The 144,179-nt window shown below is 37.2% G+C and overlaps 2 protein-coding genes across 3 annotated transcripts; one reads left to right on the top strand and one right to left on the bottom strand.

The window, feature by feature from the left end:
• The first annotated feature begins 18,927 nt into the window (after positions 1 to 18,927).
• Positions 18,928 to 19,707, top strand: LOC149180891 (uncharacterized). The gene has a single exon (XM_089414024.1). The coding sequence runs from the start codon at positions 18,928 to 18,930 to the stop codon at positions 19,705 to 19,707; it is 780 nt and encodes a 259-aa protein (XP_089270150.1).
• A 6,224-nt stretch (positions 19,708 to 25,931) lies between these two features.
• On the bottom strand, positions 25,932 to 121,255 carry LOC149180890 (very-long-chain aldehyde decarbonylase GL1-1-like). Of its 2 annotated transcripts, none has more exons than XM_089416354.1 (11): positions 121,028 to 121,255; positions 92,732 to 92,952; positions 92,387 to 92,619; positions 90,849 to 91,068; positions 90,620 to 90,741; positions 90,155 to 90,411; positions 89,482 to 89,589; positions 89,097 to 89,303; positions 88,885 to 88,995; positions 26,437 to 26,610; positions 25,932 to 26,314 (listed from the first exon to the last, which is right to left on the bottom strand). In XM_089416354.1, the coding sequence occupies exons 1-11, from the start codon at positions 121,073 to 121,075 to the stop codon at positions 26,156 to 26,158; spliced, it is 1,860 nt and encodes a 619-aa protein (XP_089272480.1). In that variant the 5' UTR covers positions 121,076 to 121,255; the 3' UTR covers positions 25,932 to 26,155. The 2 variants fall into 2 exon arrangements, with proteins under 2 accessions (XP_089272480.1, XP_089272481.1); XM_089416355.1 differs by lacking the exon at positions 121,028 to 121,255 and adding an exon at positions 93,225 to 93,436.
• Positions 121,256 to 144,179: the final 22,924 nt, after the last annotated feature.

Below are 144,179 nucleotides of genomic sequence, written 5' to 3'. Positions count from 1 at the left end.
TCGTGGAAATAATATAACACAACCCAACATTCTCCCACTTGTTGTTTTCTTTCCACAAGGGGCCACAAGAGAGCTTAGTCATTTTTCCAGCCCTGAAATTCCCATTGTCTCTCTACACCAAGAGAACTTCTTAGAGCTCATAGATTTTGTCAATGCATCTGTAGTATTCTTCAAAGTGTCCACCTTTACCAACAACACCTTTTTGTCTTCTATCATATCCCTCACAGAGTGATATTGAACATCAATGTGCTTTGTCTTTGAATGATATGTGGGGTTCTTTGCCAAGAAAATTGCACTTTGGCTGTCACAGTCTATCCTTATAGCTCCCTGTACAAACCTCATACTTGAACACAATCTCTGCAACCAAACTGCTTCCTTGCTTGCATGAGTGGCTTCCATGTATTCTGCCTCTGTAGTTGATAGTGCCACTACGGATTGTTTCTTACTCATCCAACTGACTGCACCTCCAAATAGGTTAAACACATACCCACTTGTAGATCTTCTCTGATCCAGATCTCCAGCCCAGTCTGCATCAACAAAGCCATGAATATCCAACATTCTGTCCAATCTTGATCTTCCTTGGTAGCACAAACCATAATCACTAGTGCCACGTAAATACCTAAAAACCTGCTTCACAGCTGTCCAGAGCTCCTTCCTTGGTTTTGATATAAACCTGCTCAATACTCCCACTGCAAGTGCAATGTCTGGTCTAATACAAACCATTGCATACATCAGGCTACCGACTACACTTGCATATGGAACACGGGACATGTCCTCTTCCTTTTCTTGTGTCTTGGTACATTGTTCAGTAGATAACCTCACACCTACAGGAATAGGAACCTTCACCGGTTTACTATCCTGCATATTAAACCTCTGCAGTATTGTCTCAACATGCTTCCTCTGGTTTAACCAGAGCTTCCTCTTTGCCCGATCTCTTTTAATTTCCATGCCCAAAATATAGTTTGCAGCACCGAGATCTTTCATGTCGAATTTGGAGGACAATTGGGTCTTCAAATCCTGGATAATTTCTTTGTCATTTCCAACCAGCAACATATCATCCACATAAAAGACCAGATAAATAACATGGTCACCAATTAATTTAAAATACACACTTTGCCTCTGGTGAAGGCAAGTCCCCATATAAATGTATAAAATTTCTGATACCACATCCTTGGTGACTGTTTTAACCCATACAGAGACTTCTTTAACTTGCATACCAATTCTTTCTTACCCTTCACCACAAAGCCTTCAGGTTGCTTCATGTAGATTTCCTCTCCCAGATCCCCATGAAGAAATGTTGTCTTCACATCCATCTGTTCTACCTCAAAATCAAAAGCAGCAGCAACAGATAACAGTAATATGATAGAAGTTACCTTGGCAGCAGGAGAAAAAAAAAATATCACCAAAATCGATTCCCGACACCTGGGAATAACCTTTTTCTACCAATCGAGCTTTGTATTTCTCCACCTTTCCTTCTGCATTTGTCTTCTTCTTGAACACCCATTTGTTGCCAATGGGTTTCCTTCCAGCCGGCAACTCCACCAGATCCCAAGCCTCATTTTTGTGCAAATATGCCATTTCATCAACCATGGCCTCTTTCCAGAGTTTTCCATCCTCTGAATCTACTGCTTCTTTCACAGTTCTAGGATCATCATTAGTAATAGATAAAGCAAAATTTGAACAGAAAGCAGATGGACTATACCTTTCTGGCTGCCTTCTTTCTTGAACTGATCTTCTCACACCCGGAGTTTGTGGCTCTTCATCTTCTGATTCCTCCTCTGCTGTAGAGTCTTATTCTTCCTCCTTTAGCTCAAACTCTATCTTTTCAGGTTCCTTTGGTTGGGCTTCATGTTTAATAACATCTTTTACCTCTCTGAACACCACATCTCGGTTGTACACAACCTTCCATGTGACTGGGTTCCAAAGCTTATAACCCTTTAAACCATCCTTATACCCAATAAAGATGCACTTTTCAGATTTACTATCCAACTTGGTTCGTTTCTCCTTTGGAACATGTACATATGCATCACATCCAAATGCCCTCAAATGTGAAAGAGAGGGTTTCTTACCAGTCCATGCCTCTTGTGGAGTCTTATCCTCCAACGCTGATGAAGGTGACCTGTTGACTAGGTAACATGGGGTATCCACCACCTCTGCCAAGAATTCTTGTCCTAACTTGACACCACTAAACATGCTTCTTGCCCTTTCCATCAACGTCTTATTCATTATTTCTGCAACTCCATTTTGCTGAGGTGTATATGGAGTAGTCTTTTGTCGTGCTATACCACACTTCTTACAAAATTCTTCAAATTCCTTGCTGCAAAACTCTCCACCATTATCTATCCTCAACACCTTTATCTTCTTCTCTGTCTGATTTTCCACGAGAGCCTTAAATTCTTTAAACCTGTCAAAGGCTTCAGATTTCTTCTTAAGGAAATATATCCATGTATTCCTTAAGAAGTCATCTATAAATGATACATAGTACACAGACTTACCCAGTTATGGAACCTTCACAGGTCCAAACACATCGTTGTGCACAAGTTCTAATATTTGTTTCACCCTCTTACTACCAGAGGGGAAACTCACCCGATTCTGCTTCCCATATACACAATTTTCACAGAATTCAAAATCCAGAGAACTATTACTCATACCTTCTACCATACCTTTGCCATGAAGTATTCGAAAGCCCTTCTCTCCAATATGTCCAAGCCTTTGATGCCACAACATGGTCTTTTCTCCAGAGACCACTAGATTTTCTGCTCCACTTTCAAGAACTATAGAACTGTTGCACCCATTAATAACAGTGCTACCTTGCAACTTGTACAGAGTTCCAATTCGAACTCCCCGCATCAATATCAATGCTCCCTGAACCATCTTGCAGGTATACTTCTCGAACATTGTTTTACACCTGCATCATCCAAGTTGCTCATAGAAATCAGATTTATGGCTAATGCAAGAATATGTAGAACATCCGGAAGTGTTCTAACCCTTCAACCTTGCAACTTTAACTTTACTTTTCCGCGACCAATGATTCTAGCATTCCTATCATCCCTTAAGAAGACATCACCACCATCATATTTCTCATACTCGGAGAACCACTCTCTATGGGGAGTGAAGTGAAAGGATGCACCTGAGTCAATCAACCATGCCTCATGATCTACATGTGTACTTGAAGAAGCCAAGTACACATCCCCACCTTCATTTGAGGTGGTTTTCGCCTCTACAGAAGGAGCATCATTAGATCCCTTTCCTTTATCAGAAGCTTTATATTTACAGTCCCTTTTGTAGTGCCCTTCCTTTCCGCATTTCCAGCACACCACCTTTACAAGTTTTCCTGGATATTTAGATCTCCTTCTAGATTTAGATCTCCCACTCGATGACTTATTTTTGTTTCTGTTCTAGGACCGTCCTTGTACAGATAAGGCATCACCATTCTGGCTCTCCATATTTTTCCGTCTCATCTCCTCCATCAGCAAGGATGAGACTATTTCATCAAACTGCAAGGCAGTTGCATTGCTACCTATTGCAATAACCAGACTATCCCACGAATCTGGTAGAGAACACAACAAACTGATGCACTTATCTTCATTTGAAATTTTAATATCAACATATGCTAATTGACTTACCACAGTATTAAATGCGTTCAGATGCTCTGTCACCGAGTCTCCATCTTTCATCCTCAGGTTATGCAACTTTTTCCCCAGGAACAGTTTATTCACCAGAGACTTAGATTGGTACAAAGTCCCTAACTTATCCCACAAAGCCTTTGCCGTAGCTTCCCCTGATACATTCAGCAATACTGAATCTGAGACACACAATCATATTGTTCTCTTTGCCTTCTGATCCAACTTCTTCCTTTCTTCATCGGACACTCCCATTGGTTTAGTACTTGGATCTACCACGATCCGTTGATCTTTATCCACCAATAGATCCTCCATCTTTAGTTTCCACAGCTAAAAACTCTAACCATTAAATTTCTCAATCTCTATCTTTCCACTGCTTGCCATCTTCTTTCACCAACAGAATCGATCTCACATATTTGCCACTAAACAAGGTCTAGCACAGGCCCAATCGAAACCCCTCAGCGACAAAGGCGTCCCCTTGAAGCCAAATCTACTCTGATACCAAGTGTAGGTTTTAACCCCGTACAAAAATTACCTGCATACGAATTCTAAAACACAGAAAATAAACAATGCGAGAGCATAACACATAAAACACATATACACAAAGATTTTCCCCTAGATCCCAAAACCGGGACTACCATCTTGATTTTTCATTATGTTCCTTTCAATGTTATAATACATATTTATACATGTCGAAGCATCCAATACCATGGACCGAAAACCATCGCGTCCAAAAAAACATGTGCGAAAATCATGCACAAAATCATAGGTGGGTCCGCCCAACCTAACATAGGGTCTAAAACCAAAATTTTCCGGGGCGCTGCCCTGGACCCCATAAATTGGGGTTATGGGTACACCTCAAACCCCCTGTGACCCCTCCCCCCCTCTACACAATCGGCGCAACAAAAGGGGCCTCAGGCCCCCCCCCCCGTTAACTATGTGGGCTAGTCATGGAAAGAATATAACGCAACCCAACAGGCCACCACATGCTTCCGATGTGCCACTTTGATAATCTTATTTGCTTCAACTTCACCCTTGGTGAATTTGAAGAGAGATGAGGAACCCATTGAGCCTTTTCGTCCTTTCCAATTGTCTTCAGTGATTGCTCTTTCACTCTTTCTTGGGCTTTGTCTTCGCCTCAGCTCTGATACCATGTTAATTTTTGGTATGTCCTATGCTTAGAGAAATTTATTTCAATTTTTCCATTTAGCTCAACATCAATTCCAAATTAGCAATCACATCAACATGATAGTAAATTGCAGATAGAACATAAACATAAACATCAGAAAACAAGCCAAGACAAGAGGACACAAGATGTGGCACCAGCGAGGGACAAACCCCAATGTGGGGAAACCCTTGATCAATTCTTCTTATATATTCTTCAATAGTTCAACAGAGAGAGAGAGATAGTACATATACATCAGAAGTCAACATTTTGACTTATCAAAATAAGAGCAAAGATTTTCTCTATGAAGATAGCACATGAGGTAGCTGATCCAAACTCAGGTGAAGGCGTATTGCTTCAAATGATCCTTCAAAGTGACTTCATCACCATGTTGCATCTAACACTGTGTTGCACCTCATTGTCACGCTGCACCCGACACTGTGATGCACCCAATCACTATGTTTCAACCTTCATGCTGCACTGTTGTACCCTTCATTGCATTATGCACACTACAATACATCATCAGCATGTTGTTGCAATACATTCTTGCTGCTACACTACTCAAATCATGTTGTTGCACCCATCATCATCAAGTTGTTGCAATGCATCATGTTGCTACTATACATCCATGCCCATCATCACCAGGTTGTACCATTTTGTTGAACCATACTGCACCATTGTGTTGCACCATACTACACCATGCTGCCCCCATCATTCTATCACCTATCACACCATGTTGTATCCAACTATGCTGCAACTTTTCATCACTGTCATGGAACATCCTGTTAGGAAACCAGCTCACAAAAAGATAAAAAGATAGATCAACGCCTTATAATTCAACCTCTTCAAGGGGGCAACCTCCTTTACATTACACAAATGAACAATTCTTGGATGATTCAAATGACAAAACCTCCTTTCTATATATAGGAGTCTAAGGGAACACAATATAACCAAGCCGACCTTACAATAATAATATAAAGGCACAAAAATAACAATAGTGGGATTCTATGGGGCACAATAGTAACAATATGGGGACAATAGGGGCACAACAATAACAATAAGGATACAATGACAATAGTAATGGGGGAATCACCAGTAATATAGGGACCTAACATGCCCATGTCCTTAAAAAAAGTGTTGTCCTCAACACTTGAGTAGTTCTGGGTGATTCTATATAAAATTCTCATCCTCCCATGTGGAATCTTCAACGGGGAAGTTCTTCCACTTGATGAGATACTATGAAATTGATCGATTTCGTAGCTGTCAAGATCTTGTTTCTTTGACTGCTTCAGGTTCCAATATGATTTTTCCTTCCTCATAAAGTTCTGGCAATATTTTTTGAATCTTGTACCTATAACCTTCTTTAAGCCTAAAACATGAAAAACTGGGTGCACTCAGAATGCTGCAAGAAGTTCCAATTTGTATGCCATAGTACCTAGGTATCTTTTGCAACACCTTGTATGGACCATAATACTTTGGTGATAATTTATTATCCTTCTTAGCTTGCTTGAAGGACATTTGTTTATATGGTTTTAGCTGTAGGAATACCCAATCACCTACATCAAAACTTCTTTTGCTACGATCTTGATCTGCCTATTGTTTCATTCTATTCTGCGCCAAGGTAAGGTTATCCTCTAAGAGTTGGAGAACTTGTTGCTGATGCTCGATGTGATCTTCCACTGCTTGAACCTTAGAATTTTCTCTTAAATATGATGTAATGGATGGTGGATGATATCCATAAAGTGCCACAAATGGGGTCATTTTTTTTGCAGTATGGAATGAAGTGTTATACCACCATTCAGCCAAAGGCAACCATTTGACCCATTGTGTATGTTTATCAGATACAAAGCAACGAAGATATCCTTCCAAACATTTGTTTACTATCTCAATTTACCCATCAGATTGAGGATGATAAGATGAGCTATGAGCTAACTAAGTCCCAAGGCAAGAAAATAATTATGTCCAAAAATTTCCAGTGAAAATGGGATCTCTATTGCTTACAATAATCTTTGGGTTTCCATGTAGCTTTTGAATTGTTTCCATAAATGCAATAGAAACTATACTTGCTTTAAATGGATGAGATAATGCACAAAAGTGTGCATACTTGGTAATTTTGTCACCTACCACCATGATAAAACTCTTTCCTTCATACTTGGGTAAACTTATGATAAAATCCATTGAAACCTCCTCCCAACATTGGCTTGGAATGGATAAGGGTTGTAATAGTTCTGGGGTCTTAATTGTTTCAACTTTATTTTGTTGGCAAACGAAACATTCTGCTACAAACTTTTGAATATCCTATTTAAGGCCATCTCAAAAAAAATCCTTCTTAACCCTGTGGTAGGTTTTTAGAAATCCTAAGTGCCCTCCTAAGGGAGAGGTGTGCCATTTCCTAAGAATCTTTTGTTTGAGTTGGGAATTCTTACATAGGTATAACCACTCCTTGTACCATAACGAATCATTTTCCAGCTAATGTATCAGATGTATTGGGATATTCTTGTATCTTTTGAATAAGTGCCCACACTTCCTCGTCATTCTTCCATTCATCCCTTGCTTCGTTTATCTAATCTGGTTGGATAATAGAAATGGCGCAAATAAATGCTTCCACATCCTCATCCTTTCTTGAGAGTGCTTCTACCACAACATTTGCTTCCCTTTTTTCTAGATGATTTCAAAGTCATAGCCCAACATCTTTGTGACCCATTTTTGCTGCTCTTCTGAACATAATCTTTGTTCCAAAAAGTATTTAAGACTATCATGATCTGTTTTTACCTTGAAGTGTCTTCCCATTAGGTAGGGTCGCCATTTCTTAAGTGCATGTAGTATTGCCAGCATTTCCTTCTCATAAATAGCTTCGTGTAAATACTTTCCTTTGATTGGACGACTTTAGAAAGCAATGGCTCTTTGTTCTTGCATTAAAACAGCACCAATTCCATTTCTTGAGGCATCACATTCCACAATAAAGGTTTTTGTGAAGTCCAGTGTAGCTAAGACTGCTGCTTGGCACATTGCCTCTTTAAGATGTTCAAAGGCATTTGTTGCTTCTGGAGTCCATGAGAATGCATCTTTCTTCAATAATGTTGTTAGAGGTGTTTCTATTCTCCCATAATTCTTAACAAACTTGTGATAATACCTTTTCAACCCGAGAAATCCTTGTAGATGTTTTATGGATGTGGGGATTTTCCATTCCTTAATGGTTTTAATTTTGCTAGGGTCTACCTTAACACCTTCATGAGATACAACATGACCCAGATGTTCCACCTCTTGTACTCCAAAGAAACATTTGGACATTTTTGCATATAATTGTTTCTCCTCCAATAGTTTGAGCACCATGTCAACATGTTGGACATGATCCTTCCAAGACTTGTTGTAGATTAGTATATCATCAAAAAATACTAACACAAAATTTCTAAGGAAGGGTGTGAAAATGGAATTCATCAAGCCTTGAAATGTAGAAGGTGCATTAGTAAGGCCAAAATTCATGACCAAAAATTCATAATGACCCTCATGAGTTCTAAATGTTGTTTTTGGAATGTCTTCCGTCTTCATTTTGATTGATGATATCCTGAACAAAGATCCAACTTGGTGAAGTAAATTAATCCATGCAATTCATCCAATAATTCATCAATGACAAGAATGGGAAATTGATCTTTAATAGTGAGCTTGTTGAGCTCCCTATAATCTGGACACATGTGTCATGATCCATCCTTCTTATGAACCAATACTACTGGAGCAGAGAAAAAACTTTGACTAGGTTGAATTATACCAGCCTCTAGCATTTCTGCAACCATACGTTCAATTTCACTCTTTTGGACATAGGGATATCTGTAAGGCCTGATGTTTGGAGGAACACTTCCTAGAATCAAATTGATAGCATGATCATGATCACGAATAGGTGGGAGGCCTTTGGGAGTCTCAAATGCCTTGGAATGATTGTCCAAGACTTTTTGGAGATCTGGAGAAATGGATGATTTCGATGTGGGAACCTCTAATGAACATAATTTTGCAATTATGCCTCGTTGTTCTTTCTTTAGAAGCTTTTTCATTCCATTAGAGTTGATTATCTTTCTCAGTTTCCCTATGATACCCCTTAATTCAACTTCCTTTCCTTCTGAAGAGAATTTCATGAAAAGTTCTTAAAAATCAAAAGCTATTGTACCCAAGGATTGTAGCCATTGGACTCCTAGTACAACAATAGCACCACCCATTGGAATGGAAAGCATTGGGCTATTCAATACATATTCTCCCATGGATAGTTTGATATTATGGCACTTTCCTGAGCAATTTATGGTTTCTCCACTTGCAACCATCACTTGACACTCTGGTGCTAGATATAGGAAGCAATTCAATTCTTTGGCTATCTTATAATGAATAAAATTATGGGTACTTCCTGAATCAATCAACACTATTACCTTTTTATTCTTGATATGCCCTTCTATCTTGATAGTTTGAGGAGTGGTAATTCTAGCCAATGCATTACAAGATATGGTCAGATTCATTTCTTCTTTTTCTAGGGTTTGTTCCTGGTGTATATCCTCTTCTTTTGACGTTTCTTGTTCCTTTTCTTCCTCCTCTTCACAATCTATGTAAAATAATTTCTTCTCAGCACACTTATGACCTTTAGTGTATTTGCTATCACAACTGTAACAAAGCCCTTTTGCTCTTTTTTCTTCCAATTGTTGTGGTTTCAACCTTGTAGGTTGTGGATGGCTAGGGGAAGCAACACTTCCATCTTTATGATTGTGAGTGGTAGGCTTCCTTGTTGCCATAATTTTGCTTTCCACTTTCCTTTCCAACTTGAACGCCTTCTCCAATGAATCTGGTTCCCAAAGGCGAACTTCATGTTGGATGTTATCTTTTAAAGTCCCTATGAACATATCAATCATATGCTCCTCTGGAATATCTTTTACCCTTATATTCAATTTTTGAAAGTCCTCAATGTGCTCCATCATTGAACCCTTTTGTTTGAGATTTATCAATTGGCTAAAAAAAGTGTTGCTTTGTGTATCCTCATAATGTGCTATCATTTCATCTGTAAAAATAGCCCAAGTGACAATTTTTTTACGAGAGCAAAGCCATCGATACCATACAAACTGATTTGGTTCCAAATATAAAGTTGCAATGCGTACCTTTTGTGTGTTTTGCACATTATTGAGATCGAAAATTGCTCTATCTGTAGTATCCATGTTCAGGGACCCTTGTCGTCAAACTTCCTCATATTGATCTTTGGAACATGGTGGTTCTTCGATCCAACGTTAGAGTCTATGAAATCATGATTAACATTTATTTTGTTCTCATCATGAGTTTCCTTTACTACCCTTTCGCCATTAGTAAGAATTTCTTGTAGAAACTTTGTCAAATCTATCTTCAAATCTTCCATGCCTGTGTTCAAATCTGTCTTCAAATCGACCATCTTAGTTTCCACGCCATCCATCTTAACTTCCACGCTGTCCATCTTAGCTTCTACGTCTTTCTTTAAACCATCCATCTTAGCTTCCACGACATTCATCTTAGCTTCTACACCTTTCTTTAAACCATCCATCTTAGCTTCCACGCCTTTCTTTAAACCATCCATCTTAGCTTCTACGTCTTTCTTTAAATCATCCATCTTAGCTTCTGTTACTTTTTGTGCGAGTGACATTTGTTGTACTTGGTCTTGTAATTTTAGTATATCATGTTGCATTTCTTCCTCTTTTTCATGAGTCATGCTAGAGCTTTCAGGTTGCTTACTATGTGTTTCCATTTTCTTTCTTCGGGGCATCAATTACCGATAATAATTCTTCACTATGCCCTTTGAATTCCTTCAAACTAATTTTTCAAACCAAGCTTATGCAAAAATTGAAAAAAAAAAGTACACACCCTTTTTTTCACTTTGTAGGAACCTGATATTTAATCTGATGTGTTTCTGTAATTCCAGCTCTTCTAGTTCTGAAATCGCGACCTGTCGTAGCCCATTGTGTCCTCTTTCCAATACCACCAGTTTGATCGAAATTGGATTCTCTAAGAAATATTTATGCACAATCTCCCAAGATGACCTGATTATATACCTTTTCAGAAGATCGAACTTGTATGAAATTCCACGTGTCACTGTTTTGACCTCTGAATCTGAAAATATATATATACAAGAAACTATAGTGCGTCCTCTTTCTGTAACTTCTTACAAAATTTCAATCTGATGCTCAGAGAGACAGTTATGGCGATTTTCCCACGGTGACCTGTTTGGAATGTAATTCAGGGGTTTGTAAAAACCCTAACTTCCTCATACTATATCTCCAAAAATATAGCGAGACAGGGTCTGAAATTTGACGCTGAGGTTCAGACCACTTTTTTCTCAAATGGGTTTTTGTTTTAGCTTTTGAAACTTCGTAGAGAAATATTTATAGCGAAAATCCCACGATGACCTGTTTTATCTTAAATTCTGGAGCCTGCAAAAACCCTAACTTCCTCAGATCATATATCTGAAAATGTAGCGAGACAAGCTCTGAAATTCTGAACCGAGGTTCAACGTGATTTTGTCTCAAATGGGTTTTTTTTCGCTTCTGAAACATCGCAGAAAAAAATTATAACGAAAATGTCACGATGACCTATTTGGAGTAGCGAAACCCTAGAATCCAAAGCTCTGATACCAAATGTTAGGAAACCAGCTCATAAAAAGATAAAAAGATAGATCAACGCCTTATAATTCAACGTCTTCAAGGGGTATTTTAATTAATGGAAAAACCTGTGAGCAAATTATGAAACCGACGTTTCGGACTAGCTAGGTGAGTCCATCATCAGGGTAATGAGATCTGAATTTTGAGAAGAGAGAGTCGAGAAAATTAAGAAGTTATTAATAGAAGAATAGAAAGATATCTTTTTTAGCTTATGATGTCGGCTTGATTGATTTACATTTAATAATTAATTAATTAAATAATTCTTAATCTATTTAAATAAATTTTTATTTTTATTTTTATTTATTTATTTATTATTATTATTTTTTTTTTAATTAATTAATTTGTATTATTAATTTTTAACTAATTATTTTATTGTTCTTTATTAAATTAAATTAAAGAATTTTATTTAAAAGAGAAATGTATAAATATTTTATTATGTTATCTAAAATTGAGAGATATGTTATATATTAATTAATTTTTAATTTTAATTAAATTATTTTTATTTTTTTAATTTCAAAATTAAATTGAATTAAAAATAAATTTCATTTAAAAAACTTATATATAAATATTTTTATGTTATTAAAATTATGTGATATGTTATATATTAATTAATTAATTAATTTTAATTAATATGATTTAATTAATTAAATAATTAATTAATTAATTATTATTATTATTATTATTATTATTATTATTTTTAGATTTCACAATTAAATTAAGTTAATAAATAAATTTTTTGAAAGACTTATATATGACTATTTTTTTATTTAAGATTATGTGATATGCTATATATTAATTAACTAATTTAAATATTTTAATTTTAATATTCTTTTGAATTGAATTAAATTAATAAATAATTTTATTTAAAAAACTTATATATAAATATTTTTTGTTGAATAACAATCATGTGATATGTTATGTATTAATTAATTAATTAATTTTATTTTTTATTATTATTATACTTTATATATTCTTTATTTATTATATTTAAATTTTTTTTAATTTCAAAATTAAATTAAATTAATTTATTTATTTAATTAATGAAATAAATTATGAATTGATAAATACTGTCATAAGGGCGAATTAGATTAGTTTAACCTTTTTTCATTTTGTTTATTAAGGGTTTCCAGGTACTACTTAGCTTAAGACCATCATCCCTATTCATATTGTTGGAGGATTTCTCAATTTCTATTGCCTCTTTAATTCTTCTTTTTAAATAATGGTCTTCTTTATGGATTAATTGAGATTGTTCCATACATATATAGTGAGAAGAGGAACATGCGTGCTCTGCAAGACCTGATTTATCTGACCTATTTCTGGTGATATCATTAATGTGTTCTTTTAATCTTACTCCAAAGAATCTCCCTGTTTCCCCTATATAAACTTTACCGCAAGAACGGGGAATCGAATAAACACCTTTTTGATTTTTTGGGTCTATTGTGTCTTTAGCAGACTCAAGCATGTTTTTTATGGTGTTAGGGGGCGTGAAAGCAACCATAATATTATGCTTAGCGAGAACTCTGGCAATTTTATCAGTGATTCCTTTAATATAGGGTAAGGAGATTCTAGGGTTTTCAAGAGATTTTCTTTTTTGTTTGTTGGTTATGGACTCTTTAATTATTTTATGGATAGTGTGATTTTGATAGCCATTATTTAAAAAGACTTCATGGAGATGGACAAGTTCTGCTTCTAAATGTTCCGGGTCAGACCTCCTTTACATTTCACAAATGAACAATTCTTAGATGATTCAAATGATAAAACCTCCTTTCTATATATAAGAGTCTAAGGGAACACAATATAACCAAGCTGACCTAACAATAATAATATAAAGGCACAAAAATAACAATAGTGGGATTCTATGGGGCACAATAATAACAATATGGGGACAATAGGGGCACAACAATAACAATAAGGGATACAATGACAATAGTAATGGGGGAATCACTAGTATTATAGGGACCTAACACAGCCTTCGTTGCTTGTTATGGCTTGCAGCCTAGCAATGCATCCAAATGTAACTTATAGAATCTCTGCACCATCCATGACTACATTAGTCACCTAGATCTTATACCCGAGACTGTAGCTTGACTTCACTTGCTCCCTCGGGCTGCATAAAATTATGTCAACCTTCCACCTAACACTGCAATTTAAGGTCTGGTTAGGGCAAGATGACAGCCATCTTCAACGCACTCAAATATGCACACACTGTCCTTAATTAGGCCACGCTGTCATCTACAGAAATGTGGCATCATGACAGCAATTAAGGATATTGCAACGAGGTTTTTATGAGCTGCTAATAAACAACGGTTAAGGTCATCTTAGGATAGCATGTAGGGATCTCTTAGCATATTAAGGAAACGTAAGAAGGACCATGAGACAGTGGATGAGATCCCTCCATGGACTGCGGTTAGGGCTTGTCAAGGCCCCCTCTTTACAGCGAATACAAGCCTTCTTTTCCTACCTATGAAACCTTCATTGATTATGTTCTAGGTCACAAGAACAACATCATTAGACCTACCTTTAGGCCACTCCCTTGCTACGTTATGAAACCTTCTTCCCTCACTGTGTTAGCCCTCATGACTGCATATTAGTTAGGGCATCCTTTAGGCTAGTGGTTAGGGCTTCTCCATACCAGCGTTAAGGCTTCTCCTTGCACTGCATAGGAGGGATTCCTTTAGGGCAGCGTAGGTGCCTCTATCTTCAATGTGATATGCAACTCTATCATTGTGATTTAGGGAAGCATATGGATCTCTTCAAACAACGTCTAGGGCTAGGGAAAACCCTTCAGGGAAGCGTATCCCCTTTAGATTTCTCCTACCACCAAAACCCAAAGACAAGTGCAGAGAGATCACAAGAGATGATTATTCAAATGACTTGAAGGCCACCTCTATTTATACTAAAACATTGAGGATAAGTGGAGGCAATTTGGTTGCTGACGAATTGTCCCATAACACAAATAAATTCATATCTCCATGAATACATGTCAGAATCAGATGATCGTTAAATCAATCCTACACCTCTCGACGAGAGGAATCCAAGAAAAATATCAGCGACTATGAACAAGTAGACCGACATGGATTTTGGCCCTAGTTGCCAATTTTAGCAGATTCCCATTGCTATGCTTTTATTAACATCTTTATGATTTGTTGCCTCACCCATGCTACAAGGTCATCATTTAAGGGAATTTAATTTCTAACTTACCAGATCCATGGCACTGGTGATATAGTTCACCATTGTTAATTCCATTGACAAGTGGTTGATACAAAGATTTTGCATGTTTAACTCAAATATAAAATAGCGTGCCTGCCTCTTTAAGGCTATAGGCATCTTTCCTTAACCCTCCATGTTGCACCTCATAAATATTCAACATATCGCCAAGTGTCCTTTCATGCTCTGTGGTGTGTTAAGCATAGGTGATTGCCATCAAGTTGAAGGTCCTCCACCATTTGGCCCCATCTATGAGTGTGTTACCAATCCGCTCTCCCTTTGAACAGGCGATTAAATGACACAAAGGAACTTAAATGTTGATTTAGATCGTTGATGCGATCAATTATCTGGCAATTTGATCCACGACCATTAACACCATTTTCCTCATATTTATTAACAGAAACATTGATTTCACAAATCATGGCAAAGGTATATAGGATATTTGACTTTGATCCTGCTCCAACTTACCTTCATCCAAGGTTGCTTCCTTGTTCACAAGTGCATCAACCACTATGTTCAAGTGTTGATATGCATGGTCAAATTCTATTTCCTCAAAATGCCTTATTTGCAATGTTATCCTTTGCAGAATGGGAGAGTTGGGAGTGCTAATATTTTCCTTGACTTCCCTTACATGTCTCATTATTATTATTGAGAATCAAAGGCTATTAACGAGTGAATTCCTTTTGCTATAGCTATTTCTAGCCCTTTCCATAAAGCCAAGTATTTTTCTTGGTTATTGGTTAAGATAACCAATCCTCATGCAAACTATAACTCTTTTTATTGTCAAGGCGCAAGATAACCCCCCTTGCTTGTGCCAACCTGGAATAAATTGACTTTTATTGTAGAAAATAAACATTACTTATTCTGCTCATGCTCAAAAGATGTAAGGTTTTCATTTAAATTTTAATTATCAAAATCACTCTTAAAAAATTTCAAATTTTTCTAAATCTTCCTTTTTCCTTTTAATATGGAGTAGATTCTCGAACACCTTTAGCCTATTATACAAATTATAAATGTAACTCTCTCTCTCAGAGTAACTAAGCAAAGCCTAACCTACCAATCATAAATGTAACTCTCTCTCAAAGTAACTAATCCAAGTGCAGTGCATTTATAAATAATTTAAATTTATAAATATATAATAACATTAATATTGAAAAAAATGGAAAAAATGGCTTTGTTTTATTATAGGGTATTAAATAATTTAAATTTATAAATATATAATAACATTAACATTGAAAAAAATGGATTTGTTTTATTATAGGGTATTATTTTATATATGCGCAGCTTGTAGATGTTGGACCTCTCAATCACATCTATATGCAACACTTTTTTAGGGCTATAAAACCTGGAGAAATCTTTAAATTGTATCATATATATTTAATTTTTGAATATAAAAAAAAAAAAAAAAAACAAAAACAAAACGATTTAAATTGAAAACATAATTATGCAAATTTACAAATTCTTTAAATTCATGAATTAAAGAGATTCTCAAATTAGTCCATGAATTAAAGAAAATTCTTAAATTTGGATTATTATATGGATCATATTGATATAATTATACAAATTTACATATTCAAGTTTATAAATTAAAGAAATTTTCAATTCATGAATTAAAGAAGATTCTTAAATTTAGATTATTATATGGATCTTGTTAATATAACTATGGAAATTTACATATTTTTCAAGTTCATGAATTAAAGAAGATTCTAAAATTTAGATTATTATATAGATCATGATGAGACGATTAAAAATAAATATAATTTTTGGAGAGTCATTGTAATAATGACCTATGTGGAGGCTCTGATGGGGAGGAAGACCGCAGGCCTTAGCGAACGGTTGCGGGAGCGAACCCTGCGGCCGGAAGGGCCAAAGGCCTACAGCAAATCGGGAAGGCGTGGAGTGCGAGGAAGTAGTGGTCGACAGCGGGCAGATCGGAAAGCGACCCTGGGCTCCAAGCGAAGACACCTGTCCAGAACGAAAGGGTTGGAACGGCGCGAGGACGGTCAAGGAAGCTTGACCGGAACAGCTGAGGTAACCGAGACCTAGGCTACAGGAAACATTCTGGCTTGTTCCCAGACGGCTAAACTATCGAAATCTCCGCCTAATCCAAGGTATCTCCCCGCAGCTAAACAAACTTTGACTGCGCTGGTAAGATTAAGAGGGTAATCAGGCAGTTTAATCATGGTAATCCCTGGCGTAGCGGTTGATTTGGACCCTGAACCGGAAGACATTTTGTCCATTTGGGGAAAGGAACTATCGGCACAAAACTTGGAACTTTTCTTCGGAGCAAGCAGTTTGCACAGGTCTGTAAAGGAGAATTCAGATCTCAATGTTTCGTGGTACAATGTCTCGGCACCTGACGGTTCGAAGGAAAGCCTGAGGTTGGAATCGCGAAGGATCCAGGAGGACCAGGCATACCTGAATCCCCATGAACAAAATCTACTGAAGGAGGAAAACCCACAATCCTAAGATCTCTTAGCATCTCAAGTAAGTAATTCAAACGCCCTAACTCTTGCCCAATTTCGTTCTGGAGGCCTGGAAGATGTTGTCTATGGACAGAGCTCCAAAAACTGGCCATGGCAAAGCCCAAGCGACGGGCTAAAAGCGGATTTAGGGCCGAATAAGCAAGGTAGTATTCAGGCCTTAACAAGAACCTCATTAGCAAGGGCCGGGGCAAACCCTCGTGCATCTCTGGGAGTAGAGGGATGTAAGGCGAAAGAGGGTGGTAGGAAGGAAGATTCAAAAGGAATTGCAGTTTGGCAGTTGGAGGAGGAAGGGTTTAAGGAAGAGGCAGGCGAAAGTGTAGGACCCAGGAAGACAGGGGGAGCCAGTGAGGTTGTGATAAACATAGAGTCGGAGTTAGCAGGAAAGAAGGCTCTGACGCAGCCAATAGAAGACTCTGGGGGGGTGGATGTTGCGAAAGATAGAGATGAGACCCTAGGCGACAAGCAAACTGGGAGAAGAGAAAAAAACAAAAAGTAATTAAGCAAAATTCAGAAGCAAGTCCGGTCTTGGGGGTGGACGTTCAGATTGAGGAAGCAATGGAGGTGGCGGAACACACAGTGGTTGGACAAGCAAGAAGGAAGAACTTTTCGGCGCAATTTATTCAGAACTGGGTTGAACAGCAATGGCAAAAGGACTTGGGGATTTCCTTTAAAGCATTGGTGCTGGCGAAAGGATGGTTCATGATCCAATTTGCTAAGAAGGATATGGTGGATTGGGTACTGGCGTGAAATTGGGCTTTTGGAAAGCGGCCTGTGCTGTTCAGACGTTGGACCCCCCTGTTCGACGCTCAGCGAGAGAAGGTAGACTCATTTCCAGTTTGGGTGCGAGCTCCAGGGCTGCCACCCTTTCTATGGGTGGAATGAGTTTTCAGATCTATAGGCAACACGCTGGGCACTTTCCTGGAGGCGAACATGTTGTTTGTAGAACCCAGAAACAAAGCCATGGCCCGGATTCTGGTAAATCTCAATCCAGGGGAAGGCCTCCCGGGGAACATGAAAATCCATTATAAAGATCTTGTCTTTGATCAGCTTCTGGATTAGGAGCACCTGCCTTTCAGGGGCCATAGCTATCACGAGCATGGCCATTTGGCAAGACACTGCCCCATGGGTTATGGGCGCAGAAGGCATCAAAGGAAAATTGATAAACCAAAGCGCACAAAAGGCGACGAAATTACTCCCAGGACAGAAGCGAATCAAGTGGAGAATGGTATAGAGCTGGAAAGGATAGAGGATCAGAGGGATACGGAGCAGATACTGATTATCAGCCAAGAAGCCGAAGAAGATCCCCTAGATCTGAGTAAGGCAGACCGGGTAGCAACATCAGAAACTCAGGAAGGTTCAAAGGGTACGCATCTGGTTTTTAACCCTCCTTTGCTTTCTCCAATCAAAGAAAATGAGACGTGCATTAGATCAAATCCGCATAATCATACTCTTATAGACCAGGAAGGGATTGAAACCATTACTGCATCTATACCCAAAATTGATCTGAACTGTGAAGGGTCCTCATTATCTTCCAGCAAAACTGAATCCAAAATCCCTGTTCCAAAATCTGAGTGTCACTACAATCTTCGCTCCCTTGATAAAAGACCAGCGGCCGAAGGACCTATCGGAGGCATAGGTATGGAGATCCCCTAGACCTCTAGAAAGAAGTCAAGGGGGCGGAAGTCTTTTTTATCAAAAGCTCAAGTAAAAGCAAAATATGATATGGAGGATGGGAAACAGATGTCAATTACCGGGGTGCTTAGAGCGGCGAAACCCTGTGAGGGGGGTTCAAAATGATCTGTCTCTCATGGAACTGTAGGGGTTTAGCCAGTAAACCCAAAAAACTGGCTGTGAAGGAGTTGATGCAGCGATACAACCCCGATTTTCTCATGCTGCAGGAAACTCTTGGACCGAGTTCAGAAGTAGTGACATCCTTATGTTCCTTGTTCTCGGGATGGCAGTTTCAAGTTTTGGATTCCCATGGTCATTCAGGAGGAGTGGCTGTAGGATTCAGAGAAGGAAAAGTGAAGCTGTTAAACTCGTGGGGTTTTCCACATGGCCTGGGGATGGAGGTATTAACCCCTGATTTCGATGGTCCTCTGTCCATCTTAAACATATATGGGCCCTGCCAGGAGAGGGTTTCGTTCTGGAATCGCCTCCTAGCAAAAGCCATGTTGAAGAACCAAAACCTGGTGGTAGGAGGAGATTTGAATTTCTCCATTGGGAGGGCGGAAGCCTGGGGTCCCTCAGCTAGAGAAGATCCCTTATCGGATTTCATTCAAAAATCCCTCTCCTCGCATACGTTGATTGATGCAAATCTGCTAAAACTAAAGCCTACATGGAGGAACCGGAGAACTGGTGAAGCCCGGGTTGCCAAAAGACTTGATAGATTTCTTTTAAGTGAGGATCTTGCTTCCAGAATCCCGATGTTCAGACAGTGGATAGGAGAGGGAGGGAACTCGGATCACTTCCCTATTCTGCTAGAATTATCCAAACCCCCATTAGCCTGCAACTCCTTTGAAATTCAAAGTCGCTTGGTTGCAGGAGGAATCCTTCAAGAAGCTCTTCAATGAAACTTGGCAACATCCAATCAGGGAAGCAATGGAAGATAAGAGCTTTCTGTTCATGGAAAACCTGAAAAGGATGAAAAAGGCCACAATAGAATGGGCTAAAAAAAGGAAGCAGGAGAAAAACGAAGCTTTAATCAGTATCGATAGGGAGCTTGGGGTTCTAGAAAATCCTGACTCAAACGGATATGAATCTCAGGAAGCGAAGGACAAGATCCTGTTGTTAGAAAAGCAGAGAAGCAAAATCCTTTTAGATAGAGAAGAAGAATGGAGGCAGAAAAGCAGGGCGGCATCGTTGTTGGCTGGAGATGAAAATACAAAATTCTTTCACAACTTTGCAAAAGGTAGAAGGACGATGAATACTATCTGGAAATTAAAAGACGAAGAAGGAAGAGAGGCAAACACTTTTGAATCGCTCTCAATCATGGGGAGGAACCACTTTCAAAGCCTCTTTTCAGAACAGAGAGAGCCTACACTAGCGGAGGTTATCAGAACAGCCCAAAGTTTCCCCCGATATGTGGAGGAGGAAGAAGCGGAAGGCTTACAAGGGGAAGTCTCTGCTGAGGAAGTGGAGAATGTAATAAAATCCATGGCAAAAGATAAAAGCCCTGGGCCTGACGGGTGGCCAATAGAATTTTTTCAACACTTTTTTGAGCAGATTGGACCTGAACTTACGGATGTGGTCGAGGAACCCAAAAGGAAAGGTCAGTTATATGCGCCATTCAACACTACTTTTATTGCTCTTATCCCCAAAAAAGATGACCCTGAGTCCTTTGAAGATTTCAGACCCATTTCATTATGCAACAGTGTGTATAAGATCATAGCAAAAACAATTGCATCTCGGTTAAAACCAATCTTGTCCAGATGTATCTCAAGCGAACAGTTTGGGTTTCTGGACGGTCGCCAAATTCACGAAGCTATTGGAGTGGCCCAGGAGACAATCCATAGTGTGAAGATGATGAAAAAGAAAGGAGCAGTGGTGAAAATTGATCTGTCAAAAGCATATGACAGAGTCAGTGGGACCTACATCCGGACACTGTTAACCCACCTGGGATTTAAAATTGATTTTATCAATTGGGTTATGGGATGTATCACCAGTGTCAGCTTCGCGGTGCTCATCAACGGGGCAGCCTCTCCATTCTTCAAAGGGCAAAGGGGCCTAAGGCAAGGATGCCCATTGTCCCCTCTGTTGTTTTTACTAGTGGCAGAAGGACTGAGTCAGTTATTGTTAAAAGCCAAGAGAGAAGGAACAATAAAAGGGCTGGAGGTGGCGGCCAACCTCTTTATCACTCATCTCCTGTTTGTAGACGATATTCTCCTCTTTAGTAATGGAAGTTGTAATGAGTTCAAAAAGATAAAGGAGATCCTTGAGCTGTTTATGAAAGCAACAGGGATGCAAGTCAACTACAGGAAATCTCAGCTCATAATTGAAGGCCTAAATAGGCAGAAAATAAGCCAGCTAACCGCTGTTCTTCCTTTAGAGACATCAAAGCTTGGGGACCCTTTCAAATACCTGGGGTTTTGGTTGAAGCCAGACAATTATAGAAAGCAGGACTCGTCCTGGTTAGTAGCAAAAATCGAAGCCAGGATCTCACATTGGAGTTTTAGATGGCTCTCTAGAGCAAGAAGACTAACTTTAATAAAATCAGTCCTTCTGGCAATACCTGTATATTGCGCCGCGCTGACATGGGTACCTAAAGGAGTCCTGGAAAAAATAAGAAGAATTTGCAGCAGATTCTTATGGGCAGGATCAAAGGAGGAATCTGTGTTACCTTGGATTGCATGGGATAAGGTGGCAAGACCCAAAGAATGGGGAGGATGGGGAATTAAAGATATTAACGCTTTTACAGCCTCCTTGGCAGCAAAATCAGGGTGGAGAATTATTAAGCTAGAAAATCTTTGGATAAAAATAGTAAAGCGAAAATATATTGATCCCTCCCCCCTTGAAGACTAGATTAGAAACCTTGAAAAGAAAGGTGGGAATGTGTCAATTATATGGAAAGCGACCATTGATGCGTTTAAAATTATTGAATAAGGCCCGTCCTGGCAAATTGGAAACGGTGAAAATATTCGAATTGGAAGGGACCCTTGGGTGGGCTACAACGAGAATTATGCTCCATCTCCTGGTCTGATAAGACACCTTGTCTCCAAAGGTTTCTTGTTCTTAAACCAGGTGGAGAAAGTAGGATACTCATCCATATGGGGTCAAGCATGGAAGACAGGAGAAGAATTCGATATTCACCCCCACTGGTGGAATGCGTGGGAGATTTTCAAGCAAGAACTCTCCAGATCAAATGTAAGACTCAAAGATAGACCCGATCAGCTGATATGGGCTCATGTTGACTCTGGAAGTTATTCGCCAAAATTTGGATATAAGTTTCTCATGTCCAAAAAAGGATGGGAAGACCCGGATTGGTGGGCGAAATCGATATGGAAGCTTAAGTGTCCAGCGAAAGCAAAATTGTTTTTCTAGTGTATTCTAAAAAGGAAAGTCCCAACATGGGACACTCTCCAAGCCAGATTCAAACAAGGGTCGGGAAGGTGTACATTATGCAAAAATGATTCAGAAACTATGGATCATCTATTCATTGGCTGTCCCATAGCCAAAAAAGTTTGGTCGGAGGTGGCCAAGCATATTCAATTCTCTATTTCCTGGGATGGGACTCTCTTTGCTGAAGTTTGGCACAAATGGTGGAACCAAATATCAGTAAGGAAATTAAGAAATTTGCCTCCTATCATCTGTTGGGGCATTTGGATTGCCAGGAATAGAAATATCTTTCAGGGGCAACAATCAGAGGCAGAATTAATTGTTGTACATTGCTTATCTATATATTCAAATATTCCAAATTTAGAGGAAGAGAAGGAACCCCGGAAGGTGGAAGAGGAACAAATTAAGGAGGGAGTGCCTTGGGCTTATTTTGACGGAGCCTCCCAGAATAATAAAGCTGGAGCAGGGATTGTTATCCACTTAAACAACAGTCACTCTCTAAAAGCTTCCATAGGTTTGGGAAATGGATCGAACAACTATGCAGAACTATCCGCCCTCAAGTTTCTTTTATGCTGGCTGATACACAGAAATACCCTCACAGTTCAGATCTTTGGGGACTCTTTAAATGTTATCAAATGGATAAATGGTCATAGCAGATGTCATAATTATGTTTTGCAGCCTTTCTTAGAAGAAATTCAGCATCTGAAATCATCTTTTAATTCTTTTTCCATTCAACATATATACAGGGAACGAAATGATATGGCAGACAAACTTTCTAAAGACGGTATTCAACAAGTTCTGGGCAGCTGGAGAATAGTGGAAGAAATCAACGGGCAGGGCCAGGTTTCGGACCAGCCTCCATATGCTCAAAACACATAACATGGCACACGGCTGATCTGCAAAATCTATTTTTGTTTTATGGTTTTGTTTAATACAGCGGAAATAGGAATATGGTGTCATGCTTTTCGTTTATGATATATATGAATCTTTTTTGTCTAAGGACGTTTTTCCATGACAAAGGAAGCCCGAGAAAAGAAAAATGAGGATAGACTGCAGATATCAGAAAGAATAATGGCAGTGATTTTTGGGCGCTGTTATTTCTTCCCACGAAAAGGAAAGCTCAGTTTTTGAACTATATTATGCAGGCTCTCACAGTTATAACAGCGATGGAAGCTGTAGAATGTATATGTAACTTTTTATAGTAATAAAAAGTTCGTTAAAAAAAATATATATATATATATATAATAAAAAAAATTTCTCCAAAATTTAAGATAATACACATACATGTGTATAAACACAAAATTAATGAATTATATATTAATTTTTATAATAAAAATATAATTATACAAAATTATAAATAATCATTAAAAAAATACAATTTCCTTAATTAAAAAATTAAATAATATATATATATATTTTTTTTTCAGAGGGAAAATCAACATATGGCCGAAGCCAGCAAATTTTTACAACATATGGCCGAAGCCAACAGATTTTTACAACATATGACCGAAGCCAGCAGAATTTCAGAATTTTTACGGCAGAGCCGATACAAATCGTTCATAAGGCAAGCCAGCACCAAAGCGCGGGGTCCAAACATTGCCGTAAAATTCGATCCCGGCTGGGGGGTGCGAAAGCCAACCGCCCCAGCCGTCAAGTCATGCACGTCATGCATGTAAATTTAAAAATAATTTAAGTTTATAAATCCTAAAAATGATTAAAAATATATCATACAAATTTACAAAAATTCAGAACTCAAACATTGAGAAGTATATAATTACCAAAAGTTACAAATATTCCAAGAATCCAAATTCATGAATTATAATCATACAAATTTACAAAAAAAATCCAAGTTCAAAAATTGAAAATTATATAACTATCGAAATTTACAAATACTTGAATGCTCCAAATTCATGAAGATTCGTAAATTGAAGAAAGTAGATTCTCACCTAAGCGAGTAGATTCTCAACCATCTCTATCCTACTATATGTATTGTGAAAATACAAAATTTAAAATAAGTAACCTTATTACAGTGTATAATCTAAGTTCATAAATTATAAATGAATCATAATCATACAAATTTACAAAAAAAATCCAAGTTCAAATTTACAAAAAAATCCAGGTTCAAAAACTGAAAATTATATAACTATCCAAATTTACAAATACTCAAATGCTCCAAATTCATGAAGATTCATAAATTACAAAAAAATCCAGGTTCAAAAACTGAAAATTATATAACTATCCAAATTTACAAATACTCAAATGCTCCAAATTCATGAAGATTCATAAATTGAAGAGAGTAGATTCTCAATACAGAGAGTAGATTCTCAACCATCTCTATCTACTATATGTATTGTGATAATACGAAATTAAAAATAAGTAACCTTCTATCTACCACATATATTGTGATTATACAAAATTAAAAATAAGCAACCTTCTATCTACTATATGTATTGTGATAATACAAAATTAAAAATGAGTATAACCTTATTCTAACATGTATAATCTAAGTTCATAAATTATAAAAATAAATAACCTTATTGATTATGTATAGTCTAAGTTCATAAATTATATAATATTTATATAATTATATAAATTTACAAATGATCATAAAATTGTAACTTTCTTCTCCACAATAATATTAATACATATAATCTAAATTTATAAATTAAAATATCAATATATAATGTTTATATAATTATATAAATTTACAAATGATGATATAATTGTAACTTTCTTCTCCACAATAATATTAATACATATAATCTAAGTTTATAAATTAAAATATCAATATATCTCCGCAATAATATTAATACGTATAATCTAAATTTATAAATTAAAATATCAATATAACTCCAGAATAATATTAATACGTATAATCTAAATTTATAAATTAAAATATCAATATAACTCCAGAATAATATTAATGCATATCATCTAAATTTATAAATTGAAGTATCAATATATATATATAATATATAAATTTATAAATTATAATATTAATATATATAATATAAGTTTAGAAATTATACATATAATCTTAAAATATCAATATATATAGTATAAGATTGTAAATTATAATCTACGTGAGTGCACGATGTGGTGGTTGGGGCGGTTGGCTTTCGCACCCAGCCACGATGTGGTGGTTGGGGCGGTTGGCTTTCGCACCCCAGCCACGTTCGATTCCTGCGGGAGGCCATATCTGCTGGCTTCGGCCACATATGTTGTATGTTGATGATGCTCTTCACGCTTCGGCGATATGTATATCTGCTGGCTTCGGCCTCATATGTTGTATGTTGATTCTTCAGCGAGGATCTCTCCCCCACTGAAAAAAAATTGTAAATTATAATATTAATATATATAATATAAGTTTATAAATTATATGATAATGTTCATCTAAGTTTATAAATTAAAATATCAATACATATAATCTAAGTTTATAAATTAAAATATCAATATATATAACATAAGATTATAAATTATAATATTAATATATATAATATAAATTTATAAATAATCATAAAACATATATATATATATAAACGTAAAATCTATAACCTTATTACTGGAAATTGTAAATAATATAAATGCATACCAATTTAGAGATAATCTAAGTTCATGAATTATATAATAATGTTTTATCATGAAAATATAAGTATAGAAATTTATAAATAATCGTACGTAGGTCATAAATTAGATAAAATAATAGTTACATGGAAAATATAATTGTAACAATTCCAAAACGTAAAGACAATTTTACACTATATAATTGATTCGAAAAACAATTGTGCACGACAAAACTTCATTCCCTGAGCCAAAAACATTTGGAATAGCGAAGCCAGGAGTCTGAATCCCTCATTAAAATTTAGCACATAGTAGTATAGCCATTCCTTCATTATTTACGGAATAGAAATAAAGCATAATACGACACAACAAATTTTATATATTTGATCACATATTTCTGATAATTTACTTCATGGGCTTGAATCCGTGCTTAAGAGCTGCCTCCCACACCATATCAATTTTGTTGACATCGATAGCCCCAACTTCATGATGCTCCCATCCCTCCAATGAATGTAGAATTCCTCCAGCGTGACAAGCATGGACGCATCTTCGTGGCATTGTGTACTGATTTTAGACCAACAATCCAAATTGTGAGCAGACTGTAGACTGTATTTTATAAAACCATTATTGAAATTAAACATAATACGTACTGTATTTAAATTTTAAACATTTATATCATCACTTACTTCACAAGTTGATAAACCATCGACAGCATCAGGCAATTGCATGCCTGCCAATTTTCCATAGGTACAATCCTTCCTCAACTCAAAGATGGGTGGAACCACAAATTGATGCAAGTGGCATCCGACTGGTGCCCACTTTTGTTCTTTGTAGGCAATCCATTTCCCCACTATCCATGTCTATAGTAACACACAAAACTGTTTCAAATTTTTTTTGCAAAAAATGCCAAACCAATACTATTAATTCTTCAAGTTTATTTACAAATAACTAAACGCAGATTTACTCCTAGAGAGCCAAGGATAAAACATTATTTCAGGACGTTCAATCGGTTTTATTTCAATAATAATATTACAAATTAAAGAACTTCATAAAAAATGCTGACATATTAGTATAGGCTCTCTCTCTCTGCTGTCCTTTAAAAAGAACATACTGGTCCATCCTTTTGGCATTTTGTTTAGTTTCCAACCAGGCCTTGTTAATGCTTCCAAAGAGATGAATCCAGATTATGAAAATAATTGAATAACAGAACTACTTTCCATAGCTCATATATATTAAATTCAAAAGAACCCAGGCTATCTACCCCTCTTAAAGCCCAAACCAACATTAGGTAACCCTCCTTGATCCTCCAAGAAACATATCATAGTCCATGTCATTGGCTTGTAACTTCTTCCATGTGTCTTCTTTGAGGAACATGTAATCAAAGGAAATTCCAACCATGTATTTTAATGGGGTCTTGAGATGTAACTGGAATTAAAAAGCATAGATTAGGGAATCGAAGAAGACTTGAGTTAACCTATCTTTAAGAGATGTATTAACCAAGTTCGCAACTTACTATGGACCTTTAATGAAGAGATTCCAACTCTAAACTTTTGTGGTAATCAAGGCCTAAATTCTTTGATTTTCTACTTTAATTCATGTTAATGTCGATTAAATAGCAAAAGATATGATTCAAGCGAATCCTTTCAGGAACAACATAAAACAACAAGAAAACAAATAGTCTTCGACCAGCAAAGAGAAATCTGCCAAGGAAATTCTTCAACAATCAAGGAACATGCAACTGAAGTGATCAAAAGGGAAAGATGACAAATGTGGAAGATATATTAACGTATCAAGTATAAGAAATGAGTGGAATGTTACACAATACCATTTGGTGAATCCCCAAGTATCCTTCATTTCAGCTATGTTGCACTTAGTGTGATAAGATTACCAAGGAAGAAAGCCTTCAAAAATGGAATGGATAGCAGTATGATTGTAATATAGGCTCAACAGCTTCTTCACGATGAATGAAGAAACGCATTCAAGTAGTAACTTGAAGAGTAACCTGGGCTACGAGATCACATAAGTATGAATCTAAAGATAAAATAACAGAATCTCAATCTCTCACTCACACAGCCCCTCAAATTTTAAGAGCATTTCATAACAACAAAGTTCAAAAACGTTAAGTGTCAAATGATGTTCACATAATCTGAAAAAATCATCCCCGAAGTAAATGAAGGCCTCTTATTTTTCAGAAATAATGAGTGCCACATGATACCATGCAAACTATGCAGAATGAAGGTAACTACCCTTTGTGGCATGTATGACAATTAAAGTGCAACGACCATATGGAAGTCTGTAGTTGTGTTGTAGTTGTACAGACAATACCATACGGATCTGTACAGTCATATGAATAGACCATGCAAGTATATGAACATCCTGTGCAGCGCGTACAGCAGGGCATACTCTCTCAGCACATTGTTCTGCTCAGTTTGAGGTGATTTTGATAATCGTACACTGTTTGTTTGTCTGTGGGAAGCATGTGCAGTAAGTTTTTCAAAGGAATCAAAAGACAATTTGAAGGAGTAATTACCTGCATATGTGTGAAATTGTTTTTATGCTTCCGTTATTTAATATCATTATTTAATTTCTAGATATTGTATAATTCATGCTATGGTTTGAAATTTAATTTCAGCATTAATTAAATACAGCAATCTATTTGTTTGATTGAGATCCTAAGGACATTAGTCACCTAGGGCTTGGAGATTTTTCACATGGTATCAGACCTAACTTCTCTGATTATTCTCAAGGATTTGCAACAGTAAATACATTACCAGAAACTAGCAATACTTCTTTGGAGGTAGAATTCAGTGTCTAAGTGCGTAAGGGGGTCATACCATGAAATTGTCCCTAACCTCCAAGAAGTGTTTTGCATAAAAAAGACCATCTTGGATCTCAACTTGCCTAAGGGCAGCAAACAAAGTAACCTCATATATTGCTTGTAAAATATCCTCTCTAACAATCCCATACATATTGGAGATTTTTCACATGGTATCAGACCTAACTTCTCTGATTATTCTCAAGGATTTGCAACAGTAAATACATTACCAGAAACTAGAAATACTTCTTTGGAGGTAGAATTCAGTGTCTAAGTGTGTAAGGGGGTCACACCATGAAATTGTCCCTAACCTCCAAGAAGTGCTTTGCATAAAAGACCATCTTAGATCTCAACTCACCTAAGGGCAGCAAACAAAGTAACCTTAATATATTGCTTGTAAAATATCCTCTCTAACAATCCCTTACATCTAATTATTATTAGGAAAAAGGTGGTTGTTATGACCCAAAGGGGGCATATGTGGGGTTAAATATATATGATATGACCCCAAAGGGGGCAACACAGGGCTAAATATATATGATACGACTGGGGGCATACATGGGGCTAAATATAAATGATATGACCCTAACAGGGGGCATATCTGAGTTGAAAGTATATATAATAACGGTTGGTCTAATAAATGGGCCACATGTGCAATGGGTGAGAATATATATATATATATAGATAGATAGATAGGATAATATTCATTATGATAGACGAACACGTGATTTGGATGTGCGATGTGCGAATGTATTGGATGTGCGTGGGAAAGATGAATATATTGGATGTGCGTGGGAAAGATGAATATATTATCCTTTATATATATATAAAGGATAATATATTCATCTTTCCCACGCACATCCAATACGTTCGCACATCCAAATCACATGTTCGTCTATCATACTGAATATTATCCTATATATATATATATATATATATATATATATATTCTCACCCATTGCACATGTGGCCCATTTATTAGACCAACCATTATTATATATACTTTCAACTCAGACATGCCCCCTGTTAGGGTCATATCATTTACCGAAGGATGAATATAGTATCATATATATATATATATATATAAGGATAATATATTCATTATGATAGACGAACATGTGATTTGGATGTGCTAATGTATTGGGGCATTTGGAGGAGGCTCTCCTATTCTTTCAGGAGTTACTGTGTAACTCATCTCTTTTATCTATTTTGGAGCAGCTCTCCATGCCTATGTTTGGTGTACATAGTATGTAATGTGGTGTATTATACTATTTTAAGTATTTCATACACAACATTCGCGCTTGGATATGATCCTTATGTTTGGCTCCTTATATTGGAATTTTCTCTATAACCTTTCTTAAGTTTCAGACAACAATTTTTGGGGACTTTGAAAAAACATAGTAAAAAACCTATAGTAAAAATTTCAGATTAGCATTCACTGAATCACTACCCATTTACAATTACAAGCTGTGGAAGTTACAAGGTTAACGGACATGCAACATGATGATTGCGTGAGATGTTGCCAAATCTCGAAATTCTTTGGCTTGATATTATTATTGGTCAACAAGAATTGGTAAAGAAGCGGAAGACATTAAAAGGAATTTATATGTTGACTTATTGTGATATGGAGACTCAAAAGTGATTAGATCACGTGGTAACTCAAATTGAATTCAGGGGGCCAAGGATGGTCCCACCCAGGTGATTAGATCACTTGGTAACTCAAACTGAATTCAGGGGGCCAAGGATGGTCCCACCCAGCTTTGATTACATCATTTGGTAGCTCAAATTGAATTGAAAGAGAAGTATTTTAGTATTAAACTCTACTTATGATAAGAGTTCATTACGTAAATATTGGAAAGAGAGTGTTAGAGATCAGTGACCTCAAAATTTACATGACGATTCCTGTGTATGTCATTGTTGCTGAACGGTTAAAGATTTGCCAAGTTTTTGATATTGTAGTTGCAAGAGGCAGATTTGCAATATTGTGAATAGTGGGTAATAACTGCTATGACAAACAAGGGTGTCTTGTAGAAGAACTTTTAGTGGCACAAACAGGCAGGTTTTGCAAGCAGGTTGAATATTGCAAGGGTACTTTACAAACCAACAGAGGAATCTTACAAATAAGTATAGACCCTAAAGGACATCCACAGGTACCTGCAATATTATGGCATTAATAGGGATATCTCGTGTAAGAGGATTGGAACTCATATCATAGCGACTTACTGTTAGTATATTGCCAGTGATGTCAACTGTGTAACTAGCAGTTTCCATTGTATCTGGAATGTGAAAAAATGTCTGGATTGCACTCTTGTTTTTCAGATGCAAAGCTGTTTCCCAGTTGTATTCCTGATTATAGGGGCATCACTGTGTCTATGTTTGTACATGCTTTATAAAACAAAAGAAAACATGTAGGACAATGACTTGTCCCCAGAGAGAAACTTCTTTCTTGCTGTCGGTACTATTTTCCATAGCAGTTCTATTATTTTGAATTTCATTTTTCTACTGAATATTTTTGCACTTTATACTCTCTTCTCATTGTTCTACTGAATATACCATGATCCTTACGACAATGGGGACAGCCACAAGGGAGTAATATCGCCTACTAACATAATGGACATAATGGTTAATTTGTTGCCGTGTGAGTATGCATGTTATTCGACCTCCCACCCCCACCCCCACCCCCACGTTCTGTGTTGAGACAAAAGAAAAGTCTCTCACTGGCAGTACTCAGTTTCTTTATCACATCCCTCCCCCCCCCCCCCCAAAAAAAAAAAACCCTTACTAAGTCCTATATGCCTGACATTTATGTGCCTTGGAATTGTTTTTACAAAATAAATACCTCTCTCTTCTCCATATACTACATTGGAATTGTTTTTAACTTTTTACAAAATAAATACCTCTCCCTTCTCCATATACTGCAGGTTGCTCTCAAGGTTTAACAATTGGTATCAGAGTGCTTTTTGGCTTCAGAGAGTACACCTCTATCACCAAGCTGAGGAAACTCAACTCATGGAATCTTGGGTCGCTGAGAGGCTCAAACCAGAAAGTATTGTCTCACTACAGCAGTTATTTTGAGGTAGCTAGTTGCAGTGAGGCTGGGAAGATATATGTGGTAGAAGAAATGGTGTGTAGATATTTGGAGATTGAGAAATTCAATGGCCACAACTTCAACTTGTGAAAGTTGAAGATGGAATATTTGCTTATTAAAGGAAAGCTAAATGAAGTGATCATGAAGAACAAGAAACTCAACATCATGAATTAAAGGGGTTGGACCAAGATGAATGATAAGGTCATTGCCTTGATTGGTCTTCATTTATCCAATTCTGTGTTGATTAATGTGTTAGGGGAAACCAAAACAAAAAAGCTTTGCGATAAGCTCGCCTCGTTGTGCAAGGCTAAAATCCTCATGAATTTGATACTCTTGCAAAACAAGTTGTGTACTTTAAAGATGAACGATGGTGATCAGATCACAGATCACCTCAATACCAATGCCTTTCTTTATCAGCTCAAGGCCATAGGTGATGTACTACGAAAAAGACATTGAGTGATGCATAGCCTTGCTTTGTGGTCTTCAAGGTTCTTCAGAGAATCTGACAATTTCCATCAGCAGAGCTACAAAGGTAGAGAAGCTCAAATTGGATGAGAAAATGAGTCAATTGCTGCAAGAGGAGATAAAGAGAATTACCTAAAAAATAAACATTTATTTAAAAACTTTGGTGAATAGGGGCCACTCTAAGGAGAAAAATGATGAGATCTATTGGGATAAAAATGTTGAAATTGCAGCAAGAAAAAATAGTTTTGACTTTGCCTTGGTCAAATTAGAGTAAAATTCGAAATTCAATTTCCGCAGAATACTTGGAGGTAGTTAACTGAGGTTACATGGCTTTTATCACTCAGTCAACTCATTAAATTCGAGTTGGAGACACTTGAGTTCAGTTCTACATGATTGATTGCTAATTTGTAGCAATCTATTTCAGTGAATTTGAGTTATTGGCATTTTAACTCTGTCTAACTGTCAGTAAAACTAGTGGAGGCCAAGTTGTGGGTGTGGAACTTTTTCCACACTGAGTGATCACCCAATTAACTGATCAATCAGCCCAAAATAACTGTTGCATGCAGAGATTTCGAGTTACCCAGCTGAGATTGGAGTTCAAGGGAAGTGTACTATCAGTTGTAAACTAAACCAAGTTATACAAGTGGTGCATGCAGTCAAAGGATTGGCCTATGGTAATTGTGCAATTCCTTGGTGTGAAATTCCTAAATAATAGGGGCAATTTCCCAAGGGAACAACGCAAAGAAATAAGAGCTTGGGAAGGGTTGAAATTGGCTGTGTCAGGTCAGGTTCAGTCAAGCAGGCAGAGAGATAGTCTATACAGTTGCAGGGTGTGCTCCGGCTTGAGCAAGCATTGTATTTCTTCTCTATTCTCTGATTAATGCAATATAGATAGTGAGGGGTTTTGAGCGGTTGCTTTCCCCTAGATAAATCTTTGTGTATGTGTGATGTTTCCGTTTGCATGTCAATGATTCTTGTTTTCGATGGTGAATTAACTTCCGCAGATCAGTGGAATAGCTTCAAGTCTTGTAATTTAGTAAATTTCATGAGCAGTTTTGAATCTACACATTAATTTCTACATGGTATCAGAGCTGGAATCACTGTAGAGCAGAGATTTTGAAGTTGTCATTGCAAGAGTTTCAAGGTTGCAGATTAGGTTGCAAGTTTTCTTCAGGACTGAGAAGATGGATTTCAATGGACTAAGGCTCGAGTATGCCCTTGAGGGAAGCTCGAATTATGTTGCATGGAAGGACCAGATGGAGGCAGTACTGGAGGATAATGGGTTGAAGGAATTCATTGATAATGATATTCTGAAACCAGCAATAGTTGATGCTCAAAATCTAGCAGATTGGAAGAAGTGTGTTGCCAAGGCAAGGAGGATCATATTGGAGGGAGTACGAGACCATATTGTCTCTAATCTCCACGGGAAAGAGACTTTGTATGCAATGTGGCAAGTGTTGACAGATTTGTTCCAGAATAGTAGTGACCACAGGAAATTGGCACTCAAGGACAAGCTTCGAAATATCAAGATGCAGAGGAACGAGACCATTCCATAGTACCTGAGCAGGTTCACACAGTGTCGTGATGAACTTGGTCAAGTTGGTGTTACTGTAGCAGAGGATGATTTGGTGAGCCTATCCCTTCTAGGCCTTCCCAAGAGATGGCACAGACCAAGATTCGGTGAACAGGAGGGAAAACCTACCAAATTTGGATCGCCTTTGGTCTGATTTGGTACAGGATGAGATAGGGCGGAGCACCAGAGACAGGACCGCATCCAAGGGTGAGGATGAGGAGAATTTTGCCTTAACTAGAAAGGCAAAGAAAGGGAAAGGGAAGAAATCCCAATCCAAAGCAAATTTGAGTCAAGGGGGCAAGAAGAAAGACTTGTCCAAAATCAAGTGCTTTCACTGTCATGAATTCGGGCACTATACAACAGTGTCCACGCAAGAAGGCAAGCAAGAAGACCGCAAGAGGAGCAATGGGTGAAGCCTTGGCTTCACAGTTCAAACTTGATTTTACCCTCATTGCATACATGGCAAACACAGTGATGGGTAATTTGTGATATCTCGACAGCGGTGCGTCATTCCACATGACGGGCAACAAAGAATTTTTCAGTGACTTGGAGGATAAGAATCTCCAAATGCACATCGAGATGGGAGATGATGGGACCGGTATTGGTACAATTACTTTTCTGAGGGAGTTGGGCTCCCCTCTCAGGCTCAAGGATGTGATGTTTGTACCGGGTTTGAAGAAGAATCTAATTTTCATAGCTATGTTGGAGGACGATGACTATGATGTGGTATTCAGCGAAGGGAAGGCTTTCTTGAGACATATTGCCACAAGACAAGTGAAGTAGATCGGGGTTCGAGTGAATAACCTCTACAAATTAGATGTGGAAGACTGTGCAGCATTGAGCACAAAAGCAGAGAAGGTGCAGAGCCGAGATGTCGGTGAATTATGGCATAGAAGACTTGGCCATTTGCATCATGGTGCTTTGAAGATCATGCAACAGATTTCTATAGGCCTCCCCAAAGGAGCACTAGAGCAGCAAGATACATGCAAAGGGTACACGTTGGAAAAGTACACAAAATCCACCTTCAATGATCGGGACAGCAGGGCGCATGTAATCCTTGAAAGGATCCACTCTAATGTTTGTGGACCTTTCTCGACAACTTCCACTCCCAAGAACAGTTATTGTGTTATATTTGTAGGATGATTTCTCACGGAAGTGTTGGATCTACTTCATGCAAAAGAAAGACTAGACATTCTCTAAATTTGTTGAATTTAAAGCACTTGTTGAGAAAGAGACTGGCAGGAAAGTGAAGGCTCTCAGGAGCGATAATAGTAGTGAGTGAGTGTCGAATGAGTTTAAATTTTTTGTGCAAAGGAAGGCATTCGACGAGAGTTGACAGCACCTCATAACCCACAATAGAATGTGATCGCTGAGAGGAAGAATAGAAGTATTGTGGGAGCAGGTCAGGCGATGTTGCCTGACCAAATCCTACCTCTACACTTGTGGGTTGAAGCATGCAACAAAGCGGTCTATTTGCAGAACAGGATTCCTCACAAGATTCTTGGCATGAGTACTCCAGAGGAATCTTTTTCAAGAAAGAAACCAGATGTGTCACACTTCAGGATCTTTGGATTATCAGTTTACTGTTATGTTTCCAAGGAAGCAAGAAAAAAGCTAGAGCCAACAACAGAGTTGGGCATATTTGTGGGGTACATTGATACACCTCACAACTATCTTGAGTACTTTCCATCCCTTAGGATCACAGTGGTCAGACAGGATGTAAAGTTTGATGAGGAGAAGGTAATGAGGAGTTCTCTTGAGAGGGAGCTTCAATTGCAGCCTAATCAGGAGCTTTTGGCTCCAAAGGAAGAACCTCAGGAATTTGTGGAGCAGCCACAAGCAGAGGAGCAGAGAGTGGAGACATCCACTCAAGCAAAGACATCCAAAGAAGGAAGGAAGCGAACCAAGGAGGCTAACAGATTATTGCAAGATGCTAGAGAGAATGTTAGAGCACCCACATCACAGCGCAGACAGAGGAGGTCACCGAATCGGTACACTGGCTACATGGCTCTGATGAGCGAGCTTGTAGAGACAGAGCCATCCTCATTCGAGGAAGTTGTAGAGCAACTAGTATGGGTTGATGCTATGGTAGAGGAATATGATTCCATTGTCAAAAACAGTGTTTGGGAAGTGGTCCCAAAACTAACAGACAAATCAGTGGTTGGTTCGAGATGGCTTTACAAGGTAAAGCATGCAACATATGGGAGCATAGAGAAACACAAGGCCAGATTTGTGGCCAAGGGGTTCTCTCAGGTGGAGGGAATTGACTATGAGGAGACCTTTTCTCCAATAGCAAGGTACTCATCCATCAGGTCAATTCTAGCACTGTCAGCGCAGATGGGGTGGAAGATCCACCAGATGGATGTGAAGACAGCATTCCTCAATGGAGTTATTGAGGAGGAGGTGTATATTGAGCAGCCAGAGGGGTTTGAGACCTTTGATAGAGAGTCGCATGTGTGCAGACTCAAGCGAGTGTTGTATGGACTCAAGCAAGCACCCCGTGCTTGGTATACCAGGATCAATAGTTATCTCACTGGTTTGGGCTTCACCAAAAGTGAAGCAGATGCAAACCTTTATCACATTGTGGTAGAAGGTAAATTATTGATTATTATTTTATATGTCGATGACTTGATCCTTATTAGTGATGAGAAGTTGATCAAATCTTGCAAGGAGGACCTTTCAAGAGAGTTTGAGATGAAGGACATGGGCCTCATGCACTACTTCCTTGGTTTGGAAGTATGGCAAGAAGATGGTGAACTGTTTGTTTCTCAGGGCAAGTATGCCAACGAGATACTTCAGAGGTTCCGCATGGACAGGTGCAAACCCATGTAGACTCATCTAGGAGGAAACTGGAGGAAGGAGGATGCTACTTCAGGTGAAGTAGTGGAGGCTACCATTTACATACATCTTGTGGGTTCACTTATGTATTTGGTGAACACATGACTGGACATGTGTTATGTAGTTAACCACATTAGTCAAGTAATGGTTAAGCCAACCAATTTGTAATGGAAGGCAACAAAGCATGTGTTGATATACCTCAAAGGCACTACTCAGTTTGGTCTTTGGTATAGACAGACAAAGGGAGTGAAGCTGCAAGGCTTCACAAATGCAGAGTGGGCGGGGAGTCCATCAGACAAGAAGAGCACTTCAGGAGGAATTTTCAATGTAGAATCAGCAGCAGTTTCTTGTTACAACAGGAAGCAGAGATCTATGGCACTTAGCTCAGCAAAAGCAGAGTACATGGATGCAAGTCAAGCAGCATGTGAGGCTATCTGGATGAGAAAGATTCTTGTTGGGTTATTTGGTCAGAAGATGGATCCTACAGTGATTTACTGTGACAATCAGAGTTGTATCAAACTCTCTAAGAATCCAGTATTTCATGATCGATCCAAGCATATCGACATCCAGTATTGCAATCTACGAGATTGTGTGCAGAGGCGGATTATGTTGTTGCAATACATTTCGACAAAGGAACAAGATGCAGATATTTTGACAAAGGCCTTGTCAAGAGGAAAATTCGAGTTCCATAGAAGCAGGATTGGGGTATCTAATAATCCCTTTCTTGCTAAGAGGGAGTGTTGAAAATGCAGCAAGAAAATCTAGTTTTGACTTTTCCTTGGTCAAACTAGATTAAAATTCGAATTTCAATTTCAGCAAAATACTTGGAGGTAGTTAACTAAGGTGACATGGCTCTTGTCACTCAGTTAACTCAGTAAATTCGAGTTGGAGACACTTGAGTTCAATTCTACATGATTGATTGCTAATTTGTAGCAATCTATTTCAGTTAATTTGAGTTATTGTCAGTTTAACTAGTTCTAACTATCAGAAGAACTAGTGGAGGTCAAGTTGTGGGTGTGGAACTTTTTCCACACTGAGTGATCAATCAGCCCAAAATAATTGTTGCATGCAGAGAATTCGAGTTACCCAGTTGAGATTGGAGTTCAAGGGCAGTGTACTATCAGTTGTAAACTAATCCAAGTTGTACAGGTGGTGCATGCAGTCAAAGGATTGGCCTATGGTAATTGCGCAATTCCTTGGTGTGAAATTCCTAAATAATACAAGGGCAATTTCCCAAGGGAACAGTGCAAGGAAATAGGAGCTTGGGAAGGCTTCAAATTGGCTAAGTGTTGGGCTAGGTTCAGTGAGTCAAACAAAAATATAGTCTATACAGTTGCAAGATGTGCTCAGGCTTGAGCAAACATTGTATTTCTTCTCTATTATCTGATTAATGCAATACAGATAGTAAGGGGTTTTGAGCAGTTGCTTTCCCTTAGATAAATCTTTGTGTATGTGTGATGTTTCTTTTTGCATGTCAATGACTATTGTTTTAGATGGTGAATTAACTTTTGCAGATTAGTAGAGTAGCTTCAAGTCTTGTGATTTATTAAATTTCATGAGCAGTTTTGAATCTACGCATTAATTTCTATAAAAAAATAGGTCTAGATGGAGATATGCCAGTAGATGTGGGAAGCCACAAAAATTGATTTGTTGGAGGTTACATCTAGTGTCTAATTGTGTAAGGGGGGAATACCATGAGGTTGTTTGTAAGCTCCAAGAAGTTCTTTAAATAAAAGACCATCTTGGATCTTACCCCCCTAGAGGTGGGTGAACAAAGTAACCTTCATATGTTGCCTATAAAATATCCTTCTCGACAGCCTATAAAATATCCTTCTCGACAACCCCATTCATGTCATGCTTATTAAGTAGAAGGTGGTTGTCATGATTCCATGACCAATGTTGCAAAATTCGAACTCGGGAATAAATCAACAAGGGTCCAAAAACTGAAAATGTCACAAAAGTCTGGAGAAACCCAAAAAAACTGCGAAAACTCAGCAATATTACAACAGTCTAGTTGAAAAGCTTGTCTAGTTGAAAAACTCAGCGAGTTGAAAAAAACTTCATTTGGGTATTTTATCGAGATTCACTCTAGATTATGGTAACACTGCTCATGACCCAAGGGAGCATATATGGAGCTAAATGTACATGATATGACCCAACAGGGACATATATGGATTAAAATAATATGTAATAGTGGATGGCCTAATAAAAGGCCCACATGTGCAACGGGTGAGAATAGATCTATATAAAGAATATAGTATAGTCATTACGATAAATGAACATGTAATTTAGATGTGTGAATGTATTGGGGTCTTTGGAGGCTCTCCTATTCTGTAAGTTGTTATTGTATAACTCATTGCTCTTATCTATTATGGAGATGCTCTCTATGCTCATGTTTGGTGTACATTGTGTGTAATTAGGTATATTATACTATCTTAAACATTTGGTACATAACATTTTGTCTAGGGACCTTATGATCCTCGGGTTTGGCTCCTTCAAATAAGTCATCTTGGCATTTTCACTATAAATATTTTCTAGGATGTTTCATATAGAGAAAAATTTGGGAACCTCAAAAGAAGATGTCGTTAAGTGCCTATGGTAAAATTTCAAATTATGGTTCACTATACATTATAAGTTACATGTTGTGGAAGTTAGGGTTTTTGACTAGTAATAAAATTAGTCTCAAACAAGTATTCTAAGTAAAATAGTCATATTTATTTCTATAAATATCCAAATTGAATTTCACCATTTGTATTGAATGGAATACAAACCATAATATTTCAAGTGAAAATTTCAAAAATAGATCTAAAAAATTGGACATGTAACAATCCATACAATTTCACTCTTTTGAAACAGTCGAAATCAACAACTTTTCGTAAAGTTACTCTTTTTCTTGGCACATTAGAGTCTGGTCAAATCTATGGCAGTGTATAGATATATTGAGATACTATAACTGAAATTTCAAACACAAAACTGCCAAAATCTCATAGATACATCAAGAGAAATGTCGGCTAACTAGATAAACACACATTCTAGGTAAAATAGTCATATTTGATTATATAAAGATTCAAATTGACCCCCACCATTCATATTGACTAGAGTACGAACCATAATATTTGAAGTCAAAATTTCAAAATTAGATCTAAAAATTGGATATGTGGTAATTTGTATAATTTTTCTCCCTTGAAGAGCCAAAATCAAGAAGTTTTTGGAAAGATTCCATAACTTTTTCTTGCCACGTCAGAATTTGGCCAAATTTATGAAAGTGCAGAGAAGATATTGGGATACTACAACCTAAAATTCAAAACCAAAAGTGCCAAACTTTCATAGGAGAAAAGTCAGCCAACTAAACAAATTCCAAATTAGGTTTTTAAAAGGGTATGTTAACTAAGTAACTGAGGAAATAAAGGTCACAACCACATCCACAACATAATGTTTGATACTCCCCTTCTAATTCAAAGATGGGGCATGTTACACACCAAAAGTGGGAAATCCCTAGAAGAATTTTTTTCTCCTCATTGGTCAGCCAACCAACCAGTAGCCTTACGATGATCCACAGATAAATTTACTTCAAATATCTCCACCTATGCTCTTGTCAATGTTCTCTCCCATTTTGTCATCTATAAAAAGTTACATTACTCATTTTTGCAATCATATTCTTTCATTTAATGTTTGGGGCATACTAATATGGGATCACAAGCCAGGTTGGATGACTGACCACTCTTGATTGTACCCTAGTTCTCATGCTTCACCTAGGATATTATCCTTTGCCCCTAGAGCAGACTGCAGTGTGACATACCTTGAGGCCCTTTCTTCCATTGTTAGGAGGGGCACTAATAGAAGGAAATGATTGATAATGTGCCCAACGTAATCCATACATGCCACCTTCCATGTTTCCCTTATATCCACTTCCATTATTTGGGTTAATTATCATTGGTCATTAGGACTAGCACCTTATATCCTCGTCTTTGCGTTAAGGACCAAAAATTTGCCCTAAGATATTGATGCAGTTGAAATAAAGATAAAATCATATGAGCCACAAATGAAAGAAAATGAATAATGCAAAAGATGGTCAAGACACTAAATAACTGCATTGGCAAAATCCTAGCATCAGCTCTCCCTACTCATTAGCCATCGCCCAATTCTTAAGCATTTCAAGCAATTTGGGTCACCTACACTATGAGCGATAAACTACTACATCTTCAAGGGTTATTGGAAAAGCATAAAGCAAATTAGGTCACCCACCCTATGCAAGAAAGAAATACCAATCGTTAAAGTAAAAAGTGCACCAACGGGGTGGAAAAAGCAAGCTAAGCACAGGGGTAACTCATGCTTCCATGAGTTCTCCCTCTACTCATCATTATACTCGAGATGTTGCACCTCCTTTTGTCCCAACCCTGATGAGTGGTAAACTCCTACATCTTTCAGTGATATTATAAAAGCATCAAGCAAGTTGGGTCACCTACACTATGCAAGAAAAAAAGACCAATCAACTATGATACCTCATTGGTTTTTGTCCCTAATGATGTTGACATCACTTGACCTTGAGAGTATGTTTCATGTGGTTCATCACACACGTAGCAAAGATCCCTTGAGGGATAGCTTAACACCTCTCCAACACAATAAAGAGGGTGTCTAACCTATATTTGAGAGCACATGTGACACTGCAGTGCCAACATTGCCCTCCTTTCAAGAGCCTCCACATCGTCATATGACCCCTTCTACACCCCAGGTGCTGAGACGTTGATGATGTGCCCAGAGGAACCCAAAATGCTCCCAGGCTAGCCTTGTACTTGATTGATGGATGTTGCCCTGTTCCAAAAAGCCCAAATGATGATGGAGACCACTTGAGATGGTTTGAGAGGGATATTTAACCCTCTTTTGATGTCAATGCTTGATCCTAGGGTTGTTATGTCACCGATGCATGCCATAGGAGAGTGACATGAGCCTTCTTGATGATGAAATCATGGTAGAGGAGATGTTACTTGAAGATGTACCTGTGCACTTTGGTGATGTCCCTTGAAGTGACGAGTATTCTTGGACCACTTTGCCACGTGCTTGATGGAGATGCCCAATTTTGGACGATGATGTACTGCTGGAGAGTCTCTCCTACCACACGTGTGGAGGATTTATGACATATTATGATATTTCTTATGTTTCATCATTTTGTAAAGCTATCTTGAGGTTGGCTTCTGACCCTTGTAGCCTAGTTGGATGCTTCATCATCACACACTCATCTCTTCTCTCTTGAGTGAGTGCGCACTAGCCTTCTTGTCTTTTCTCTTGGTCAATATGGACAAATGATGGAACGAATTGTCTTGAGGAATATTTTTGCATGGAGAGACTATCTTTGGCTTGATGATGTGATTCTTGATTGAATAGCATAAGTTTATTGGCAATTTTTTTCCATTTTGCATGCTATTTTCTTAAATTAAGGTTTCTCTTGTGCCATATTAAAAGTTGCAAAATCTTTCATGAAATCTTGTTTCTACATGTTATGCAAAATTTGTCATTCAAGAATAATCCATCAAAGAAACTTGTTGCTTGAATCCTTTGACCTTAAATCTCCTACTATAACAAGTTGCTAGGGTTTCTAAGAGAAGCTATTTAGTCTTCCACCCTCTTCATCCAAGCCCTATATCATTGACCTCAACCTCATTGACTACATAACCTAATTGAATAGAGGCACTAATTTGGTTGTGAGATCACTTTTCAAATTTCTCTCTATTCCTTATTTCTTGGTAACTAGGGTTAGGGTTTGGTGTAAATTTCGATTAAATAGCAATTTTGTTTCTATATGTTATTGTCCCTTCACTGTAAAGTGCATTTATTAATATATGAAAAGAAAAATCTAGCATTTATTTTCACCCCAAAATTAGGATTGATGTCTAGGGTTTATGATGTTGTTCTATGTATTTTTAACCATTAAAAACCTAAAGTTGACCTATCCCTTGCTTACATCTTTAATAGCTTTCAATCCTTTGTCAATCTCATAATTTATAGGCTATTTCTTTGTTGTTATACGCTTTTGCATACTATAAATCTACATACCACAAAATCCCTAGCTTATAACAGCTTTCCTTCAATTTATTAGGGTTGGTGGAAACTGTAATTAAACATTTGCAACTCTTATCTTGGCCTTCATGGATTTTATGGTACTTTCTCCCATAACAATTAGACTCTTATCACCCTTGAACCCTCCTTTATTGAAGACCTTTGCAAGTGATTTATTTGCAAGCTCCTTAGAGAGCCATTTGGCTTACAACCCTAGTCATCTAACCTCTAAATCTTGCCATGGAAGCCTCCCTTGTGGGGATAACATTCAACCACTAAACAACAAGAGAAAGGCCATTGAGGTGACAATGGTAGTTCATCTATTTGTTTCCATAAGACTTGTTTCCCACCAAAAGTGGGTACCCCTAGGAGAACCTTTCTCCTATTCATCTTCTCCTAGCTGGCAGCTAGCAGCCCTTGAGAGCCACCTTGTAGCCGATGTGATATGCCACTTTATCTTCGCTCCCTTCATCAATTTTATGTTTCCTCGCCCATTTGTCAAGAGCATACGTTAGAATGTGGGCAACCTAACCCAAAAGGTATGTTTTTCATTGTGCAATCGGGTGCTCATGCTTGTTTTTCATTTGGTCATGTTAGGCATGGATTATTGGGTGACTTGGAAGAAGGAAGGGCTTTGACCATGGTTTTGTTCCCTCACCTTAAATGGGGGGTTTAATCTTCAATCCTAGTTCAATGGGATCTCCCCTAGTGGCCTATGACTTTAGGAAGGGCACTACTTGGGAAACCCCGATTTTGGTAGGCATGGTCTCATTTTCCCATTCCACATTTTTCACTCCCCTCCGCATATTAGAATCCCTATTCCACCATTTTCCTTCTCTGGGTCCACAAGGCACTGCCACACTCCCACCCCTTATCCACATATCTAGGTCGGTTTTGGCATGTTGCCCTGGAGGTTTATGCAGCAAAAAGAAAGTTAAAATCATATCATGGCCACAAGCAAGAAACAAAAGAAAAGAAAAATTATAAAATGCAAAAGATGGTCAGGACATTCACTATAGCACGTGGGCAAAAGCCAAACATGATCTCTACCCCTTATCATTATGGCCATCACTTTGGTTCCTAGGGCCTAGAGTGCTCCTCACATCATTAAAGGAACCCATGCACATTCCAACCCCTGAAGGACGATGAATTACCCCACCTTTAAGGTAATAACAACTTTACATCATTCATAACATGCTCGCATTTCCTTGAGCTTTGAGCAATAATACAAAGAAAAATCAATAAAAAGCAAAAGGAAAATAAAGGGGGGTGGAAAAACGATTGTTGTGGTAACACATGTATCCACGATTGGTCCCTCCTCATATCTATACACCCAATATGTGGACTTCCTCATTATTGTTATCCTTGTACCCATGGCATTTGGCCTTGAGACCTCTTTATTCCCCATCCATCTCATCATCATTCACATGCCACCTATTAATTAAAGGATGTACCAAAGACATGTCTTCCCCCTTAGGGGATGGGAACAACTAGTAGAATCGTTTATAAGCCACTCCTACCTAGGTAGGTAACACAATTACGAGATCAAAACCCCAAATTTGGAAGAGAAGCCCCATATGAAGTCCCAATTTGCCCTTTATTGACAAGCTTGGTTCATTTAGATGCATTAATGATCAATTGTGCCTAATGGTGAAGATGTAGCACTGGACATTATATGTGATTGGCAAGTTCTTTTCATCATGGACTGGGTAACTTAACTAGGGCCTAATTCGACTAGAGGAGCATATGACACCCTACGGGTAAACGTTGAAAGCCATGGGACTCTTATCACTTGCAGAGCATCATCCCATTCCATGGGCACCTACAGCACCACAGCAGTTTGTACTTTGCCACACAATATTCACGAGATGATGCACTTGGACTAGCATGCCCCAACCGGCTTAAGCAGTGTACACATGGTTTGGCAGTTGACTCGAGGCTCAAATGAGGTTTGTCTCACCCTTTGGGACATGGGAGGGCTAGCCCCATTCTCTAAGCCCTCAAATTTAGAGTGGAACCATCTTATTCTATCACCAAGAAACCCACGAGACCCATTATGTGCCCCAAACACAAAATTGGGGTCCACACGATGATTTGCATGAAGATCTAGGGGCCAACCCCTAAGAGGATGAATTTTGGAACCCTCTTCATTCAACTTGGCGCCAAGAGATCTCAACGCCTGCCTCCAAGAGGCTAATGCATGAATGACATCATCATTTTCGCCCTCTTGTGGGTGTTTTCTTATGTTTTAACGATGGTTATGAGGTGGCTTGTAGCCTCAATTAGTTTTTTCCCATCATTTCACGACTAAGAGGTGATTTAGGCTTGAATTAGACTTGATTGGACATGTATAAACATGAGAGACCTCATTTAGTCTCCCATCATCATCACACTTGGAATTCGACCTCTTTAGAGATTTTCTCTCTTGTTCCATATTGGCTATTGGAGATCTTGGATGCATTTCGAAGTTTGGAAGCTAATTCAATCTTGTCTTTGGAGCTACTTCTTGGATTATGGATGGAAATATTACATGTTGTCTTGGAATGCTTTATGTTGATGAAATTTTTCTCTTGAAATTGTTTAATGTATGGAATTGGTGCTTCTAGAATCTGTTAATTGTGCCCTAATTGTTTAAAATTAATTTTTGAAAGGCTTTCTAGTTGAGTATTCCATATATTATTCATTGTATGACATGTAATGAATGTTCCTAGTAGAAGAATCCTTTAACTCTCCATCAAACTCCAGTATCTCTTGAAGTGGGTAAATGTTGGGAATTATGGCATCAATTTTAAGCCTCCTAAGACCCCATATGCCCAAAGGACAAGGCACTAATCCAAGTCCTCAGAGGTCAAACTCATTTTTCTTCCATAAAATTTCCTCCTGAAAATTTTGGTCCTCTTAAGGTAGGATGGCTAACTAGGTCTTAGAGCGAATTGCTTAGGGAGAGGTTTTACAAGAATTTGAGAGCCTAAACATCAAGCTTAGGATCTAGGCTACCTATTCTCCAAGTTTGGTGGGCATCCACTTGAGTTTTCTCCATAAAATTATGTGCCCTAGGTGTTGCCCTAAGAGGGAAACCCTAGCTAGTTTTCCTCAACTTGGGGACTTCTTTTAAGGTTGTATGAGCTTTGCACTTGGTGAAGTATATCATAAGAAGCCCTTTCTCCTATTTTCCTTGATCTTGGGAGCATCCTTATCCACGCAAAATCATGAAACCCTAGATCGCATGCCTCCTTTTCCTAGGTCTCTTATAGGAAGCGAAGTTCCTTTTCAAGACTTATATCACAACTTTGAGCATTCCTTAAGAGGTTTTAGTCCATCACCTTGCACCTTAAACCCTAGAATACCTATCATAGGTTATCATAAATCTTACTAGGACTCCTCCCATCGGTGAAAATCCGTAAAGAGCAGGGGACCCTAGTTGTGGTGGCAGTGGGCCATTGTCCCGTTGCTAACACTTAGTCTAGCTCTTTGTCTTGTATGGTTTCCCTCCCCAAGGCTTACTAGATTTTGTGGTTGTTGAGAAATCTACAAGGCAATGATTTTAGGGATTTCTCTTTACTTGATAACTGCTTGTGTTGTCTTTTTACTTATTAGCTTTGTTACTTATTATTATATGTGTGTATCATCAAACAGCTACCAAAACAAGAAGAACAAGAACACAAAATATACGCTGCAAGCCAAGGCCAAAACCTCTCCACTTGAGAGGAAAACCCGCAAATCTATTCTCTTCCTTATAGATTCTTCAATTGACGAATTCCAAGACCTTAACACTGACTTCAGAACCCTCCAAGACCAAGACCAACCTCTTCGGATGATGTGCTAACCTTGATCCAGTCAAACCCAATCAAATCTCTTCCAGTAGCACATCTTCGACTTCAGTTGCAGAATTTTGGCCTCCACTGCAAATCTGAAATTTCATCCCCCCCAGCAGTTGTTGTTGCCACATGTGTGAGCTTTGATCTTCTTTCTAAGCCTTTGCTTGCCTTTCCCTCACTTCTGGAGCTTGAGGATGACCCTTGGTGACCTTCGCTTGACCTACTTGTCTTCTTTTCTGATGCAGGAGCATCCGGCTCAGAAATTTCATTGTATTTTAGTAGACATGGGGGTCTTGTGTTTTCAAGGGAGTTGGATTCCTATGTATCAAATTAATGTAATTATTAAGGTTTTTGAGTGATTTTAATAAGAGATATTTAGAATAGGAATTAATTAGATATTATGAGGTATATTGTAAATGTTCTCGAATGTTGGAGAACATGAGAGAATTAGGACAGTTGAGAGCTCATAGGGATTGATAGATTTGGAAATTAATTGTAAATATTGAATTAGGAATTAATTGATGGAGTTGAGAGACTTTAGGATTTTGTTGAGCAGATGGAGGATCTAAAACGAGAATTGGTTTGAGAACCTTTGATATAAAATGTAAAGCCTCAAAGGCATGAAAAGAAGGGGAATAAGATGATAGAAAAAAATGATCCTTAGATAGGAATAGAAAGGATGGGATTGTAGCCTACGGGGAGTAAGAAGAGAGAGGCCACTGATTAGAAAATCAGGCCAAAGAAAGAAACCCCCTTATAAATATTCGTTTATAAATATATAGAGATTTGATTTCTGAGTACATAGACATGTACAGAATTTGTATAGATGAAATGGATGTTCGAGATTTATTGTTGATTGAAATTGGAGTTGTGCATAAATTCCAACACTATTGTAAACCACAATTCCATTTCCTGTTTGTCGAGGAACAGAGTTAAGCCACTGTTCGTTGGGTGTAGAATGCAGATCGAATTAGATGTGGACCGAAGTCCTATTCGAGGTCTAATTAAGAGATGGATCGAAGTCCTGTTCAAGGTTGTGGTTTAAAGCTACCTGAAGAGAAATCGTGGAATCAGATCAGTCTCAGAGAATGCGTGGAAGAGAGGCTGGCTATTTCAAGTCAAAGTTCCGAACCATTAATGCAGAGCGTGAACTAAGTTTTGAATAGACATTCCTGGTAGAATCGTTGTTTGGAAGTTTTCTCTGAAGGCAAACGAAATTTCTGTGTAGAAATTGGTGATGCTCTGCGTGAGTAACTGATGGTCACCAGAAATAGGGAGAAGAAGAACCAATCTTGCATGGATCGACATAACTGATCCAAGTTTCGAATCAAACCTGAATGCTGACTTTGTGTAGAGGGAGAGTCACCATAAGGCGGTGTACGCAACTTCAAAGTTCTGTGAGGAACTGTGGGCAGTTTTCCAAAGATGGTAAGTGGTATATCATGTGGAAATAAAATGGTAAGTGGAATTTCTTGAGAACGTGCGATAAAACGTGGAGGCGCCATGTAGCACACCCAAAACAACTTTTCTCGCATGCTTTCGGAGTATTATCTATCGTGCTAGTTATCACGCGATATGGCGTGATCACCGTTGGATTGAGACAACAAAATCGATGGTGGAGATTTGAGCGTTAAAGTGAGCCTCGATTAATGTGCAAAGTCATGGAGAAAGGCAGAAAGGTAAGTTAATGAAGGTTTAAGTGTGGTTTATGAACAATTTCTATTATATAAGAATTATAATAGAAATAAAGCGAAATAGAAAGGCTTAAATGTATTATGGATAATGGTTGGAGTTTTAACCAAAGTCCAAAATCTATGGTATGGTTGATAAGCCGCGGGTGAATAAAAATAAACCAAAGTTGAAGCTTGTGTGATATTAACGCCACGATAATAAATTAAACCAAAGTTTTATGGAAAATTTTGATAGCTTCTTCTTAGATATTCAATTAAAAGAATTAAACTTTGGTTTAAGAAGGTTTCACTAAGCAGGAATTTTAAAATTCCTAGGACATGTAGCATGAATTTTAAAATTCCTAGGACATGTATATGACATGCATTTTATATGCATACTGTGGGTATGTGCGGCTTAGGCTACATCATTTTCTCCAAGATCGAACTTGTAGATATAAACCCTAGGTCTACTGCAGAAACCCTAGTTCTCCTTAGCACGTGTGAGAGAGAAATAGCCCAAACAAACATCTTCTTCGTCTTCTTCCTTCTTCGCTGCCTTCTTCTTCCTTCTTCTTTGCTAGAATGAGAGAGGAGTGAATATATCTCAAGGAGGACGAGTTCCCTCTTATATATAGGCTCTTTCTTTCAAGATGGACGTGTCTCTTCCTTTTAGGCCGACTTGCCAGCTGCTAGGCCGACTTGGTCTTGGAGGGTATCTGGACACTTTTTAAGACAAAAATAACTTTCTTTACAAGTTAAAATGTGCCCGATGGGGTCTTCAACTTATGACAATGACTCTTTTGACTTCTTAACCTAGGAAAAACCCTAGAAGCACTCAATGGGTGCTTAACCTATAAAATAAAAGACTTTGAGCATGAAACCCACGCTCCAAAAATAATAATAATAATTTTCTTTCATTTTACACTTTACAATAATCAAAAGTATATTTCATCTTTATGAAGGCCAAACCTAGTTGCACATTTTTCAACACTCCCTCTTAACTAAGGAAGTATTCATTATGGTACATGGACATTCTTAATCTAAAGAGATCTCATGAGAAGAGTCGGATTGGTAACCCATCTATTTAGCATCATACCAACCAACACTGTCACATCGCAAGGCCTTGACTAACACCTCTATCTCTTCACGGGATCAGAGCACAATGCTAGCAAGACTAACGATTTATAAACACCATCATCATTGTCTCTCAAGGTACATACTCCACCCGAGTGTTCATAGAGTATGACCTTCTTTGGACTATTCTTATCTTGGATAGCCAGTCCTCAAAGAATATCGGTCCACGACTACTCTCATCTTGGATGCCCTACCACATCCTCAAATTGTATCAGATGTCAAATGCATACCCAATCCTCCATTTTGTCTTCCCAAGTGAAGACAAGAATGTTGTGCCTATCTCTCCCTCTCAACTAGGGAGGATCAACCAAACCAAGCTTGTCTCTCAAATACACAAGCTTCTTATTAGGAAGAGATTTTGTTAATATGTCAGCTACCTGCTAATCAGTGGAGATATATTGTAGCTACAATACACCATCTTGTACTAGCTTCTGAATATAGTGATACTTGTTGTTGATATGCTTTGTCTTTCCATGAAATATTGGGTCTTCATACAATCGTATACATCTGGCGTATCACAATGTATCACTATAGGGTCCATACATCTTGCAAATAGGTCGGATAGCAGCTTCCTTAACCAGACCACTTCTCTGCTCACTTCACACGCCGCAATATACTTTGCCTCAGCACTACTCAAAGCAATTGTATCTTGTTTTTTTCTCATCCATGAGACCATGGAGAATCCCAAACTGAAACATCCTCCTGTAGTGCTCCTTCCATCTTGCTCACTGCCTCCCCAGTCGGAATCTGTATATCCAATCAGGTGGACATCATTACTTCTATCATACTTTACGCAATAGTGGATGGTTCCTCGCAGATATCTCAAAATATGTTTTGCCGCTATTCAATGATCATGTTTCGGCTCCACTTGGAATTGACTGAGAACATTTACTGAAAATCATGTCTGGTCCAATGTTCACCAAGTACGTTAGTGAGCCAATCAGTTGTCTATACTTGGAAGGATCCACTAGGCTCGATTCGAAACTCCTTAGCCTTTTCAAGTTTGTGATCATTGGAGTTGTCATTGGTTTGCAATCCATCATGTCAAACCTCTTCAACATCTTGATCACATAATTTCCTTGAACCACATAAATCTCATTAGGTCCTTACTAGACTTCTAGCCCCAAATAGTAATGCATCAACCCTAGATCCTTCATGTCAAATTCTGCTTCTAATTGCTTCTTACATTCTTCAATTCGACCTTCTACACCTGTCAAGAGAAGATCATCTACATATAGAAGAATGATTACCGGTTCACCCTTCACAACCTTAATATAAAGGTTCAGATCAACAGAACTCTTTGTGAAGCCTAATCTCTGAAGGTATGCATCCATCCTATCATACCCTTGGTGCTTGTTTGAGGCCATATAATGCCTTCTTCAATCTGCAAACATATGCCTTTCTGCCTTTAACTTCAAATCCCAAGGGTTGTTCTATATAGACTTCCTCATCAATTGTGTCATTCAGAAATGCAGTCTTGACATACATTCGGTGGATGTTCCATCCCATCGATGTTGCCAAAGAGACCAACGAACGTATAGTTATATAACTTGCTATCGGAGCAAATGTCTCTCCATAGTCAATGCCTTCAAATTGAGAGAAACCCCTAGCCATAAATCTTGCGATATATGTATCAATACTTCCATCTGCTGCATGTTTGATCTTAAAGATCCATCTGGTAGTTACACAGATTTGTCATCAGGACTAGGCACGATCCCCAAACTCCATTCTTCATTATAGATTGATATTCTTCATTCATGGCATCTTTCAATTCTTGATGATTGACAACTTCTTCAAAAGTGGATGGCTCTTCTTCTATTAATTTTTTCATGTAGGTTGCATACCCAAAATATTGTTTGGGCTTCTTGCTTTCCCTAAATGTTCCTTGAGTTGCTCCATGACCTTCTACATCAAGTAGTGTTGACTTCAACCAATTAGGTCTCTTTCTTGATTCAGGGATGACCACAGGTTGAATAGGTTCACTGGGACCTTCATCTTCATGGTGAGATTCTTCTTCTTCCCTGTCAACTTCTTCAAATACTGGAAGTTCTTCATCATCAGAGTCCATGGGAAGTTCCTTTGATTTCTTGAATGCAATACTTTCATCAAATATGACATCTCAACTGACTTCTATACGGTGTCCTCCTTTTATGTAGATTCTATAGGCCTTAGAGGAGTTGTTGTAGCCAACAAATGTTCCTCTCATGCCTGATGGATCCAGCTTCTTTCTTTTGTCCTTCAGTATATGAATATATACAAGAAAACCAAAGATTCAAAGATGATCTACAGTTGGTTTCTTCCCAATGAATACGATTTCAAGAGTTATGTTATCAAGTGACCTGTGGGGACTTCGATATTGAATACATACAATTGTCTTCATGGCTTCTCCCCACAAAAATTTCGGTAGATCTTGATCATACAACATTGCTTTTACACTTCCATCAATGGATCGGTTCTTTTGCTCTGCAACTCCATTTTGTTCCAAATTATATGGGACTATCAGTGCCCTCTTAATTCGAGACTCCTCACAAAAAGCTATAATTTCCTTGGATGTATACTCTCCTCCATTATCGGATATTAGTATCTTGATTTTCCTTTCTATAAAGTTCTTAGCCTCAACTTTGAATTCTTGAAATTTTGTAAATACTTGATGCAAAAGGTCCCTTCGATCTGCCTTTTGGGCCTTCCTTTGACCTTCGTTTGCCTTTCCCTCACTTCTGGAACTTGAGGATGACCCTTGGTGACCTTCGCTTGACCTACTTGTCTTCTTTTCTCCAAGATCGAACTTGTAGATAGAAACCCTAGGTCTGCTGCAGAAACCCTAGTTCTCCTTATAGCACACGTGAGAGAGAAATAGCCCAAACAAAGATCTTCTTCGTCTTCTTCCTTCTTCGTTGCCTTCCTCTTCCTTCTTTGCTAGAATGAGAGATGAGTGAATATATCTCAAGGAGGACGAGTTCCCTCCTATATATAGGCTCTTCAAGGTGGACGTGCCTCTTCCTTTTAGGCCGACTTGGTCTTGGAGGGTATCTGGACACCTTTTAAGACAAAAATAATTTTTTTTACAAGTTACAATGTGCCCAATGGGGTCTTCAACTTATGTCAATGACTCTTGACTTCTTGACCTAGGACAAACCCTGGAAGCACCCAATGGGTGCTTGACCTATAAAATAAAAGACCTTGAGCATGAAACACATGCTCCAAAAATAATAAAATAATTTTCTTACATTTTACACTTTACAAGAATCAAAATTATGAAGACCGAACCTATGAAGACTGAACCTAGTTACACATTTTTCAACAGTGGTAACGAGACCTAAAATGATAGTGAGGCTTTATGTAACAGCCCTGGTGAAAATTCCATGCAATAAAAGTTAATAAAGGAAACAGAATAACCACGGTTATGGGACACTTATTCCAAGCTGAATGGTGGGAAAATCATCCTAGTGGGTGTTCATTTCAGTTACTATGGATAAAAGAAATTGGCAAAGGCAAAGAGGCATTAATTGGCATTTTATTTATGAAAATAATGGAAATTAGGAGAAAAGGAAGGTGAAAGGTCACAGGTCACATGTGAGGAGGAAAATGAAGGAAAATAAAGGCCTCGTTGATAAAAAGGCTTCTAAGGATCAGTTCATAGACTTTTGTCAATTCAGTTTTGGAGCTCTCTCTCTATTCTCTCCATCTCACACTCTTGGACACTTATAGTTTCTTGGAGCACTTCAGCATTGAATCAACAAAGGCAAAGAGGAAGCAAAAGATCAAGCAAGACAGAGCGGGATCAAGCAGCTACAGCGGGTTTACTTGCAAGTATCAATTTGCATATGTGATTTCCTTACTAGTTTTGGCATGCATGGTTATGCACGTGTGTTCTTGGTTCTCTTGTTGTCATGGGCATGGGTTTTCCCAGGTGTGACAGTGTTCTCCAGCCTTGCCTTTCCATTTCCGGATAGCCATGGTGTGATGGAGTTCTCATGTTTTGGTTGAGTTGGATTGTCGGATGGATTCGAAGCTGAGTGAAGTGGATCTCTGAATGAAAGAACACATGGCTTAGTGATCCTTGAACCTGATTATGGATTGCGGTAAAGCCATTGGCCTAGTGACCCCTGAATTGCATTGTGGTTTGCGGTAAAGTCAAGTATTGTGTGCCTCGATGAGCCTAGGAATCCTCGACCAATGAATGGAGGGATATACGATAAAGCCTGGAGGTTGTTGCCCTTGTTCAGGCCTAGGAATCCTTACCAGTGAATGGCGGGATATACGGTAAAGCCTAGAGGGTGGTGTCTTGATTATGGCCTAGTGATCCCTGGATCAGACTATGGATTGCGGTAAAGCCTAGAGACTAGGAGACAGGAAAATTTCTCACGGTGTAGGTGGAGAAATCCGGTGGCATCCATGCTTGTTTATGGCCTAGTGATCCAGTGAGGATTGTGGTAAAGCCTGATTCTATTGATGAGGGTGAGGTGGTTTAGCCTCAGGAAGCCCTGGTTGGTTCTTTTGGTTTGAGTCCCACATTCATGCTTGGAATATGGCATGGGGGTGATTGGATGAAGAGAGATTTGGCTCAACCAATCTATGGTTGGGTGGAACGTGGTAGTCCCATACCGGGTTGGCTTTTGCATTCATTAATAAGAGTTCTTTCCTTGGTATTTTCTGTGTAAAAGTATTGGATTATATGTGGCATTTATGGTTGTTGTATCCTCATTATTTCTATTGTTTATATGTTGGTTATGAATATGTTTTATGACAGTGAAAATGTATGGTTCTCATCATGTTTTGATTTGTAAATAGTTGAGCAATGAATCTATGACCTAATAGATGATAATGCAGTCAATGTGATAAGGCATCAATGCTTCTTAGCGATTCTCAGATAAGTATAAGACCCCTATGCTCATATCTGTTATTATGACCTATAGAATGTATATTTGTGACATGTTTGACGAAATGTCTGTCATGGCTAGTAGGGGTCCAGTCAAGTCTTTGTTCAAGAATTTTCATTGGCATCATTGTCTCTATGTTTCTTTTCATTTCAGTAAATTACATGAATTTCTAGGCAGTGACTCAGTCCCCTTAAATCTCGCAATCACTGGCATAGCACTAGCAGAAAAAGGCTACAGTCGCACTCAGGAAAGCTCATGGGAGCAACTAGGACCCACAGTTGCTTGGAGGGCTTGACAAGGAAGCGACTGGGGCTCTAGGTCCTTGAACTATTGAGTTGCCTCAAGGGTTGGTCACGTGGAAAGGTGGAGTAGCTCCTGAAGGTTCTATAGGATGTGTGTATGGTCAGTTTGGTTGTGTTTTGTTGGTTCCACTTCCTTAACGTGACCTAAGAGGTTGAATCAGATCATAGTAGCCTCTCATCAAATGTTTATCCCGATTGGCCGATTACTTGGGTAAGATGTGGTAGGAGGGTGTTACAAAGTGGTATCAAAGCGGGTTTCGTTCTCTTTGAGCAAATGTTTGGTTTATGTTCTCTTTGGGTGTTATTTGATACTACAGAGTGGTATCAAAGCATGGTTCAATAGTTGGATTAGATGGGCGGAATGTGTTTATCATGCATACATGTCGGTTACATATGTGTTCTTTATGTTTGTGGACTATGTGCATGTTGTGTATGCATGGTGGTAGTCATTGTCACAGTTGTGTCGCCATGTGGAAATTGATGATGTTATTGTTGGGATGTTTTATTCATGAATGCATATCAGTTGTATATGCATTTGTTATGCATGCAATGTCTATATTTTGTTATGCATGCATTGTCATGGTTATGGTTATGCATGTATAGTAGGTCAAACATGCATCGTGAGGTCACTGTGTGCAATTAGGTCATCATGATGCTATTGGTATGTTATGATGTTAATATGTCGGCTGGGATAGAGCAAGGGATGCAGATCATCAAAGCGAAGTTGCAGCATTAGACTTCAAGGTAAGAGCAGATCGTCATATAGATTTGTATGTTTGGCATGCAGGTATGTAGTTAATGATTGTTATAAGCATTAGGGTTACTTATATGTTTGTCATTCTATTATTATTGTGGTTATATGTATGGTAAATGCTAATTGATCAATGTAGTCATATGTACATGCGTTGGTTAGTCATGCATGGTATTAACTTGATGACTATGTTATATGTTGTTAATGATTATGTTACATGATCAACTTGTTGTTATTTGTTAGTTAACTTAATGATTATGGTTATTGCCTTTAAGATCTTGATGTTATATGTATCATATTAATTTGGATTGGCCTATGCAAATGGTTAGGGTTATGACATTCAGATATGAGTTAATATGTTGTGATATTATGTCATACTAATTTAGATTAACTGTGCATATGTGATCGTTATGCAAGAATGACAATTATTTATGAGTTTATGATGTGAGCATGTTAGCTAGTTATTGTTATGGATATCATGACCACCTTTATTTTGAGTTGATATGTTGTGAAGTTACATCATGCTAATCTAGATTGATTGTGCAAACAAGATATCCTCCCCTAAGATACATTAAGGTATGAGTTTTTCTTATGTCATCTACTTGGTGCTCCACCGTTTGATTGTGTCATCTATATGATGTTTGAGTGTTTGATGTTTATTATGTTGTCTACTTCTTGTTTGAATGTTTGATTAATTGCATGATATGAGTATAAGGTTGCATGAAGAAATAATCGTGTTTTAAGATGATCGTACTAACAGAATATGTGTTGAGACAACAGATATGTACTTGAGTGTAAGTAGGCGATAGTTGTAGCATTATGTCTAATGACTATGACTTGATTATGACATGGTTGTTAGTCTTGGTAAAGGTCAGTTTCAAATTGATGGACATGATGTAACAGGTCACTGACATGTGTGAACAGTGGCAGGGAAACATGCTTGGCATTAGCTTGACAAGGTAATAGCTGATTTGTTATATAGCTAACAGTTGGGTGATGTGACAGTAAGTAGTAAGACTTGATTGCAACAAGGTAAAAAGGTAAAAGAAAGGAATTGGGTGAGAATTCCTTTGGCTATGTTTGGAAACCGAAATTCCAAACAAATGAATGCTTTGAATATAGGAAATCTTCTCAACCTAGATTTTGTCCGACATTATGTGGATATGTTATATTCCTAAATATGTATTTGACAGATATATTAGCTAGTTTCTAGTTATAGTTGGGTTCGTCAAGAGAATTGGAATCCCTTGAGGAATGATATCTACAGGTGTCCAATGTGGCAACGTGCTTGGCACATCAAGGTAAGGTAACCTGTATATTGTTATATTTATCTATACACTGATAGTTATGTGTTTACGACAATACGATGCAGGGAATTGCATGGCAAAAGAGACTTTTATAAAATCTTGAAGAAGGCTTGGTTTGAGCTTTCCCTTGGAAGCACTAGGAACCATGGGGATTGAGTCATGGTGTTTGTTGTTAGTCTTGTGTTTTTTGTCTCTTGTGATTTGTTGCGCTCGATTGCAGCTTTGTTTATGTCTAGTGCATAATCATGCCACTTTGTTTGTGATGTCGTATTGCTATCAGTTTTTCATGGTTTTCTTCCTATTTGTTCTTGGTCTTGTCTTTTATGTTTTGAGGGTCTTGGGGATTGGTTGGAAAAGATAAAGTAATGGAACTTGGGGAGAGTTGAATGAAACCTAGCAAGTAATGTAAGACCCAAATGAAACTTGGTGCATGAGTAATGGAAGCTAAAGGTAAGAGTATGACAGTCGGTTGGTGTTATGGTATGTTCTATGCTTATAACAGTTTACTTCTTTTCTTGTTATTTCATATTAGCAATCACATGTACATAAAGTAAAGTGCATATAGAACATTAAACGATTGACAAAAAACAAGCCAAGACAAGAGACACAAGATGTGGCGGCTAGCCGAGGGCAAACCCCACAATGTGTGGGGAAACCCTTTGATCAAATCTTCTTTTATCTTCAATAATTCAGCAGAGAGAAATAGTACAATAAATCTGATTTATATCAGCAGTAGCAAACCCTAGATCAGCAGCATCAGCATCAGCGGCTTCATCATCAAACTAGGGCAGACGATATCTCACAAACCGACCGTCGGATTGGCTTGATTCCACCACCAAAAGTTGTGGCTTCCAGAGGAGGTTCAGATGAACCTACAGCGCAGTTCAGATGAGGAGATCTTCTAATCCACGCAGGTCAAACTTTACTTTTGCAGTTGCAGCTTCAGTTTCGGCAGCTTCTGGCTTCAAACTAGGGCAGTGGATATCTTGCAAACCATCCGTCGGATTGACTTGATTTCACCACCAACAGTTGCGACTTTCAGAGGAGGTTCAGATGAACCTACAACGCAATTCAGATAAGGAGATATTCTAGCCCATGCAGGTCAAACTTTATTTCTGCAATTGCAGCTTCAGTTTCGGCAGCATCCGGCTTCAAACTAGGGCAGTTGATATCTTGCAAACCGTTCGTCAGATTGACTTGATTCCACCACCAAAAGTTGCGACTTTCAGAGGAGGTTCAGATGAACCTACAGTGTAGTTCAGATAAGGAGATCTTCTAGTCCACATAAGTCAAACTTTACTTCTGCAGTTGCAGCTTCAGTTTCGGCAGCTTCTGGCTTCACATGTGTGAGGGAGAGACCCTTTTTTGCGCAGTAGAGAGAGAGAGAGAGATGTGATGAGATAAGTGAGTCCAAATGAGGAAAATTCCTCCTATATTTATACACAACGTTGGTGTTTGAATAGATGCGACTGTTGGGCTTCTGAGCCTACATGAGTTGTAGGTCGGCTTGATAATAATTCCATAATCAAAATAAATTCATATCTCCATGAATACTTATCGGAATCAGATGATCTTTATATCAATCGTACACCTCTCGACGAGAGGAATCTAATAAAAATATTATCAACCATGAATAAGATGACCCACATGAAGTTTTTCCCTAGTTTCCAATTTTAACAGTTGGACTGGTTGGGTCCATTGTGATAAATGGACGGTGGCAGTACAGACATGAGAAAGGTAATCGGAAAGGTAAAGTAAATGGATTTGAGGCGCCAGATGCCTTGGTTATGTTGGAAACTGTTGTTCTCAATGTTGTGCATGGATAAAGGGCATTCTCTTAACCTTGACCTTATGCTATTTGGTAATTATGTTGTGATCATGATTATGTTGATGTCTATATATGTATGCATGTATGTATGTATGTCATGTTTGACAAGGTTGTCATGTATCATGATTGTTTAATGCTAATGATTATATATATATATATATATAGTTGTGTGTGTGTGTGTATGTATCTATGTATCTATGTCACTGTCTGACAGAGTTGTCAAGGATCATTCTTGTGAAGCAGTGATTGCTTATTCAAGTGAATGGCATGAAAGAGGTTCCTAGTCTTATGGGGAATCAAGTGGAAAGAGTAGCCTCGACAAATTTATGAGGTTAGTATCATGTGAATATGAGTCTATATTATGTGTTTATACTATGCCTATGTTTACGTTATGGACAGGTAATGTTGAGAGATACATCAGAGGAATGAAAACAGTGTGATACGTGGCATGCTAGGATAAGCATGGATGGCAGAGAGACACTGGAAGCAAGGTTGTTTGGTAGAGTTAGTGTATGGTATATGGATGTGCAATACTACTATTGTGTATATGTTGTACATGTTGTACTTGTGATGTTGTGTACATGCGGTTTTGTGTATATAAGATATTGTGTATATGTTGTTTATGCAGTGCTATGTACAGATGGTGTTGCATACATGCAATGCTATGTACAGATGGTATTGTGCACATGTTGTTTACGCAGTGTTGGGTAGAGATGGTGCAATGTACATGTTGGATATGCGGTGTTATGTACATATTGTACTAAGTGCATGTTGGATATGCGGTGTTGTGTACATATGGTGCTATGTACATGTTAGATATGTGGTGTTATGTACATATGGTGTTGTGTGCATGTTGTACATGTGGTGCTATGTACATATGGTGTTGTGTGCATGATTGTACGTGTGGTGTTGTGTACATGTTGTACATGTGGTGTTGTGTACATGTCATGCATGTGGCTCTGTGTACATGTGGTGTCGTGTACATGTCATGCATGTGGTGTTGTGTACCTGTGGTATTGTGTACACATTGTACAAGCGACGCAGTGTACATGTGATGTGTACACGTTGTGTAGGTGGTGTCGTGTACATGTGATGTTGTGCACACGTTGTGCAGGTGGTGCTATGTACAGGCGATACTGTGTACATGTTCTACATATGGTACTAGTGTATATGTGGTATTGTGTGCATGTCGTACATGTTGTGTTGCAGGCATGCGGTACTATGTATGTGCATTGTGTAGTCGTAGTATCGTGACACATGTATTTGTTGTGTCGTACTATTTGTACGTATATGTATTGTGTTGTACACCGGATGTAGGTTTATGTGTTGTGTTGTACACCGAGTCAATGTTGCACGAAGCGGGAGCGAGCGAAGCGGAAGCGTTTTTTGGAAGCGGGGACGCCGAAGCGTCATTTTCCAAAAATCTAGGAAGCGAAGCGTCCGCGGAAGCGTCTGCTATATATATATATATATATATATATATATTTTTTTTGCATTTATACTCAAAACAAACATCCCAAATACCAAATTAATTGTAGAGGACATGAAAACATGCATATTTTTGCATAAATCAAGATAGATATAACATCCATTGTACATTAATGATCTAGAATCTAGATTCTTCTCCTCTTGTCTAGCCTTTGCCTCTACCTCGATTGTCTAGGGATATTAGTCAACATTGCCCAATTTTGATCAAACTACCTAATTCAAGACTTAAAATATGGTAGAAAAAGCTTAACATGTTTGATCGATGATTTTGACTTGATTGAAAGGTAATTTTTTGCTAAGGGCGTGCCGTGTGACAAAGGAGTTCAACAATTAACACCACCAACACCAGGGTACATATAGGGCTTGGTGCTCTTGATTAAATGCTAATCGCATACCTTCATACTTGATATAATCTAATGAAATGCCACAATCCCATTGATCCTGAATACCTGAAAACTGTTAAGTCTGCTGAATTTTGAATAGGATATGAAATTCTATTTTCTCCATATGAAGTCCAATGAGGCTGGAACCACTCTCAAACATTCTAAGTCATTTCACGGTAATGGTAAAAAATTTAAGTAAAAGGATGAAAATGAAAAATAAAGGAGAATGTCACTTTTACTTTAAGAATTTAACATTACCATGAGGGAGCATCTGCTATATTTATATTTTTTTTTGCTTTCATTTGTCACCCTAACCCAAGGTGGACCCACCCCCAACAAGCAAACTCACCTAAAATTTAAAAAAAAATTGAAAAAAAAAACGATTTTCTAAATGCTTTTCCGGAAGCTTTTCTGGAAGCTTACGAAAGCGTCTGGGAAGCGTCTGGGAAGCGCCTGGGAAGCGTCTGGGAAGCGCCGTACGAAGCGCCAGCGCTTCCAAATTTCCAGGAAGCGTCTAAAAATTTCGGAAGCGCGCTTCCGGCCAAGCTTCCTAGGCGCTTCCGTACGGGACGTGCTTCGGGGCTTGGAACCGGGGGGGGGGGCGCTTCGTGCAACACTGCACCGGGTGTAGGTTTATGTGTTGTGTTGTGTGTCAAATGTGGGTATATGTACTGTATGGTGTTGTATGTGTGTGATGCACGCTATGTGTATGTGTATGTGTATGTTCGAGAGAAGAGAAGGCATTGGGCGTTTGTTGGGTGTGGCAATCAATTTGGTGTGTGTACGGAAAGGACAAAGGCAAAAGAAAATGACCAAATGAAGGATAAGTATTACTATTTTATTTCAGATTTAATTATGCATATGATTTATGATTCTGATTTATGATGGTTACATGTGATATATGATTTTGATTATGATAGTTGTGTTTTGAGCTAACCGAATGTGATATGCTTATTCATGATGATTTGATCAAACAACTAGTTTGACTTATTGTGAGAGCAAGTAAACAACATTGCAAGTGTATCTTATTAACGAGCTACCAATGAGGTATGATGTAAATTTATTTCAATTTATTTTAAATCTAATGAAAGTTATGTGGGTTGGGTGGTTGAAACTGACTGCAAGGATTAGCAACATTGGCAAAAGGAATTGGGACGAACAACAGTATGCTTGTAAAGCATTTCAAGAGCAAGGCCATTGTCGAACACTAGTACCCAATAGTGTCCATTGATTTCCATTAACATGCTATGACCAGTACGATGGTTGAGGCAAGTATATGCCGTGGTTTTTTAATCTTCTAATGCGAGGAAGCCTTGCTAAGGGATGCCATGCTTAAAAAATAATAATTCTTTTTCTTCTTTTGCATTTTACATAAAATATATAATGACATAAGTACAATGACAATTATGAAGACTAGACCTAGTTACATTTTCCAACACTCCCTCTTAACTAGGGAGGGATATTCATAATTCCATAACCGGTACAAGGATGCTTCTCAAATTGAAATATTCTCATAAGAAGAGTCAGATCAACATTATAATCAACATATACTATACTAGGGATGTAGATACCATCTAAGTTACTACCAAGGTATCAACCCAAAATCTTTCAGGGATCTAGGTACTATCGAGGCTTCTGCCAAGGCAACAACCCAAGATCTCATAGGGATCTAGGTACCATCTAGGCTAGTGCCAAGGCAACAACCCAACATCTCACAGGGATCTAGGTACCATCTAGGCTAGTGCCAAATCACCAACCCAACATCTCACAGGGATTTAGGTACCATCTAGGCTATTGTCAAGGTACTAATCCTAACAGGGATCTAGGTATCATCTAGGCTACCTGCCAAGAAACCAACCCTAACAGGGATCTAGGTATCATCTAGGTTACCTAACAAGATACCAATCCTAACAGGGATCTAGGTATCATCTAGGGTACCTACCAAGATACCAACCCTAGAGATCTCAGTACCATCTAAGCTATTTTCCAAGGGACCAACTCAACATAGATCTAAGTACCATCTTGGCTATCTACCAAGGTACCAACTCAACAACTTGTGTGACATCATATGGGCTAGCCTAAGGCACAATAACTAGTCACCATGCTTTGGTTGGCATCTTAACCTCATGGTATATAGACTAATACAAGTTTGCTACTACCAAGGTCAAACCTCTAGGAACATTCATGTTCCAGCTACACAAGGTTGGCCAACCCCTAGAGTACATTCAACTCCTCATGCCACAGGGTAAAAACCCTAAAGGATCCTTACATTACAGGGTTGTCATTGTCTTGGTCAAACCTTAACATCATAGGCCTCACTCTAGGCCAAAAAGCTCACTTAACAAGTAATCGAGCCTAGCTAAAGGCACCCAGTCTTATAGAGTGACTAGGCCAACACAGAAAGGCACCTACTCTTCTGAGTAATTGGGCCTTAAGGACCATTCTTCCTAAACTAGGAGAATGCCTACCCTCAATAATAGTCTAGACCATTCTTCCTAAATCTGGAGAATGTTTGCCCCTATTGTTATCTTATTAATGCTCCCTCTTACTAAGAGAATCTATCTTTAACAAATCCAAGCATGTCCCTGAAGTACGTGTACTTCATCTAGGACAGAGGCTTGTCAATAGGTTTAGCTTTTAAATAAAACTTAAAGACATACCTTAAAACTTGAGAGTTAAACTGCTTTCTCAAAATCAACAACGCTTACATGATTGAAAGCTCCCTCTGAAGTCATCATTCCTTTGCACATTCTGTCTTCATATTGCAACAAATTTCAGCTTTAGCTTTTAATCATCAAAGTGTTCTCTGGAATATGGAAATTTCAATATCATTAGGGTTCCTGCACCTCCGTCTTTCCATCATACTCATCACAAAGTCATCATCAAGCATGGGTTTTGCTTTCTTTTTTCTTTTCCATCTTTATTATCTTGCTTCCACAATTTTGAAAGCCTTCATTATGTACCTGCATTTTTCATCAACAAGTACAACCAAGTAAAACATGCAAGTACAAGAGCATGATGTCAATTATGTCAATTTAGGGTTACTATGATTATTCAAAAGAGTAATTCTAGGGTTTTAGCTACAAACCCTAGAAATTCCTTGACAACTCTAAATAGGGTTTTTACTTTTAGTGGAAACATCAACCCTAGGTTTTCTATTTTCTAGGGTTTATTCAATTCAACCCTTGTTAGGGTTTTAGCACATACCCTAGATTTTATCTGCAAACCCTAGAAACCAAGAGCTAGGGCTTCTTTAGAGGAAACAATCATTTAGGGTTTTTGCTCCTAGGGTTAGATCAATCTATGGATCAGAAACTCTAAACATCAAGAGTCCTCAAGATCAATTTTTGCAAGTCCCACAAACCCTAGATATTCAAGATCAAATGATTAACCACAAAACCCTATAGACCCTTTCCAATGCTCATAACCATAGTTTAGATATATAACATGAAATGCACATAAAACATTGTAAACACATCTACTATACCTTTTTCTTTGCAAGGATTCGATCCTTCTTCACGTGTCAGCACTTTTTCAACAGGTGTTTAACTTCAACACAGGTGCCTTGATTTCTTTTACGTTGAGATCCTTTTGATTCAATAGCAGAGACCATGGGTTGTCAGCGTTCTTGCCTTAGACATCATATCAAGATTAATGCACAAGCATTATTGTTATGGTCATAATGCTTACATATATACCATATATATCTCCTTTCAAGGCTCCAAGTTGGCTTTTATATCAATGCTTATACATATCACTTGTATGTATATTATTGCCAAAACAATGTTGTTGTTGTTGTTGTTAACGCAGTCTCACGGTAAATCATTTTCTTATTGTTGTATAGTCGATGCCAAAACAAGTTAACCAGATCCTGTATAGAACCATCATAATGAGCTTCATAGTTATTGCATATTTGTCAATTGAATATCATGAGCCACCATTGTAATGGAGAAGCGAGTGATTGATGTGATGCCAAATCACGTAATGTGATCCACGAACTATCGTAAATATAACGCACCATAACACATTCATTGTATATCCAAACCATAGTGATTCGAGCACGAGCCATAGTTGTAACAAAAAACATGCGAGCCACAGTGATGAGTGTTGCTTTTGTGTGATATTGCGAACCTAGGGAGGTCATCAAGATCGTTGCCATAGATGTGAAATAGAGATGCCTTTCCAATGCGAGATTATAAGAGCGAGACTACTCAGTGCGAGATTATAATTTTTCTAAAGCGAGATCAGATATTGTTAAAATTGGCAACTAGGGCCAAACTCCATGTAGGTCATCTTATTTATGGTCGCTGATATTTTTCTTGGATCCCTCTCATCAAGAGGTGTAGGACTAATCTAAAGATCATCCGATTCCGATAAGTATTCATGGGGTTATGAATTTATATGTGTTACAAGACAATTCGTCAAGGTCGGCCAACAACCAAATAAACCCCACACGTGCTCAACGTTTTAGTATAAAAGGAGATGACTTGAGAGTCATTTCACACACACTTCTATCTTGATTTCTCTCCAATTGTCTTGGGTTTTAGTGGAAGAGAAATCTAGGAGTGGAAGCCCTAGACGTTGGAGGAAAAGAGGTTTCCCTAGCCATTGTCAAGAAGAAGAAATACGTTGCCCTAATCTAAAGGACGTAGTCATGAGAAGGAGCCCTAAACCTATACATTGGTCCCTACTAAAATGCAGACTTAAAGGCTGCCCTAACGCAGACCTAAAGTTTGCCCTAAAGCAGACCTAAAGGCAACCCTAATGAAGACCTAAGGTAGCCCTAACGCAGATCTAAAGGCAGCCCTAACACTATCAAAGAACTTAAGAAGGAGCCCTAACCTAACCTAGAGGACGCAGTCATACCCCAATCCTCCACGATGTCTCAAGGGTAATCAAGAGGAGGATATATGCTGCCCTAATAGGTCCTAGCCGCAGCAAAAGCCATGGGTCTTTTGGAGGACCGAGGTGCTGTTAGGAGGGTCGGTATGCTAGGCTAGAAGGCCGCAATACAAGGTCTACTTCAGCAAAAGAAGAGGGGGCGTTAAGGTCACCCTTCAGACTGTTGGAGAGCAAAGGAAAGGAGCTCGAATTTGCTCCTTGAGGACTGTGTGAAGAGGCAACAAGGTCTGTGTGAAGGTTGCCGTCATAGAAGGTTGTTCTTGATGATGGGACAGCAATGGACAGCAGCAACACAATTATGGGACAGCGATGACACAAGGGACAGCACAATGATGGGACAACAATGTCATTATGGACAGCAGCATGTTGGGACAGCACAATTGGGATAGCATGACTGTTAGGGACAGCAGCTACAACAATATAACTAGGCAGCAGTGGCAAGCATGAAGCTGCAAGGGACAGTTGCATGATAAATAGGATAGCAATGACATTGTGCAACAATGACACAATGGGATAGCAACAACAACAAGATACAGCAAGCAAATGGGACAGCTAAGCATGGTGCTTAGTACAGTATGGCACATGGGACAACTGTTGCAACATGGTGCAACAATGGCACATGGGACAGCTGTGGCAGCATAGTGCAACAATGCATGGGATAGCAGTGCAGCATAAGGTGCAGCAGTATGATGTGTACAACATGGTCATGAGGTCCAGCATTGTGATGATGGGTGCAGCATGGTGCAGCACAGTGAGGTGCAGCATGGTGTAGCATAGTGAGGTGCAGCATGATGACGAGATGCAACACAATGATAGGTGAAGGAGTCACATTGGAGAATCAGTTGAAGCAACATGTCTTCAACTGATCTCATGTATCATCTTCTTAGAGATGATCTATGCTCTTATCTAGATAAGTCAAAGTGTTGAATTCTGTTGTAAATGTACTCTCTCTCTCTCCCTCTCCCTCTCTCTGTTGAACTATTGAAGAACATATAAGAAGAATTAATCAAGGGTTTCCCCACATTGAGGTTTGTCCCTAGCTAGCGCCACATCTTGTGTCCTCGTCTTGGCTTGTCTTCTGCGATTTATGTTTATGTTCTATCTGCAGTGTACTTTAATGTTGATGTGATTGCTAATCTGGAAAAGATATTGAGCGAACTGTGAAAATTGAAATAAATTGCTCTAAGCATAGAACATACCTAAAATTAACATGGTATCAGAGCTGAGGTGAAAACAAAGCCCAAGCAAGAGTGAAAGAGCAATCACCGAAGACAATTGGGAAAGGACAAAAGGATTAGTGGATTCCTCGTCCCTCTTCAAATTCACCAAGGGTGAAATCGAAGCAGAGAATATTATCAGAATGGCGCAGCGGAAGCTTCTGATGGCCTATCTAAATACCACTTCAATGGGAAGTCTAGATCTAAGGGTGGAAAGAAAGACAAATGCCTTGTTTATAATAAGTTCGGCCATTATGCGAAGGAGTGTCCGAATGGCAGGGACACATCTCTTGATGAAGATAACAATCATTCCAGGGACATCTTCAAATGATCGAAGGAATGGCAGGTAATGCAAGTCATCAAGGAAACGACCGACTCTTCAAGAAAGCAAGGAACCCCAGGTATGAAGAATCAAATGTTGTCTCTGATAAGATAAAGAAGCGTTATCTTTTATTGGCCCTCTCCTTCAGATTTTGTGGTAATCTGGCTTATTGATTATAGTGCTTCAAGGCACTTCCATCAGATAGAAAGGTGATCTCTCTAATTTAGTAGAGATGGAAACGATCGTGGGATTATACTTGGAGTTGATGCCACCTATCCCAAAAAGGGTGTAGGGAATGTTACCCCTCAATTGAATGACGGTAACTCGATTCATTTACAAGAATCTCTTTATGTAGCCAATCGCAAGAAGAACTTGGTGTCCATTCCGACAGTGGAAGTCAAAGGTTTCAGGGTGGCATTCATCGATGGAAAGGAAGTCCATTTGGGACCATGCCAGTTGACAAATCTCGTCTACTTTATAGGGCCCTACCCGATATGAGTCAGATGGTGATAAGGATGCCTGAATTCAAAAAGGGCATGAAGGTACATGTCTGAGATGCACCGAAAGAAAATCTTACAAGGGGACCATTCCCCTCATGTAGCAAGTCCATAGATTTGGAACAACCCGAGGGGTTTGAGATTCATGATTGGGAATCTCACGTATGCGGGTGGAAAAAAACACTCTATGGCTTGAAGAAAAACACCCTAAGCGTAGTATGAGAGGATTGATAGTTATCTGATGAAGCTGAGATTCACAAGGAGTGAAGCCGATCCAAACCATTGCTTGAAGGTTGTGGATGATAGACCTCTCATACTGGCACCTTCGAGGACGACCTATTTCTGACAGGTGCAGACCCTCTCATTTGCATAAGTAAGAGGGAGTTAGATTCCGGATGTGGAACGGTAAACTGCAAGCCCGTGACTACCTCGAGGATCTTAACTTTCAGAAGTTATATGGTAGTGATGTCGGACCAGATTTGGGAAATGCCTCTGAATTTCATAAACTCATTCGCGTTGATGTTCTTGGTGAACTTCTGTCCGGACATATGATTTGCAGTTAGTATGATGAGCTCATATATGGTTGAGCCACACTGGATTGGTGCCAAGAATCTTCTGAGATATCTTCGAGGCACAATCTCTCATGGGTTGAGAATCGAGATACACTGCGGGAAATATGATGCTGCATGATTATTCGAATGCTGACTGGGCAGGTAGTGTGGAGGATCGCAAGAGCACTTCCGAGTGTTGATTCTCTTTGGATTCTGCTTCGATATCCTGGATGAGCAAGAAGCAGAAGTCGATTACTATAAGCACCGCTGAGACCGGTTACATAAGAGTATGATCTCATGTGAAGCTGCATGGTTGTGGAAGCTCTTCAACGAGCTGTTTGTACACATGATGGATACCACCGTAATCCTCTGTGTCAACTGGGGGGGATTCGATTGTTGAGGAATCCCATATTCTATAATTGCTCCAGCATATAGACACCAAATACTACCTTATCTAAGATAATGGTACGTAGATGAGCGAGGAGGCTCCATCGCATTTAGACTGATGTACAGGTCGCAGACATTTTGTCTAAGCCCCGGGGAAAGGTCAAATCTGTGACTTTCCCGAACGACTTGGAGTCGTTGAGAGACCTTCTTATGAAGGTCCTGCATGATGCATGCATTGAGCTCTAGGAGCTCTGGGGTACTTGGGGCACTGCTTGGAGCAACAAGCAACCATAGGGCGACTCACCCTCCCCTAATGGTGCGTTGTGTACAGGGTGAATGGTTCAACCTTCCCCTGTGATAGCCCGTGGCGACTTAGGGACAGGATGTGTGGTTCTCTTGTCGAGGCATCCTACCCATGCAGTCTAGGACTCATGGGAAGTACCTCTCATCTGGCCAATTAGCAGGGAAATGGGGTTAGGGACCATATTAGTACTATCGATGGACGCATCATTGTATCTACCGTACTCCCTATGCTAAGATGACCTCCATTGATCTGGGATCAATGAAACTGATCTAGGATCAGTATGAGTGGTTTGAGACACTCTCTTGTGATATTGATCTGGGATCAATAAAACTGACTTCGGGTCAGTAAGAGTGATATGACACACTCTCTTCATATGGAACTGACTTTGAGTCAATAGAGAATGGTATGAGACATTCTCGATCAATTCTTCTTCTTCATGGTTCAGCAGAGCTCAACAGAGTAGAGCAAAACTCAGCAGTGCAGGGCACTGATGACAGAGATAGTACAGTCGACCAGTTGGATCAGCAGATGGAGTTCTCCATAGTTGAGAGGGAGTGTTAAAATTGGCAACTAGAACCAAACTCCATGTGGGTCATCTTATTTATGGCAGCTGATATTTTTCTTGTATCCCTCTCATCGAGAGGTGTAGGATTGATCTAAAGATCATCTGATTCCAATAAGTATTCATGGAGTTATGAATTTATTTGTGTTATAAGACAATTCGTCAAGTTCGGCCAACAACCAAATAAACCCCACATGTGCTCAACGTTTTAGTATAAAAGGAGATGACTTGAGAGTCATTTCACACACACTTCTATCTTGATTTCTCTCCACTTGTCTTGGGTTTTAGTGGAAGAAAAATCTAGGAGTGGAAGCCCTCGACGTTAGAGGAAAAGAGGCTGCCCTAGCCGCTGTCAAGAAGAAGAAATGCGTTGCCCTAATCTAAAGGACGCAGTCATGAGAAGGAGCCCTAAAACTATACATTGGTCCCTCTACTAAAACGCAAACCTAAAGGCTACCCTAACACAGACCTAAAGGCTGCCCTAACACAAACCTAAAGGCAGCCCTAATGAAGACCTAAAGGCAGCCCTAACGCAGATCTAAAGGCAGCCCTAACGCAGATCTAAAGGCAGCCCTAACCGAACCTAGATGACGCAGTCATACCCCAATCCTCCACGATGTCTCAAGGGTAATCAAGAGGAGGATATACGCTGCCTAATAGGTCCTAGCCGTAGCAAAAGCCATGGGTCTTTTGGAGGACCGAGTTGCTGTTAGGACGGCCAATATGCTAGTCTAGAAGGCCGCAATACAAGGTCTACTTCAGCAAAAGAAGAGGGGACGTTAAGGTCACCCTCGTGACTGTTGGAGAGCAAAGGAAAGGAGCTCGGATTTGCTCGTTGAGGATTGTGTGAAGAGGCATCAAGGTCTGTGTGAAGGTTGCCCTCATAGAAAGTTGTTCTGGATGATGGGACAACAATGACACAAGGGACAGCATAATCATGGGACAGCAATGTCATTATGGACAACAACATGTTGGGACAGCACAATTGGGAGAGCATGATTGTTAGGGACAGCAGCTACAACAATATAACTAGGCAGCAGTGGCAAGCATGAAGTTGCAAGGGACAGCTACATGATAAATAGGACAGCAATGACACAATGGGATAGCAGCAACAACAAGATGCAGCAAGCAAATGGGACAGCTAGGCATGGTGCTTAGTACAATATGGCACATGGGACAACTGTGGCAGCATGGTGCAACAATGGCACATGGGACAACAGTGCAGCATAAGGTGCAACAGTATGATGTGTACAACATGGTCATAAGGTCCAGCATTGTGATGATGGGTGCAGCACGGTGAGGTGCAGCATGATGACGAGATGCAACACAATGATAGGTGAAGGAGTCACCTTGGAGAATCAGTTGAAGCAGCATGTCTTCAACTGATCTCATGTATCATCTTCCTAGAGATGATCTATGCTCTTATCTAGATAAGTCAAAGTGTTGAATTCTGTTGTAAATGTACTCTCTCTCTCTCTCTCTCTCTCTCTCTGTTGAACTATTGAAGAACATATAAGAAGAATTGATCAAGGGTTTCCCCACATTGAGGTTTGTCCCTGGCTAGCGCCACATCTTGTGTCCTCTTGTCTTGGCTTGTCTTCTGCGATTTATGTTTATGTTCTATTTGCAGTTTACTTTAATGTTGATGTGATTGCTAATCTAGAAAAGATATTGAGCTAACTGCGAAAATTGAAATAAATTGCTCTAAGCATAGAACATACCTAAAATTAACAGATATATTCTAAGACCATACTTTACACAATTGTGTTGAGAACACTGTGCGAGGACCACTGTACCTAGGAACTATGCCAAGACTACCAAACTCGTTTATTAGACATACATTATACAGTGATTTAAAATTTTTGTAGTTCAAGAGATGTGACAAGAGTCCATGGGATTATGTTGGCGAGAGTCTTGTAACTACGAAAGTCCTGAGATCATTGTGTCATAACAAAGCCATAAAAACGGTGAGATGTCACTCAGAGTTGACATTTTAAAATACGAACTAGAACAATCCACAGTGATTTGAGCCATATATATTGTAATGTGAGCCATATATATCGTAATGCGAGCCTCAGACATTTATTCAAGCCTGCTGCGAGGGCCTTTTTGTCATGCGAAGTGTTACACTATCTGAATTATTCACAGTTTTACACTATCTGAATTATTCACGCAAGCTTTTGTATTATATATATCATAGTGTCACGTGAACTGCCACAAAGACTGGTGATGCGAGTCTAGTCATGCCACAAGAGCGAGAGTGAGACTATGATATATATAGTTACATCATGCGAAATCCACTGTAGATAGTGTCCCATTGTATTACATCCATTGTTAGCGAGGGTCACAAAGTCATTTACCATTGAACAAATTCAAAAAAGTAGAATGTCAGACCTTCAACCTTCAAAATTCATCTAACTCCATATGATTGCACCAAATCTTTAACCCAAGAGCTAATATAGCGATCTTCAGGCCTCCAACTTCAAATGTCATCTCTAATATCATGTTGGAAAATCGAGAGGCTTTATAACTAGATCAGATTTTCCTTTCATTTGATAACTGCTTGTGAAATTTTTGGCTTCTTAATTATTTAATTGTGTTCTTCTTCATCAAACAATTACGAAAACTTAAACATGAAGATCACAAGGAAACAGAGAACGCAAGATATAGGCTCCAAGCCAGGGCAAAACCCCTCCAAGGGGAAAACCCCTCCAAGGGGAAAACCCAGAAAATTCTCTTCTTACAGAATCAAATCAAATGAGACATCCAAGACCCTTCCACCTTTTAGAAGCCAAGTCAAACCCTCCTTCTACCCAGATTTCGGCCTTCCTCTCTTTCTGTGAAATTTTAGATCATATGCTCCAAATTGTGTATTCAAAATGAGCTCCAACTTTCTTCTATTTATACTTGTCCAGAGGTGTGTGAACAGTCATGTCTTTTGGGCAGAGCCTACATGACAAATAGGGCCGACTTGACTTCTTGAAAGAATTTTAACCAAAATACAATTTAAAAAATTATTTTTCCTTTTTCTTTTCGAAGTCCAAATGGGACTTGACTCTTTGACTCATGAAAAATATTCTTTTGACTTTGACAAATGCTAGAAGCATGAAGAACATGCTTGACCAAATGACCAATTGACTTGAGCATGAAACCCGTGCTTAAAAAGTAATATTTCCTTTTCTTCTTTTGCATTTTACATAATATATAATGCCATAAGTACAATGACAATTATGAAGATCGCACCTAGTTACATTTCCAACAATTTCACCTATGCCTTAAAGGACAAGGAACCCACAAACATTCAGCAAGGCAAATATTATGCTATTAGTATTGAACACAACCTAACCACGTCAAATATTGACTTGCTATGTTATCCTAAAACCAAGTTTGAGGTGAAACCTAAACCTTCCATACAAGTTGACCCATCCTTGAAAGCATTTGAACAAGAATCTGATGTCACTAATAAGCTCATTCAAGGACAACTTACCATGATGAATAGGTTGACCATCTTAGATAAGGAAAGAAGTTCCCATCCAAATTCCCTCCCAACCCTCAAAATAACAATGATAAAGCCCCAAGAAGGAATCAAAACCCCAGGTAGCGACAAAATATTTCCTAAACAATGTGTACCTAATACTCTTGCCTCTACCAATATGATAAATCAAGAGGGTCTTTCTTGGTGCCAACTTTGCAATGATTTCCATATTGAAGAAGAATGCCCTCATTACCACGCTAACGAGGAGGATAGACTGAAGCATTTAAACTTAATAAAAGACTCCTCCCTTTACTATCTTGCTAAATAAAACTCTCTCTCAATCAACAACAACATAAAGAAATGACCAAATGATATATGAGGAATGTTGATGAGCACATTAATATTATTGAAGCTAGGTATAGATTCAAAGGGTTGCATTATGCTAGGAAAAGTAATGAGCCAAGAAACCCTAAAGCAAGTAGTAGTGATGCCTCGCCAAGGAGTTGGACCAAGTAAGAACAATCCCAAACCTACACCTCCCCACAAGAGAAATGAATTATCAATAGATGTAGATCTAGTGTGTTTACTAATGTAAATGTGGTTTTTCCTATCCTAGAGCTAGTCAAACTGGAAACCCAAAGGGGTCAAGTAAGGACGGTTCTCAACCTTGATAGGGATCCTGAAGATCCTCCTGTGATATCGCAAAATATATATTGTGGTCAAAAGAATGGAGGGCATGCACCTTTTCAATTGTCATTAGTAGTGAATAATTTGATATTACATTATCGTAAGCTTGAATCTGAAGCTTTTGCAAATGTGATTCCTTTAAGAGTCATGAATCAATTGGAGTTACAAATTACCAGACCATATAAGAATGAGTGAGGAATGACCCAAAGTTTATTCTTGTCCATGGTTTGATAAAAGATATCAAAGTAGCCTTAGTTTCTAACCCTAATATAGTTGTACTTATGCACACAGTTGTTATTGATGTTTTGGATGCCTAGTGTATGCCCTTATCAAGAAAATGGTCGACCATTCTTGGTAGGCATCTGCAGCATAGTTTTAAAAACCGGCCTAGCTAACCGGTTACCGGTCTAACCGGCCGGTTAGCAGGCCCACCGGTTGGAACCGGTGAAAAAACCGGGTTTAATAGGCTGTGTGGCAAAAAATTTGACCTAGCTGGTCCTAAACCAACCGGTTACCTGCCATGCCCACCAAGGACCCACAGTGCGGCTTTTCCAAGGTAGTTTAGGGGTTTTAGAGGGAAATTAAGGGTGCTTTCCCTCCAAAAACACCCTCTCCAAGCCTTTAAGGAACAAAAACAGTTAAATGATCTTGTTTTCGTGCAATACAACCTTCAACTGAGGAGGAACCAAATGATGAACAAAGCACCTGATCTAGATCTCGTTATGTTGGACGATATTCATCCAACATCAGAATGGGTGGAGGACACTGAAGATCCTGTGTTTGAGGCTGATTTTGATATCGACATGGCTTTACCGGGTGATGAAGCAGATTTTGTGGCGCCATCAGAACCAGGATCAGTAGCAGCATCAAGGAAAGGCAACGAACCAATGGAAGGCACTAGTCGTGCAGGTCGACAAACTCGTGCTTCCATTAGGTCCACTTCTATTGTTATTGGTGGCATTGCCACTGAGGTTGCAGATCAGGCTGAGGCATCCTCAGACTCGGAACCAGATGATGTCTATGTAGCTCTTGATGATGATCCTGTGGCTAGTAGTGGTGATGAACTTGATGATTGATAATGTGTACACTGTAGACTTGTAGTAGGCCAATGGCCTCATAGCTTGCAACATTGTTTTTGGACTTTATAGGCCATTTAGAGCCTCATTGCTTATGTATTTTGCTATTTTGTCGATGATATGTATTGCACTCGGTGCCATTTCAATATATTCACCTTTACATGGTATATAAATGAGCAAACTATGCATATTTTGTCTCTACTGGCTTGGAATCATGGTTTTAAATCTTAAAAATAGTTTTATTTCATTAAAAATTAATTATTTAATGTATTTTTCTAAAACCAGTTCGTTTAGACCAAACCAGTCCCGGTTAGACCGGTTCCGGTCGGTAAACCGGTTCATTAGGTGGACCGGTCCGGTCACCGGTTCCGGTTTTAAAAACATTGATCTACAGATGGACTTGTCTCATGCTATCATACCTACCTCAAATGGAAAATCATTTATCCCTTATAGAGAACCACATGGTGCAAAGCATGCTAAAGACATCAACAAAGCAACTTTGGATTTAGTGTTGAAAGAGGATTGAAGGATGAAAATCCTACTAGTTCTAGGATATCAACAACAGGTAATCCATTTCCCTTCCCTCTTACGCCTAGAGGTTGCATAGAGGAGGAAGAGGGCTTTGAGCCTTTGAACCTACAAGTGGCATGTAAACACTTTGAGCTTAGTATCCTTGGGAGACCAAAGGTTGATGAAGGAATAGGAGGAAATGTATGTCAAGTGAATCATTTACCTACCTCCAAGACCAACAAGAAAAGAAACAAAAACAAGAAGAAACAGTGGGTCAAGAGGTAAGGTGAAGATTTCCAAGTTGATGATCTTGTCCTTGTTGATGAGGACCCTTATCCTTATAAGGTCCATGGAAAGGTAGGGGTTGATTACTTTTATATATCCAACCTCGATGGACTGCCTTTACCATCACCATTGGATGGAAAGCACATCACCCTTTAAAATAGAAATTGATGCACTTAGTAGTAGGAGTTGCTACAAAATCTAGAAGAGTTGGTGCAAAGCCTCATTGGGCAAGGGGCCAAACCTTATGACAAAACAATGAGCAAGGGTTGCCATTGTCACCTTAGAAACCTTCCTCCTGCTCTTTAGTGGGATTTAAACCATAAGGGAGGCTTTGCTACATCACCTATAGGATATTCTAATACTAGAGCTCAAAGTGATAATTTTTTGAAAGTCTAAAAATGAATAGAGAGCTTGGCAAGGCCAAAAAGATGACCTAGGTTTTCAATGCTAAGGTTCAAACACTCTAAAATTACACCACTAGATGGGCTACTATAAGTTAGGAATTGGATGATCTTCAATAATATGGCATTCAATTTCATATAGAAGCCTTAGAAAAGGACTTAAAATGATCTTCAACAAGAATGGGACAAGGCCTTCGAATAGAGGTTAGGGCTTGACTAGGGTAAATTGTGTTATGGTTCTTAAGCATGCATAAACAACAAGATAAAAGCATGATGTCAACCCTTCTAAGGTATGTTAGGCTATCCACAATGTTAGATTTTGCTTATAGAAAAGTTATAGAGGCTAATTCTAAATTATGAACCATTCGCATGCAATAAAACAACACTTTCTATACATAAAGCATATCTAAATCCCTAGCGACTACCCTAGTTGTCTAAGACAGAGAAAGGGAAAATGATTTTTATGGAATTCAATGGTGATCAACACAATCCTAGATCAATGCCTTACCTTACTAAGGTTCAATGGAGTCTTAATGGAACAAATTCAAAGAAGGATATTGATGGATTAAGGAAGATGCCTTAGGTCATCCACTTCTAAAACCCTAGCTATTGCTCTTGTGAGGGGAGAAATTAAATATATGGTCAACACATAAAGAGTTTCCCTATAGGCCTTAGAGGGGACAATGTTACATGCAACATTGAACCAAAATTTTAGCAGCGATAAAGCATTTAGTCATGGAACAATTAAAATCCTACTTTAAACATTAAAGAATGCAAAATATCAATGATAAACAATAAACTTACAACAACCCTCCACAATGGTACTTCTTTCAATTCCAAAACAACATCTCCATGCAAAAATAACATCCATGAGAAACTTGCACCATAAAAGACAATATCTTGCCCATTATAGCGAAAAAGGATAGCTTGCACTCTTTAAAAGAGGAGAAGAATACAATATGTGATGATGAAAAGAATGAGTGAAGTCTATACTTATATGAGACTTAACTCCCTCATTATTACAATAATACAACTAAAGAAGCCCCACTGACATGTTTACTTTAAGTGTTCCACAAGAAAGAGGTTACAAGCCAACCTCATAGCTCAAAAACATAACAAAAGTGCCATAAAATCCCACACGTGTGGGAGAAAATGCTCCTAAAGCATGACATCATCCTCCAAATGAGCTCAATAAGCCACCAAAAATTGTGATAAGGGCTAATGAGTGCTCCATACTCCAAGATGCATCTCAAGGATCAGTGCAAGCCTCCTAAGTCACTCCATTCCAACATGTCATGTCCATCATGCCCTAAGTCACCCTCAAAGGAACAAGAGGGTTAATGTAGCACTCTATAACTCAAGAGTTGGGACTTCAAGGTGATGTACAAGCCCGCCCTTGTCATCTCAAGGATGACCATCATAATCTAGGCTTTGGAACAAGTGATGCTCATCAAACAATGTTAAGGCCAGCTTCGGGGCTTCCTGGGTCCACTAGGCACATCATCAATATCTCCAGCACCAAGCTTCATGGGCTCAACATTTCACATCTAGGGGTCCCTCAAGGTGTCAAGCATCATGTGGAGTCATCAAATAGCCTAATGCTCTACTCTAGATAGGCAATGTTATATCATCAAGGTCAATCTCTCTCTCTCTCTGCAATGGATGGTACATCATTTGTTGCTCTGTTGAGAAGGTGGGGCAATCACCTCAAGAAGCCATTTCTTGTTGTGATGAGAACCACTTGACAAAACCCTCTCAAGGTCAAGTGCAAATCAACAATCATTAGGTAACAAAAACCATGGATGCATCATAGTGGACCATACTTAATGTTAGGGGCACAATTAATACTTTATGCAAAGATCACCTTCAAATATCTAACTAGATCAACTCCTTTATAAGTGTTCCCTCCTTGTGCTAGGGATGGCTAGATGGATAACCTTATTAAGTGTTTCTAGCCCCCAAGGGGAAGTGACAGGTCCCAAGTTAGCCCATCAATCCATAGGTGCATGTGAAGATGGTGTCAGTGGATTGGGAATGACTTCAAGGCAAGGTGCCATACCCAAGAGACCAGCAATTGGTGGTCCAACATTCTAAGTGTATAGACGTAAGGTGGGAGAAATCGTGGAGGCATGAGTTGCCCCTTTTTCTCGGCCTGCTTTTTCCACACCCTAATGCGCCTTTTACTTTTTTATGATAATGCTTTGATTTGGATCCATTGCTCGAGAGCACAAGCTTGCTTTTAGAGATTTAGCATTTATTCCCCCTTGATGATGAGGTAGTTTATCGCTCATTAGGTTTGGGGCAATACAAGGGTTCCTTTTTATGGTTGGATCATCCTGTGCTCCAGGAACTGAGTGATGGGTAATGAAGGGGCTAGAGCTCATGGTAGGCTTTTGCCCACGCGCTAATTTTTTTTCTAAGCCATCTTTTGCATTTTATACTTTTCTTTTATTGTGGCTTTCTTTTGTTTTTACCTTTCTTTTAGCTGCATCAACCTCCAGAGCAAAGTTTTCTGACTCAACTCTAGGATGCGGATGAGAAGGTGCCAATCCCATGATCAATGACCACTAGCCTGAAGAATGGAGATGGAATAATGGGAATAATGGAAAGTGGTAAGTATGGAATATCATGGACATGTTACTTCAACCAAAGCCTCCCTAGTAGTGTTTGTTTTATAAGCCTAAGGCCTGAAAGGAGGTCCCACTGAACTAGAGTCAAAGACTAACCTCCTAAGTTAAGTGAGGGAACAAGAATACAATCAAGATCAGTCAATCATCCAAATCACCCCTTGATTCATATTAGTATGCCCAAAAATATTAATTGAAAGCACATGATTAAAAAATGATTGAAGAACCTATTGATGGATGACCCACCTTCCTTCAAGAAGGAATTTCGGATGGGAGAAAGAAACCTAACCAGAGCAATATGTGAAGGATCTATGGCATCATGTCATGTGCTTATCAATAAAGTTATTGGCAAGCTGGTTAGTTGTCCAATAAGCAAAAAAATTTCTCCTATGGGTTACCGACCTTTTGGTGGATAATAGTAGGCTGTTAGAGTAAGTTGTGTGCCTTGCAGTATTGTTTTTGCATTCTTATTTGATTGTATACATGTTGATTTTCCTTGCATACTAGATAGATTTTATACTTTGTTTTAGCTAACATTTTAACATTTTATTATTCTCCTATATTGCAAGGGTGCCTATTACTACCCTACTCTGTTGCTATCAACAAGTTGTTGTGAGTGTACACGTAACAGGTCAACAAAAACCAAGGCTTGTTGGTATTCTCATGCACTCTTCATTCAAGCACATGGATCATACACTCTATAGTGAGCACGTGTCCCTGACTTGGAGCTAGATGTTACTCACCAAATGTGGGTAACCCCTAGGAGAAAAAACTTCTCCTCATTGTTCAGCCAACTAACGAGCAGCCCTATGATGATCCATAGATAGCTTTACTTCACATCTCTCCACCTATGCTCTAGTCCAGTGTTGCGGGGGAGCGCCCCCCCCCCCTCGCTCCCGCCGATCCGCGCTCCAGGCGGGAGCGACTCGGGAGCGGGTCGGGAGCGCGCTCGGGAGCGATTTCGGGAGCGCGCTCCCTAAAAAAAATTTCGCTCCCTGCCTTTTCGTTTTCGGGAGCGTTTTGCCTTTTTTGCATTTTTTTTTTTTGTAGTAATGTTCGAAATGCAATTTTTTTTTAAAGAAACAAATAGTTTTTGAGTGGGGCAACTTAATGATCAAGTCTAGGCCTTAGTATTGATATGCTATTCATGGTAATGTTAAATTCTTAAAGTAAAAGTGACATTTTCTTTAATTTTCATTTTCATCCTTTTACTTAAATTTTTAACATTACCATGAAATGACTCAGGATGTTTGAGAGTGGTTTCGTCCTCATTGGATTTCATATGGAGAAAGTAGAATTTTAGATTTCATTCAAAATCCAGCAGACTTATCAGTTTTTCAGGATTTCAGGATTGGGGGATTGCAATGTTTCCATTGAATTTTGTCATGTATTAGGGTATGGAACTCATATTTAATCAAGAGTACCAATCCCTCTATGTACCTTGATGTTAGTGACATTGGTTGTCGAACTCCTCTATCATGACCCTTCTAAAAATGTACGCATCACTCAAACAAAATATTGACTTGACATGCTATGCTTTTTCTATCTTATGTTAATGCTTAGAGGGTGATATTAATGACAAAGATCCCTATACAGATACAAAGGTAATGACAAAGATACCTCTGGATATTAATGCTTGGAGGGTGATATTAATGACAAAGATCCTGATTTTGCAACAAGACTAAAAAATTAGACATTTCTCGTGGTGGCAAGAGGCCCAAGCATAAGAAATAGATAATAGATTTACTTCTCTTTTTTAGTTTCTAGTAGCTTTTATAACTATTGACTCTTTCATATTTATTATGATATTTTTTTAAACAATATATGACAATTTAAGTTTGAAGTTGGCAATTATAACTCATTAGTAATGAATTATGAATATGATGCTTCATGAAAGTTGAAAGTTGTTTCATTTCATTTCATTTTATAACATTTCATTTCATGTTAGATATTATTTGTTGTAATGGTTACACTTAGCTTACAAGTACAACTTTGGTGATCAATGATGATAAATGTTATATATTGAATTTTGAAAGCTTGAAACTTTAAGATTGATGAATCATGAGACTCAATATGTTGTATGTTACTATGTTACTAACTTGCGGACGTGGTTGATGAAGATTATAACTTCTAGATGATTGTTGTTATATGGTTCAATCTATGCTTTTTTATGTTTTTTATATCTAATTCATCATTCTACATGTTTTTGTTGACATATATGTATCAAAAATTAAAAAATATAAAAAATATATATATTTTTAAAAAATCGCTCCGGGATTCGCTCCCAAACCGGGAGCTTCTGAAAATGGTCGCTCCCGCTCCCGCTTCCGCTCCCGCTCCCAAGTAACATTGCTCTAGTCATTGTTCTCTCACATTTGACATACTTCTTGAAGGAAGGTCATTTATCAGAAGGTATGCTAACCATTTCTATAATCATGTGATTTCACTTAATGTTTGGGGCATACTAATATGGATCACAAGTCAAGATGTATGATTGGCCAGTCTTAATTGTACCCTTGTTCCCATGCTTCACCTAGGACATTATCCTTTGCCCTTAGTCCAATGTGACCTCCCCTGAGGCCCTTTCTTCCACTGTTAGGAGGGGCACTAATAGGAAGCATTGATTGATATAATGTGCCCAAGGTAATCCATACTTGACACCTTCCATGTTTCCCTTATATCCACCTCCATTCTTTGTGTTGATTTTCATTGGTCACTGGGACTAGCACCTTATATCCTCATTTCTAAATCAGGGACTAGAAATTTGCCATAAGAGGTTGATGCAGTGGAAAAGATATAAAAAAAAGTATATGAAGCCACAAATGAAAGAAAATAAAAGATGCAAAAGATGGATGGGACATTGAATAAGTGCGTGCAGAAAATCCTAGCATGACCAAGGTTGACCAATGAGGACTTCATCATTGTTGTATTATTTATTCATGTCATTAACTTGAAAATCAAATCTCATCTTGAATATACTAACTTAGATAATAACATCTTTGAGTACATATGTCAATTGGGTCTAACTCGAGTGACAGAGAGGAGAAGTTATTATCCTCCCAACCCAGGTTCAAATCCCACTTGTGACATATTTGCTCTTCATAAATTGTTTGTTGTTTGAGGCTCTTCGTGAGATAATTGTTGATTGGTGACATTACTTCTATCATGAATAATCAACCAAAAATTCCACGTATGATATGAGTTCCTTCATGATCCAAGTCCCATGCATAGTGAAACAATGCCATTACGATTTAGCACAATTTTGGGACAACCCACATCCTCATTTGATCAACGTTTTAAATAAAGAGGGTTAAAAAAACACTCTTTTTGTCACCAAATTCTAACAATTGGAGGGAGTTTGTTACACGATTAAAGAGTAATGAGCACAACAGAGAAAAAAAAATTACACAAAAAAAAAAAAATATATATATATATATATATATATCAACCATCACATCATTTTTAGCCATGCTAGCCATTAATTGTGACAGAGGTATTTCCACTAATTCATGGAGAGAAATTATGACAAAAGTCATTTTGTATAAGCACCTCATCATAATTGTCAAAAAAAATAATGCTCTTCAATTTTGACACAATCATCTTTAGTCAACAACATTCAATCTTCTATCCAATACATGATCACCACAACCATAGATCTCAGAAGGCCTTAGATCACAAAAGATGCCATATTGTTACCCCAACGGTAACAACTGTTATACTTAACCATTTTCTAGTTAACATATCATTATTGTATTAAAAACAATAGTTCCTAAGATGCTTAGCTCTCTCAAAGTGATTTTAATGAGAGGTATCAATACCTGACTTGACTATGGTAGAAGAGTTCAATAGAGATTTGTTCTCTAGGTGGTTTTCCTTGCATTTGGAGAAAAAAGTGTCAATATTTCTTCCTTTTAAATACTTGACTTTCCTTCATCAATTCCTCTATGTGGGAATAATTGCTACTACTAGTACTTGAATAACTCTTGATGTCCACATTCAAAAATTGGATCATATGTACTCCCTTAACAAAGTAGCTTTGTAGATAGGGAAATTCATTTACAGTAATTGCATAGCAACTATTATAGTGACTTCAAGAAAAAAGGAAATTGACTATAGGAATTGTATAAGAAACATTGCTCACATCATCCTTAAATTTGTTATCAAAAAACTAGATAGTCTCACCCCAATCCTATTAGTGACTAATATATCATTATTGTATCAAAAACAATAGTTCCTAAGCTTCTTGCCTCTCTTAGAATGATTCTAATGAGATGTATCAATACCTAAAGTGAATATGATATAAGAGTTCAATAGAGATTTATTTTCTTGATGGTTTTCCATGCATTTACAGAAAAAGCTATCAAGATTTCTTCCTTCTCAATACTTGAATTTCCTTCATCAATTCCTCAACGTGGGAATCATTGCAATTACTTGTGCTTGAACAACTCATGACGTCCATATTCAAAAACTATATCAACTTTACTCTTTGCACAAAGAATCTTTGTAGATAGGGAAATACTAGATAGTCTCACCACAATCCTATTAGTGACTAATATATCATCGTTGTATCAAAAATAATAGTTCCTAAGATGCTTGGCTCTCTTAAAGTGATTCTGATGAGATGTATCAATACCTAAAGTGACTATAGTATAAGAGTTCAATAGAGATTTATTTTCTTGGTGGCTTCCCATGCATTTAAAGAAAAAACTATCAAGATTTCTTTCTTTTCAATACTTGAATTTCCTTCATCAAATAGTCAACATGGGAGTCATGGCTACTACTAGTGATTGAACAACCCCTGATGTCCATATTCAAAAACTAGATCAACTTTACTCTTTGAACAAAGCATCTTTGTAGATAGGGAAATTCATCTATAATAATTGCATAACAACTATTGCCATGACTTCAAGAAAAAGGTCAAGTGTATGTAAGAATTGTATAAGAAACATTGCTTGCATTATCCTTAAATTTGTGATCAAAATCCTAGATAGCCTCACCATAATCCCATTTCAAAGTCTAAAACAATGACTAAATGTTTGATCAAGCAAAACTCGTCCAAAGTTTTTTTTTAATTAAGGTCATATAACAATCTTTGGATTAAACACTTCCACTACTTTCCCCTATAAGATAGTACCTAAAATAGTAGTATTATGCACATCCTAATGTCCTTGTAGCCCTTGCAAAATATATTTTACCATGCCCATGTGTTGATCCCCACCACCAATGGTTTAATCTAAATTCATCATTTTCAAAGTCTTACGAGCATTCTACATCATACTAGAGTTACCAAGAGTGTTTTACTAAGTGTTCTCTCCATCCATGGAAATATGGTCAAAAAGAGTTTTCATACTTGGAGGTAAGGTTCTCCTAATTTTGTGTTGCGTTTCTCCCAACCCTCCAAATTCTAACTAGTTGGATTAGAAACCTACCATCAAAGCAAGGATGTACCCAAAAAGGTGTACAACAAAAGCCCCACGGAAAAAAGAACGATGTCTATCTCAACAACGGAAGTGCAATAGATTGAGAGAAATGCATTGGCTAGTTTCATGCTAACATGTGCCCAATTTGAATCCTACCAGTGTTGCGGGGGAGCGCCCCCCCCCCCCCTTCGAACTCGCTCCCGAAGCGCGCTCCCAAAATCGCTCCCGGACGGGAGCGATTTTCGGGAGCGCGCTCCCGTAAAAAAATTTACGCTCCCTGGTCTGTTAGGGAGCGACTCAGGGAGAGATCACTCCCGCGCTCCCGGAGCGATTTTTAATGCCCGGGAGCGATCGGGGAGCGATTGCTCCCTGATCGCTCCCAGGCATTAAAAATCGCTCCGGGAGCGAATCGAGCCGGGCCGGGAGCGGTTCGGCGGAAAGAAAAAAAAAATAAAATAAAAATAAAAAAAATAAAATTCGCCGGACCCGAAAAAATTAAAAAATTTAGAAAAAAAAAATTGTTTTATAAGGCCAATGGGCCAAAAAAACATTCATTATTACTTCATTGAGCAAGTTTGGAGCTAGAGCAAGAGCATTGGAGCGAAGAGCAAGTGCTGAGGAGCGAGGAGCGACTGCCAAGGAGCGAGGAGCAAGCCTGCAGAGGTAAGTAACTTAGTAATCTAGTTAGTTTAGTTGGTTAGGTAGTTAATTTAGTTGTTTGAGTTTAACTGTTTAAAAATCATGTATTTAAATTAAATTAATAAATTAAATTAATTAATCCCAATAAATTAAATTAATTTGCAGATTCAAGACTCAAAACCCTACAAACATCAAACACCATGGACCTGGCGATATTTATTGGCATTTTCCTCTTCCTGGTCCCTTTTATGGTTATTGTGGTGCTGGAGAGTAGGAAACAGAGGGGGCCCCAAACTGAAGAGGGGGATGAAGAAGCCGGAGAAAGTCAAATGGGTGAAAACCCCAGTGAGGAGGAGGTGGAGGAGGGTGAACATGACCCTCAAAAAACTAAACAAGACCAAACTCCATTGTGGAAATATGTTCACAGGGCTGAAACAGGGAGAGGGGGTGGAACCACTAAATTTCATTGCCCCCATTGCAACACTGATTACACAGGTTCATACACCCATGCTAGAAGACACCTCTGCGGGAAAAGGCCATGGGATGGAGAGAAACAAATAGGAATCAAAACTTGTGCAGCGGTGTCAACAGAAGATAGAGCCAAATACATAAAGGAAGAGGAGGACACCCAATACAGAACCAAAAGATCAAGGGGTTTCTTTGAACCAAGCTCACAATCACAAAGAACTCCTTCAGCATCCTCCCAAGGCAGTGGATATGGACATGGAGGCACAGGGTCATCATCTTTAAGGCGTAGAACCATATCAGATTTCCTTGATGAGGGGTGTAGGAATGATGTGGATTCAAAAGTTTACAGGTTCCTCTATGCATGTGGGATACCATTCAATGTTCTACGCTCACCTTATTGGCACGAAATGGTTTCTGCCATAAATGATGCCCCTAAAGGATACAAGAGCCCTGGGTATGACAAGGCAAGAACTGTTGGCCTTGATCATGAAAAAGCAAAAATATCACATTCTTTGAATAAAATGACAAGTTCTTGGACTGACAATGGGGTGTCCATTGTATCTGATGGATGGACAAATGTAAAAGGCAAGCCATTGATAAGTGTTCTTGCTATGTCTGTTAGTGGTCCCATCTTTCTAGCTGCACATGATTACTCAGACAAGTTCAAGACCGCTATCAACATTGCAGAAGCATTACTTGAAACAATTGAGCGTATTGGCCCATACAATGTCATCCAAGTCATCACTGATAATGCTCCTAATTGTAAGGCAGCGGGAGCAATTATTGAGGATAAATACCCGAACATATTTTGGTCTGGATGTTTGGTTCACACATTGAACCTTCTGTTGCATGATATTGTCAAAAACAAAAATGAACAATACCAATGGATTGGTGATTTGTACAAGAAAGGAAAATAAATGATAAAATTTATTACAAATCATAGCAATACCCATGGCCTTTTCCGCAGTCACTCGAGATTGGAGTTGCTGAAGATTGCGAGGACTAGATTTGGTAGCTATTACCTCACCTTCAGGCGCCTTTTGAAGGTAAGAGAGGCATTAGCTAGCATGGTATCAAGTCCACATTGGCAGGTGTTAAAGGAAAGGGCTACAAATGTAGCTGACATGGCAGGTTTTGAAACGGTGGAGGAGGCCGCTCTTGATGGGCAGTTTTGGACAACTGTGAGGCAGGTATTGGATTTCACCAAGCCAATTTATCACATGATTCGGTTTGCAGATACAGACAAACCAGTGATTGGCGAGGTGTATGAGCAAATGGATACCATGTTGGGGGAAATAAAAGACATTGTTCATAATAGAGATCCCAACTTGTACAAACTGATTCATGATTGTGTGTGTGAACGGTGGAATAGGCTTAACCTTCCACTACATTGCTTGGCATATATCCTTACGCCAAAATACTACTCTACATCTTGGTTGGGCCAACCTGCAGCAAGGGGTGGGGTTAGGACCAAACCCCATTTAGATCAAGAGGTAACTAAAGGATATCTGGAAGCATTAGAAAAGTTGGTGCCTGACAGGGAGGAATGTGCAGCTGTGCGCCTTGAAATAGGCAGATACTTCAGTGGCACTGGTTTGTATGGTAACTTCCATGCAATGGACGACAAAGATAAATTTGATTCTCTCACATGGTGGGAAACATATGGCGGCCACAGACTTTTGCCAAAATTGGCAAAAAAAGTTCTTTCACAGGTTGTAAATTCTTCTTCTGCAGAGAGGTGTTGGAGCACCTACAGTTATATACATAATGTGAAAAGAAACAGACTCAACGAAAACCGATCAGAAAGCTTGGTTTATGTGCACTACAACTTGAGGTTGTTGAGTCATTACTGTGATCGGGCTAATGAGGATCCCACATATAAAATTTGGGACAATCACCCAGAGGACGACAATTTGGAGGATGGCATTGTACATATTGAAGAACTAGAAGAGGAACTTGTAAGGGATGAAAATGAAGCAGCTGCAGCAGCCATGCCACCTCCACCTCCACCATCCAGTAGCAGTGCTCGAGGTCCGAGTCTTGTTCCTCTGATGTCGCCACCTCCATCTACACCCTCGCGTGGAGGTTCTAGTTCTGGTCGTCGATCTGTGCGGGAGACTCCTAGAAGACCACCACGACCTGCTTATACTCCTGGAGACTCTCGTGGCAAGGGCCACATGTAGATTTACAGTTTACTTGTCTTTTTTAGTTTCTATTAGACTTTAGTTTTCATAATTGTTGAGTTTTGAGTCCTTGACTCTTGACTCTTGACTCTTTCATATCATTATGATATTTTTTGTAAACATTACATCACTGTGACAATGAAAATTTGAAGTTTGAAGTTGGGCCTTGGCAATTATAACTCATTGGTAATGATTGTGAATTATGAATATGATGCTTTGTGAAAGACTAAAGTTGTTTCATTTCATCTCATTATTCATGTTTCATTTTATAAATTTTTAACATTTCATATCATGTTAACAGTTAGAAGTTAGGACTTAGAAATATCTTCGATATTACTTCTTGTAATGGTTAAACTTAGCTTACAAGTACAACTTTGCTGATCAATGATGATAAATGTTATTGAATTTTCAATTCTGAAAGCTTGAAGTTGAAACTTTAATATTGAATTTGATGAATCATGATTTATAAGACTCAATATGTTGCAGTTGTAATATGTATTTTACTAACTTGTGGACATGGTTGATGACGATTATAATTTCTAGATGATTGATGTGATATGGTTCAATGATCAATTTATGTTTTTTTATGTTTTTTATGTCTATTTCATCATTCTACATGTTTTTGTTGACATATATGTATCAAAAATTAAAAAATATATATATTTTTAAAAAATCGCTCCCAGATTCGCTCCCAAACCGGGAGCTTCTGAAAATGGTCGCTCCCGCTCCCGCTCCCAAGTAACATTGAATCCTACTAAATGAGGCACACTAGTCTATGTTGACAAGTTTTCTAGGGATACCATCCTTAAATGTGGGGAAGCATCCTTAGAAAGTAAACCCTTCACAAGTCTCTGCTAAAAAATGACAACTTCAAGCTTGGAAGCAAAAATACCTCTATTAAAAGAAGAAAGAACAATTAAACCAAATGTTGTATGTCTAATGGATTCTCAAGTTAAGAAGGAATGTGTTCATTCTTATATATCTTTTACTCTCCATTGTATTTGACAGGGATTATCAAACTAGGATAACATATTAAGTTATCTATTGGTATGCTCATAATTTATCTTCAAAAGGGATGATATTCTAACTCTAAGTAAAGCTACCGCTACAAGGAACACCCTTCAAAACAAAAGGGTCAAGGCCCTACATAAATGTCTTAAGAAGTTTGTGCTAAATAATATTGGCAACCTTGTAGACCACTTTCTCCTAAGCATTGTGCAAAATTTGGAAAATTTAATTATTAAAACTTTAGTTTTATCATGCCACACTCTATAACTTATTATTTTGGCGACCTGTGGAATTAGTCTCATAGATTACTTGGGATCCTTCTCAAAATGTCTTTTAAGTTCGCACTAATTTGAATGCATGAGAGATTCACAAACGGTACATTTTTTTGGAAAATTTTCAGTTACCCTCTGTTCTAAATCAAGAGAACCTAGCCACTTGTCTTATAGCATTCAAATTTCAGACTCAACAACGACCTCTAAAGAATATGCTACGGAATCACCATAAGGTATATTTCTTTTTTTGAAAGCTTCGAGTTAAGGGCCATTCCCATAGCATTAAGGCTCAACTACAGAGTCCAAAGAATATGCTAACATTATTTCTATACTCCCCTTAACTAAGGTTAACTAGTTGTTGGATCATCTTTAGATCATAAATAGATGAAAGCTTTGTGAACCAATCTCCAACAATCATTTTAACAAGGCATAGCGAATTAAAACCATGCTTTATGTGAGAATGAGAAGGATCATGTATCAAGGACAAGGACTATGATGAGAGTTGTCCAAACGAACTTAATCTGGGAATGTTACAAATCAAGCTTGATTTTCATGACATGAGTATAACATCAATGCTAGGATTGAAGCTAAAACCTTTAAAGTTAAGTTAGTTAAAAACACGCTTCTAAAATATATTCCATAATTACACATTTGCATATTTCATTTAGACTTGAACTTCTAAACTTAGACGAAGAATGTAAAAGATATACCCACTTTTCCACCACATGATGGAAGAGATTTCACTAGGGTATGGGAGAAGTCAAGCTCTAAACTAAACTAAATGCTAAATTGCAAAATAAAAGCTTTTAAGAATTACGTTAGACCATGGGGCACAGATTGTTTGTTAACCAAAACTGAAGATAAAAACTAGCCAAAGACAGGCAAATAAAATTGAGCATATCAGCGTCATCTTAATTTACATAAAGCCCTACTATGAAATGGATCAATACCTTGCAATTTTGAGCTACTTGGTACTTGGTCACTTGAACAAGAAAGTTTTGAAACTCAGGAGGAGCTTCCCTTTGAATTGATTTGAAACGCTCTTCGGAATATGTGAGCATCTGGAGGTTGAAAACAAAAATATTAAGTATTAAAACCCAGAAGAGGTATACCCATTACATGGCATACAAGATTCTCTACATCAACTATTCATTATGCATACCATTACACGGATTCTCTTTTTACAGAGATACAGAGCAATGGCCCTCCCAAGTTTAGAGGTTGCTCCAGTCAAGAAAACCTCTTTAACATCCGGATTTAACTCGTTGAGAATGACTGCAGCCGTCAATGTATTACCATGAACAACTCTCACTCTCAAATTTGGAAGCCTTTTAACAAATAAAGTTCCTCCACCATTCAAAGCCTCATTCTGCCCAATTTATAAGTCAGTGATGTCACATACCAAAGAAAAAATATAACCTCTAGAAGACCAAACCGTGCTAAAACTCAACAATTGAAGTGCAGCACATGATCCCTTTATTAGGAACCTACAATAATGTATGTTGATTTGCATTATCTCCATTAGATGATAAAAATGAGCAGCTAACCTTGTTCAAAGCTGCAAGACTAATAACCTTGACGCCCATCTTATCTGCACTCAGTATTGCATCCTGTATGAGATTGTTTATGCCTTCTTGAGCAAATGGTATGAAATACTGCATTATGGAAAAATCACAAATGAAATCAGTATAGACAAAGCAAAGTTACTGTATCCACCGAGAAAAATAGTTACATGTCAGGATGCCTATTAGTTCTGATCACATAGCACCATTCCCTGTGTTTTAAGAAATGAGAGAATAATATACTCTATTCAGGTAAAATCAAATTTAGATTATTATAGTATTCACTTGGTAATATTTTTCTTTCACAAGTTCAATAAAAATAGCATATATCCTTCTTAAATACTGGTCCATTAAGTAGGGAGAGGGGTCAAAAAAACATAAGGGTAAACAGGATACTGGGACATTACCCCTTCCAGGGAAGTCAAGTGAACTCCACTTATCAGAAACAACAGTACTATGTGCATATACTGTGGCAGCCTGGAATTGCTTTTATGACTTTAAAATACCCTCTCCTCTCCATCTCTCTCAGTGCAAATATGATTTATTATCATCGTTGTCAACTCTAAACTTTTTGTTAAAATTTGCAGTTGTTTTCTGGATAAATAAACAAGACTTGGGATCATGAACAAGTAAGCGGACAACTGAGACAGAAATACACCTGGAATCCAAATCTTGGAACGATCCAAGTCTGATGGAGTCGGCCTTTCAATCTGTGACCTGTGTTGACGAATGGTTTAGCCCATACCCACATTGCCAAAGCAAAAGGTATGACCACGGGCCACAGAGGGAGGAGAAACCACCATGTTGCGAAAGGTGTCGAGCAGAATCCCCGAAGCAAAAAACGTACATGAAGTGATGAAAGCACGTCTACAATATGAGCTAGGAAAACGTAGTCTGGCACTTCCTCCACTTGTCCTGTACAATAAAAATCCACTGAACTACTAAATTTTGATTTTTATTTCCAAATTTGATAATTTATTATCAGATAAACTAAATGTATTCTACAGAGATTTGTAATATCCATGCAGAGAAATAAAAAATTGAAAAAGAAAATATATATTTAAATCCAATGTATGTTGAAGTACTAGCTGATGTATATATTCTATAACTGGTACTACAAGACCTGCACTCATAGAGCGATGTACATCCCATGATTTTGAGTTGAGTGTATGCCCTAGATAATCGTAAAGGGGCATAAAAAGGCAAAAATTGGTGTCCATTTCAGTGTGATGCAGAGTATGATACCTGCAAATTATAACATATAGTATCAGAAACAACAATTTGGAAAGGACATGAAGTCATTGACGTTATTGACTGCATTAAGACCAAGTAAAGATAACGAAAAAACTCACGAAGGAGTATATATAAGATATTTGAGTGGGGGTAGCCAACGGAAGATCGTATCTGGCACGATTTCCACATTGCTGTGGCCCATATATCTGAGAAAATCAAATAACAAACAGTAAAGGTAGATCATGCCCATTGATGCACCTCCCATCCATGAGGCTCCCACCATGGGAACTGCCATGATGATCGTCAGCCCAAAATGCTCTAGAAAGGTAGCCGTCCCAGCTGCAACAGTAGACAGAAGTATAAATTTTGGATAAACACGAAACCCGAAGAGCCTACATCATCAAGAACAGATAAAATCAGTAATCAATTGCCCCCATGGGCTTTACATCCCCAGTGGGGAGCCAGGAGAATATTCAGTTCCCTCTCCCTAAATTTTATCGTTTGGTTTATTTTTCGTTTTTTTTCCTTAAAAAACTATTGGCCTGGGCCTATGCTTTGATCGAATCATGTTCTTCCAGGTGTTTGAGAATTATAAATGAACTGTCCGCTGGCAAAGCTAATTTGGGAAACCAAGAATGAGTGGTAGTAATTAAGGTGATCGGGGTGCTGAAATTTGCACCCCTCCAATGATTCACTTAGTATTTCGCCAATTTAGGAAACCAAGAATGAGTGGCAGTAATTAAGGTAATTGGGGGGCCGAAATTTGCACCGCTCCCATGATTCACCTCGCATTTATGAAGACAGCTCCAATCCGATACAAGTGTCACACCATGATCCTTGAGATTACAGGAGTTAAAGCTACAGCCACTACCACCTTCACGCCCAGTGGCGTGCGACTTACTGAGCAGGAATATCGGGGCGCAAATGTGGCATTTATATGCCCAGGGTTTGTGGTGTATATTTAACCCGAGCTCTGTTCCTAGCCTCCTTTCAGGCTCGAGGGGTTCAGATAGAAGGGCGCCTGGTCAGTATAATCTAGGTTGGTGTAGGTGTTTCTTCGTGGGAAATTTTATGGTGCTTTCATTCTACTACATAGTGGACAACGGTGTTGTGTTCTGTGCGACTTACAGGTGGGCTCCGAATGGACAGAAATTTTAGCTTTTTGTCTTCTAAATCGTAGCAATGTTTTGCGAAGTAACATTTTTTTTTCAGTTTCGTAAGGCAATATAGCTGGGTCCAGGTAGACTATGGTAGAAAAAATTTAAATGAAAAGCAATGCTATTTTGATAATATTGCCACCACTCTTCCTCATTTCAAATCTCAGGTTGCACTGTTAGGCCAGAACTTTTCAAGTCTTGATACTAACATCAATAAATTTGCACATAATATTTTCTTTTAGTCCACCTCTGATTGATAGATTAGATACCATTTAAAATGAATGTAACTTCAAAAAATTCGTGTGGATCCCAAAATGAAGCTGAAATGGATCCCTAGAACAAAGCGAAATAAAATGGGTTTAAGCCAGATCTGGTGTTTAAATTTTCGTGTTATTGTGTATTAGGGCATGATGCTTCCTTAAATTTATCCACAGATAGGATGGAAATGACAGCTATAACTCTGAAGAAAGACTAGATTTGATCAAGAAATGTAGCCTTACCTGTTTGAGGCTGCAAAACCACCGCAGCGTGATGTAGGGAATGATACCGCTGGAAGAGGATATCCTTGTGAAACGCACGATGTACCCAATAATACAAGGCCTCGGCTGGCCCCATGTGCAAAATCGCAAGGAAAATCAGCCCTCCTGCGTTCCACGCAGGCATGTCACGGAGAAATGGTAAGAAATGATGCGCCGCAGTAGCCATGAACGCCTGCAACAAGAGAAAATTGTCCCTGCAAACATATAATCCAGTTAACATCTCCGAAGGCCATATTTGCATGACTTGAATGCAGAAAGGAGTCCAATTCTAATAACGTATGGGAGATGCTTAAAAACAAAATGTACCAGTCCCATTCTCGGTCCATTTGATCGAACTCGGCATCTTTTTTGCAAATTTTGTATTTTGCAGAGAGGCAGTACATGTTGGAGTAAGTGGCCCAGAGTTGGTAGGTAACATATCTGAGAAACGTAAGCAACAGGATGTGCAAGCACCAATTATCAGCCTCATTGCCCCCATACACGTTGGTGTGCACAGCTTTGGCAATCAGGGGACCATACAGGACGTACTGCATTAAAAAAATACAACACAAAAAGGGCATTAAATCTTGAAAATATGGCGGCGATTTGGTACAAAATAGTAAATATATTAGCAACTCCAACTCGATTCAGGAAATTTTAGGTTGATTCCGGAAAAACCTAAAACCTAGCCAAGAAAAAAAACATGAGTTCAAATGTAACCTTCACATCAAAAATAAAAGCATCACAGTTCCCGTATCTGCAGAATAGAGATGAATTTTTATATAGAGAAAATATGAAACTGGTAATGTATTTTACATGCCTTAAGGCTCCCCAAGTATGCCCATGGCCAATCTGATACAAAACACGACATCATGAGCACAAACAGACGTCGCAGGAAAACCCAAAAGGGGGTCGAGCCTGCGATCCCGAGAGGCTCTAATTTCCAGGGGAGCAATCTTGAAATCTTGGCAGATGCAAGATCATGACGACGTAAGTCTTTGGATAACTCTGGACATTGATGTACTGGAATTAATTCTTCGGATAACTCTACATATTGATGACTGGAATTAATTCTTGAAAATTAGGTAGCCGCTAATAAATTTCTTGAAAGTTATGGGTGGTCGTCCAGAGCTCTGTGATTATTATGTCAGTCGACGTTATGCTTTACGTGTAATGTGTTCCGAGCTCCAATATCCCACCAGTGAGGTGTGGAACGAAACCAAATTTGTTCGCAAAGTTGATATTATAATCTTTTAAATCGGAAAACAATCTAAATTTATATTTATATTTTAATGATCGGAAAACAATTTATATTTATATTTGATATGATGATGATGATGATGATGTGGTTATGATTTGATGATGATGATGATGGTTGGTGGTGGTGGTGGTGGTGGTGGTGGTGGTGGTGGTGGTGGATTTTTAATATACCAAATTTTGGGGGAAGCATATTATTTAGTTTGATTTTACAATTTATTCTTATGTTCAAAAAATTTGGAGAGAAACCTTACGAGTTCATTATAATTTTGACATCGTAAAAGGCTAGGAAGGTCATTATTGCAACAAAGATTATGAAACTGAGATCTAATGTGGTTGTAGGCTTTAAGAGGAAGTGATTTTCATCCTAGATGTTCATATTCTCAGAGAGATGGCAGATCCTTTCCATCCATGGTGTTTTAGGAACTACCCAACAACCTGTTTCACTATGGAGCTCAATAGAGCTTGGCTATATTAATTTTCTTATTTGAACTGTTAAAACAGAGAGATAATTTTGATCTTCTATAGTGGGGTTGATGAACTCCTTATAATATCTTCTTTTAGCTGCTAAATCTTTCTCACACCACATTTTTTCTTTGAACTTAAAAGTATATTTATTTATTAATTAAAATAAAAAATAAACAAGATATAAGATTGTATATTTCCACACTTATTTATATTAGGCAAAAAATTTCCGCCGTGAAGAATCTTTTTATAAAGATGTGAAAATTGAATAATCAACTCCAAAAATAAGTCCCTAAAATGAAGTTTTAAATTAATTAATAATAAAATAATAAATTAGTGTTAGAGAATAATATTAAAATAGTCATTAAAGAATAAAATAAATTAATAAGAAAAAATAATTGAATTTAGTTTTTTTGTGATTTACATATAGTTTCTAAAAAAAAAAAACTTAGGAGAAAATCACGTAATTTATTTGTCAACGAGTTTCGAAGTAGCCAGTGTGATTTATAGTCAAGACAAGATGAAGAGAAAGACTCGTCTTAATGTAATATGGATCACAGAAGTTTGAATTCAAAATCAGATCATAGCAACAAGTTAAATAGATATGCAAATTATTCCAACTGCTAAATTGAAACAGCTACATTTCACTAGGTCAGAAATTGGGTAAAGAATTTTTATATAGTAATACAATTAATCAAATAAAATATATTTAAAATATTATTTTAATATATAAATTATGTTTGACTTACACTAAGGGATAGGAAAAAACTAATAACCAAATAAATAAAATATATAAGATTAAGAAATAATGATGGGATATAGTAAAAAGAAATATATTATTTTAACATACAAATTTTGACATGGATTGAGGGATAGGAAAAAACTAAAAACCAAATAAATAAAATATAAAAAAGATTAAGGACTAAAGATGAGATTTTACTCAATCTTCAAAATGAGGCATGGGATAACTTACAAAAAGATAAATTATCAATAGTTAAAAAAATAAAAATAAAAACTAAAGACAATGAGACATAAATAATTTAATTGAAAAGATTAATAAAAGAAAATTTATTTGAAAACTCAAAAAAAATAAAAATAAAAAATAAAACATATATATACATATATAAAATCAAAATTCGATCACAGGCAAAAGGTTGAAAATAAAAATAAATAAAATTAAAGGAAAAACAACTACAGGATAAAAACTATAACGAAAGAAAATGACCAAAGATGAGACACTGAATCCTCGGGGTAGAAATCTAAAAATAATATTAAAACTATTATTATTATTAAAATAATTAGTGTGAGAGAATAATATTAAAATTGTTATTAGAGAATAAAATAAATCAAGAAATCAAATAAGAAAGAAATAATTGAATTTAGGTTTTTGTGATTTATATTTAGTTTTTAGAAAAATAATTTATGAGAAAATCACATAATTCATTTGTCTAGGGATTTTGAAGTAGCCAGTATGGTTCATAATCAAGACAAGGTGTGGTTCATAGTCAAGACAAGGTGAAGAATCCGATCATCTCGTTCTAAAAGCATCGGCAAAACTTTCTCCTAGGTGATTTCTAGGGCTACTCTTCTACCTAATTCACCTTGAATTAGTCAACCCTAACTAATAATATTATATAAATTAGTTATTCTTAGATTATATAATAATTTAAATTGATAAATAATTTACAAATTCGATATTAAATAATTAATTCATCACATATTCCTAAATAATTTTATTTTACCAACGGCTAAACAATGATGCATACCTATTATTTATTCTCTCAAATCAATGATGCATCTCTGTTATTTATTCTCTCATATAGTTTGGTTTCTCACCTTGTCCTGAGGATGAACTACATTAATTGGTTTGAAAGGTCGACCCAATCCGAAAGGTTGTTCTCTACATTATGGATCACAAAAATCTTAGATCTAACAAAAGAAAATTTGATTGAAAACTCAAAAAAAATAAAAAATAAAAAATAAAATATATATAAAATCAAAATTTGATCAAAGGCAAAAGGTTGAAAATAAAAATAAATAAAAGAAAAAGAAAAACAACTAAAGGGATAAAAACTATAACAAAGGAAAAGGACCAAAACTATTCAATGAAAAATCAAAAATAAAAATAGAATATAAAGGGAAAACAAAGAGATCAAAAATAACCACAAGGATAAAGAAAGGCTAAGAGTAAATGACACCCATTCAACAATTGTTGATTGTCATCATCTTATTAAGATTGCTAGGCCTCCTTTCAATTTCAATGGCCTCCACAATTAAGTAGGCCTGCTCTCGTCATCTTATTAAGATTGCTAGGCCTCCTTTCAATTTCAATGGCCTCCCTAAATTTCTGATGATGAAAGTTAGCAATTTTCACAATTACATAGGCCTCCTCATTGCATATGTGATGCTTCGTCTTATCCTTTAAGAAACTACAGATGGTGATAAGAGCCTAAAGAATGGGGGAACATTAATTAACTATTAAATGAAAGAATCAATTCAACAAATTAAATAAATAAATAAATAACTAATTAAAGAAAAAATAAAAAGTAGATAATTAACAGGGAGAGAACAGCACTGAGACAAAATAATTAGGACTAAGAACAAGGGTCAATCTTACATATTTAAAAAGAGATTAGTTAATTAAAAGGGGGAATTGAGAATAAAAAATTAGAATAATAATAAGAGGATGATCAACTATGCTCGAAAGGAGAAAGCTCTAAGAAAGGTGAAAGTTGTTGGAAGTTGATGGGTTGAAGTTGTTGGATTGAAATTGTTCGAAGTTTCTACGTCAAAGTAGCTGGAAAAGTTTATCAAGAAGGAGAAGTTTGTCTTAGTCATGGATGGGTCTTTGACAAAGGTCTTAGGTCTTGGAATTCTAAGAGAAGAATTCTTGTGGGTTGTGAGAAGACAGCCTACATTTTGTCTCCTCTTGTCTCATTAATCTTTATTGTTTGGTAATTGTTTGATGATAGAAAACACAATAATAGTTGAAAAAAAAGTTAATCAAGTTATGTAAAAAGACATCACCAGCAGTTTGCTCCTAGATTTCTCAACATTCCTTTTTAAGCATCGTTGATTTGAATCTCTCATCCTCTTATTATTATCCTAAATTATTATTCTCAATTTCTCCCCTTTAATTAAGTACTTTTTTTAAATATGTAAGATTGAACCTTGTTCTTACTTTCAATTTGTTATTGTCCTCTTTCCTTTTAATTATATATATTTTTAATTAATTAATCAATTAATTAATTAATTATATGATGATGATGATGATGATGATGATGATGATGATGATGATGGTGGTGGTGGTGGTGGTGGTGGTGGTTAACGTCTGCTGAGACCAAACATTGGTCTATCGGACCTAAAGAAACAAATTATTTATTTTGATTTAAGATTTTATTCATATGCTCAAAAAGCTTGGAGAGAAGCCTCCCGAGCTCACTATAATTTTGACATTGTAAAAGGTTAGGAAGGTCAGTATTGTAACAAAGATTGTGAAACTGAGATCTAATGTGGTTGTACGCGGGGCACTCTAAGAGGAAGTGGTTTTCATCCTCGATGTTCCTATTCTCACATATATGGCAGATCCTTTCCATCCATGGCGTTTTAGGAACTGCCCAACGACCTGTTTCACTATGGAGCTCATGAGAATTCGTTCTAATCTTTGCTATATTAATTTTCTTCTTTGAGCTAGTTAAAATAGAGAGATACTTTTGATCTTCTAGGGCGGGGTTGATGACCTTCTTATAATAACTTAATTTTCTTTTAGCCGCTAAATCTTTCTCACACCACATTTTTTCTTTGAACTTAGAAGTAACAATATCTTTAATGTTATTTATGTTTTGCAATGCATCATTCTCGTTGATCTCCCAATAGTTTAACCAGGCCCTTGTGTCTTTATGCCACCCCCGATTGAGCCTTAGGTGGTTTTGGCTGGAATTTAAAGCTAGCTTAGGAAGTCTATGATCGTCTATGTTATTGAGTTTGTGCTTGTACAACATAAACCTAATCATAGCTAGGCTCTCAATAGGGGAAAGACCTGCTTCTATAAGGAGAATAGGATAGGGTGTATTACTTTTAATTTTCAGGTTATAAGTTATAAAACGCTTCTGGATTTGCTCAATCTTTCTCCATGATTCTCTGGAGATGCTGCAACCCCAAACCTCACAGCCATATAAGATAACAGGAGTGACTAAAGTTTCAAAGAGGAACTTATTTTTATCCCACATTACAAGGTTTGTTATTTTACAATTATTTTCAAGACCAAAATAAGCTTTCCACCCCCCATTAATCCTTTTCTCAATGCTATGGTTCCAGTTGAGCTTGTGATGAATATCAATTCCTAGGTACTTGTAAGAATACACTTCCTCCAAGTTATTATTGTCATACATAAAATTAGCGTAAGTGTCCTTCTTGGATTTGATAATCATAACTTTTGTTTTGTCAATGTTAACAATCATACCCATGGTAGAGCAGAAATCCTTAAGAAGCCTGAGTTGCTTATCAAGATCAGATGGGCACCTTGCGAAAAGAACAATATCGTCAGCACAGAGAAGAAGGATGACGACTATCCCAGCTAAGATCATGCCATCACATCATGCTTCCTCTAAATAGCCTTCGAGCTTATCGATGTAGATGCCAAATAGGGTAGGGGAGAGGGGGCAACCTTGTTTAGCTCTGATGTTACACTTAATATATTTCGACCACCCCTCATTGCTCTTTAGCTTGGCAATTACATTCTCGTATAACCTTATAGCAGCAGCTCTCAACTCGAGAGGAACCTTTAGCTCTTCTAATCTATTCCAAAGGTTGTATCTAGGAACTGTATCGAAAGCCTTTCTAAAGTCCACAAAGCAACAAAATAAATTGGATTTATCATTACGACATTCCTCCGCAATGATCCTAAGCGTAACGAGGTGATCTGTTGTTGAGTGATGCCTTCTGAAACCTGCTTGGCCTTTAGCTCGCTTACCTTCACTTTCAAGCCATATGCTTAACTTCTTTTGCAAAATACTACCATATAACTTGGCTAAGAGAGGGCTGATCATAATTGTCCGATAATTAGAGGGGTTATTTATATCCCCACTTTTAAAAATAGGGATAATGAGGCTCTCAGTCCAAGGTTTAGGGAACCTTTGCTTGACTGCTTAATTGAAAAGCTTGTGGATGTGGGGGATGAGGACAGGACCTCCAATTTTTAAGATTTCCGCCTGGTAACCTTCAATGTCCTTAGCTTTCCCATTAGCGAGGTGATTAACCCCAAACTTAATGTCTTCTAAAGAGAAAACTTCTTTCGTTGTGAGCAGGGTTTCCAAATTATCCATGACATTTGGAGATTCATAAAGCTTTTTAAGATAGGAATTCCAATCATGAAGACCAATTTTATTATTATCTTTAGTCTTCCTAGTCAGAATCTGCCTCCAAAATTTCTAAGGAGCTACCTTAGAGAGGTGTAAGAGATTCTCCTGTCTTTGGCGAATGTACTGCCTCTTTTTCCTTTTAGTTAGAGCTTTGTATATTTTTATCTTGTCCATTTTAAGAGGTTCATCAACAGCTTCCTTAATTGCTCTCCTCGCACTTTTACAATCTTTGTCATACCATGGATTGGTTTTGCTATTTCTTTTATTATTTGAAACTTCAACTGAGAACTTGTTAATAGAATATAATTGGGTTGTTGTAAAATTATGATGGAGGTCTTCTATGTTGTCTATACTAGATAAAGGAAGCAAATTAGTTTTTAATTCATTTAGAAAGAGATCATTTTTATTTCTATCAAATACTAAGTTCTTTTGGCTGTAAGTATTATTTTCTGTGGGAACTCTATGCATGACAAAATTGAGAGTTATAAGTAAAGGCCTATGATTAGAGTTAGTTTCGTGGTCGTTTAAGATGTCAAAATTTATTATTTCGTTGTATAATGGGAGATAGGAAATAACGTAGTCTACCACGTTGCTACCAAGTCCATGGATGCAGGTCATCTTGCTGGAATTGGGCCACTTCTTTAGACCGTTGCAAATTATGAGACCCTGAGCACTACAGAGCTTGACTAGCTCCGACCCAAACAAATTTTCCCTGAGGTCTTCAGAGCTCCTTTTGTACCTACTAGCCAGAGTAGGGTCTTTGTCTAACCAAAGAGGATTAGAGTTGGAATGATTGCTTAAAATAATAGCTTGGTTGTTTGAAGTTCAAGCATTAAAGTCACCTATTAAAAGGATATTACCGTCATTCCTTAAGCTAGAAATATCATTCACTAAACCATTGTAAAGGTTAGTTTTATCTAGATTCTTCTTCTTATAGAAGTTAGAATTGATGGGGGAAAATAACATATTGCTATGTAGGACTTTTTATTATTAATGTCACTGATCTCTATCCAACAATATTGGTTGTGAGGGTCGTTTTTATAATTAATTATTAATTTTTCATTTATCAACTAATTATTTCCTTCTTATTTAATTTCCTAATTTATTTTATTTTTTAATTGCTATTTTAATATTTTAATATTATTCTCTAACAATTAATTTATTATTATTTGTTAAGGGCTAATTCTGAACTTCCTTCTATAAAAGTATCTGCCTTTGTAATTATTCAATTCTTCCTTCACACAAATGAGGGTCAGACTTATTATTATTATTATTGATTAATTAATTATAACCCGCATAGATCCATCTTAAATACGAATCTAACATGAGCCAAGAGGGATCCAATTTCTTTGCCTGCAATTTTTTTTATGAGTCGAAATTATTAAATAGGCTATAGAATGAGCCTCTCAGCTCAATCAAATTAAAATTATATTGATTTTATTTTATTTTAAAAGATAAATATTAATATTAAATTGAAAAAATGGATGTTATTTGAAAAAAGTTACTATTATGAATGATAAATGTGTTTTTCCCCAGATGCGGGTGACACAAACGAATTAAATGTTATTCATGACAGATCGTAAGACCAGGTACTGCCAGCTGCAGGGCAGCGTGGCTTCCCAGGATCTCACTTCGCGCAAGAGGGATAGTCTTAATAAGGATGGATATGGTAGGATTTCAGCATTAATGGTGTGCACTGTTCGAAGCAAAACTGTGGTAGTTATAATCATGGTGATCCTGTTTATTCCCTTCACACTTCGCGTTCAGTCTTCTTGCTCCGGGCCTTGGTTTGATGCGGTTTTTGGTGGCAAGCAGGACTCTGCTAACAGAGGCAAGCTCCAGGCCAGTTCTCTGTTATTCTGGAGGTGGTATTACTATGCTAAGGGTCCCCACGGCAGGATTAGTGCTGCATTAAGGGGTAAGCTTTCTAAAGCTCTAGAATTTAGAATTGGGCGATTCTCTTCTCCTTCTCAGGCATACTTTGTGTGCTTGTATCGGTCTCTGTTTCAGTCCTTTTATCCTCTTGTCGTTGTTTCTGGTTACTCTGTGCCTTCACTCCTCATTATGGTTCGCCAGAGTGGGAGGAATCGTTCCGGGGGGCGACGTGGTAGCGGCAAACATTCGATGGCTAGTCATTCTGTGGACCCTGAACAGTCTCCTATCAATCTTCCCTCCTCTCAAGTGAATGTGCCTCCTCCGAGCCCTGTTCGCAAGCCAACTCCAAATAGTGCTTTCCAAACCACTCATTTCAAATTCCAAAGCAATCTTAATAGGCCTCTGATCACTGCTCATATCACTATAATCCTCTCGGAAGAAGAAAATCAGCTCTATCCTCTGTCATGCATGGCTCCTGAACCTTCTCAAAGCAGTGAGCAATTAATGGATGGGGGAAGCGAGGAGAAACGTATGAGTGATAAGCTTGGCCAGGATGAAGTTCCCAGAGTCATTCCGCCTCTTGAAGACAATATCCCAGTGGCCGGGGAAGGGATTTTTGGAGCCACTAATCATCCCTTGGTGAACCCAGCGGGCGAGAAGGATGGCAGTGAAGATTTGTGGATTGGCAGCGCGTGTCCGGTAGCGGAGAAGACTCCTGGTGAGGATGTGGAAGTTTAAGGCCACCTGGGTCTGTTTTTTCTCTCTTTTTGGTTTTGCTATCGCTCAGATGACTACTTCCAGGCCACTCTGTTTACAGTCATGGTTCAGCATCTTCAACCTGATGATTTTGTTTCCCTCCAGGGCAGTGGCAGTTTAATTACCGTCTGGTTTGCCAAGTACATTGGCTTTCTTGCTTTCATGTTTCTTCCTATGTTCTACTGGTCTATCTCTGGGTTCTATATCTGTCTTCTAGCTCTTTGTAACTGGTCTCCCCAGGTTCCTTCTATACTGGGGCAGTTTTGCTGTGTTGAGTGCTCTCGGGTACTGTTATCTGAGGCCTCAACTCCTTGTAAAATTATTCTACTTTTCAGTTAATAGATTTTAGTCTTTGCAAAGAAAAAAAAATGATAAATGTGTTTTTAATAGTTTATTATGAATTTGAAAAAAAGTTAATATTTTGAATGATAATGTTTTTGTAATAGTTTATTATGAAACAGATGTGTAATTTGTTCCATACTTATGAAGAGTTAATATATAAAAAAATTTAAAGTAATAATAATAAAAGATATTTCAATGGTACTCATAAATAGAATATTCAACATCTATCTTAAATAACTTGTTTTTTATATCCATTTTATATATTTATTAAAAGTGAAAAAATAAAAATAATTAATATATATATATATATATAAAGAGTGTTTTGACATTTCAATGCAATTATGTTAAAATAAAATTTACACATTTAAAAAATATTAATAACAAAAAGAAATCTCCCTATCACTCATAAATAAAATAATTCAATGTCCATTTGAAGCAAAATATTTAAGATAGATTTTATATAGAATGAAGAAAGATTCCTTATGATAGGGATTTAATTATTAAAGTCTACATAGGTATATATTGAATGTGCAATTTTCTTATTTTATGAATAATTTTTTTTTGCATTTTAATATGGAGGTATATAATTCTTTTAGATGAAGTTTACATGTGATATTTAAAAAATATTTCAATATCACTCAAAAATAAAAATAATTTAATGTCCAATTTAATAAAATATTTTAATATTATTTTATTTTATTTTAAAGAAAATTATAAAAAAATGTAAAGAAGTGACCTTAAAATTGGATACTAATAATAATATAGATTTAGATTTTTTTATAATTGAAGCATTCTTATGATATCAATGTGTAATTTTTTTGTTGGTGTTGACAAATGGTTAAAATTATTATAAAGAAGAAAAAAGTTTTGTTTTGTTTTTTTTAATAATAATGTAAAGTTTAACAATTTGACTAAGGCAAATTACATAATTATAAAAATTAAATCAAAAGATTAATGTAATGTAATGTAAACAATTTAACTAAGTCGAAATAAAATAAAAGAATAAAAATAAAAATAATCCTATAGAAATTAAATAATAATAAAAATAGAAATGACCCATGGTATTAGCCTATGGTATTAAGAACCCATGGTATTCATGTGGAATGTAGTCTATTTAAAGGGGGAAATTAAACCAGCCTTGATCCATCTATATATATATATATATTTCTTACACAAATTCATGACAAATTCACACATAGGTCTAGATTCTACATTGTAAATTAAAAAGTTTTACAAAGTAACATTATGCATAAAAATACATTTGTGACACATTCATCAATGATCCAATAGGAGAAAGACAAGAAACTTCAAAGTGCATTTTTCTCATTAAGTCATCAAAATCAAAATGTGTTACATAGGTAGTAGCAATGCCAATGGAAAATAGAAATAGCAAATACAAAACAACTTCAAGGTAGTAGGTAGCTCATCAGTCATCAATCATCATCATCATCAAAATATGTCATGGTCACCACTACTCTCCTTTGTTGCATCCTACTCCTTTGCATCCAATGTAATCTTTGCATTTGTTGGTGTGGAGGGTGACCCCTCAAGAGTATCACCATCATCAAAAGTGACAAGCTCTAGCATATGTTATTAAGATCCAAGTTGGCCAATGCCAACTCAACACTATTGTCCAAACCCATATCATCAGGAAAGACATCCCACATCTTTGTCTTTCCCTTTAGCCACTCATCCCTCTACTTGTAAATAAGATGAAGGTTGTTGTGCACATACACCATTGCCTCTGCCCTTGAATGCTCAAGCATGCTCTTCTTGACATTATACAAATTCCCATATGTGCTCCAATTCCTCTCACAACAAGAGGATGAAGTCACCTAAGAGAGGAGCCTCATGGATAACTGTTGTAGAGTAGGGCTTGTTGCCTCATGAGTTGCCCACCAAGAATAGCGCTTCTTAGCCCCCCTATCTCTAATAACATCATAGCTGCAAACCGCCTAGTTCCAATGGAAAACTCTGCAAAGGAATCATCCACCTCATCAAGGGATGCTCTATCCTGAAATATTTGCCTCAATGCATCCTTCCTCCCCTGTGATATTTCACCATCCATGTGAGGAGCTAATCTGCAGGAAGGTCCACCATTCAACAATTCATGGCTCTTGTATTTTGGGTTCAATAAGTAAGCCAAACAATGCAAATGTGTGCAATTCTTGTCCCATCTACTAACAAGAATATCTTGTATGGTGGTGAAGAAGGCCTCTGATGATGTCTCATACTCATAGAACTCACTCTATAAAATAATGGTCCTCATGGACTCAATCATGGAATACCACCCCTCATAAACCTCTCCTAGGATGGGTTGGTCTGTATCTACAAATCATAGAAAAGAAATGACACGATCCATGATCTTAATAGTGAGATCGACCCTCTCCCACCAAGCATCATTTAACATTATGTCCTTGACTCTTTTTGAGGTTGCTTGATTTGTCTTTCTCCAAAAAGACCAAAACTCTAAAATAACCATGGCCCCAAGAACAGTGTTGACCTCCCTCAACCTCTTCAACATGATGAATGAAGAGGCAAGTTGTGTATCTGCAATCTTCAACAATGATAGATGGGTGTACTCCAGGACACACTGGGACACGCTCCAGGACACGTTGGGACACGCTAGACATGAGAATCACACGTTCTAGGACACACTGGACACAAAAATTGGACACGTGTCCTAGATAATCGTGTCTTATTCGTGAGATTCAGACATAAGGGGGGGAGGAGGACGAATCTGGTTCCTTAGTCTTTCTATATGGAAACCTCTTTTAGAGTGAAGAGATTTGATCCCTCTCGAGGTTTGGTAGATCCCGAGTTAAGATGGATCTAAGCTAGTATATAGATATAATCCATATCAATAATAAATTTAAAAATTAAAATATATTTGTATTAATGAAATAAATAATTGCAATAATTATTTATAAAGTTATATTTTCAAAAAAAAAGGTAAAATGCACCCCCTTCTCACAAGAAAATGACTTTTTAGCTAAATGCATTTAATATTAGATAAATAAATCTTTTTTATAATTATTTATTAAAATTTCAAAGAATAACCCTAGAACCGGGTGCACACATGCACTATAAGGATCGTTAGAGTCCTCATGCCAGATATGTATAAAGCATTAAAATATGCGATCGAGTGGCGACCATTCACAATTGGTCTCATTCACTACTGCTAAGAGAAGGCCGCATGATGATGTACTGAGCCATTAATCCAAATTTGGAACAAGATCTCCCTCTTCGCTTCAACTTTGCAGTAGATCACACATTCCCTCAATCATTTCGCACTGCAAGTCTCCGCTCCAACGAGGGTCGTAAGGTTGAGGGACATAGAGTGAAGAAGCTTCGACGCAGAGAGTTTAGAATGGAACACCTCTGCAAGCAAGGAACTATGGTCTGAGAACGAGGTAGAGCCAAGAGAGGTGGTAGAGGGCCTGGGCATCCACCTCTTCCTCCCTGGCATGGCCAAGGGGAAGAACAATTTGACAAGGATATACCACTACACATTCGTCGCTTAGTAGCTTCCATGGAGATGCAAGAGCGTAAGCACATTGGCAATGACCACTACACAGTTAGAAACTTGTTGGATTGCCAACACTAGAATCAGGAAGAGGCTCGACAAAAGGAATAACTTTGAATTGAAACTTAGGCCAATTCCAATTTGATCCACACTGGCATTGCCTTGAGGAAATTATCTAGGATGATGGGGATAACTTTTCTCGACACTCCCCCTCCCCTCCCCCCGCCCCTCCGACTCCAACATCCACCAACTCATCAGAAAGCTCTAAAGTTGAAGATTCTTCTCTACATGCAGCCACTCTATCCAACCCTGATCCTCCAGAAACTCAGTAAACGCAACAAGGGGTTGTTGGCAATGGTGGCTCCCCAAATCGCAAGAGGTCAGAGCTCGAGGAGGGCAATCATATTTGCTCTACATAGGCTATCAAAGGAGAAACCTCTCAGCAGGGGCTAGACTTCTATACTAGCATAATGATGGTTAAATGGGAGTGCCGTCCATGGCTACCTTAAGGATACGTCAGCCCCTTCCAATACATTCACCAGCAGAACCAAACAAGCAAGGACAAGGACAAGCATGATCAAGCTTAAAAGGATCAAGCTCAAAGCAACCAACCCTAGCATTATCAAGCCAAAGCTCAGATTCACTAGGCTTCTTCACTACTTCTAGGAAAGGCTCAGTCAGCCTTTGCCTTCTCTTAGTTTTCATAGTTATTTTTGTCATCCCAGTTATCTTGTTATCTACAATTTCTATTTTGTCACAGTCTTGTATTGTTTTAAATTGATCTCAAAACTCTCTGAGGTACCATTTGGTTTCCCTCTGCTGGGCAGATGGTCTCTCCCAAGACCACTTCAGGATAGGATAGCTATTTTGAAGACAGTTCTTCATCGTGAACATAAGCTTCTCAAGTTCATCCCTGCTTGTATTTATGTAAATTTTTAGTGCTATAAAGATAGTATCTTGCCTAAAATAAACATTTTAAAGAATAAGGTTAAAGAATAATAGCTTGAATTGTAATTAATGGTTTAATTCCCTCTCCACTTAGGTTTCTATTTTCCACATACATGTTGTGTAGCAAAAATTTGAACATATTGAAAATGGTGACCAGTAATTCCTATAAGTCAAAAGAGTCACAAAAAATTGAATATATTAATATTGAGACAAATAGTAGAATAGTTGTAATTCAATCCAAATCTTATCCATAATAATCTTCTGAAATACAAATTCAATAATTACCATTAAAAAAATACATTCCAAAATATAAAATATAAAAGTTATAATTTAAAAATATATATATTATTATTTATAAATATTAACTTTAAAAATAAAAATATTCTAATATATATAAAATTTATATAATATTTAAAAACATCAAACAATTAAATAAAAATAAATATATATACTTTCTTTGCATACTTTCATAAATAAATATGTATACTTTCTTTGCATACTTTCATATGACTCAAGCGTATACGTGAATTAACATTGCAAAATATATGCATATCACCAAAATTGGATATTTAGACAATGTTATCTAAAAGATGTAAATCAATTATCACAAATATATATATACAATTAAACATATTATATTTAAAATACTTTTGCCTATTCATTTTTTTTCTTTCTTTTACAGGTCTATATGACTTAATATGGCTGAATATACTATATTTTAAAAGTTAAGATAATTAATATGGCTAAATATACTATATTTTAAAAATTAGATATTTTAACAGTTTTATAGAACGAAACCTATTATATCTAAAAATATTTTTTTCCTTTTACTCTCATATGTATATATGAATTAAAATAACTAAATATATCTATATTATAAATATTAAGTATCTTATAATGATATTAATTAATTGCTATAAGAAATTAAAGGATGTTAATTAATTGCTGTAAGAGATTCATAGATAAGAAAACATATTATATTTAAAATAATTTATAATTTTTACAATCATGTATTTTTATATTAAAAATGATAATAATAAAAAATTATTTAAATTTTTATTTATTTATTATTAGTGGTTTTGGAATTTCATGGTGTAAAATAGTTTATTTGTTTAATGTTTTAAATAATGATTTTATCAAATATTAAAGACCATTTAGACGATAAAATTTCAAAAACAACTAACAATACAATTTAAGTTTCCAATCACTTAAATATTTATTTAATAAAATTAAAATTAAAAAATTAAAATATACCAATTCCAATGGATTATAATACTAAGATTAAAAACTCAAATGAATATACTGGCAGTTTTATAATGCAAGGCTCAAAGCCAAATGAAAATGTGTGGCAGGTTGCGTTGCCCTCATCAAATGAAAAGCCTGAGATCTGGCACATTATTCTTAGGATTGGAGTGGTTTTGTTCTTGATTTGATTGATTTTGAACCTTAATACACTATTGCCAATTACAGAAGCTAGGATCTCTATGAGATGCTTATGTTACAAAATTAATAATGTAGAAGTTTAAAAAGTGGAAGCAGATGAATGAATGTATTTCATGTTCTGTCTAAAGCCAAAGGAGGTTAACTTTCTAATAAATAGGGTGGTTTTGTATTAAAGTTCTAAATGAGTACCAAATGTCATAACCTGGTTCAGCATTATGAAAATGCTTTATTAAACAAAATTTAACACTTCTTCTAAGTAATTTTATTTATGAATTAATAACACAGTGATATTTGAAATAATTAAAATAACTAAATAGCGTGTGTATAGTATTAATCTCTATTAAGAAAATGTCAATGATCAAAGGTGTGAGGTAATGTTAGTGAGTAGCTCACTTTTTCGTCCTTGCATGTCTAGCTTGATGTTGAACGAAAGTTCAATAGTTACACTTTTTACCACTGTAGAGTTAAAAGTATTAATTTTGTTATGGATAATTTTGAAAAATCCCCCAAGATAATATTTTGTGTTATTTTAAATGTAACTACTTCATCTATTCTTATTATTGATGTAAGTTTAATCTATGTTATTTTAAATGTAACCATAATTTTTACTCTACTTATAAATAACATGGAATATAAAAGTTAGCCATAATTTTTACTCTACTCATAAATAATAACATGGAATATAGAAGTAAGTCTTTCTTGATATATGAGGTTTATTTTTGGAAATAGAAGAAGTCTTTATTGATATATGATGTTTATTTTTGGAAGTACATAATATTTTATAGGTAAAAAAATTGGTCAAAATTGATCTATAAATATAAAAGTAAGTTTTTATTGATATATGATATTTATTTTTGTTTTAATATGATATCTATTTTTGAAAGTGCACAATATTTTATTGGTGAAAAAATTGGCCAAAATTGATGTACAAATTTCTAAGAAAAAAATGAGGTAGTTGTTTCTCTCGAAAAAAGTAAGGTATTTCACAATGTGGCTCTCTATGAATAAATGTTTTTAAAAAACCATAAACACTAACTAGTAAAATGAAAGAGAAAATATCAGTACATGTAAAATGAAAGAGGAAATATCAGTACATGTAAACTATGTGGCTCACACATTGAAATGAAAGAGAAAATATCATTGAATGCAAGGTATCTAGCTCACACACTGAGGGAGCCTCGAGTTATAAGTTAACTTTTCTTATTATTAATTAAATTATCCTAACTAAGTTACAAGTTAACTTTTCTTATTATTAGTTAAATTACCCTAATTAAGTGATAAGTATTTATGCGGCATCTTTAATGTGTAGATGATTTTATCTTTATTGTTAAATATGTTTTTGGTTTGCAAGAGTATTTATTTTTGTAAAAGGGTGGGGATGCGAGTCAATATTAGCAAAACGAAAGTAGTGGTTTCCTCTAACAAAAGAAAACATAACCAACATAACTTCTACTTTGAAGGCAACACTCTGGAAGAAGTTGCGGATTACAAATACCTCGAAATTGACTTCAATTGAAATCTAAGTTGGGACGGTTGTAGAAAGAAAAGAACTTTGGAGTGTTGGAAAGCATTTTATACTTTTCAAGATAGGTGTAGAGAGATAGAGTTATGGGATTGGAAAACCACTCAAACTCTTTTTGGGCTTATAGTGATTATGATGATTCTCTACGATTGTGAACTAGAAAACCACTCAAACTCTTTTTGGGCTTTTAGTGATTTTGATGATTTTGTACAGTTGTGAACTGTGACCCACAGTCTCTACGGTTGTGAACTAGAAAACCACTCAAACTCTTTTTGGGCTTTTAGTGATTTTGATGATTTTGTATAGTTGTGAACTGTGAGCCACAGTACATCTGGCATAGTGGAAACAAATTGAGAAAATTCACAAACACTTGATTACAAACAAATTCAAAATTAAGTGTAGTCCTTATGCTATCTTGTTAAGTGAAATGGGGGTGGCTCCTATCTGAAGCAATTGCTATGCTCCGAGTCATAAGGTATTTAAAAAAAAATGGGCAAATGGAAGAGGGCAGATGGCCTAAGGTTGTCTTTAATGACATATTGCTCAAAATAAAGAAGACTTGGATGCTGCAAAATAACAAATGGTTTAGTATATGGGATATTTTCTTGAACATGTGTCCCACAAAGAGTAAAGAGATAAAAGCTTTTGTTGTGGATAAGTTCTGAAAGCGTATTTGGGATAAAGATTTAGGGAGAAAGAAAAAGTATTATATTGAAGAGTTTAATCATGCCCATAATCATCAACAAAAAGCATACATAGGGGCCAATATTTCTTGGAGAGCCAAAAATTTTATTGCTTGGTTAAGGACTAATTCTCATCAACTTCGTTATGAAACAGGGTGCTGGAAAAGGCCAAAAGAAGTGTGGGAAGGAAAAGTATGTATTTTTTGTTCTTCCGAAAAAGTGGAAACAAAAAAGAATTCCATTTTAGAATGTGAGGTCTTCAAAGACAGAAGAGAAACTTATGCAGATATTCTAGCAGCTAGCTCTTAGGATAATTTATTCAGCGAGGGGTTTGTCAAGAAGCTAGGAGCGTTTATTGTGAGGCTTCACAAGAAAAGGGTTGAATACAAGAATCAAACAGCGAAGCAATCGGTCTCATAGACTATATTTAGCCTCATGGACGTTAAAATAATTTCTTTCTTTCTTATTAATTAAATTATCATTACTAAATGATAAGAATGTATAGTGCACCCGGATGTGGGTGTATCCCAAGAACATTAATGGTCACCATTAGGATTGCTGGTGCAAGGACTTGCCAGGCGGTGAAATGCGCTCTAATCGAGGCCCATCTCAGACGAAACCTGGCCAGCGTGCATGTTGCAATAAATGGTCCCTCATGTTGAGAGTTGGAAACATCTGAAATTTGAATGGCGCCTCCTGAACCTTCAGTTCATCCCCTGTTCCTTAGCTATTGTCCGCCGCAGGCTGAATTTTCTTGTAGCAGAACAACTACAGGGAGACGATACTGGCACCTCTGTTGCATTGATCTCAGAAATGGGCACCATTTCTCCCACTCCAAGCACTTCCCTGTAAATCCTGCTCAGGAGCCCTGTCTTCACAACCAGTCATCCCTCCCGACCGCTTATCCAGCTGATTTGCTCTCCAACCTCACTGGTATGGTCCGTCACCGCATGAGGAGTCGCCGAGGAGGAACTCGAGGTGGCAGCGCTCGCCCTCAGGCAGCGCAGAGCTCAACTCCCCCCTCTCCCCCTCAGCACCAGGAAAACTCGCCTCCCCCCAGGTCACCGCATAGACATTATCCCCATACGCACAGCGGACGGGGGGCAAGGGTCAGCCTCAATGGCTTTGCATAGCGATTTTAGGCTCCATTCTGCAATTTCTCAGCTGCGTCCTGGCCCTGTCCCTCATGCTACCCAATTCAGGTTCCAAAGCCGTCTGAATAGACCCATTATAACTGCCAATGTGACTATCATCTTCACTGAAGAAGATGAGCTGAACAGTGAACAAGCGAGAAATTCTGAAGAGCACTCACAGGAGGTGAGAATTCCGGAAATGGGAAGGGGTTCTGAGAAAAATTCGAAGGATGATGGCGAGGGCGCAAGTCATAGCAGAATGCATGGAGGAGAAGCTCACGCAGGTGACATTCAGCGGGCTGGTGGCAGCTCTGCAGGAGTTGCTTTGACGGTGGGGTTCGCTGGCAGTTCAAGCGGCACCCAACATGCAGGGGGGCCTCCAGGTGGTGCTGAGAAGGGCGATGTGGCGGAGAAAGATGAAGAATGGGACCAGTATGCCTGCCTTATGGTCGAGGAGACACCTGACGAGGATGACAACAAATGACGCCATGTGGCATCCGTCGCCACCCACGAGCCAGCTCTGCCTTCCGCTGATGACGGGTTGGTCCAGTCATTTGATGTTTTTGCTGTTTGTTTGTCTGATCAATGGTTTTGTTGTTCTGTTGTCGAGTCCAGTGGTGCTGAGTTGTATCTTTTTCTGGGATCCAAGTCCGAAGTATGGGTGTCCGTTGATGACAGTTCAGGGTTATATGTTTGCTATTTTTGCAATGTCAAACTGGTTTCCCCAATCTGGGGCAGTTTCGACTGTTTTGATGAACTCTAGCAACAAAGGTTGAGGCGGGGCCTCAGTGTAATTATATTTTTTGTTTTTATTAATAGAATTAGTCTTACCCAAAAAAAAAAAAGAAGAAGATAAGAATGTATAGTGCATCCTTACCACCATGTATTTTTCTAAGGCAAGTTAGTGATCATCCCAATGTCAAAATTCAAGAGAGAGCTTTAGCAAATCTCTATCATTTTCAAAGCTTGTGAACTTTCCAATGTCAAAATTAAAAAGATAATGTTAACAAATCTCCATCATTGCAAGAAAATCATTTCCATGTTCTTAGAAGGGAAGGTAGAGCGTATTAATCTTTCACCTACCTATAAGTCTCCCATAATGTCTATAATGTCTATATGTCTATGTAGATCAGCTGAGGCAAACATGTTGTTCTACAAGTAGTTAAAAAACCAATGGAAGGATACTTTAATACAATTCTCTTAAAGAAAGGTTCAACAAGTTTAAGATGACCAGTAGATTCATTACATATCCTCATGGTGGGAGATCTTGGTGTGTGCATTACACAACTTGATGGAAGATAATCTCCTTAATATATTGAAGAGGTTGGTGGATCGAATCATTTATGGAATATATAAAGATTGTTATATTGTAAATTATTGATTTTTATGACTATTTTATGCTGGTTTTTTTAATGCAATAACTATGCACTCTTATTTAAAAAAAAGAAGAAGGAGATTGATTGTATATTTATAGCAATGATTTAATTGGATTTCGCTGTTAATTAATAAATTGGTAGCCATTATTATGATTAAGTTGACTTTTTTATAAATACAACAACTAATGCATGTCTACCATTAATTTATAAAATTAGTTACCATTTTCTATCACTTACTTATGGAAATTTGTGGATTTTCTTATTTATATTTTTGAAAGTTATAATAAATTGTCCATAAAATGTTGATTAAAAAAATGTTAATTTTAAGATGATAAAGATTTATTTTTATTTTTCTTGAAGTAACAACAACTATCATAATTTAGTTGTTATGCTCAAATATAAATTTACTCATTATCATTATTTAAAGAAAATCATAGCCAATAAAATCATTTGTTAATAGTTCATAATGAAGTAGTCTCTTACTATTCTAAATATTTCTACTAAATCACTTATACACCACTCTAAGGGGAAAACTTCAACTCATGTCACATCCCTATGAGTCCTCAATGCCAAACGTCTTAACCATAAATATGTTGTCTTACATTTTAGAAAAATGAGCTCTTAACACTCATCTATGATAATCATTAAAATCCTCTCTAATATAATCATGTACTTTTAATATTATATAAAATTAACTTTATACTTAAAATTATATCAAAGTTTTCTAATATAATCATGTACTTTTAATAATATATAAATTTAACTTTATACTTAAAATTATACCAAAGTACGACTAAATCAATCAGATTTAAAAAATGTAAAATTATTCTAACCTTAAAAATATTTAGATAAACAAATATAATATTATAAAATTAAAAAAAAAATCTAAATCCATTTATAAATAAAAATATAAAAATAATGTATATTGATATTTATAATATATAATTAAAAAATAATATATATATTGATATTTATAATATAATCATATATATATAATTAAAAAAATGATAATTTTGAGAAAAGTTATAAATTTTAAATTTTAAAAATTTAAAATAAAAATTATTTAAGTAAAATTTGCTTTAAATAATTAAAAAAATTCCATTTAAAAAATTTAAGATCTGTCATCACTGCTATAATAGATATATTTAGATATTTGGCGCTTAATTATTCAAGTAAAATTTGCTTTAAATAATTAAAAATTTTCCATTTAAAAAATTTAAGATCCGTCGCCACTGTTATAATAGATATATTTAGATATACGGCGCTTTAATAGGAGTCTTAAAAGCTTTACATACTTGATAGGGTATTCAACAATATATATATATATATATATATATAGATGTTCAGCAGTTTAAAAAACTGTTCATGACATCTGCAAAGTAAATTTTTTTATTTTTTATAAAAATGTATCTTTAGTTTCATAAATGTATAAATTATCACTTTTTAATTTTAAAAATTTAGATACAAATTAAATCTATTTAAAAAAAAAAATAAAAATTATATCTAGGTGATAGATTTGATGTAAAATATAACTGTATTATGATATTTAGTATTGTCAAATTTGTTAAGATATTTAAATAAGGTTATAATAAAAAGATTTATGAATATATTCAATATTATTAGAGATTTCTGAAATAATACTGTGTAATATAGTGACCAATCACTATAGTACATAATGTTATTTGGGAAATCTCTAAAAATATAATTAACTGTTGAAATCTCTAATAACATATTCAACAGGAGATTTTCCAAATAGCAGTGTGTAACATAGTGACAGATCACTATATTACATAGTGTTATTCTAGAAATTTCTAACCGTATAGTTAACGGTTAATTATGAAATTCTCCTATCACTAACATATTCAACAGTTTGAAAAAAAACTGTTAAAATTAGGAAAAGTAAAAAATTCAGAAACATGAAGAAAAACTGCTATGACATATATTTATTTAATAAAATATATATTTATTTAAATTTACTTAAATATTTATTTAATATATATATATATATATATATATTTTTTTTTTTTTTCAGAGAAAAAAGCATCATGTATTATATTGAGGCAATATAAAAACCAGCATGGGATACAAAAAAGTGGCATGTGAGGACACATTCCAAGTCATTTGAGAATCAGCAGAAAACAGATGTCCGAGCAAACCTCATATAGCAGGAAGGATAAAGCATATGCAGTCATATGTACAGCATGTTCAGGGGAAACATATGAATAAATGCACAAAAAGAAAGCTGGGGAAGACATATTCCAAGAACAATCTGGGGAACACATTGACCAATGTTACCAAAAAGCAGAACCATAGAAATGAAGCAATCCCGTGCTAATATATATATATATATATATAAATAAATATACCTAATAGATTTTAATGCTAATATTAAAAACTCAAATATATATATATATATATAATACTATATACCAAATTCGAATAAATATACCTAATGGATTTTAATGCTAATATTAAAAACTCAAATGAATATACTGGCAGTCTTATAATACAAGGCTCAAAGCCAAATTAAAATGTGTGGCAGGTTGCGTTGCCCTCATCAAATGAAAAGCCTGAGATCTGGCACATTATTCTTAGGATTGGAGTGGATTTGATTTTGAAACTTAATACACTATTGCCCATTACCGAAGCTAGGATCTCTATGAGATGCTTATGTTACAAAATTAATAATGTAGAAGTTTAAAAAGTGGAAGCAGATAAATGTATTTCATGTTCTGTTAACTTTCTAATAAATATGGTGGTTTTGTATTTAAGTTCTAAATGAGTACTAAATATCATAACCTGGTTCAGCTAAGTAATTTTATTTATGAATTAATAACACAGTGATATTTGAAATAATTAAAATAACTAAATAGCGTGTGTATTGTATTAATCTCTATTAAGAAAATGTCAATGATCAAAGATGTGAGGTAATGTTAGTGAGTAGCTCACTTTTTCGTCCTTACATGTCTAGCTTGATGGTGAACGAAAGTTCAATAGTTACACTTTTACCAATAGAATCTCTTCATTAACCTCGTTCAAGTAAGAATTTTAGATTATAAAAAGGTAACATTTCTTTTCAAAAAAATATTAATTTTGTTAGGGATAATTTTAAAAAATTTCCCAAAGATAATATCTTTGTGTTATTTTAAAGGTAATAACATCTATTCTTATTATTGATGTAAGTCTAATTTTTGTAGCCCCAAGAGTTAGCTCAATCAGTCAAATCAAGTGCCTCGTCAATGGGAGGTCACAGGGTAGCTCTTGGGGTTAGGTCAGTAAATAGGCGGAGGGGTGTTGGGTGGTAAGTGAAAAAAAAAAGTCTAATTTTTGTTATTTTAAATGTAACCATAATTTTTACTCTACTTATAAATAACATGGAATATAGAAGTAAATCTTTTTGTTATTTTAAATGTAACCATAATTTTTACTCTACTTATAAATAACATGGAATATAGAAGTAAATATTTAAATATAATCGTAATTTTTACTTTACTTACAAATAATATGGAATATAGAAGTAAGTTTTTATTGATCTATAATGTTTATTTTTAGAAGTGTATAATATTTTATAAGTAAAAAAATTGATTAAAATTGATGTACAGATATAAAAGTAAGTTTTTTTATTGATATATGATATTTATTTTTGAAAGTGCATAATATTTTATTGGTAAAAAAATTGGTCAAAATTGATGTACAAATTTTTAAGAAAAAAATGAGTTAGTTATTTCTCTCGAAAAAAGTAAGGTATTTCGCAATATGGCTCTCTATAAATAAATAAATGTTTTTAAAGAATCATAAACACTAATTAGTAAAATGAAAGAGAAAATATCAGTACATGTAAAATGAAAGAGGAAATATGAGTACATGTAAAGTATGTGGCTCACACATTGAAATGAAAGAGCAAATATCATTGAATGTAAGGTATCTAGCTCACACATTGAGCGAGGCTCGAGTTACAAGTTAACTTTTCTTATTATCAATTAAATTATCCTAACTAAGTGATAAGTATTTATGGCCCATCTTTACTGTGTATTTTATTATTATATGTTGATTTTTCTTATTGTGTAGATGATTTTATTTTCTCTTGAGTATTTTTGTAAAAGGGTGGGATGCAAGTCAATATTAGCAAAACAAAAATAGTGGTTTTTTCTAAAAAAAGAAAACATAACCAGCATAACTTCTACTTTGAAGGCAACACTCTAGAAGAAGTTGCGGATTACAAATACCTCGGAAGTGACTTCTATGGAAATCTAAGTTAGGACGGTTGTAGAAAGAAAAGAACTTTGGAGTGTTGGAAAGCATTTTATGCTTTTCAAAATAGGTGTAGACAGGTAGAGTTATGGGACTTGAAAACCACTCAAACTCTTTTTGGGATTTTAGTGACTCTCGTGATTCTCTACGGTTGTCAACTAGAAAACCACTCAAACTTGGCTTTTAGTGATTCTGATGATTCTCTACAGTTGTGAACTATGAGCAAGCAATACATCCAACTTGCAGTGGAAACAAATTGAGAAAATTCGCAAGCACTTGATTACAAACAAATTCAAAATTACAAGTGTAGTTCCTTATGCTATCTTGTTAAGTGAAATTGGGGTGGCTCCTATTGAAGCAATTACTATGTTGCCAGTCATAAGGTATTTAAAAAAAATTGAGCAAATGGAAGAGGGAGGTTGTCTTTAATGGCATATTGTGCAAAATAAAGAAGACTTGGATGGGGCAAAATAATAAATGGTTTAGTATATGGGATATTTTCTTGAACATGTGTCCCACAAACAGTAAAGAGATAAAAGCTTTTGTTGTGGATAAGTTCTGAAAGCATACTTGGGATAAGGAGTTAGGGAGAAAGAAAAAGTACTATAAGTTCTGAAAGCATACTTGGGATAAAGAGCTAGGGAGAAAGAAACAGTACTATATTGAAGAGTTTAATCCTGCCCATAATCATCAACAAAAAGCATACATAGGAATCAATATTTCTTGGAGAGCCAAAAATTTTATTGCTCAGTTAAGGACTAATTCTCATAAACTTCGTTGTGAAATAGGGTGCTCGAAAATGCCAAAAGAAGTGTGGGAAGGAAGGGTATGTATTTTTTGTTCTTCGAAAAAGTGGAAACGGAAAAGAATTTCATTTTAGAATGTGAGGTCTTCAAAGACAAAAGGGAAAATTATGCAGATATTCTGGCAACTAGCTCTTAGGATAATTTATTCAGCTAGGGGTTTGTCGACAAACTCGAAGCGTTTATTGTGAGGCTTCACAAGAAAATAGTTGAATACAAAAATCAGATGGCAAAGCAATCTCTCAGAAACTTTAAAATAATTTCTTTCTTTCTTATTAATTAAATTATCATTACTAAATAATAAAAATGTATAATGCATCCTTACCACTATGCATTTTTATAAAACAAATTCGTGATCATCCCAATGTCAAAATTCAAGGGAGAACTTTAGCGAATCTCTATCATTTTCAAAGTGTGTGAACTTTCCAATGTCAAAATTGAAAAGAGAATGTTAACAAATCTCCAAATCATTTTCTTGTTCTTAGAAGGGAAAGTAGAGCGTATTAATCTCTCATCTAGCTATAAATCTCCCAGAATGTGTATGTGTCTATGTAGATCAGCTGAGGCAAACATGTTGTTCAAGTAGTTAAAAAACCAATGGAAAGATACTATAATACAATTCTCATAAAGAAAGGTTCAACAAGTTTACGATGACCAGTAGATTCATTACATATGGTGATGGTGGGAGATCTTGGTATGTGCATTACACAACTTGATGGAAGATAATCTCCTTAATATATTGAAGAGGTGGGTGGATCAAATCATTGATGGAATATATAAAGATGGCTATATCATAAAATATTGATTTTTATGACTATTTCATGTTGGTTTTTTTTAAATGCAATAATTATGCATTTTTATTTAAAAAAAATGGTGATTGATTGTATATTTATAGCACTGATTTAATTGGATTCAGTTGTTAATTAATAAATTGGTAGCCGTTATCAAGATTAAGTGGACCTTTTTATAAATACAACAACTAATGCATGTCTACCATAAATTTATAAAATTAGTTATTATTTTTTAGATACTATTTTCTACTACTTACTTATGGAAATTTATGGATTTTCTTATTTATATTTTTAAGGTTATAATAAATTGTTCATAAAATGTTGATTAAAAAAAATGTTAATTTTAAAATGATAAAGATTTATTTTTATTTTTCTTGAAGTAACTAATTTAGTTCGTTATGTTCAAATATAAATTTACTCATTATCATTACTTAAAGAAAATCACAGCATTATCATTACTTAAAGAAAATCACAGCCTGGAAAATCATTTGTTGATGGTTCATAATGGAATAGTCTCTTACTCATTCTATATACTTCTACTAAGTCACTAATGCACCACTCAAAAGGGGAAAGCTTCAACTCATTTCACATCCCTATGAGTTCTCAATACCAAACGTCTTTATTTCTTGGACCATAAATAAGCTCTTAATACTCATTTGTGGTAACCATTAAAACCGTCTCTAATATAATCCTCTAAATTTATATAAATTTAACTTCATACTTAAAATAATAATGATTATACTTTTAATAATATATAAATTTAACTTTATACTTAAAATTATATCAAAGTACGACTAAATCAATCAGATTTAAAAAAATTTAAAATTATTCTCACTTAAAAATATTTAGATAAATAATATAATATATATATATATATATATATAACTAAATCCATTCCTAAATAAAAATTATATATATATAATTTAAAAAACAAATATAATATTATAAAATTTAAAAAAAACCTAAATCTATTTATAATTAAAAAAATATATACTGATATTTATAATATAATTATATATATATATAAAATATTTATAATATAATAATATATATAATTAAAAGAATGATATTTTTGAGAAAAGTTATAAATTTAAAATAAAAATTATTTAAGTAAAATTTGTTTTAAATAATTAAAAAATTCCCATTTAAAAATTTAAGATCCGTCATCACTGTTATAATAGATATATTTAGATATTCGGCGCTTAATTATTCAAGTAAAATTTGCTTTAAATAATTAAAAATTTTCCATTTAAAAAATTGAAGATCCGTCACCACTGTTATAACAGATATATTTAGATATTTGGCGCTTTAAAAAAAGTCTTAAAATCTTTACATACTTGATACGGTATTCAACACTGTTATAATAGATATATTTAGATATTCAGCGGTTTAAAAAACTGTTCGTGACATCTGCAACGTAAAATATTTTATTATTTTATAAAAATATATCTTTAGTTTCCTAAATCTATAAATTATCACTTTTAAATTTTAAAAATTTAGATATAAATTAAATTCATTTAAAAATTTATAGCTGTTCGTAGAGGATAGATTTCATGTAAAATATAAATCCATTATGATATTTAGTATTGTCAAATCTCTTAAGATATTTAAATAAAGTTATAATAAAAAGATTTATGAACCTATTCAATATTGTTAGAGATTTTCTGAATAGTATTGTGTAAAATAGTGACAGATTACCCTATTAAATTGCGGAAGTTTTTAATTTAGTAATATATTCAACAGGTATTATTAGAGATTTTCGAAATAGCAATGTATAATTAATGTGACGAATCATATTGTTATTCTAGAAATGTCTAACAATATAATTAATTATATTAACTATGAAAATAATTTGAAAAAAAAAAATTGTGAAATTGACAAAACTAAAAATTTCAAATATATAATAAAAACTGTTGTGACATCTGCAATACTAAAAATTTCAGAAACGTGAAAAAAACTGCTATAACATCTACGAAAGTAAAAGATATTTCAGATATACGAAAAATGAAAAAAACTGCCATGACATCTGCAAAAGTAAAAAATTTCAGATATACGAAAAAATTAACTGAACAGGGGAAGGTATTGTCCATGCCTTGAGACCACCCAAGTTCGCCCATGGCCAAGACGATTCCATGTACATGCTGCTGAGGACTTGATGAGCACTGAACAGAGTTGCAGGAAACCCTAAACCACTCTCTGCAACTGACCAGAGTTGCACGAAACCCTAATCCACTCTCTGCAAAAATTGAACAGTCCCAAACACAATGCCACGCACAGAAACCAGAATTTATAAAATAAAATTGCGTTCCTCCTCTAATTTCCTTGAGAAGCCTTCCCGCTCGCGCAGACTGAAGTGCTGGCACACAATACTTTGTACGCAGAGGACGCTGGACATTAATGGCTTGGAATTCATTGTCATACCAAACCCTAAATGAAGTCTGGTAAGGGATTGTGACAGGAAATAAATGTTTGGAATTGCGCATTGGTTTACAATGAATTGAGATTCGGGAATTGCTGCTTTGCCAGTCCTGGCCCGGCGATTTAGTACGCATGTGGATCATATTTTTGTGAATTCAAGGAAGTAAGTAAGAGTATTCATTGATATGGAACACCAGCAGGTTTGCAGCATTCATTGACATGGAACAGCACCAGGCTCGCTGTAATCTTTTGGTCCAGAAACCGAAATGAAAAGGCGGCCCACTCGCCTACAATTTAATGAAAATGTCAAATTCCAAATGTATTTAGAGTCTTCGTATATTGATCTACGCAGCTCTCATGATTTTCCATCGGGATCATTACTCGAAAGGAAAAAATAGTCCCTTTTAAGCTGCATCAGATGAATTCTTACCGGAAGAAATTTACCAGTTCAATTCATGGCATGAAATGAATTCATTATATGTTTCCCATGGCTTGCACCTGTATGGTTATTGATTACCAAGACCTAAAATATTTTTTGCTCCAACATTACAATCTTTTTAATAATAATGGTGGAATTTGGTTTCAATCAATAACAAACTTCTTGAATTTGGTAATTTGGTTTCATTAATAATAATTGTGGAATTTGGTTTCAATAAATAACAAACTTCTTAAATTTGGTTTCAATCAATATCACACTTTTTAAGGCGTACATTTTCAGGGCATACATGAGTGATATGATTTTTTGATTAGCCACTAATTGTGCAGTTTGGTATGAAGTATTATATAAAGTGGTATATGTTTTTGTGGTTAGATAGTTATTGATTAAGCATGCATAAAATAACAAATATCTTTAATATTATCTTTAATATTGATTATGAAATTTAGTTTTTTTTATAGTTATTAAATTTCAATCTCTTTAATAATAATTGTGGAATTTGGTTTCAATTAATATCAAATTTGTGGAATTTTGTTTCAATCAATATCACACTTTTAACGCTTACATGTATGATATGATCTTTTGATTAGCATTACTGTGTAATTTGGTATAAATTATTATATAAAATGGTATATGTATTTGGTGATATTTCATGTTTTTGTGGCTAGATGGTTGATCACACATACATAAAATAACAAATATCTTCAATATTGATTATGAAATTTAGTTCGATAGTTATTAAACTTCAATCTCTTTAATAATAATTGTGGAATTTGGTTTCAACCAACATCAAACTTGTGGAATTTGGTTTCAATCAATATCACACTTTTAACGCTTACATGTATGATATGACCTTTTGATTAGCCACTACCTTGTAGTTTGGTATAAATTATTATATAAAGTGGTATATGTCTTTGGTGACATTTCATGTTTTTGTGGCTAGATGGTTATTGATCACACATACATAAAATGACAAATATCTTCAATATTGATTATGAAATTTAGTTTTGATAGTTATTAAATTTCAATCTATTTAATAATAATTAATGTGGAATTTGGTTTCAATCAATATCAAATTTGTGGCATTTGGTTTCAATCAATATCACACTTTTAATGCTTACATGTATGATATGATCTTTTGATCAGCCACTACCGTGTAATTTGATATTAATTATTATATAAAGTGGTATATGCCTTTGGTGACATTTCATGTTTTTGTGGCTAGATGGTTATTGATCACACATACATAAAATAACAAATATCTTCAATATTGATTATGAAATTTAGTTTCGATGGTTATTAAACTTTTGACACAAAAGATTACATGTATGAGTTAAGAGACCAGAGATTACATGTATGAGTTAAGAGGTCAAGGTTTTAGGGTTAATTTTAATGTAAGTCTTATGGATTTAAAGGGTTAGTTGATTGATATAAGGGGTTATTTAAGTAATATAATATTTATGTTTTTTAGTATTATTTTAAATTTATCATTTTATAAAGTAAAAAAAGATAATAAATAAAAAAGAATCGGTAAATTAAAATACTTCATATTATTTTACAAAGTCAAGAATATATTATATACCATCAAGTGTTTAGAGGGAAGAAGCAAAACTTGACCTCTCACACCACATAACTCTACTGTAAATTGATCACACTAGACATATAGACCACAATACAACTATCAGTTAGGAAGCCATCAACATTTCCAAACCGAGGGCCAAAAAGAGAGGCTAGAACACAAGACATATGCCCAACGTCACCAATGCACATATACATCCATATTGGCTAACTATATACCAAAAAGTGTAAACCATCAATTAGCAAGGAAAATTCAACATTTTCTAGCATGAGGAGTAGTTGCTCGCACCTCCTATGCACACATTTTTCAACCCAAAATTATTATCCGGCGCCAACACACCTTAAGAACAAGATTCAACCATGAGAGTCGAGACTTGGGATTAAAACCAAAACTTGATAGCACACGATCACAAACCACATTTGTCGTTTTCATCCATCGGAAGGAAGAGCCATCGCATGGCCTTGAATAGACCAAAACAAGCATCAGGCAAGGCCTACAAGAAACTCAGTACCACCCCCATACATTACTCATTGTCTAAAGAGGAAATATTGGACAAGTTTCGAGCACTAGAGCCAAGAGGGTCCAATTTCTCACCCCCATCAGAATCACAAGATGTGTGGCTCTCAACGTGCATCACATGAGCCTCAATATTGTCCACACAAAACCTTAGGTTCCTCAACATTCTCTTCACATCCTCAATGGACACAAAGATATTATATTTTTCGACCTGCTTGTCCCTCAACACCAGCCCCATAAGCGTTTTCATTTGCCAGTGGAGCGTGACTGAGTTCAAATATTACTTATGCCTTCCCCGGGTGTTTCCAAGATCTAGAACCCACACTGACATGTCATCTAGTAAGTATGAGACTGAGAGAGAATGTTTCTCCTTGCCCACTTTTATCTCTATTTCATGGATCTTTTGGTGGATCTCTTGGTGAATGGCAATAAAATAATCCACCACTGGGTCGTGGGCAAAAAACTTTGCCCCACATTGGCATGGTTGACATCTTTCTCCTCCTCCCCTCCTTCTCTCCCTCTTCATGGGAGGCATTGTAGAGTCACAAGAGGATTCTTCTTTGAAAGGGTTGCTTCTACCTGCAAAAGAACACAAAAGACTGGACCGTTCCTCAACAAAACCTAGAAACCAACAAAAGATTTTGTCATAATAATACGAGATAAAAACCCTATATTTTATACATAATTATAAAATAAGTTTTTAATTATCAATTATTAATAAAATAAAACTAATAAACATTTTTATATTCATAAATACATATGATTTCAATTATTATGATTTTCCTCGGGGGGCATTAAAAGAAGAAATTGCGGCATTAAAAGAAGAAATTGCTAATTAATAAGATGGGCATGGATCTTAATGGGAGTTTTTTGTTTTTGTTTTTGTTTTTTTTTTTGAGATTTTGGGGTTGGTATTTCTCTAATTAGTCTCATTTTGTTGTATTTTAGATTTAATAGTTTGAAAAAGTATGAAATAAAACTTTGAAATTTTTTAATTTCAATGCAATTTAGTAATGGACAATTATGAAATATTATCATGAAAATTGTTTTATGAAATATTATCATGAAAATTGTTTTATGAAATATTATCATGAAAATTGTTGTATGTGTATGGAATTTAGAAATATATTTATAATATTTAATTTACATATAATATTTGATAGTTTGTAATATATATATAATATAATTAATTTTATATTTATTTTAATTTTAGATTTATCATAGGCCAAAAAAATCTTATCTTTCAATATGTGAATATTTAGAAGTTTCAATCTTCCAAAAAGCAACTTGGTCAAACCAGCAATAAAATAGTTAATATAAACTTTACATACTTTAAACTTTGCTGCTCTTTTGCGCGAGCAAATTCCTAAATTCTTGGCATTAAAAAGAAGAGGTTAGAGCCTTTGTTTCTCATATTTTTTCTAAGATTTCGTTATTTAATCTATTTCTTGTAATCCTTTTTCCTCGAATGTTAATTTGGGTAATTGGTTTAAATTTGACCAAGAATACATTCAATGTTGTCTTAAAATTAGCTTGAATTTCTTTTTCCATCTTTAACATTTTTTTTTTTTTTTAAATTAGAACTTTTAAATAAGTTTTTTTAGACATCCTTTTTTCACTATTAGGGATTTTTTCTCTTTATACATGATAGATTTTGAGTATACACACTAGAATGTAAAGAATGTGAGGAAACACACCATTGAAATGTTTTAACCAATTATAAGATTTGTTTTACTTTCCATAGTTTTATATGTTAGTGTTGTGATTGTATATGTGTATGTATGTGTGATTATGTAAAAAAAAATCGACATAAAAATATTTTATATTTATAATGGATATTGAAATATTATATTTATGGCAAACAGTTTGAAATTATTTATTATTATTAATATATGTTTAAATACCACATGCTAAAACTCCATGTCAAACACATAAAAAATTACATATTTAAATATAAGTAATATTATGTTCATGGAAAATATTGAAATCAGTTTTTTATATATCAGTTTAAATAACGTATGTCAGAACTCTATATCAAACACATAATTATTGGAGTTGTCTTTTGTGTGACTTTTTGGACTTTCCGGTGCCGAAATTCGGTGGAAAAATTTGAGGTGAAATCTTGATTTGTGTTATTTAAACTGGTTTTTGACTGTATATATGGATTCGACACCCTGAAAAATCCATAGGGCACTTCTATTGTGTAGGGGTTACCCATCAAACTTGTGATTTCAATAAATTCTTGCCGGATTTTAGAGAAATTAAATTGGAAAAACCCACCAGAAAAGCTTCAAAAAATCGCAATAAAGACAACTCAATAAATAATTACATATCTCCTTAAAGTGCTTCTCGGTACGATAAGTTATTGAATCCATGGTTTATTTCTTTTTGTTGACCTAAACATTTAGGTGTGAATAATTATTTAAGTTGTTATGCATATTTTGTAATAATACTTAAAATTATAGTTTCCATGCAAGTCCACTTAATTGTCTTTGTTGACTTAAACATTCAAGTGTGAACAATTATTTAAGTTGATATATCATTTTAAAGTTGTTATGCATCATTTTGTAATTGAGCCGAGAGGCTCATTATACAACCTAGTAAGATGTGTAACCCTCTCGTCATAAAGTTGAAATTTTGCTCATGTGACCCCAAAAAAATCTAAAAAAGTAAAAATAAATAAATAACTATATAAAACATTTAAATAATGTGTGTTTATAAAAAAATTTGCAAATGAAAAAATTGAATTCCTCCAAATTCATGTTAAATCCATATTTAAAATAAATCTATACTAATAATATTATAATTATTATATAAATAAAAAATAAAATTACTTTACCCTGATAATAAATATACTAATAATAAGTACTAATTTTTAAAAATAAAAATTTAACATTGGTGATTCCCATTATAAATCTTTATGAGCACTAACACCTTGCTAGCAACACTAATTAGGTAACTTATGAATTAAAAAGTGGTGATTCCCATTATGGATCTTTACGAGCACTAACACCTTCCTAGCAACACTAATTACGTAACTTATGAATTAAAAAGGGGCTGAGACATCCACGGATGTACCCGTGGGGCTCTTACTTTGGGATGGACTCAACCTAATTGGCCAAATGTCTCATTAGGCACTCATTCATGTGAGGTGAGTGCAAAAATTACTTTCCAATTATTTAAACAGGTGAAAATTATAATTAATAACTATAAACATTTTTTACATAGATAAAATGTTATAGTTGGATTGATCATAAACAAGGTTGCATAGCTAGTGTTCCCTGCGGCCTAGTTTAATTATTGTGCTAGTTAGAGGATTTGAATAAGAGTTAAATTCATTGATTTGTTTAAGTATGGTTAAATTGGAGTCAAAAACACTGAAAGAAGTGAGCCAATGACTCTTATGATTAGAGCATAAAATGTATTTAACTCAAATTTGAAATTTTTACAAAAAATATGACTAAGCATTTTACAGTTTGCATATTAGAGACTAATATAATTTGCTAGGGTTCTTAAATTTTAAGATAAATTTAAATCCTTAAAATTGTTGTTAAACCTTATATATATATATATATATATATATATATATATATATATATATATATATATATATATATATATCATTAAAGAAAATGAAAAATAATGTTTCACTCCAATATTAATGTTGATTTTCTTATCTTTAATTTAATATTTTATTTAAAATTATAAAAAACATGGAAAATGAAATTATAAAGATTGAAATATTATTATTTATAGGAAACTTAAATCCATTACAATTTCATATTTCTTAAACACTTATAAAAATTAAAATATATAGATTTTTTGATTTAAAAACAAAATGTGAAATACGTATTTTTATTAGACATACACACCAGATAAAAGTAAAATATAAACCTATTTTTTTTAGTTAAACATAATTCTTTTGTTAGTTAAACGATGTATTGTTAATTTATATTAATTTTTTAATTAATATCATTTATTTTAATTGTAGTTTATTGATAATGTTTCAATTACACAGGTTATTATATTTTGTGATTTTTTTAAATAAAAAAACACAATAATAAAAAAGCAAATAATGAAGCAGATTGCGGAGAGAGACTAAATTTCATTTATCTGATGAAGCAAGAAAAGTAAACGCATGCATGGAGTACATTGAGATATTTGATTAAACAAAAACATGGGTTGTATGGTAATTCTATCAACAATTCTGGATAATAGAAGAACATGGGCTGCGTGCAAATCGTACCAACAAATTGAACATCCCTTCTTAGCAAGGAGATAATTTATCTAGGCTAACTATTATTGGATAACTATTATCTAGGCTAAAATCTAGGCTAACTATTATTGGCATTGTATCAAACCCATGTAAAAAATATAGCCAACAGGTGGTTCCATTGCAGGGCCTGAAAACCTTAACATGTAGAACATATGAAGTGGGATCCAAGAAAGATAAAGATTAAATAATGTTTCGAAGAAAAAATTAGAGATTTTGTTAAAACAGTAAAGAATTTCAATTCTGAAAAATTGAAAGAGCAGTACATGTTCTTCAGATCTCCATGAAATTTTATTTTAAACTTCCATGGTATCTGTTATCTATGGAATTTATCAAAGCCTAGCACTGACAATCTTCATGATATTCTTGATTTCATAATCACCGACCTTGCCATTAATGTAAATAGAAGACGAGAACTCTCAGGATATTACCTACTGTATTTATAAGTAGAATGTTCATCTTTTAAGCATTTTGCCCATGATTTCTGATCAAAATTTGAAGTTTAAAGACGTGTATTTTATTTATAAGCTGAATGTTATGGCTTTGCTAAAATTGAACTATATTGCCATTTAATTTGGATATTTATATGATTCCAAATCCGAAAGTTACAAAGCAAACTAACACTACGGTAAATGCAAACAAGAAATGAAAAATCAAGACTAGCAGATACCCAAAACACCCTTAAATAAAATTAAACAAAGGCTTTTTAAAGGACCGGAACATCATGGACGCCGTGGCCCTTACTCAAGAAGCTCTGCATTCTATGCATTCAAAGAATCTGGAAGCTGCCCTATTAAAAATAGATTTAAAAAGGGCGTATGATAGCGTGGACTGGGGTTATATCCGCTGTCTACTAGCCAAGATTGGCCTAAACCACAGGTGTTCAAGGTGGATTATGGCGTGTGTGGAGGAGGTTAATGGCTACCCCACCCCTTTTTTAAAGCTGCCAGGGGCCTTAGACAAGGCTGCTCCTTGTCTCCTCTCCTCTTCATTCTGATTATGGATTCTCTTAGCCTACATATCAAGAAGGCGGTTCAAATAAATACCTGTCGGCCTCTTCCTATATGCAGAGGGATACACATATCCCACAACTTTTTTGTCGACGACATCCTTATTTCGGCAATCCTGTGCAGAGCAACTTGGTTGTGTTTACATTATATATTGGTCAGATTTCAAGCCGCTTCTGGTATGATTGTTAATGAAGGGAAATCCTCCTTCCATGTGGAGGATATAAATGGGAATTTGATCCAATTCCTCTCTCGTATGTTTAACATCCAAGCCATCCCTCTCAGGCACGGTATAAAGTATTTGGGTTTTAATCTGAAAGCTGTGGGGTACCGGGTAGTGGATTGGACCTGGATTGCTGACCGATTCTACAAGAAAATAGCAGCATGGGAGCATTTGTGTTTAACAAAAGGTGGACGCATGATCCTGACACAATCAGTTCTTGTCCAGACAATGGTCTATTGGGCACACCTGTTCTTCATTCCATCCACTATTATAAAGAACCTGAACAGGATGATTGCAAATTTTATATGGGGATGTGACAAGGATCAACACAAATTCCATCTAACAAAATTATCAGCGCTGACGCGGCCAAAGCAAATGGGAGGATGGGGCATTTTAGACATTGCCCAATTCAGTAAAGCACTTCTATGCAAATCTATGTGGAGGGAAATTATGGGGGATTCATTATGGAGTTCGGCCATCCGTGCAAAATATATGAACAACATGGATATATCGTTTTGGATCAGGGAAAACACCATTGGATCCCCTTATGGATCTTCCATTTGGAGAGGATTTAGGAAACTGGAGCCATTCTTCAGACAGAACCTTATTTGGAGATTTCAAACGGGAGCTAAAATTATGATCGGCAGGGATGAATTTGCTGGAGGGGCAGGTAAAATACAGATCTCCCCAGACCTGATGAGAGCGTTACATAGCCGGGGGATCTTCTTCTGGGCCAGCGCCATAAAAACCTGGGATGGAGCTATCCCCATATGGAAAACAGCATACGAACTCCAGCTCCAACAGGAAATGGCGGTACAATGGAATAACATCATAACAAAGCTGCGGGGACATGGTATTTATCGCTCTGAGGTTAAAGATTATCTTATATGGAAGGGTATGGACGGATCTGCGACGACGAAGGTAAAACATATATATCTGCAGTTCAAGAATTCTGAGGAAGACAATTCTCGAGAGATATTCCCCCCTATATTTTGGAAATCTGGATGCCCCACAAAGATCATCATCTTCGCATGGTTGGTTTTCCACAACAGGAACCTCACATGGGATAATCTTCAAAAACAGAATTGGCACGGGCCTGCCATCTGCCCTCTGTGCATGGAAAACTCGGAATATAACCTGCATATTTTCTTCACCTGCCCCCAGGTGCTACCCATATGGCAGAACATTGCAACACAATGCGGTTTCACCCACTATTCATTCTCTACGGTTTCTGAAGCTTTCAAGAAATGGAGCAATATGAACAAAGAACGGAGAGCCATTCCCTTATTGGTCATTTGGGCTATATGGAAGTGGCGTAACGACAGAATATTCAGGTCAAAGAAGGATACAAACAATTCGGTGGTCGCTTCTATTATATCTCTTTACAACTCCCTTGGTCTGGACGGGAAGAATAGGATCTCTTATGGAAGGAGCCTAACGACAAATTCAAAGAGATTTAGAAATGGAGGAGATCCCCTGATAATGTTCTCCGCGAACCCCCCATGCGCCTTCTTCGATGGCGCAACCCAACAGGGAATATGTGCATGCGGCGTACTCATCAGGACTGCAAAGGATCAAGCCATTGAAATCAATTGGAATGCAGGTCCGGGATCCAACAATAAAGCTGAAGCGGTGGCATTAACGGGACTCCTTTCCTTCTGCAATTTTCTTAATATTCTGAATTTGAAAATCTATGGAGATTCGAGGCTAATCATTGATCATGTTTTGCAAAAGCACAATATAGAAAACTTTCACCTTGCTGGATGGTTGGACAGGATTGCAATGTTGTGGAACAGCAGGCGGGACTATTCCATCTCCCACATCGACACGTGTTGAAAAGTGTGCAACAATAAATGCTTGTTGAGATTGCAACAAGATGATGGAGCTTAGTGGAAAGGAGTTGCCTTCACTAAGTGGGCCCGCATGCAAATTATGGCGCAAGTTCTATTTTTGAATCCTAGCAGGGATGATCACAGTATGGGTGACCACAGTATGGGTGATCACAGTATGAGTGACCACAGTATGAGTGATCACAGTATGAGTGATCAAAGTCTATTTTTAGACTAACTGTCAAAAATAGAAAAGTCAAATATTATTGTCTCATAATAATATTTGGACTATAAACTTGATCTTATTCTCTTGGAGCACTTCAGGATGAGCTACGGATGTGGTACATGCAGATCCCAGAAGGAAATACGTGGTTACCTATGGGATGACTAATATTTGCATGCAGGACTTCAGTTAGAACTCAAGTGAGTTGAGTTTAGTGGACTGGAGGTGCAGTTGATGGAGTTGTGTTCAGTTTAGCTTTGTTAAACTGGTTGTATTTAGTCTAACTGATTAATAGACTAGAGATGAGTTGGGTGAATTAGTTATTGATTAATTCACAAGTTATTAACTCATAACGCAACTATAGAATACATCAATTAACTCAGTTGCATGTCAGTGCATGTTCAGTTCAGCAGGGACAGGTGTTAGAGGATCAGATTGCTATCAGTTGTGACTATAGCTGTGCATGATGATTTGCACAATCAAAGGGATTGAGTATGCCAATGAATTGGCCAATACCAAGAATTGTAGTCTGCGCTCACGTCCAACACAGTGTGAGTGATTATTTGCAGGTCAAATACGAGTTTGGTAAACCATTCTCATCAGTTCTTGAGCAGGTATTGAGTTGTGGAGGCAGGCAAGCAGCGGGGGAGATTTGGAGATCAAATCTGAGCTGTATTGTGTGTAGCATGTGGAGATAGTACTGAGTACTTGTGAGGAGTATTGTACTATGTATTGTTACATGATTCAATCACTATAATATATAGATAGTTGGGGTTTTTAGCGAGATGCTTTCCCCGGGAAAATACTGTGTTGATATGTGTGATTGATGCTTCTATTTACGCCTGTGAATGTTTCTGCTTCTGTAAATTGATGATCAACGTAGAGGAGGTTATGTATTATGCATGTTCCGCTTATAAGTGTATAATCAGGATAATCTCTGTGAATATGTGTCGTATTATTCAGAGAAGTATAGTGTCTCAGGTGTAGGCACGGTTATTTTTCAGAGGGAGCATGGAGCTCGCCTTACCTTGACCGATGTCAAGTATGTACCAGGACTGAAGAGAAACTTGGTGTCGATCGCGATGCTGGAAGACAGAAACTATGATGTGGTCTTCAGTAAGGGAAAGGTTTTCCTTAGACACATCATCACTAGACAAGTGAAGCAGATTGGTTCACGGGTCAAGAACCTGTATGCTCTTGAGGTTCAAGATGCATGCAAAGCCTTGAGCAGCGAGGCAATTGATGGAGACTTGGTGGTTGAGAGGGAGCGTATATTACCTCTCAACATGTAGAGCCAAAAGAAGTCTCAGACAATTGTGGAGGAGCCATGATTGGTGCAGCAGCTTCAGGAGGTTGTGGAGCAGCCACAACAAGGGAAGCTGAGAGGAGATCGAGTAGAGACATCTACTCATGCAGAGACCTCCAATAGGGGGAAACTTCGAGCCAGGTGGGCTGAGGGATCGCATGCAGCCATACCTCCAGGTAGGAGGTGGGGTGATGTGGATTGATCGTCCCAAGGAGGAGGGGCAGGATCCTTGAGGTACCCAACCTCTTGGATGAGACCTTGCTACGGGAGCCCCGATGTGTAGTAGCAGGAACTGACTGATTGGGTAGAGACAGATGCGCATGGAGAGGTAGAGAGAGCGACAGTGCAGGGAATCCCAGGACAACGCATAGCTAGCAGGCTGCAGCAATGCGAGAGGCACAAGTGTTTTGCACAGTGCTAGGTGGCACAGAGAGGTGTGCAATGGTGCGAGATGCATGGAGATGTTGCAGTAGCGCAAATGTCAGAGAGGGAGCACTTGTCAGTAGCAGGTAGAGCTTCAGCATCAGAGGGTGTTTCTAGCCCAACAAGGAGGTCAGTTGGGAGGTGCAGTGCGGATGCAATGTTGGGAGATAGAACTAGCAGCAGCACAGATGCAGTCAGAGATCAAAGTGACAGAGGCTAGAGCAGTCAGACACTGAAGAGCACAGAGATGCAGAGTTTTCATTCGATAGAGGCAATAGCAGTCAGAGACTTTGATGACAGAGCAAAGTGGACCAGCCAGATGTGTTACATGGATAACATTCCAGAGTTACAGGATCGGGTTTGAGAGGAAGCCTTTCTTGTTGAGAGGGAGTGTTGAAAAGTGTGCAACAAGAAATGCTTGTTGAGAATGCAACAAGATGATGGAGCTTAGTGAAAAGAGTCGCCTTCACTCGCCTTCACTGTGATATTCACATACATAATCTCTGTGAATATGTGTCATATGTGGAATGCAGGTCCGGGACCCAACAATAAAGTTGAAGCGATGGCATTAACGAGACTCCTTTCCTTCTGCAATTTTCTTAATATTCTGAATTTGAAAATCTATGGAGATTCGAGGCTAATCATTGATCATGTTTTGCAAAAGCACAATATAGAAAACTTTCACCTTGCTGGATGGTTGGACAGGATTGCAATGTTGTGGAACAGCAGGCGGGACTATTCCATCTCCCACATTGACAGGAACCAAAATAGTGAAGCCGATTCACTATCTAAAATGGGCCTTTCAGCTCCCCAAGGCATATGGCGGATGCAGATTAGAACGGACAGCCACTGCTTCCAGGTCCAGGATTTTTGTTTTCAGGGTATATGATTCTCAAAACAGTTAATTTCTGGTATGTTTTTTCTTTTTCTCATACAATGGCTTAACTCTCTGTTAAGGTATGCGCTCTTCAAGTTTTTGTAAGTTTTGTAAGTCCTATTGATTTCTACTCTATTCCCAAAGTAACTATTTCAGGTAAATAGGTTGCATACGGTCCATATTTTTAGTAATCTTTATAGAATGTGCCATATACTCGTCAGTCATATTTCTCCGACAATATATCCGAGATAATGCATTTGTATTTTGATTCCTCCTATGAATACAATATATATAGTTTTTTCGTGCTGAAAAAACTATGAGCTAGAAAGTCAGAATGCATCAAGGCTACAATGATTAAAAATGACATCTAACAATAATTGTCCGTTATCAACTTCAACGCAATGAATGTGGCCATCTCCCTATGTTGTTTTGGTGGTAGAAACTTGTTTGATTACATATTGCAAAAATATACACCGAACGACAGATACTTACATGACCAGAAACTCTAAAATAAAACTAAAAATGCAAGTGGAAAACCACGCTAACCTTAAGCTACTCAAGGTAGTAGAATCCAGATACCCTGTTATTGAAGGTAAAAGGCAGAGGATAAATCTCAGTAAAAAACACAGAGTTAACCGTAGACTACAAGACAGAGTATTGCGCAGAAGAAATAAAAATTAAAAACACAGAATGAAGTGTGCAAGGAAATATACTTGAATTACATTTACAAAATAAACTGAGGCTTCAGCTCTTTTCACCCATAGTAAATTCAGCGTTTACAAAGTTCTTTTTGTTTTAAATGGTTTTTTTCATCAGAGTAAAGTGCATGTGTCCAGCTTCGAATGTTTGGCTTCAATGGCCTCTTTCATGTTACTATAGATGTATAATTGACATGCACTAGAAAGAGTTTGACTCTCAGAAATTCATCCATAACATTCAATTCATAGGGTCAACAGATTCCAAATATGATTTAGATGTGTTAGTTTTCCAAATATAATTTAGATGCGTTAGTTTTCCAAATATAATTTAGATGCGTTAGTTTTTTAGAATCCAGTTCAGATTTAATGTCAAATAAATTTTCAAATAGTTGTCGCTGTGACATAAAGGACAGAAAGAAGAAATCACGTTTTTGCATAAAGACAATAAATAAAGATTCATAAAGCTTGTGGGTGAATGGTGTAAGGTAGAGCATCTAGGCCATATCATCTTGAGAACTTTCATCTTTAATTTGCAATGTATATTGCATACCAACTTTTTGAGCTTCTGTTACAAGTGCTGCAAGTGTTTTTATTGGAAATGTTTCTATGCTTTCTCCCAATTGTTTTATTGTTTCATTTGGAACAAATTTGTATTTTGTACAAATTGGGTTGATGTTTTCTATAGTGCTTGTGTTGTCTAATAACAAAATGCGATCACAATCACCACGGTCGTAATTTGTTTTTGGTAGAATTTGGAAATTTGTCACTGCAATTCCTTTTCCTGGAATATGTTTTTTGATGAGTTCATTTGGAACAACCAATGTGACTATCATCAATCCCTGCTAATCAGTTAGATCTGCACGCAATATTTGACGAGTTTTTTGTGCTTTGTCAAGAAATGTGTTGTAGACAACCATTACATCACCATGGAAAAATTTCCGAGTTTTGCGAATTTTCAATTCTTCAATTGATATTGGAATTGTCGATGGTGCATTTGTACTGTTACACAGTAATTTGTCACTGTCTCCCTGTCAGTCACCCTACTGTGTCAAGAATTCACAATAGTCAAGTTCATGCCTTCTGAACTGGCCCAAAACCCATTTTTCCAAAGTTTTCCTCATCAGCGCGTCTGTTTCTAAAATATCCGCGCTAACCGGCGGCTCTTGATGTTTTCAGTGCGCTGCCAGCGCGGAAGAACATCACTTTTCCACGCTGGTCGCATTTTATGAGCCAGCGCACCTCTCCTTTGTATTGAGTCGCGCTGACGTGACTTTCCCAGTTATTGAGGCGCGACGTTAGCGCGTCAGTTACCTTATAATCCGCGCTGACCCTGTTTGGGCGAATTTGTTCCAACAGCCAGCCTTCTAGATCACTCCAGGTTTGGTTGTTGGCTTTGTGAGTATCGACTCCCTTCTATGGCATGTCTGTTCGACTCTTTGCAACCACTTCCCTCAAGGATAAGCTCATCCTTCCACCTTTTTAGGAGGCTCTTTCTCCTATATAAACTCCCACCATTACCATGAGCAGCTAGTTTTGATAGTTTGGAATAGCTTGGATTGTATAGAGCTTATAGTGCTCAGATTGCTGCTACTATAGGTATTTGGTGTGCTAAGTGTGGAAGTGATTGATAGCTTAGGGAAGGTTGTTTTGTGTTGCTTGTGTGAGAGAGAGTCTCTTGTCTTGGGAGAATCATTTCCAAAGGTGAATGCTTGAGACGCTTGCTGACTGGCCCCTCCTGGGAAGGATACTGACGTCAGAACATTTGGTTGTACTCTTCTCTGTCTTGATTAATAATAGATGACTGCTACTATTGTTCCATTCTCATTTGTACATGCAATGGTTGAATGTGAATTACATCTTTTCTGACCGATGTATGGTTGCTTTTACTAGATTTCACGCTTGCGTTTGTTTCCTCTTCGTGTGTGCAGGTGTCTATTCGCGGGGATCGCGGAGGATTGTGACCAGCCAAAGCGAAGGAGCGAAGGCAGCGTCTCTTCGTCAAACGACAGCGCTGGAATCCAAGTAGGTGCTCTTTACCTCTTGTTTAATTGTAATTAGGAACATGCATAGCAGCATTGTGTGATTGTTGCTAGACCCTTGCTGGGCTAGTAGGGATCGCCTCTATCCGTAGAGGGGATTTACCTCTCCAACAATTTGGCGACTCCGCTGGGGAGGCAGCCTTTTTGTCTCTTGAGTCCATCTTTGTGTTTGAATTTGATTGTTCTCTCTTGTCGAGATTCTGGGATTGTTTCTCTGCTTGTAAACTTTCTGGGTGCATCTGAGAAGTGTTTTAACTGTTAAAAGGTATGTACCTTTGGTTTGGGAAGTTTTGCTTTGGCTTTACTGGTTTTTGCCCTTAGCGCGCTTTAATTCAAAACAGACGCGCTGACGTCGCGTCCCTTCTTTTGTGTTGTCTTTGTCATCGCGCCCGTATGATCCATAGTCACGCTGACCTCGTTTTTAGAGACAACGCGCTTTATCTGTGTGCTTCCGCGCTGACGTCGCACACCTGCTTCTTTGTACTCCCTGTCATCGCGCCTGTGTGATTAATAGTCGCGCTGACCTTGTTTTTATGAGACAGCGCGCTTTATCCGTGTATTTCCGCGCTGACGTCGCAAAGTTGCTACGGGACACCCCCTGTCAGCGCCGAGTTGCTGAAGGCCACCCGCGCTGATCCTGTAAAACCTGATTTTGTCCAGATCAGCCTCCTGAACCTTTTCCTTTAGCTTTCCCCTCTTCTCTCCACTTGGTTTGTAGCTTGTTTTTCACTATTTGAACTCTGAGCTGCTTGCTTGCGAAGTCTTGTTCCGCAGGGTTTCGTTTTGCTCATCTTTTCGATTTTGCAAATACCTTCCTCTTTGCTTTCGCTGCTTGGTTTGTGTTTTCGCCATCACCTTTACAGTTGCTGGATTGTGTTGAGTCTCTAATTGACTGGTTGTAACTCTCATCCTTCGGGTGTTTGCTTTTCTCCATTGATTTCGCACTCTAGCCCTAGGGCATCTAGTGGCCGTGTGTGTGTCAAGCCTTCCTTAGGGATCTTGTTTGCTTGTTTGACCAGCCAACTTCAGATTTATTTATGCACTTGTTCAGTGATTGTTGAAGTGTTTTGGGTTGTGTTTCCAAGTAGTTTTCGCTTCCTCTTTGCTTGCAATCCTTGCTTGTCTTGCCGAGCTTAGATCACATAGCTCGTGCAGAACTTAGTTTTCCTTTTGATTTGAAAATTTTTGTTGGGTTTTTGGGAACTTTGTGTGCTTTCATTAAGTGATTTGCTTGGTGTTCCGGTTCCTCCAAATTCACTTAGATGCTTTGTGCCATTGAAAGAAAATCAAACTAGTAGCTTTGCTTTTGAAAATTGAAAAGGAAAAGAACATTTCGTTGATTTGCATTTTCAAAAGAAAAGTTTCCTTTCCTCGCTTTTAGTTGCATTAGGTTGTTTGTTTGATTGTGTTCGTTTTGTTTGATTGAAATCTCTTTACCCTTCCATAGCTAGAATTCATCGAACAAAATGATTCTCTTTGGCATGTAGTTTGCATCTAGGTAATTGTGAGAGAACATATGATAGGACCTGAAATCGAAACTTAATCTCAAGATCAACTATAAAATGAACCGAATGAATCTAAAAACGCATTGGAACTAAACGCAAACTTCTAGAGGTCTAGGTTAGAGACGTGTTCCGGCGTCTTTAAACATAGTCACTGTTGTTTCACATTAGGTTGGGTGATTCCTCCTTCTGTGACTCGATAGTGGTCTAACACGGACTGCGCTCCCACGTACCGTCGCGTATATAGGGAGACCCCACTAGGCTTTTATCCTTTATCCATAGGAAGCCGAGTCTGTCGCCTTGTGAACCGTAACGCACCGAACACAGCATTCGGGAAGATTGACTGCAGTACGGAAAGTCCTTGGCTCTCATACGATTGCTAAGGTGTATAAGAAGTTTTACGGGTTGCTTGGTAAACCTTATACCTAGAGTCTCCAGAGCAGTCACTTTTGATCCTTTCGGACTCCCTAAATGAAAAGGTGCCTGTGAGCGTCTTGTCACTTCGTGCTCATTAAACATTCGAAGGAGACTGGAGTCATCTTTTCGTCCTTTTCTCGACTCCTGAAACATGAAAAGGTCAAGTTTGATTCCTGTGTCTTAAAAATTTATTCGGCCACAATAACATTACCTGGTTAGATCTTGTGTGCGTTAGCTTGAGTAGGTTTCGTTTTCGTTTGCTATGCCAACTTTTCCGGGATTCACTAACCCAGGTTCCCCCTCTGATGGGAATCCAGGTCAATTCCCTCCTCTTGGGAATGTTGGTGCTCCGTATATGGCGACGTTGTCCCTACCAGGGTTAACTGTCGGGTTGCCTGTGTGGTTGTTTTCAACCTCTTTGGTCCCTACCGTATCGGCTGTTAGTCCATCAGTCCCTCCACCTGAACAACGTCATGTTGATCCTAAGGTGGATCTCTCCCCTTTGACGCCTACTTCTACGTCGTCCTCTTATACTTCGCCTGGTGAAAGTCTCGATTCGCATAACCAGGTGGCTAAGAAGAAGAAGAAGAAGACCAAGAAGAAGAAGTCCCCTAAGGGAGAGCCTACACACACAGTCCCCCCCTCAAGTCCAGCTATCCCCTCCAGTATACCTGAAGTCGGGTCACCTTCTGCTCCTCCGCGGAAGGTCAAGTTTCCTTGTCGATTATGCAAGGAGGACCATCTCCTTCGTGATTGCCCTGGCATTCCCAGGGTATTAGAAGTTTGGTCTCACGATCCGGCCCGCCCTCCATCGTCCACTGATGATCATGGCGATGCTACCTCATCAGTTGGGAATGGTAAGGAGAAAGGGAAGCTTCGAATCCCCTGTCGACTTTGTGAAGGCAAACATCCCCTTCACCTTTGTCCACTCATGGATAAAGCCTCTGCTATGTTGGAAAGTCTTGCTGCTCCTCCGAATCCATTTCCCGCTGGTTATCAACGTCTTTCTACAGCTGTAGATCGCGCCCCTGTTCACAAAGAGATCGCTTCAGATTCCCCTTTTGTCCAGGCCCCTCTTCCCGAACCTGGCTGTTCCCAGCCTGTTCCAGACCCGCCGTTGGTCGGAAAGGGTGTTGATTCGAGTTCACCTCCTCTCAACCACTCTGTTTCGGAAGAGCAAAATTCTCATGTTCTTCTCGTCTCCTCAGATTCTCCTGAGCTTGATAAAGGTTCTCCTGAAACCTCTCCGAAGAATTTAGATTCGGTTCTTTCCAAGCAGGGGGGCAACCATATGGTTCCTCCACCAAGTAGTTCGGTCATCTCCTTTGATTGGAGTCGTTTGACTGCCCCTCCCCTTCCGTCCCATGTGCCTTTCTGGGTTACCGCCTATGCTTGCAATAAGGCGCTGCCCGGCACTGTGTTAGATGAAGGAGCATCGGTTAGTCTCATGCCCGTTACTACTTGGCGAGCTTTGGGTTCCCCATCGCTTGTACCTGTCGCACCGCATCTCACCGCGTTTGATGGAGGAACGAGTCAGCCATTAGGGATCCTTCCAAAGTTTCCTATTACTTTGGGGGGCAAGACTGTCTATATCGACATCTCAGTTACCCAAGGTTCTTTAGACTTCAGTCTTCTCCTTGGTCGTGACTATGTGTATGCCATGGGAGCCCTTGTTTCTTCACTTTTTCGTGTGGTTTGCTTTCCACACGATGGAAGAATAGTGACGATCGATCAATTATCGTTCGTTCGTCCACAAACCCCTCCGGCACAATTGTCCTTCCCTCCTGGTTTTCATCCACCTGTTGCATCTGTCTCACCCCAGATCAACTACGTGGCCACCTCCCCCGTGCCTATATCCAGCAATGTCGCCGTCGTGCATAGTGTCCTGGGGGCATTGGGTCCTGACTTCCGAGATATTGACCTCCCACCGGGAGTGCCACTCTTGGAAGCCCCGACTTCCTGTTCATTATGATGAAGTTCGGTTGGAGCATAGTTCTTTTCCGGTGTCAAGCTCCTTAAAAAATGAAACTGGGTTTGGTTGGAGCATAGTTCCTTTCCGGTGTCCAGCTCCTTAAAAAATGAAACCAGGTCTGGTGGAGCATAGTTCACTTTCCTATGTCAAGCTCCTTAAAAAATGAAACTGGATCAGTTCCGAGGATAGTTCCTGATCTTGTGGCGACCTCGTTAAAAAACGAAACAAGGTGGTCGGAGCATAGTTCCTGATCTTGTGTCAAGCTCGTTAAAAAATGAAACAAGGGTTATGAGGATAGTTCTTTTACTGTGTCAACCTCATTAAAAAATGAAACACCTCCCTTTCCAAATCGAGTCTTTTGATTAAGATCTCGTAAAATACAGGTCGAGTCTTTCCTAGATCTCGAGAGTGAACCTTCATTCCATCCACTTTGTTGAATGCAATGAAGCTTGGGGGGCATGTACCTTGATTTGCGTTATTATGCTGGGGGCATGCGAACTTATAACAAGCATAGTTTTTCGTTTCAAGCTTGTGTAAACATGAAACCGAATCCAAGAAAAGTTCTCCACGGTTCAAGCTTGTGTAAAAATGAACCCATACCCGATTTACATCTCGTGATTGCCATTTTTATCCGCTGAATTCTGCTAGATGAGCCTTGGTTGTTTCATTCCATCGCCACCATCTCTTTGGCCGATTATATGCTCTCACTTGGTTGTTTATCCTTTCCTGAGGAACCGCAGTGATGAGTGGTTTTATTAGCCAGCCTCTTGACCATTACATGTTTTGAGTAGTTCCACCATTGCCGGAACCAGTTGCTACCTTTTATACCACTCGTTCCTCTAGGACGAGTCGCCTTTAAGCTCTTTTCTGACTCGTAAAATATGAAAAGATTGCCGAGTATTTTCCCTTTTTAACTCGTTAAATAGAATAAAAATGGAGGTCTGCTTTCAGCTCTTTTCCGACCGTTTAAAGACGAAAAGATTGCCGAGTTTCCCCTCTTGACTCGTTAAACGTAAATAAGAGGCGGTCGCCTTTAAAGCTCTTTTTTCGACCGTTTAAATTAAAAAGATTGCCGGGTGTTTGTCATTTCGCACTCGTTATTGGCTCCAAAACGACGTACTTCTGACCGCTTTTCTACTTTTTCGGGTCGAAGTCACTACTTACGAAAAGTACTCCTCGATCGTAATGGTCGGGCGGTTCTTTCGAGCATTGTTTTATACTTTTTCGGGCTCGAGAGACACAACTTTACGAAAAAGGACCCCCCCTGGAGTTTTCTTTTCCGTTGTCTTTTCAGACTCTCTAAACAAGAAAAGACGCCGAGTTTTTCCTTTGTCAGGCTCGTTAAACATTTGATGACATCGGACATTGTCGAAATGACACTCTTCAAGCATATGCCATCCCCGTCAAGCTTGTCATCCAAAAATAACCGGGGTACCTGCCAGAAATGGTGGGGAAAATGGAACTGCAATTGTTGCGTCGGCAGTATGTCGCTCTTGAACATGGCACTAGTCTGCATTTGTGTCTGGGTGGGGATATCTCATCTCGTTTCACATTAGCCTCCGTGGGTTTAGGTTACCCTGTTTTGACCTCTCATCTGCTCATTGCCCTGTCACCATGACCTCTGCTCATTTGATGTCAAATACTGCCAAATCCACCGTCGTGCCGCCAATATGTTCAAGAGAAGTTGACCTCTGCATTAGTACAACCTTCCCTTACATCTCACACAAATCATTTTACCTCTGTCTCGTGTCGATGATGTGGGAAACATTATGGCCCACCTTCGATCAAGGTCACTTCCTGTCGACTTCAGCTCATTATCCGGGAAGGTGACTTAGAGACTCCCTTCAGGTGCCTTAGAGCCTGCATGCCTCAATGGCAGGTTCTTCGTGTTCGACGCGAGGTTTTCATCATTGGCCTCCGATCGGATGATTCCGCGGGTGTTCGACACCAGCTCATTGATTCACACGCCGCAGATTGTACCTATAGTACCTTGAGGACCATTGTCATTATTGGTGGTACCTCTCGCATCTGTTAACAGTTTTCATCATTGGCTGGTAATCAGACGATGTTCATGCATGTTCGACTTCAACTCATGTATTCACATGCTTGGACTTGTACTTTGTTCGGACGAGATGGAGCGCAAGACCCTGGATCTCTGTCTGTTATGGTCCAGGTTGCGATTTTGTGGATGATCATTACATGACTCATTGATGGATGGCTGCGCCCATACCCGAGTCTTCATGGATGGCTGCGACCATACCTTATCGTTATTCTGGTCTCTTTAGCTGGGTGGCTGCGTCCATTCCACGGACCTTTTCGCATGTCTTTTGGATGGCTGCGCCCATGCCTAGACTGCATGTACTTGATTATCAGAGATATTCGGTCCTTCCTGGTGGTGTTCCAGTTCGGCAAAGCGTTGTAAAGCATTTCACCCCTCCCACTCTCTCGGTCTTCATGCTTTAGGGGGCATCTGTTACACAGTAATTTGTCACTGTCTCCCTGTCAGTCACCCTACTGTGTCAAGAATTCACAATAGTCAAGTTCATGCCTTCTGAACTGGCCCAAAACCCATTTTTCCAAAGTTTTCCTCATCAGCGCGTCTGTTTCTAAAATATCCGCGCTGACCGGCGGCTCTTGATGTTTTCAGTGCGCTGCCAGCGCGGAAGAACATCACTTTTCCGCGCTGGTCGCATTTTATGAGCCAGCGCACCTCTCCTTTGTATTGAGTCGCGCTGACGTGACTTTCCCAGTTATTGAGGCGCGACGTCAGTGCGTCAGTTAACTTATAATCCGCGCTGATCCTGTTTGGGCGAATTTGTTCCAATAGCCAGCCTTCCAGATCACTCCAGGTTTGGTTGTTGGCTTTGTGAGTATCGACTCCCTTCTATGGCATGTCTGTTCGACTCTTTGCAACCACTTCCCTCAAGGATAAGCTCATCCTTCCACCTTTTTAGGAGGCTCTTTCTCCTATATAAACTCCCACCATTACCATGAGCAGCTAGTTTTGATAGTTTGGAATAGCTTGGATTGTATAGAGCTTATAGTGCTCAGATTACTGCTACTATAGGTATTTGGTGTGCTAAGTGTGGAAGTGATTGATAGCTTAGGGAAGGTTGTTTTGTGTTGCTTGTGTGAGAGAGAGTCTCTTGTCTTGGGAGAATCATTTCCAAAGGTGAATGCTTGAGACGCTTGCTGACTGGCCCCTCCTGGGAAGGATACCGACGTCAGAACATTTGGTTGTACTCTTCTCTGTCTTGATTAATAATAGATGACTGCTACTATTGTTCCATTCTCATTTGTACATGCAATGGTTGAATGTGAATTACATCTTTTCTGACCGATGTATGGTTGCTTTTACTAGATTTCACGCTTGCATTTGTTTCCTCTTCGTGTGTGCAGGTGTCTATTCGCGGGGATCGCGGAGGATTGTGACCAGCCAAAGCGAAGGAGCGAAGGCAGCGTCTCTTCGTCAAACGACAGCGCTGGAATCCAAGTAGGTGCTCTTT

Source organism: Pinus tabuliformis, chromosome 3_2, assembly GCF_031772625.1.
Source record: "Pinus tabuliformis cultivar Carrire ecotype Pingquan chromosome 3_2, CPIR1, whole genome shotgun sequence".
Taxonomy (NCBI): domain Eukaryota; kingdom Viridiplantae; phylum Streptophyta; class Pinopsida; order Pinales; family Pinaceae; genus Pinus; species Pinus tabuliformis.
The sequence above is the reverse complement of the archived record's forward strand: the minus strand, read 5'-3'. Positions and strand labels throughout refer to the sequence as shown.

Coding starts and splice junctions, on each gene's coding strand:
- LOC149180891 (XM_089414024.1), top strand. CDS start 18,928: ATGATCTGTCTCTCATGGAACTGTAGGGGTTTAGCCAGTAAACCCAAA.
- LOC149180890 (XM_089416355.1), bottom strand. CDS start 93,278: ATGATGTCGTGTTTTGTATCAGATTGGCCATGGGCATACTTGGGGAGC. Junction 92,620..92,731: donor ATGGACCGAGAATGGGACTG/GTACATTTTGTT, acceptor ATATGTTTGCAG/GGACAATTTTCTCTTGTTGC. Junction 91,069..92,386: donor GGTTTTGCAGCCTCAAACAG/GTAAGGCTACAT, acceptor CTACTGTTGCAG/CTGGGACGGCTACCTTTCTA.